The sequence below is a fragment of the Melospiza melodia genome, chromosome 4 (genome assembly GCF_035770615.1).
Source record: "Melospiza melodia melodia isolate bMelMel2 chromosome 4, bMelMel2.pri, whole genome shotgun sequence".
In the NCBI taxonomy this organism is placed as follows: Eukaryota; Metazoa; Chordata; class Aves; order Passeriformes; family Passerellidae; genus Melospiza; species Melospiza melodia.
Window position 1 is genome coordinate 62,208,287 of NC_086197.1, and position 144,179 is coordinate 62,352,465.

At 35.8% G+C, this 144,179-nt stretch overlaps 5 protein-coding genes across 7 annotated transcripts; 3 read left to right on the forward strand and 2 right to left on the reverse strand.

The window, feature by feature from the left end:
- Positions 1 to 15,683: 15,683 nt before the first annotated feature.
- On the reverse strand, positions 15,684 to 45,350 carry TMTC3 (transmembrane O-mannosyltransferase targeting cadherins 3). Of its 2 annotated transcripts, XM_063154929.1 has the most exons (16): positions 45,275 to 45,318; positions 44,653 to 44,695; positions 37,658 to 37,773; positions 36,855 to 37,071; positions 35,536 to 35,754; positions 31,656 to 31,755; positions 30,835 to 30,950; positions 29,060 to 29,232; positions 27,981 to 28,233; positions 25,096 to 25,244; positions 23,131 to 23,251; positions 22,407 to 22,518; positions 21,616 to 21,719; positions 20,350 to 20,519; positions 19,350 to 19,576; positions 15,684 to 17,860 (listed from the first exon to the last, which is right to left on the reverse strand). In XM_063154929.1, the coding sequence occupies exons 4-16, from the start codon at positions 37,041 to 37,043 to the stop codon at positions 17,049 to 17,051; spliced, it is 2,745 nt and encodes a 914-aa protein (XP_063010999.1). In that variant the 5' UTR covers positions 37,044 to 37,071; positions 37,658 to 37,773; positions 44,653 to 44,695; positions 45,275 to 45,318; the 3' UTR covers positions 15,684 to 17,048. The 2 variants fall into 2 exon arrangements, with proteins under 2 accessions (XP_063010999.1, XP_063011001.1); XM_063154931.1 differs by lacking the exon at positions 44,653 to 44,695 and having other exon boundaries at positions 45,275 to 45,350.
- Positions 45,351 to 45,479: 129 nt separating this feature from the next.
- Positions 45,480 to 93,622, forward strand: CEP290 (centrosomal protein 290). Of its 2 annotated transcripts, XM_063154932.1 has the most exons (54): positions 45,480 to 45,687; positions 47,737 to 47,793; positions 48,314 to 48,438; positions 48,577 to 48,654; positions 49,124 to 49,193; positions 49,388 to 49,434; positions 49,720 to 49,863; positions 50,054 to 50,107; positions 50,777 to 50,929; positions 51,268 to 51,450; positions 51,809 to 51,898; positions 51,974 to 52,096; positions 53,976 to 54,099; positions 54,633 to 54,805; positions 55,225 to 55,387; positions 56,041 to 56,141; positions 56,234 to 56,321; positions 56,791 to 56,903; positions 57,621 to 57,705; positions 58,839 to 58,981; positions 59,155 to 59,319; positions 60,245 to 60,394; positions 61,417 to 61,532; positions 62,973 to 63,075; positions 64,346 to 64,576; positions 65,707 to 65,880; positions 67,048 to 67,159; positions 67,949 to 68,154; positions 70,252 to 70,403; positions 71,387 to 71,498; positions 72,261 to 72,716; positions 73,772 to 73,936; positions 74,153 to 74,260; positions 74,339 to 74,473; positions 75,130 to 75,393; positions 76,486 to 76,593; positions 77,178 to 77,368; positions 78,081 to 78,294; positions 78,484 to 78,621; positions 78,732 to 78,953; positions 79,502 to 79,618; positions 81,008 to 81,153; positions 82,005 to 82,160; positions 82,745 to 82,868; positions 85,074 to 85,202; positions 85,478 to 85,564; positions 87,227 to 87,391; positions 87,715 to 87,837; positions 88,134 to 88,294; positions 89,960 to 90,101; positions 91,720 to 91,793; positions 91,941 to 92,044; positions 92,438 to 92,541; positions 92,834 to 93,622. In XM_063154932.1, the coding sequence occupies exons 3-54, from the start codon at positions 48,337 to 48,339 to the stop codon at positions 93,017 to 93,019; spliced, it is 7,374 nt and encodes a 2,457-aa protein (XP_063011002.1). In that variant the 5' UTR covers positions 45,480 to 45,687; positions 47,737 to 47,793; positions 48,314 to 48,336; the 3' UTR covers positions 93,020 to 93,622. The 2 variants fall into 2 exon arrangements, with proteins under 2 accessions (XP_063011002.1, XP_063011003.1); XM_063154933.1 differs by lacking the exons at positions 45,480 to 45,687; positions 47,737 to 47,793; positions 48,314 to 48,438; positions 49,388 to 49,434 and having other exon boundaries at positions 48,639 to 48,654.
- LOC134417576 (uncharacterized) lies at positions 82,905 to 84,855 on the forward strand. Its single transcript, XM_063154936.1, has one exon. The coding sequence runs from the start codon at positions 83,404 to 83,406 to the stop codon at positions 84,088 to 84,090; it is 687 nt and encodes a 228-aa protein (XP_063011006.1). The 5' UTR covers positions 82,905 to 83,403; the 3' UTR covers positions 84,091 to 84,855.
- Positions 93,617 to 100,177, reverse strand: RLIG1 (RNA 5'-phosphate and 3'-OH ligase 1). Its single transcript, XM_063154934.1, has 7 exons — positions 100,067 to 100,177; positions 98,212 to 98,329; positions 97,451 to 97,546; positions 96,946 to 97,062; positions 96,380 to 96,574; positions 95,101 to 95,270; positions 93,617 to 94,554 (listed from the first exon to the last, which is right to left on the reverse strand). The coding sequence occupies exons 1-7, from the start codon at positions 100,154 to 100,156 to the stop codon at positions 94,366 to 94,368; spliced, it is 975 nt and encodes a 324-aa protein (XP_063011004.1). The 5' UTR covers positions 100,157 to 100,177; the 3' UTR covers positions 93,617 to 94,365.
- Positions 100,178 to 100,839: 662 nt separating this feature from the next.
- Positions 100,840 to 113,669, forward strand: C4H12orf50 (chromosome 4 C12orf50 homolog). The gene is made up of 11 exons (XM_063155870.1): positions 100,840 to 100,965; positions 102,524 to 102,647; positions 104,652 to 104,828; positions 106,019 to 106,096; positions 106,190 to 106,303; positions 107,632 to 107,751; positions 110,329 to 110,436; positions 110,663 to 110,860; positions 112,283 to 112,372; positions 112,927 to 113,018; positions 113,610 to 113,669. Exons 1-11 carry the CDS (start codon positions 100,840 to 100,842, stop codon positions 113,667 to 113,669), a joined length of 1,287 nt encoding a protein of 428 aa, XP_063011940.1.
- The last annotated feature ends 30,510 nt before the right edge of the window (positions 113,670 to 144,179 follow it).

Consider the following 144,179-nt stretch of genomic DNA (forward strand, 5'->3'; position numbering starts at 1 on the left):
CTTTTATTTTTTAATTTTTTTCCCAGATTTGGGTCACATGACTGTACTTTTATATATATATTCATAGCATACTTAATACTGATTACTAGGTAAACCTTGCCAATGGCCCAATTCAGTGTAACTCAACTTACTGCTTTTGGGATTTTTCAGACTAACAGGCTTTAGAAGAAGAAGGTAGAATGTAATCCAAACTAATGAACCTTTTAAAAGGACAGCAAGTATTTTCATTTGCAAGCAGAAGGTGGGCTGGACATTACCAAGATACCATGTAAAATACTTCAGTCATGGATATTTTACTGCACAGCAGCGAGAACCTGTGTGCCCTCACCAAGAACCTTTGTGCACTGAGAAGCACCTGTGCCTTCAAACTACACTTCAGTCTAAGTACCTTCAGCATTCAGATTTGTAACTAAGGGCTATCTCCCAGAGAAGGCAAAAAATATTCACACATGGTATTTCTAATAAACATACAATGCCCCTGCTTTGACAGAATTTGTTTACTTTTTGTAAGTACTTTCCAGTAAATTGGAAGATTTTGGCTCTGACTCTCCCCCTATGTTCTTGGCTATCTCACTGCTAAGAGAATTAGCAAATCTCCTAAGAAGACCCAATTCACAAAGTCATTTACAAGATTGCTCACAAGGTCAATTACCAGGTCATTACAAGATTGGTGGCCACTCTGCTTCCAGCAATGCAGCTTTTCTCAACCTGCTGCTGCTCGTCCACCAAACATCCTGGCAGATTTTCCCTATCCCAAAGAGCCTGCTGTGTCAACATTGCCCAGAATTTATTGAATCCTCAAAAGTTCATTTGAGCAATACACAATGAAGCTCTATAAATTTCCTTTTTAAACGATGATTTACTTAAGAATATTTATTACCCATTATACTGTTGAACCACTCAAATATGACTCTTAGGAATAGCATAAATGATTTTCCTACGACCCTTGATATTATTAACTCCTATTTTAATAATAAATTTTCTAAAGCATGGGAGTAATGACTAAACAATTTATATACAAATATATCTTGTAAATGGGAGTATTTATTACAATTTAGATTATTTATTATTATTTACTGATTTTCCTAAATGATTCTTTCCTAAGTTTATCCGCCAGCTCTTTTATGATGGCAGTGGTCCAGTAATGATGTTGGTGTCCTGGGTTTGAAACAGAGTATTGTAAAACCTGAATTTAGAATACATGCATAGCATCTGTCCTGCGAGATAGAAACATGCATCACTATCACCAAGAAAGAAAGACCAGTGCTAACTGACACCACAGAGATTTCTTTTGAATTTTATTATTTGATCCTTAGTTCCATTGTGAGTTGAAAAGTTCTATCTCTGAAAATTCATTGAAGCAAAAGTCAAAACAACTTCATTTTTTGTACAAGTTTTGAAGTGTTCAATGCAAGTTACATGCACAATATGTGCATGGAATTCATTTCTGCTCAGAATATATAAATAATTTGGACTTCATTCAGTTCACTACCCAGCATTTCAAGGAGAAGTGTACTGGAAAATATTCCACCAAAATTTTCATAGAGGGCAGTATTTCATACTAATTTTTAATATATTTTTGACCTTAACAGATAATAATTTTTATTTTAGTCATATAAAATGCAAAAAGAAAGAAAACCAAAGGTCACATCTTCACTGTTTTCTTCTGATCACTCTAAAAAAAAAAAAAAAAAAAAGGCTAGAGTTTATTCCAACAGCATGAGATCTTATAGACCTACTAGAAATGGTCTGGAATGCAAGCAGAAGTGCTGACGTCTACATGTAAAATGTAAATAAATGTAAAATGTAAATGTAAAATAAAAGCTGAATCTCCAGTAATGTCAAATAAACATAGGGATTACAGAGATACTCTGAGGAGTTTAACATTTTGCATACTGTTAAATGCCTACTATTCGCAGCATTAATTATTAACAGGCTAAATGCAACAAATTATTAACCAACAGATTTTCAGCATTCATCTTTCAGGTCACTTTGAAAACTATTTCTCATATTCTCAGTCTGTTAGGTTTGACTTCTGATATGTAACTTCTAATACACAGAAAAATGTATATATTATTATTAAAGGCTTCTCCTTTTAAAATATTGCTGTCATCAAGGATCCCCCATCCTGAAGTACAGGTCTACAGTATTTGTGATTAGCCTTTCAAAATTATATTCCCTCCACCACATTACTTATGTTTTTAAAATCTCATGACAAATTTAATCTTTAATAACAGGATTTTACATCAAAGTTAAATTAATTCATTGCTAACTCTAATACTCAGGTACCTGCATAGTCAGAGTGTACTAAGCCCACACAAATTTCTTTGGAGTTAATGTGTTTTTTCATGTATTTAATTCAATAGAGATTAAAAAATCCAAACAAACACTATGGTTTAAGAGCAGAACAGTTTATAAGCCTGTGAGAGTTATGAAAGAGGAGATTTAACCCCAGGATCTCCTTTTCTTTCAAGTCCTCTTGCTCTAGATCCCACACAGTTTTCTTCCACATCTGATTTCACTTATCTCTCTGTGCAATGTACTTACACAGGTTACCCGAAAATGTATGAAAAAATTTCTATTATGAAAGGAGTCCTTCTATTTGGATAGCATTATTTCCAAACTTAATTAATCAAGAGGAATAAAAGAGCAACCAAATTGTAAGTAGAAGCTTCAATTTTGAATGTTTTCAATGTGTTTACATAGTAAAAACATCTGTGAGAATAGCTGTGATAATGACTTAAGAAATCTTTCAGGAAATACTATTTGAATAGGGAATACAATGACAACTCCACATTCATTGTACAAAATTCCACTTAATCAAAGTAATATCTTGCACAACACATCTACTGAAATATTAGGACAACATTTTTTGTAGTTTATTTGTTTACTAATTTGAGTGATATGGCAGGCTGACAACATTGTTGAAGTCCCGTCCTCCCAGATTGCTCTCCTCAATTTGCTGTTGTTTACACTTCTTGGGCCTGAAGCTGCAATGCTGTCCTTGGTTCTTGGGCTAGAAAAGGATTGTTTTGTCTAACTAAACTGTAAAGAGAACTTGTTAACACTCTATGAAGTTCAGTGTTATATACTATATGCAGCACAGAATCTGGAAAACATGAAAGCAAAAAAACTCAGGACATCACTATAACCAAAACTGTTTTGGCTCTCACTCCCTTATTGTGAGAAAAAGGCAGCCTATGAATCTGTAATGCATCAGTTGATTGGAAACTGCCACCTTAAGCCTAGTGTTACATTCCTTTCATTTACTGTGGAAACAAGACATGGGCACAATCAATGAGGATGGGGTGAGTACACTGCAAAAATTTCTTCAGTCACACTACATTTCCTACTTCAGTCATACAATAGCTTATCCATGTGGCCAATACAAATCTTTCTGAAAATTTCAACCACCTACCCCACAGGATCTGATCAAATGTGCTTTATGCCTTAAAAAAAAGGACACAGAAAAGGATACAAAGCTATGAAAAATAACATACAGGCAGGCATAGCCTCTCCTAAGAAACTCATTAAAATGTATGAATGTGGCAAAACAGCCAGAAAACTTTAAAGTACATTTAAAATTATATAATATATAATCTTTAGTAGACAGAATTATTTACCAATATGTAATAGTACATGTAGGTGCATACAAATATTGCATATACATATATAATATATATGCATAATTTCCCCTCTTCCTTACTCCCATGGGTTTTTTCAACATATTCCTTTTGAATTACACTCCAATTATATTTTGGAAGTAAAACTGACTCAATAGATTAATGAGAGCTGCTTTTGCCTGAGACTTATTTGCCCTATGATCATTATCCTTGTATTACCTTTAACATTTCCTATTGATGCTAAGCTTAATAAAATGTGTTCAGTGATTATGGCTACCCATATCCTATCCATCTCTCTCTCTGATTCATATGTTTTTCTATAATTACAGAAGAATGCAAGATCTTCTTCACAAATTGAATCAGTTTTTTTCCTAGATTAATTGAATATGTCTCCTACATTATGATATAACTTACAAGCATTGATTTAAACAGACATTTTTCTGAAAAGAAAATTAAAGCAAAACAATTTTTCTTCACCAGAGTCATAGTACAGAACAAAAAACCAAAAGAAACTACTCTGGAATAGAAGTGACAGGAGGAGGAGGAGGAAACATTTTTTCCCATAACTAGCCTCATTTATCCCAGATTGGGGAAAAATCTAATCAAGTTTCTTTTCATGTATGAGACAAATCTGGGGTCTGAGTACAAAGCAGAATAATTAAGCACTTTGTTGTAGGTTAGAACTCAGAGATATTTAAAAAGCAAAATCCTTCTAGTTTTCAATTAGATATTTCAAAAATTACTTTCCCTTTCCTTTACAAAATAGATCATTCTGGCTAGAAAAAAAAATATCCACACAAACAAGACCTTCTCTCTGAAAACAGGAGAGAATTAAATAAAAGAAACAACCCCAAATTTGTCATTTCCAATAAAGATGAGATAAAGCAGTATGAAAGATTGTGCAAGAATTCAGATGCAATGTGAATAGGTCCAGTGTTAGGGGAATTCCTGACTCCTAACAGCTTTTGTCCTGATAAAGAACTAAACTAAATCCCTATTTCTCTCAATGGAATATTCACAGGCAGAGAGTATGAGAAGATTGCCTTAGAACATAGCCCTTCTGCATACTGAGGCCAGTCTCCAATCAAGAGTCCACCTTTATACCCCAAACTTCTGCATACAAAGCAAACCTGTAGTAACAGTTGCTAGATGCACAAAAAAACAACCCCAACCCCCCTAAAAACAACAAAAAACCCCAACACCAACCAAAGAAAGAAAGAAACAACCCAACATTTAAAAGAAAATTAGATGTAAAAATATTAAATGCCTTTTCCTTATGTTTTAGGCAAAGCTGAATCTTCCTAATGCATTTTAAGAAGGGCCAAGGGAGTAAGTGTCCATTGGAACATGAGCTCACATGTTTCCACCTCCTGCCGGCTGAGAGCTGAGCACCTGGGTGCCTTTAAGGACTTGGGAACGCACAAGCATGAAGTGACAGAAATGTCAGCCCAGAAGATCTTGACAAGCAGGAGCTGAAGGTGCTCTTGAGGTGTGTGCATGAGGAAACCTCTGCAGGGCAGGGTTACTGAGGGCCGGCACTTCAGCCTTGGATCCCCCATGCCAGACATTTAAGCACCTCACAGGTCTGGCATGTGAATGTACAGAATTGATCAGAAATAGGTGAAACCATACATCTTCTAGGAAATAAAAGTTTTGAAGGCGGCCAAGGGTAGCTGAAAAGATTGCAGTTAAGAGAAGAAGATGATCCTTAAGGGAGGAAAAATTGTGAAAAGTTAAATCAGAGTAAACACAAAAAAAAGCCTCTTTGGATTGTTAAATTAACTGCGTAGTTAACTGGTTTTGTGTAATAAGAATCTGAAATGAAGCTGTATTTACTTTTAGGAATTTGTTCAATGGATGACAAAGTGCTGTATCCTTTTTTTTTGGAGTACAGACACACAAGGATTTGTCTCTAGCACTGCAGGTAGAGACACAGAGGGACCTGCGCCCAGAGGGAAGTAAACTCTGGAAAAGAGGTTTTTATACACCAAGAAGGCACCAAGGGATGAGTATTGGGACACTTTCCTAGGTTTTGGATTAAACCTCTGCTGCTCAGGAAGATTATTTTAAATGAGGCACAATGCATTATATTTAAGGATACATTCTCTATGTCCTTTGGGATTGTCATTCCTGACTTCTAAAATTAGACTTGCTTTCACTGCTCTTTTTCTTCTTCTGCTTTTTTTTGTGTAGCTGTTGTTTTGAAATTTAACAAATTATTTCAGCAACCATTTCTCCCTTATTTCTTGAATAACAGAATACAGTAAGTTCTACTATTAAATTGTAATTTTTTTTACCTTAACTAGTTAAAATGTTTCTGGGAAACAATTATGTGTCCATAATTTACTTTTCATATAAAGTCAGAATTGTATATTATATTAGAAACCAAGAATATAATCCAGTACTAATAATATATTTTAATTTTTTTAATTTACAACCAGATTTTCATCATAATAATCATATTATTATTGTTATTAGATTATTATTATTATTATTATTTAGAATAAATATCTTTCATATATAAAGGCTTTAAGAAAACTAGCCTACCAGATAGAGGGCATAGAAGCAAAAAAAGGAAGGCAGAGAACTGCATATTCTTCTCCACCTTCACAATACTGATTCACTCCAATCTTTTGTAAGGCTTTCACTACCATCTCCAATACATATAAAAAAGCAATTATTTGCATATTCAGATAAAACTGAATTCTACTGCAAATTTTCAGTTAACCTCTTGTACTATACCCCATGAATTGCAGCAGTAATTTGGCACACACAGCTGTAGGACTTGTACATCAAGGGATTTGTCTTAACATCATTGAGTTGGCTCTCTAAAAGGTCATTTATTTAACCTGTAGAGAGAGCATCTCAGTACAAGAGCATCTTAGTACAAAGGAATAAGATGGCAAAATAATTCCAGAAGACAATAAACATGCACATTTAGACAACTCTTCACTACTACATTATAATTTCATTAAAATTAGAACCACTGAAACAAGACCTTTTTAATGTGATCTATTTCTGTATTGTTCTGTGCAGAATGATTTCACATGTCAAATACATCAGTTTGCAATAGGCATTGTTGCTTTCACAAGAGTACCTCCAATTTAAACATATACTTTAAAATAAACAGAGGCTAGGATGCAAATTGCTATAATTTCTTAGCTTAGAGTGCTTTAAGGAAGCACAAAATTAGAATAAACTTCCTGGATCACAAAATTTACTTCTTTAGTATTACAGGTAGCATTTGATGAATTCACTTTCAAAACTGTTCATAGATTTAGCTTAAAATAACTTTTTTTCCTCCCCCCACCATTCTCCTTCAAAGATAGTCCCAAAATATATTGTTCCAGTAGACTGGGCCTTTTGCCTCATTTCCAGCTTGAGTGTATTTATAATTGTTTTCTCCCTTTTTGTTCTTGTACAAACATTGGCTTTTAGCCTAAATGGCAATATTTCTTCCAGTTTTAACCCTCCTGCTGAATATCTTAACAAAGACATGCCCTTTTCACTTGTTTACCTTCAGATAACAAGCTCTGGCTCTTTGCAGAAGACATTCCTCCTTCTTTACTTATCTATCCAGCAGAGATTTTGTGTAATTATTTTAGTTTTAATTTATTGATCTTGGACATTGACAATCAAAACTAAGAAAATATTCCAGATAAGCATCACTAGAGTCTTTATTTCTATTGGAGTTGCTTTTCTGACACAGTCATATCAATTCTGGGCTAAATTAATTCACTAATTTTTAATCTTACTGTTTAGTAGCACAGCCAAGTACATTTCAACCTTATTTCTTTGCTAAATTTTAGCTTTCAACAGAAGTGGGATACCATTAGCAAGGTTGTGATGATCCACCCTTTAGGGGAAGGGTGCATTATTGAATTTAATCTGATTTCTATTAATCCAGTTGAAGTGATTTTTATACAATACCATACCCTATATTGACAATGCTTACATATTTGTGTCATCAACAAATGCAATCAGTATTTTTACTGTATTTCCACCATGGTCATGACTGACATTATTAAATAACTTCAGTGACAAGTTATTTTTGGAATATCTCCAGTAACTACTTTGCTACCAGATATTGCAGAATTGTCTTTCCCTGTTGGAAAGCTTTTATCCATCTTCTAATAATTTCATTAATTCTTGTCATTTGTCGTTCGACTATTATTTTCTCCCAAGCTCAATTTCAGGAAGATTGTATCAGGTGTTTTATTCATCTGTTAAATCAACCAAAATATAGCATCTCAATTTACATAGATTGAGAACTTTACAGTGTTTTACTTTCACATTTTTCTGTGGTCCATTGAATTGTCTCAGTATATCTGTGTGTAAAATCTGCCTTTTGCAGATCCAGACATGGATTACTGCCATTTAATTCCATTTACTTTTAAATAAATCCTTTTATTTTTTTCATGAAAGCCCAGTTTTGATATGCTGGATTTTTTTTTACAGTTGATCTTGTAAATACTTCTTATCAAAAATAATTTCAAATAATGCTACTTTCTGCAGGTTCATAACCTAACTAAAAAATGGCTGGTCAGTATGCATACAAATATCCAGGTCTTATCATATCCTTAGCATTTTTCCCCAGTCTGTACCTGCAAAGTCAAAGATCCCAAACATTTCTCTGGTCAGAAACATTACTGACAAGAGCTTCATTTATATTGATATAGCCAAAGCTGGGTTACAATAGATAACTGTTTGTTCTGTGTTACTGCAAGCAAAACATTTCTACTCTTTTTCTCTAATGATTTTGAAGTTAAGAATAATACTTTTTATGGCATAGGTCAGACCTGAAGTCCATTTAGCTTTGTGGAATCCCTGACTGTTTCTGCTGCCAAATGGTCAGGGGAAGAGTTTAGGAACAAGTTTTGGAATTGTGCATGGTGGATTCTTCTCTTGGTACGTCCTATGAGGTTTTGGGAGTTTGCACAATAGTACCTTCTTAAATCAAAAGCTGCATGGCATTTTACAGATCTTCACTTTAATGAATGTAGCTATTAGCTTCTTGTCATTTTTATACCTCACCAACCCTAACATTTTGCAATGAACAACAAAATTTAATTGTGTTCTGTAAAGATATTATTTTTACGAACAAAATTTTCATCCATTTAAGTCATTCAGCCTTCTGTTAAGGGAAATAGCATCACTTCCTGTTCACCTGTACTGCAAGTTGCATGATTCTTCTCTGGAAAATCCTTGCATAAGTAATGCATGACTTTGCAATGCCTCTGCATTAATTTAGTTGCTGCTATCTTTCTCTATACATTTTTGAATGCTAACACATACACCAGGAGTTAGCCCCAGTGGTATCTGCCATGCAAAATGTCTCACTCTGGCTGTGCTGAAGTGGTTGGCAAGCACAGTGCTGTCCTCACCAGGGCATGACTGCTGAGGAGCCTGAAGAAGGCAATATGCCAAGGGGGTGACAAGCCTCTGAACAGCAGGATCATCTGCAAATGGCAATGCTGAGTACAATTATTTTCTTGCATTTATTTAGAACTACCCTTGCTGCAGCTTGTGTTCATTACCTTTCAAATTATTTGCTTCTGTGCAAATACTGTCCCAGAGTTGAAGATGGCAGTAAGAAGCCCCTGTAATTCCTGTCTCTTGAGGCAAAAATGAATCAGCTGCTTCAGGCTCTCTTCACACACCACATGCCACAGCCCCTGGCCCCTTGGATACGCTGCAGAGCTGCTTCTCAGACAGCCACACCAAATGAAACCAGTCTATGTAACCCACTTTCAGTATCTGAAAGCAAATGCTCAGAAAAAGTGTAAAGCAAGTAGGAAGGGATATTAATCTAGGGTTTACTCAAGCATCCAGTAATTTGTGGAGTATATATGTCTTGACTCACTGGTGGTACATTTGTGTGCAAAAATCTTATTCATTTTTTATTATTCCACTTCAGTCTTTCTAGTCATGTTGTACCTGCAATATTCCAAATACGGTCTTCACAGCAGTTTCACCATTTGGTGCTATTGTATGTACATGAGCTTCAGGATCTATGCATAACCATCTTGAATTAAAACTAAAAAACTTCGATATGGAAATTGACTGTAACATTTAAAAGCAAATTAGTATTTTCTCTTTAATTAAGCAGTTGAAGAAAAGCAATAAATTCTTCAGAAGAAAATCACAGGCTGGGAGGAAAGTTAACAAACAATATCGTGAAGACTGTCATGTTTCAGTATAATTAAGAAGCTTTGTAAGACCCTAGATGCTTTTTTGCATTTTGTCCCAAATATGTAAGAAAAATGCCATTTTTATTTATTTCTCGGTTTAGATCATCACATTCTTCCATGATGATAAGATTCTCAGGTCAGAGGCCACATCTTACAGTGGTGTTATTTAGAGCACTGCAATTTATCCTGTCACAGGGAGAACATGGGTTGGATTGTTGCTTAAGATTTATAGTTACTGGCCTATGGTATACTAAAGTTGCTACCAGGACTATGAAGAAAACATTCTGTAAAAGGTGAATTCAGGATAGAAACACAGAACAATTCTGTCTAATTTTGTCTTCATCCCTAGAGTGATACAATCACGATCTTCTGCAAATCGTGTTGTAGTTTAGCCTGTTGAATGAGCCCTCAGTTCCACATTTTAACGAGATACTTACCAAGAAGTACAAAGATAGCAGCCTTCACCTCTGAAGTGATAATGAACAGCAGATAACAACAGTTTGAACAGCTGCTGCCCTTGGAAGCAGAAACTCCCACCTTTGCAAAACCCTGCCAGATCACGAGCAAAAAAAATCCCATCACAATACACAACAGCAAATATCAAACAGCCACACGGTGTTACGCTCTATATATTATACAACTGTACTGATTATTTATGTAAGTCTCTGCTTTTAGCTGATCATTTGTGTGATTTATGTAGCTGCCTCACAATGGGTAATAACCTGAAGCAGTTACTTGGTCATCAGTCCCTGTAGGTATTTTTCTACATTGCTGTTCCAAGGACAATAATGAAAGTTTTGAATCATAAAGCAAAATGAGCACTTTATTCATAGTGAATGTTGAAATAATCGTGTTCCACTTTTTTAGCAGAGACTTAGATATGCAATTCCTATACATATATAAACACATATGTTCATATGCATTTAACCAAAAGCAAAGAGCAGAACACTGAAGATGCTTATTAGTTACGTATAAAGACTTTAATCCTTCAGTTACCTCCTCTTTTCAGCCCTCTGTCCTGGAACACTCGCAGTGTTAGAAAGTATCACTGCCACAGAAACAAAAAAAAAAGACGAGAGAACAAAGGAAAGAGAACATAAAGACATCAAAAACAATACAATACAGAGACTGCTACTGAAATTCAATCTCACCTCCAATCCCTTTATGCAGGTTCACCTAGAGCTGAAGAAGGAGCAGCGTAAGTACTAAAACCAGCCAAATGACACAGCTTTTAGACTCCAAAGTTGAGATTGTCAGTAATTGATGAGTTAAAAGTTTGCTTTATTTCCTCATAAGCCAGAAGGCTCTTAAGACACTCAGACACAAAACAGCCTAAGATAACAGTGTTTGTTTTTTTGGTATTAACTTTTAAACTAAACTCCCCCATTTGCTTTCTTGCATTTCAGTTGCTTTCTGTTTTATGTGGTTTTCTGTTTTTCTAGTCAGTATGTCGTGTTTGTAAGCTGAAGGATCATCAGTCATGTGTTTACTCAGAATTTTTAAAAAGACTGTTATTTAGGGGAAAAGGTCTTACAGTCAGTTAAATAATCACAGTATAAAGGAAGTCAATGGAAAGAAGGATCCTTTTTAGTACAAGATAAACCACTGCAGATAATTGGAAGATCTTAAATCTTTATGCATCTTTGTAATGTCAGTGGTGCTTTTATCTTCATGCAATACATCTATTTTTTGGTCAAATACAGAATTTTTCATGTATATTGATCAGAAGGAAAAAACTCCTTAAACTCAATTATACTTATTTTTGCAAATTAGCTCCTTTGCAATATCTGTTAAACCATCTGAAGGATTATCCTTGGAATGGAAAATTTAAACCTAAATATTTATACTAAAACTTTGGCTACATTCATCCAAGTAAGGGGCAGAAATACAGTGTGAACTATAGAAATAGTAGTCAGTGTTACAAATCATACTATAACTTCATGAAAACCCTCTCATATAAATATATCTAAAGAAGTAGTACAGAATTCAGCTTCTTTTATGTTTTTGCCCAGTATTTGAATTTCATAAGATTTAAGCTGTCACATTCCTTTCCATTCTTTTTATTTATTTGTTTGTAGCTATTTATACTGGAAAACTGATAAAAGTGTATGCATAGAGTTGAAGACAACCCAGTATTCTAGACCTGCTCAAAATTTGTTCAAGGGGTAGAAAGGGGGTTCAGAAGCTCCCTTTAAGCCACTTTTATCTACAGAACAATTACTGTATCTTGGAAACTGAGGTAATTATCCATAACGCCTGATATTCCTGTAGATGAAACGAGCAGTGCACCCAAACAAACAAGCAAACCTTGATTATTCAGCTGGAGGCTGAGGAGTGGTGACAACTAATCCCCCCATCTGTCAGCTCCCGGTGTCACAATCTCCTGCCAGCTCTCGGCACTGGGGAGTCGGCGCCACAGACCGCGCTCCAGTGACGCTCACGTACAACTAAAGCGTAAGGCTGGGTTAACAACTGCAAATGAAATCAAGGTGAGTGCATGTTCTAGATGGTATTTTAAAAAACAAGATTTATGACTTCTACTTTTGGTAAGACATCCTGTAATTGTTGTATTTTCCTCCTCCACCTACTCTCATTGTGAGCAGATGAATACTCATGTAATTAAAAATACCTTGCTATGCCTATTTAAAAAGACAATACCCTGATAATTACATGTGAGGAACAAACATATATGCTAAATAGGGGTAGGATATCTGAACAACATGCTTTTTTCCAAAGCACAGAGTACTATGTGGAGTCCTTTAAGGCTTCACGTTCACCACAGTTACAGAATTCACAGCCTCAGATAAATCATCTAAGTTGTATCACCATCCAAAACTGTATCAAATACATGGAATTGCCTGCTACAGTGATCTATGAGTAACTAAAATTTCAGAAAATATATATACATTTTTCCTTAATGCCAATGTATAGTCGTGCATGCAACACCCCGAGTCAAGCTTTTAATTTCTTTGTTTCTGTCCATAACCACAAAAGACTGAACTCACCCACGCAAGCAGGTTACCCCTAAATTTGCTGTAATGTTAGTGCCTCTGTATGAATATTTAGCAAAAGACATTTAAAATAAGCACTGGTGAAGACACAAACTGAACAAGGATTTTTTACTCCCTTTTTTTTGGTATTGTCTTTCTTATACTGGTAAAGATGTAGCAGTTAACAGTTGTTTGCATTATGCTGGAGTAATAACATGATATTAATTTTACTCTAAACAGAATTCATTAGTTGACAGTAGATGGTATCCAGAAATTCCAATTATCTTTTCAGCAATCTTTTAAATTATGACCATGCCAGAGAAGGTTAAATGTGGTGATTTCCTAGCCCAGGAAAATTATAAAGTTTATTATGTTGTTCTGAAACCAAGATACTTACACATGAAGTCCTCTGATTTGTTTGTTTAGGTTTTTTTTTCTTTCCCTGGTTTGATTTTGTCATTATTGCTTTTTGTTAGTTGATATCTGTATGTGATTTCCTCTGGCTGTTTGCAAGGGACATATAACCCACATGCCAAACCACTAGTTTGTAGACAGGCACTAGAGTATAGAAAGCAGTTTTAAAGTTTTTCTAAGAATATCAACTGCACTGCTACTCAGAACTATAAAAATGTCATATCTATCTAAGATTATTTAAAACAAAGTGTAGCATTGCATTATTTGTAACATACTAAGCTCTGTTATTTTGATTTCAAGAAGGAATTTATGTTTTTTAAGCTCTGTTGGAGGTCTGGGGGACAGGTTCCTTTTGCTATAGTTGAAACACTACACAGAGTGTTGTATTTTTGTATGGGGAGGAAGTTGGGAAGGAAGTGAGGAAAAGGATGGGTGGAAAGTGTCTAACAGCCTTTCCGTTCTCAAGGTTTCTGTCTAGGCAGAGCAGGATTCCTAGGCTCAAAGTCCAAGCATAGTTTTGGTTAAACAGCAGCAGGTGAAGCAGGTTCTGCTGCAACTCCAGACATTGTGCCAGGCAGAAGTGAATTACAGAACTTGCAAGGAAAAGCCTAGCCATGTACACTCACCCAAATGAGGACCCTTCTTGGAGCTTTTGTGCAATGCAAAGCTTGCAAGAGACTGGGATGGGCTGAAAACTTCCCTGAATTGTTTTGATCTTCATTGAGTCTTTCCATAAGAAACTTCAGGAAGGCACAGATACCTGCATTCTTAGCCCAAAGGTCCACACCCCTGAGAAAGGCATGTGAGCTACAAGGCTGTCATAGTTTGACATGGGAGGAATTCAGGGAAGGGAATGAATAAGTTTAACTGAGGTACTTTTTTGTTGCCCCTCTGCAAATGCACAACCTCTAGGTATTAGTGTCCCAACTATATGCAAGCATATCCAATTAACCCATATGCTTACAAGTCTATCTATGCATATACTCACCTGCAAAAGATCCAAAGAATAATCTGACAAATGCATGCGTCTGTACTCAAATCACATGCACAAATATGTGTAATACTTCAAATGTTTACTCTGCACCTGTATGTGTAAGTGGGAAAAATTTTGCATATGGATGCCAAGATGATATAAGACATCCATTTCATCTTTTCAGCAACCACAGTAATTGCACTGTATGAATAGAGAGCTACAAATTATTTTAGTATGCCTGTCCCACTCTTCGAAATTCCTGACTGCACATCTAGTGAAGTTGGGGAATTCTGAAAAGGGATGATATTTATGGCATTTTGCACATGATGATGGTGGGAAGAGAAAAGACAGGTTGAACTAGAAGGGAGAAAAATACCTGTTGATTATTCTGTTCTATCTGCAAGCAGAAAAAGCTAAAATTACTTTTTGATGGTTTTCCCATGTGTAAATGTTATTTTGATGGTTTTTCACAAGCTATGTCACTTCAATTTAATGAACCCTTTTTTTGTGAAAGTCTAATTTTAAAATGGCTGACCCATCCTAACAGGATAAATACAACTTGTTAGTCAAAATACTTGTTTTTACTAACATTTCTTTGAGAGAGACAAAGGGGGAATAGAACTTGAGAACAGGCTTGAAAGACATCCAGCAACATTCAGTTTCCATCCATCTGATGATTTTAGTTAAAACTGATGGCACTTAGCCCCAATAAATTTAACAGTTCTTGGTAGTACCTTAAGAGCTACTTGGATGGTCAAGATGAGACACGACAGAGACTCCGATGCAGAGACTGAGACTGTGTCTTTACTCCCCTCTTCAATTTACACACCAAATAAAAATGGTGGGGCAATGGCAATAAGAGGAGCTCTTCATATAGAAGAGAGGAGAATCCTGAAATTCTCTATCAGAATACCTTTTCATACTATGCAGTTCCAGCCATTTTCACATGAAGGTTCCGTCATCTTTCCCAGAACAATGGCTAATCCTTTTCTAAAACAAAGATTTGGAGGAAGACTTAATACGCAAGTTAATGTTTCCATAAAAGTCAACACACTCGCTATTTTAGGTGCAAGTATCTGAGTTATTCACAGACAAGTGATTTTCAAGGTGTGGTCAACAGATTCCTGTGAGCACTTCTTTAAAAGCAGCACTTAAACACTCTTTTGTATGACGAACAGCTGCACACCATATACTTGTTCCTGTCAGCTGCTCGTAAATAACATTTTTTAAAACACATTCCCCCCTCCCACCCCCCACAGTTATTACCATGCAAGCAATTGTTGTGCTAACATCAAGAATGATAAGCAATGAATAAAAGGACTGTGCAAGGAAGCCCTTTACCCACTTAAGACCTCTCCCACAGAGATTATTATTACATCTTCCAGCTGGATTACTGCCTGAGGCAGAAAGTTGAGCACGTACAGAAAGGATTAAGTTTAAATTGTAGAATTGTTAACGAATACTTCCACATCATGAAATAACACAAAACATGAAGAGTAAGAGTTGGATTTAATGATCAGTGAAAATTATGAGTGAACTCATCTCTTACACTTCTTTTCTTTCTGAGAATTAAGGAAAACATCAGGTTTAGGTAACCGGTAGCATATTTAAACAAAAATATATGCATTGCATAAAGATAAAAGCAATACTGAAATTTGAAAGATTTTCCTTTTGTGTAAGAAATTAAAATGATGCACTAGTGAAAAAGTGTAAATGGGAATATTTTAGTAGTCAAAATAAATATTTAATAAAAACCACACACCCAAGACAAAGTATCAAAACAACAGAACTTAGTATTTGAAAGGACACTACCTACATTGTCTTGTGTTAAACATGACTAAATTCAGTGGTTTAATTATTATCACACTGCATTGAGCAAACATTGCTTATATTAGTGTTGTAAAAAGTCATGAGAATAGAAATATTGTTGCAATGACAGAAATAGTAAAACCAGATTACCATACAAGGAAGAATTTACTACACCAAGGTGTCAATCCACAGTCATTCATACAAAGTCAACAAAATGGACTACTGCATAGCATACTGGTTACTGTACCAAAGTGCATTTATCAGCATTCAATGAACTGGGGAAGAAACCACCCTTTATAATATAGTTTTTAAAAACAATCAGATGATTGACAGTTGAAGAAACCCCACACATTTCCTTTAAAATAAAAAAGCAGAGTCTAAAGATCTTAAGAGCACCGTAAGACTTCTTACCAGGTAAAAGAGTACAAACCATTAGCATTGTAAATAAAGACCATCTAAAAGTTAATATATCATTCCATATTTAGAATGCAACTGAAAATTTTAATGTGTTGTTGCATCCTCCTATACTACATCCAGTGGCTTTTTGATGAATATGTTAAGTTCTGGAAACAAATAATGCAAAGAAAAGCTGTTTTTCTTGTACAACACAGGTCTAGAAAAATTTCAGCTGATGTTTAAACTGAAATGTAGATAATGAGAATACAAACAGATTTGTTGGGGAAAAGGAGGAGTGTCTGGCTTATCCCACTAATTCACCATTCAATTCTTCCACTGAATCTTTGAAAGTAGCATTACTTAATATCCCTGACTACCAATAACTTTTATGAGTGCTATTTTCTCATTATTAAGGATTCTGCATGAAGATTTTTCTCAACCCTTTATCCTTTAATTCCCACCCATCCCTCCATCATATTCAAAAGTTGTGGTTTTCTCACATAGAGCATTGTAATGCCTTTTGCTGCTTGATAAGTGATATGCAGTCAACATTATTTCTATTTTCAAAGCACTGAGAACACTTTCCAGTTGGCTCACAAATTAAACAATAATTAAAAATAGCTCCCCTTATTCTTTTGTGACATGGTAAAGACTATTCACCATTTAATATACGCTCAATTTCTTCTAGTCTTTTCAATGCAGCAACTCTCTTTTTCTCAATGTCTTTAATTTCTTTTGTAGATTTTTTGGGAGTCTCTTTGTCCACACTGCTTTTCTCTGTTGGTTTCTTGTTTTTTGAGTGCTCTTTATTATCGACTGTTGATTGGGTGGTTGTCTTCTCACTTTTTGCTTCTTTCAAATTCTGAAATGAGTTTTTTTTTGCTTCTGTAGCTGCAGTCCCATCTGATGGAAGTGATGACTGTTCCACAGCACCAAGTGATGCAATTTTACTTCTAACTATGTTTAGATGACGCTGAATATACTCTTCATGAGGTGCCAGTGCTAGTGTTTCAACCAGACATTTTTCTGCCTTTATTAAATCCTTTTCCTCAAAATAAACCACACAAAGATTATGTTTTCCTTGTACATTTTTGGGATCCAGTTCCAAAATTTTTTCAAAACACTTTTTTGCTCCAACAATATCCTTCTTTTGGTTCATAAGGATATCACCTTTCAAAATCAGACCTTTGGTATGATCAGGGTAGTATCTCAGTAGGTCTTCCAAGACAGGCAAAGCCATCAATTCTTTTCCTGTCTGAGAATAAAGCAGGGCCAAATTGAACAAAGCACTTCGGAAGTTGGGTTGTAACCTTATAGCTTTCTTCATCCACGCCTCTGCTTCCATGTCCTTTTTGTCATCCATTGCCAGCATACCCAAATTGAAGTATCCATTTGAATCCTGTGGTTCTTCTTTCACATAATGTAGCAGTCTTTGCTTAGCTTCAGGTCTAAGTCGAGCATCACCTAAGTGACAGGAAATGCATTTAATTCTCAAGATATTTCCTGCAACATTTATTCTGAAGGATTTTTAGACTGTAAAATGCAGTCTTTATACAAATTAAAATGCAACTGTAAAAGTGAAAGGGTTTAAATGCTATTTTTCATCATAGCTATGTAACAGCAAAAACAAATGTTATCTACCTTCGTTATGGCATGAAACTATATACAGTTGACTTCTAGCCAAAGTCAGCATCATTACTCTATTAGCTGTTGAATGATATTTAAGTTTGGTATAGCAGATACAAAAGGTGTCTCTACAAGCTTAAGAGAAATTATTTTCATGCACAGTTGAGCAAATGGAATGCAGAACAGACATCAGTTCTGACAAACCAGCTCTTATAGAGGCAAACTTTGAGTGGAAGATCTCATTTTATTAAAGATAGATTGAAAGAGTTTAGACAGAGAGCACATAGAGTGACTTCTAATGTAGCCAGGCTAAGATATCTTCTAACACCAAAACAATAAAATCTGTAACCCCTATATTTTAATTTGCATCAAAGTTTAAAAAGGATTTAGTAAAACAATTTTATCTGACAGTACCAGGATTGTCAAGCTAGACATGCTTGTGGTCTGTGCTATTTTACTGAATAGTACAGTGAATGTATTTTAGCAACAAATTCCAGACACAGACTTACTGAAGGACAGGGGAGCTGCTTTAATCTGCCCTCTTTCACCTCCCGAAACAATATTGCACCTTCTTGTATGAAAAAGTGAATGCTAAATAGTTAATACTTCTGCTTGTTTGAAGCTGCTTGTACTTCTACAGAAAAGGAACAAGGCATGTCTTGAACTACCTAATTTACAATGTGATAAGGGATGGAAAATTATTAAGTGTCTTCAGCTTCAATCAACTCTGTTTTATCTTTCTTAGGGGCAGTTTACCATCTTAACAAAAGGGAAACAAATCTTAGCAGCTCACCTGCCAAATACTCACTGCAACAGCCTTAATTCACTAAGGACTCACCCTTATCCACAGAGCTATACATATAAAAAAACAAACTCATGAAAATCTAACTGAATTCATCCCAATTAGCAGTATTACAGAAAAACCTATGAAAACATTTCTATTTGTAGAGCAGGATTTAAGCCCAGAGACGTAAGCTAGATTTTTTTAGTCAATAATTAAATCAATCACTATAAATGCAAACCAGGTATTAAATGTATTTTACTAACTACTATCTTTATACAGGTATTATTTTGAAGATGTTTGAGTAACACTATTCTTTATATGTGTAAGATATATTGTAAAATAGTGCTTGTATTAAAGATGCTGATCAGCTAAGGTGTATGTACACTTAGCACAAATTCCATACACTAAAAAATAACAAAGCTTCTTTTTTAAGGATGCTATGTACTTCCCCTTTCCAAAAACAAAAGAGTTAATAAAACGTTAAACAGTGCGGATGCTATAAATGCAAACATGCAATAGGCACACAGAGGACAATTAACATACCAGATTCCTGCATTAGCAGTGCTGAGTTGAATAACGCCAGTTTATGCGTTGGGTTGAGTTCTAGAGCTCGGTTGAAATTCTTCAGGGCTTCTGTTGGATCTTTCAGTTCAATGTAAACAATTGCCAAGTTGTACCACAGGTCTGCATTGGTTCTGTCTAGTTCTAGAGCTCTAAGGTAAGCTTCCTTGGCTTTCAGAGGTTTGTTCATTTTTAAAAGTAATTCTCCCCTGTTGAAGAACCATACTTTTCTTGTTACCCATATAAGAACTGACAGGTTTTTTTTAAAGTTTGTCTTCCTACAGACAGCAGGCGTCAGATAACAGTGGTTTTTTATTTAGTTTTAAGCACAAAACAATACAAGACCCTATTTTGCATTCTATTCATAAAGCTTTCAGATCTCAAAAACCTGTATACAACGAATTGCATAAGCAGGACAAGAACAAAAAAGGAACTGATCAAGGGTGCCTGATTTGGCTCTGTAATTACACTGCAAAACTATAGTTCAGGCATCCCTGAACATCCCAGTGGGAATCACAACAAACAAAACAGTGGAGAGAAACCTCAATATTCACATCCACATTACTCTTAACTAAAATGAAATAATGTCAACTAAATAGTTACAACTTGTGTTTTCTGGACCATCTTTAACAAGAAAGTATAAAGAAAGCTCCATTATTCACACTAACCAAAAGCTTTTTAGTTCAAACTAAACTATGAGGTTAGAAATTAGTTAGAGATTCATAAAGAAATCTAATGGAAGTGTCTTTCTATACAATGTTTGAATACAGAATCTACATGGAAATATGCCATTTGAAGGAGGAATTTAAAAGAACAGGCTTGTAATGAATAATTGATTATTGTCCCAAATCTTCATCTTCTCACTTGGAAATGAAACTATTTCAGAAGATAATTGAACTGTACAAAGTAAATAGTGTTCATAGTACTACAAATACAAACAAGTTTACTCAAGAATATGTATCTCTAAAATTAGAAAATATACCTGCTGATGTAAGCCTGTTTGAAATCCGGCCTCATACTAATTGCTTGTCGATACAACTGATCTGCTTCTTCGAGGCGAGATTCGTTTGCACGAATTAAGTTTGCAAGATTGATATAAACATTTAAATGGTTAGGAGCAACTCTTGCTGCATACTTTTTCCCTGGAATAATCTGTCAAAGACAATATATTACCAAACACAGATGAGGAGAAATATGAAAGATGATCAGTATACAACTCCTTTTCACTCTGCTACATTTATTTTAGGGTACTACTGGACAGTATTGAGTAGGCTTTTGATAATGACAAAGAACAGTAATTCTTTCCCAGAAAAATCATATCAAAAATAAACAGAATATTATTTATGTTTTCATTGAAATAAAGAATAAAAAACTTGTACAACATTTAAGCTCTGCTGCTACTTAATTTGGTTCATGTAGATAGCCATTTGAAACCAAACAGACCTTGCAAAACTTTGTCCAGTCAGATGAAAATATTTCCTAAAGCATAAACTGACATTCTGTCAGACATTTTAATTCCTTTTTATGACCCTTCAGCCTAAGAAAAGTGTAAGTAAGATTTTACAGCCAATGATTTGCCAACTGATAGAGAAAATGAAAAGTAGTGAGGAGAGATGAAAATGCTATGACATTGCAACTGCTGTACTGTTTATACTTTATCCATTTAGAATCTTTCCACTGTTTCACAGAAACAGTGTTTCACAAACTTCTAAGTGCCATGCTTCTACTCAACAGGCTGCTCATTTTTGCTGCCAGTTTCATTTTCACCACTGCTTTTATTATCTTCACACATTCTTCAAAATACTATTATCTTTTACTCTAAAGATCTTGAACAAGTAAAATTTCCTAGGTATAAATATAATTTAACAAATAGAAAAGGTAACAAAACGCATGTTTACAAAAGCATATTCAGGCCAAATTTTTTTGTTGCTGCTGTGGCTACCTTCTCCAACCTTCAATGCTGTACTTAAGCCTTCTCTGAAGGGCTCAAAAAGTCAGTCATCATCAATGCATTAGCTGTGAGTGAAAATAAACCAATTGTTACTAGAAACTAGGTTTTGGCTGCTGCTTTCTTTTACGACCACAATTTCAGAAAAAAAGTATACAGCCTATTTTTTAATAGATAGCTTTTGAAAGAACACTGATAAACTTTAAAGTAGACAGCCACACAAAACAACAGAAAAAAACCCAAAAACTGTATCAGAAATAGAGGTTTTGTGCTGCAGTGGTAGATGAAGTTCCTAATTACCTGTGGCATCAATGATTTAGCAATCATATATGATTCTTCAGCTTCTTTTGTTTTGTTTAGGTTCTTGTAAGTTCTTCCTACATTCATGTGGGCACCAATATCATCTTAGTAAAGAAAAGAATGAAATTTAAAATATTTCCATGCACTTAGTATAATGAAATTAAACACAGATGTTTCTGATGAAACATCTCCATCACTAAAAGAAGAAAGCAATTCTATCAGTTTTCATCTTAATTGTGAAGCTACTAATTTAACCAGGAACTGGTTAATGAAGAATTGTAAAATTAAAACTGTAAGAAGTTTAAGGTCCTATCATACTTCCCTGTATCTAATTTCTTGCTATAATAGAGGCATATAAATTGAAGGTTATTTATTAATCTTCTAAAAGGAAAGATTGTCCAGTAATACCTAGAACTTCTTTTGCAACAATATATAAAATGGATTAAATATGCATTTTAATATTATCTAAGATTTTTTAATTTTCTTACACACTTCCTTAGCTTTGAATAAAAAAAGTAATATTTATACTCCATTAGAAATCACAGTTGAAGTTAATTCATAAAGAATGTGATACAAGAAATAGTTTTGAAAGTATTTGCAGCTTTTTATAGACAAATCTCTTCTGGAGGACTTTTTTAGTTCATTTTCAAAAACCCTGGATCAATTAACTTATTATACGACTTTGTTTGATGTTCAGTTGAAGCATGACAGAGCATTGAGAAGCTGTTAGTGTAAGCTAAAGTATACTGAAATACCAGGAGTGAAGAGATGGCAATTAGTTAAAGCTTTACCTGGTTGCACTTGTGTGGCCTGTATGAAAAACTGCAGAGCTCTTTCAAACTTTTTTTCATTTTCTAATGCATGCCCCACATTGTTCCATAGTTTTGCATTGTTCTTATTCACCTAAACCCAGAAAAAGATACCAAAGCATAAGGTATTAAGTTGAAATTACTTAACAATTGAATTTCTCTTAACAATATCTTAAGACATAAAAATGTATTGCAAATGACAGATTTCATCAAGCTTCTATATGCAAAGAATAACAGAACACTACATACAGAATGATTACATTGTCCTTGTTGTGTAACATCAATTTGTTTTAGTTATTTGCTTAGAAATACCAATCATCTTAAAATTAATTTTAACTGTTATGGGATATTTTACCAATTGCCTCATCATACCATATGAACTTAGAAGAAATAATTCTATGCCTCAAACTTTTTGTAGATTTTTGTACTGAAACATATCCGGCTTTCATCCAGACAAGAGAATGAATTCAACTGCTTTGACACAAGAAAAATTATCATCTATTTTCTGCATGTGAATTTCTATATGTGCATCACACTTCCTTTAAAGCATTCCCAAAAGCAACTAATTAGATGTCAATACTCTCAATATAGAAATTAGTGTGCTGAAACAGGCATAATTTTTGTCAATTTTTATCATGTTCCACTTCAGTTTCTTAAGAACAGCAACAAGAACTTCCCATTATCCTTTCCAAACAGAATACAGTACCTTTAAAGCAGACATAAACAAAGTGTACTCCGACTCCCAATCCCAGTTTCTGTGCAGTGTTTTTAAGGCATGAGTGAACAGCACCGCAGCCAAACAAACCCAAGAAATTTTTCTTAGTACACTATTAAATAAAACAAACAAAGACTTGTTGTAAGCACATCAGCAATTCTAATTTTTATTAGAATAAGTATATCATATGGTAAAAGGCAAACAAAGGACCACATTTGTGATTAGCACACTCCAGTTTGAAAGGAAATATGTTCAATCTAAAATTAATTTTGTTTACCTTCTTTTGTTGTTATGCTCATACAAGTCCCTTAATAAGAACAAGTCCAATTCACACAACACAACAGAATTTTTATAGAATGTTCACAGAAATTTTACTTCTCTTAAAACTTATCTGTAATTTAGGACAATACATATGATGCCAAAAAGTGAGGTTCTCCAAAACACTATTTTTAACAAAATGTTAAAAAATGAAAAAAGCAACTAAAAAATTCTCTCATACTTTTGTTTCACATCAGACAATTCCACATATATTCTTTACTGCACACATTGCAAATCTTTCCCACACTGCAGAACACACCTTAATGGAGAGGTCTGTGGAGACTACCCAATCCTCCATAAGAAAATATAATCCTAGTGCTACTGGAATATCTAAGTAGGAGAACGTTTTAGTGTTTTTCTAGCAATTTTATTTATAAAGCTGCAAACTGGGGCACAGGTCACTCTCTGCGACAAGCTTGTCAGGAATAACCTTCATTTTGTGCAGTTTATTTTTCTGGAGTTTAAACATGACAGATCAAAACATACACATTAACATGCTGATCATTTGGTTTCTGGATTCTAATTTAATTATAAAAAAGATGCCAAACATTCAATAGCATTCCCACAATTATGAATACTATTTGTTTTTAAAAAAATCTCATTCTTGAGTGGACATACAAGTGTTCACCCTTAACCACTATTTCTCACATTTGACTTCCAGAACAGTTGTTCACTCTGCTACCTATTTCACAAGAGTTTACTAAAAACTGCAAGGTTTTTTCCCCATCCATTTCTAAGAAAAACAAAATGCATGTTTTATCTACCATGTTTGGTTTTAAAAATACTAAAAAAGGGAAACTGTAAAATTAAGAGAGTAATTCTAAAATACTGCCAAAGTGATCAGTAAGAACTCTCATATACAGTAATCTGTAAACCCATCAGGCTTATAAGAATTCCTCTTTCCACATATTTCTAAAGCAAGGAACCTTTTCTTTCTCATTTTAGAGAACTGATTTCCAATATTTTTGTAGTAAATGACACTAGCTGCCTAATTTTTCTCCCCAGCCGTCCTCTCCTGGTTCCTTTCTTTCTTTCACATCACTTCTATTTTTACTGCCTTGTAGTGGGATTTGTGAGAAATCCACACTCCCACAATATATCACTAATTTCTCATTATCCAGTGTTGTCAGCTTCAGCAGCACCAGTTAGTGTAAATTTTCCTGCAAGGCCTCATCTCTAACAATAGCAGACAACATAGACTGCAAATTTCTGCCTTTCCATTTGTCTGAACTGGCATTAGGACACCACTGGGCTAAGGGTAAAGCATCAGTGGGAGATACATCCAAGCCAATGCAAAAGATATCAGAAAACACAAAAGTGTGTACAAAACATGCTTTTAAAGCACACTTTTTAAGGAGAAATTGTTAACCAAAGAATTGTTTTGTTTAAAAAATACTGAATGGCTGATATCCATTCCTAGCATGGCATTTCTGAGAATTTAATTTTTTACTGATTAAATTTTCAGCACCTTTAACTGGCTGACTCACATGCACTGTGTAAACTTCAGTCAGTAATCAACTCTGAATAAAGTTAAACCAGTTTTGATTTACACTCATCAATTATTTTCATAGAGGATAACCATATTTACGGCTATGCAAGCTTTCCCATTAGAGCTTTTATCAGTATGAATTTATTTACCTTTTATTTGACAATTTCTTCCATCCATGTGCTACTAAAATGCAGAATCCCATGCTAGGAACATATAACACTCGCTCTGCAACTACAAATCCAACAGGAAAAAACAGGTTTGACGCAGGAATGAATGGTAGCACTATTAAGCAGAGAGCCTAGAAAGGAAATGCAAACAACATTAGTAATCAAGATATTGGCAGTGACAAGCTGTACCCAAGAAACAAGTTAAAAATTACAAAAATATTCCCATAAAAACAGACATAAATAGTAGATATTCGGTCTTTTTTAATATTCAGATCTGTTTCACATTGAATATAGCAAGTAGTAACCTGCAATTTATTCTATTCCTTACTTAAGGGCTTGGAAGTATATTTGCTTTACTATACTACAAAAAGAGGACAAATAAAAACACATTAATTAAATTCAAAACAATTTTAGTAAGAGTTCCAGATACAGAAACAAGACAGTGTAAAACCTTGGACATTATCTGATAATTAAAAATTTGTATCAGCTTATTTGAGGCATAAAGCAGCAATTTTTACAGTACAATAGTCTGTTGTGCATTTCTGTAACAAATGTGAATAACAAAATCAGAGTCAGTCACTGAATAAACAGCAGTTTTTGGACAAAGTGCTAAGAGTACCCCAAAATATCTGAAATTACGATGAACTTAAGAACTGCACAATTGTAGTTCTTAGGTAGGGGACTCACTTCTTATCAAAAATTGTGTTTATTAAGAGACAAATCCATCTGTTGCAAATAAAGTGGACATGACCAGTTGCTTTAAGTCCTGAATGACTGTTAAGTAGCAGATTTCCAAACTCTGGTTCCAGAAAAGAAATGAATAATTATTTCAAAATATCTGGCCTTCAAGTTACAAAAAAAACCCCATAAAAAAAAATCTACAGAAATGGAATTTTTCTTTGAAGAAAGAGGAATTTTCTAGAAACTTTCAGTACAACTGGCTGTTAGAGTTAAGCATGACATTAACTGCCTCTTCCACGCTAAAACAGTTAAATAATCCAGTTTGAAAATCAACCAGGATTACATATATAAAAATGCAACACTGATTGATAAGTAAGATTTTGTGTCGTATTTCAAGGATATTTCAAGAATGTGCACATGGATCATTAACACAGCCCAGCTGCTGATCCACAGCATTTCATTAAGCTCCATGAAAACAAAACCACAACAGAGCCTTGCAACATACAGAATACACTGATTACTTGGGGGATATCAATGGCTTTGGCCTATCATATAGCTTCATTTTGTAGCACATAACAATTAATATTTAATATAAAATACTGCATTCCCATTTCCTATGAAATCTGCTCCCAGGCACTTCACTGCTGAAGAAAATCAGCATAATATTGAAAGTTATATACACAGCATAGGTATAGATTAAAGGAAAACAATTTGCATTACACCAGGACTATACTGTGTCAGGTGACATTGCGGTGCGCATGCCGGAGTGAATGACCTCAGAAAATCCTTCCTATAAAACCCACTTGAAATAAAAACACATATAAAAATACCACCCTCAAACAAAACCTAACTGACTTACACCAACATATGCTAAAAAACCCATTAACCCTTTCCTCTTGTGAACTTCACCAGGTAGGGAATAAACAGAAATACAGGGAAATAAACAGCCTTAATATTCAGGAGCTGTCCTATAAAAAAAGTGAACCACACCCAACACACATTTTTTGTGCTAACAGTGCAGTGGAGAAATACTTATGCCTCAGCTTATATAAGGAGGAAAATGCAACTACTCTGCATACTTGAAGTGCTGGGCACTTCTTTTCCAAGCATGTCACCTTGCACATCTACTATATAAATAATTTCTTCTCTTCATACACAGTTTCCAAATTCAAGACAAGAAATTTCATCAGCAATACTAGATATCATTTTCACTGGTCTTCTAGGGAAATATATTGCCTTGCTCCAGTGACAAGACAAGAAGAAAACATATGAGTCAGAACTATAATGCTAGGTCTTTTAGAAGTGCATCAAAATTTGTCAGCTGCTTAGCAAAGAACTACTTAATCTTAGGTCATGCATAAATATTACCACCCATCTGAAACTTCTGTTTGCTGATTAACATACTAAAAAATGCATTATTTCTGAAGCAGACTAAGATAAATGCATGCAGTTTTTTGTATGCATAACTTCATCGCTGAACTAATAAAGTATGGTATCAGGTTATCATTCACCTTACAAAAATTTGCAATGGAATCAATAATTGATGACTTTTTTTTTCAAAAATACCAGCTCCTTTGATCCTTCCCATTTCTTCCAAAATATTCTTTTCTATTAATCCATCTCAGTTTCAAGATCATATATAATACTGAACAGATACAGGAACTGATTTTACAGCTTGACAAAATTAGTTTTTCATAATATGAAAACAACTTAAGAAGAAAAACAAAATAACAATAACAAAAGTGGAAACTTATTCCTAAATGCAAAAATATGTCCTTTCTTTTACACCTATGAGAAAGAAAATCAAATCTTTTGCTAAATACACATCATGACTACTGACATTTAAACAAAGTAGACAGCTTGCAGGATGAAAATGCATTCTGGTCCTTGAAAAATTTAAATTCTATTGAAAGCCACCATGTGCCAGTTGAGCTCTGAATATCTGAGGAAGGCTGCAATACAGTTTACAAATACCTAACAATATTTATTCTCATCTCTAACAGAGTCACATACTTAATTGCAATTTAGCAGTTTTGTCACCAGACAATTCTCCTCTTATGCGTTCATTCTAGCCTAAAAGGCTGGATACACATAGTATCTCTGGCTCACAGCAGATTACACATCTGACCATACAACCTGAGCCACTTGCTCTTAACAAAAGGACAAAACCAGGGCATCATTCATACCATCAATACTGTCTTGGAGGAATCTCCGGGGTATCGGAGACTGAAGACCATCAAAGATCCCAGAAAGCAAAAGAAGGTAAGGGTGGCAATATTTCTAACATCTAACAAAGACTCCACAAGAGGAATAGTTCCCATTGTCCAGTCGCAGCATAATTCTGAGGGATTGAGAAGAAGCCAAGCATTTACAGGGAGGAGGTAGTTGAAAGTCAGCTGTCTTGCTGGGGATGGACTAACAGCAGCTGGGTTATCAAACCTAAAGCAAAAGAAAGGAGAAAAAGGAGCTTTTAATGAAGAAAGATATGATGTTGATTCACTTTGTTGCAAACTTTAGAGTCATAGCTAGAACTACTAAATACAGACATAAAATATCCTACTCTTCCTGCATTTGTCAGGTGTGAAACCATGCACAGTGATTCACTGAAGAGAGGGACAGACCTCCTCCATGTTTATGAAACTGTTTTGGGATATAATCAACATAAGTTTGAAGAAACAGAATGATTTACATCTCAAGTTGAGTTCAGTGGTCCTTGTTCATGTTTTTAATAGTTCGTCTGAATTTTTCAGGGACAGTTCTAGATTCTTGTGTTTCTACATTGCTCAAGCTCAAGATAAATTTGTCTTTCAGTTCTAACATCATTCATATACATCTTCAAGCAGTCTGTCTGAAGACAACAATGGTTTCTGCATAGTACATAAAATGTAAATATATTCTGTATGTAGAAGAGGAAAAATTTAAGAGGTTTGGAGAATTCAGATAAGGTTCAAATAAAGAGACAATAAAAATATTTAAGCAATAAGACATTTAATTTCTGAATTATTAAGACAAACGATCAACTGTAAACTTTTTTAAATGGCTGCCTGCCAAGATAGCTCAGTATTTTGAACATTTTATTCAACAGTTGCTGAAATATATAATTTAGCAACTTCACAAAAAATGCAATATTGTACAGACACTGAATACTAATATTGAAACAGGTGAATAACACTTAAGTTCATATATTTTTGGCTATTTCATTCCGACTTCATTAAGTCACATCTTATTTATAAACAACTGTAAATAAGAAACACTTTACTATTACCTTGTAAACACTGGAAGCTGAGACTGGATAACCTGGACTCTGACAACTACAAGCAGGAGTGTACTGAACATTAGGACTATGAGCTTCAACAGTGTTTGGAGCATAGAGAAAGGAATACTGCCCTTTCCTCGAAGAATCTGTACAGCCGTGTCCAATAATGCTGGCAAGGTGTACTGCAAATTAAAAAATGGTGTATAATCAGACAGAGTATTCATTAGTTCCTCAGATAAATATGAGCTAATACTTTTTTCCTTGGTTTTCTGTAAACGTCTGCTCCTAACAGTTAATTAATTCAGCTTCTTAGTATCCTTATGACAAGTCCCCAAAATCAGGTCTCCATTTTAATAAACTAGTCAAGTATTCTTGCTAACACTATCACAGCTGAACCTGTACACCCATAGCTATTTTGTGCTGACAGATCAAAAAATTGTACCATCTTCAGAGGCTTGAACAAATGAATCAAAACCACGAAAGGAACTCTCAAGAAGAAAAGTCACTATTTTCAGAATTATCAGCCCCTCTATAAACAAAATTCCTTACGAATGACAGAAATACAATTTGCTTCCTGATTAGCCCTGGCTTTCTATTTTATGCCACTACTGCAGTAAGTCATCCCTCCTTGCCTCATGAACATCATAACCTTGCACAGTTTCTCATTACATAAGCTAATTTCTTCCCAGTGTACCTCTTTCCCTTTGTTTTCATGACTTCTGCTGGTGATGATTTATTGATTCACATATACCGGCTGGCTAAACTAGAGAAACTGAAAAGTTTTTGAGGACAGGTAAAAATCTAAGTTCATGTAACACCTGTGCTTTCAGAAGAAGCCTCAGTTTGCATTTTATCTCTCCTACTGAAATGACACAATCTTATTAAACTTCAGTGAAATTGAAGATCAGATCAAAAGTTACTAGAAGAAAGGAAGAGTGGGCTGAACACCAGTCACGTATTGGTGATTTCCTTAAAAATCCAGCTAGAAAATTATATTTTAATTCACTAGACCTGCAAAGACAATAGTTACTAAGACATCTATGTGAGTCTGGTATTTCGGCCTTGATTATGTGTCCTCAGGATCGACAATCTTTTGGCTTTTATTGGTGCATTTTTGGCAAAATTTTCCAGCAAGCAATTAAGAAATAACTATAAAATCTTCTTAAAATATGGAATGTTAAATTTTAATTTTTAATTTATTTTGGTTATTGAAAAGTCTAGAATTATTGAAATACAGGAGAATCTTGTTTCTTTAAGGAAAAGTCACAATTAAAGGCTTATCAATGCTTAAAATGAAATATATCAGATAACAGTATTCTTAGAACAACAAATTCCTTAAGAATATTAGTTATTCAAGTAGGACTACTCTAAGGTATTTGGTTACTCAATAGAAAATGATGAAATGAATTTGTATATAATATGTTCTCTATTTTCACTACAGGGATTAAAACCAAATAATCCTCCATCTCCTCAAACTTTAATCAAGACTGTTACAAGTTAGGATTTGCAAATCTCAGTCAGCTAAAACCAAAGGCTTCCATTAAGACCTGTCAAGTCGTTACTGAGTATATTTCCTAGCATCTCCGCATGGCACGTAAAGGACAACTTGGAAATTATTTGATTCCCTCACTGTTAACTGTCAAAAATGAATTGACTCCATAAAATCTGAAAAATGTAACAGAACTATTGAGTTAACCTTAACTGAGAAAGATCAGTGTCAAATATGATGCGTCAAAGTACTAATGTCTCATAACAGAAATCCACTTTATTTTTCAACAGCTTACCCCTTGAGCAATAAAGACTTCATACACACAGCATATCCCCACCACTGTTATTCCTTGTTCTTTACACAGTGTTGCAACAGCTACTAGAAATACAGTCACTGCAATTGGTGTCCACACTGCAAATAAAGAAGATATTATTGAAAATGTTCCATCTTACAAAAACCACATTTAATAAACTAAATTACTTTAAAAAGTGAAGGCTTTGACTCCTCACATCTGAATATGCTATGTTCTGTAAATATTTTGAGTATATGTAATGTCTTATGAAAGATGACCACTTTTACTCTACAGAAAATAATACACACGCACCAATATTAAAATTGCCTCCCTTAAACTGAATAAAATAAATGAAGGGTAAAAGACTAATTTATAACAAGCAAAACAAAATATGTCAGTATTTCCTAAATCACCAGAGCACTTTTTCAAACTGAATACTTTATAGGGAGTCATGGCTTCTCACTATGTCAATCTGACTCTGGCAAAGATGGAAGCCTCCTTTATCTGCACTGAAACTTTGGAGTTTACTTGTGACTGATCATCTGAGGCACCTCAGCACAATTCCACTTAAATTGCAGTAATAAAAGTCAGTGCAAGAATATCCTAGGGTAAGTGCTATAAACTAAGAAGGCATTAAAAAACTGCCATGTCTTGGGGAAAAAAATGCAATTTATAATGGAAAGTAGTAGTATATGGGTATCTTAGCTCTGAAGGAGTTTTGGTGCACACTTGCTGAATAACCAGTTCACCTCTATTATGGTTTTAAGAGCATTTTTATCAGTGGTAAAGAAACTGAATTATATCTCTATTTGTCAATCATTTACCTATGGTATTATCCGGACCTTTAGACTTTGTGTATGACAAAAAAGCAGCTAGGAAAAAAATAGATGATAAAAGCTCTGCTCTGCCCACAACTCCAGTTACCTGAAAAATAAAAGAAGAAAAACCTTAATTATTATTAAGTATTTATTGTTATTTGATATTTTAAGATAGCATTTATTGAGTTTTTATTAATAATCTAGGTATGCCATTTATATGTTACTAGATATTTATTATTATATAGGTAGCAGATCTCTAAGGAAGTATTCCATAGAACACAGGAGTTACCAATCCCCAGGAGCAAGAAATTGGGTAAGGAAAGTAAGAGGTCAGTGTTGTTGAGTAGAGAACTGTTGGTCAAACTAAAGTGAAAGAAGCAAATGCCCAGGCAGAGGAGGTGAGAACTGGCAACTTGGGACAAAGCTCAGCTGTGCAGAGATGGAGTGTGGAAGGCCCAGGCAAGGCTGGAACTGAACATGGCAAGGGACATAAAGAATAACAAGAAAGGCTTCTACAGGTAGGTTAACCAGAAAAGGAATGTCAGAGGTGTACCTCCCCACACCAACAGTACTGAAAAAACTGATAACAATGGACAAGGAGAAGGCTGAGGTACTCAACATTTCTGCCTCAGTGTTCAATCACAACCTCTCTTCCCTTGATGAGACAGAGAGGAGTGGATTTTATGAAATTCAGAGAAGAGTTAAAATGCATATGGCAAAGGGTTGTTTCAGAATCCCCAAAGAAATACACTCATTCCCATGTTGAAAACTGTTTTCAAAAAATGCTGAAGTGAAACCAACACTCAGCTATGGAAGACAGGTCATTATGCTCATGGTTATTGCAGTAGCCGCTGTGCTGCCTACAGCACCTTCTGGGACCACCATTCTTCCTCACTTGTCCTCTTCTATAGTGCCTCTGACTGCTTCCGAATTTTTACAAGTAACATGGCTGAAAAATAGCATGTTGTCCCGAGGCAGATGGTCATATTTAGCCAAGGAAACTGCATGGCTCACGATTTAACTATGACGATGCTGAAAACTGACTTTTTTCCATCTGGACCCAGCTAGAAAGTTTTATTGCTAGTACATTCTTGGTCAAGCATGATTGATCCAGCACAGCATAAAATGAGAAAGTAACTCAGTACCCAAGGTCACAGTGTAAAGAAAAGCATTCTAATCTGAATCTGAAATCATACTCTAGTATTTCTCTTGGGACTACAGTATGTTTACCAAAGGATTCACTGAATCACGCACAGAGAGAGCATGTTTCACCATTGGTAAGACACTACAGTTTGTGTTAATATTTTGAAGAGCGCCTAAGTATTTGTTTCCAAAATATCTTAAGATGTTTCAAAGATTCCTGGTCTGGAATCTAAAATTGTCTAGCATTAAGACATTAAAGAGAGCTTTATCTGTAGATCAGTTGAAAGAGAACATTAATAAAGCATGTTGGTGTGCCTCCACAGTTGACTGCCAACAAAAGAGAGGTTCTATTTCTGGATACAAACGTGACTTATGAGAGAAAATTCCAGCACTCACGACGTTAGTTGACATCCTGTAGTTATAAAGGTGGTTTACATACTTCTGGCCAGAACAGTAGCAAAGCAGTTAGCATGACTGAACTTGAATTGTAAAGATAAGGACAGATGAATCTATGGGGCTGTTATTCAACTCATGTCCTAAAAACGTCTTCCTCAGAAAAACAGATATCACTGCAAGAGCCTAGCTTCCTTCTTAACTCAAGCAGAAAATTATCTTCTACTTATCCCGCTCTGACAACTTTTCCAGGAAAAAACTGTTTATCTTAAGATAGGCAAAGGGTTGAAATGTTTATGTATTATATCTGCTGTTTCAAACTCCTGTACAGGTGATAAGTAAGAGTAATAATTTAAGTAAGAGATTAATTTAAAGGAATTAAGACCAAATACCTTTCAATTATACTTTTAAAAGATAAAAACCCAAAAATCCTAGTCCAAACATACATCTAACATACACCTAACATTACTACTTCCTCTTTTCTGTGTAAGGAAACTTCCATTTGTTCTTTTTACACAGTGAAAGAGGTGAGGGTAAGAAGAAAGCAAGCCCTTATCTAACTCTTCAGTGAGTACCGGGGTACAACAGCAGGGGGACTGAACTAGAATTGCGTTCGGCGGTGTTTCCAGCCAGCAGCAGCTTGTAGCGATCCCTGTGTTGCAGCGCCCTCACGTGGCCGACACCAGGCCTTACACACGCCCTGCCTTACACAATGAGCTTCTGTTACACAACGGGTTGTAGGACCTGCACGGTGCTTCTTACTAACTCTGATGGCACAGCACTAAAAGCATCTGTGCTACTTGAGGCAGAATCAGAAGGTTCAATCATAATAAAGAATCACTGAAAATAGGAATTGAAGTGATGAAATTACCCTGGCTGATCTAACCTGTGAGCCACTAACCTAAGTCACTGGAAACTTGCTAGCGCTGCTGCAAAGATCCTGCCACATTTACTACAAAGAGGTAAAGCCAAATTCAGCAATTTAAAGCATGGTTTTTCAAAGAACCAGAAAACCAAATTAAATAACGAATTTAAATTTTTTTAACTCATATTTTATCCAAGTTTTTAAAGGGGTTGGTGCAAACTCCTTTAAAACTCCTCTCCAAAGCAGGGGTTTCCTGCTTTGGAGCAAGCAGGAATTTTTAGGTGCCGAACTTCCTCATTTTAAACATTCCATTAACTTCTAGCAAGGACATATTAGTAGCTTAAACAACAACCAACTTTATCAACTCAATTCCTGTAAAATTTGCTCAAAATGCAAAGATGTAGGTTTCTTAATTATTGCTTAAAGGGATCTGTACTACTAGTGAATAAGAGATAGATGCAAACTCTTTACACAAAAAATCAGGACCAAAAAATTAGAACATAAAGCCCTCTCATTTTATTACAATCAAAAGACTCTGTTCCCCTGTTCCCTACCCAAAAAAACTCCTTCCACTCAATAAAGTGGTATAATCTTCAAAGCAGCAAAAGACTCAAACATTTTCAGTTTTCTGAAAATAAGCTAATACTATTTTAACAAAAGAAAGAGACAGGGCTTTGCAATACCTGTGTACTGAAATCCAGGAAAGCAAATTGAAGGGGAGCAGAAATAACAGCAGAAAATGCCAGACATCTGCTTTATCAGATTTTCTGGCAGAAAAAAATCTAATGAATAGTGATCACAAGAGTTCATTTCCTCCACAACATTGCAAGCCTGGTTGGCCATTAAAAAGTATATAATCAGAAACCTTATACAAACAAAACTTTTTGGGTTTTTTTTAAATAGCAGTGAAGAATTCCTTCAGAATCAAAGAAAAGAAGAGAGGAGCGAAATGTATTTCTTCTTCCTGGCATGCTATATGTTAAAAAATGGAAGGTTTAAACAGAATTGGGCCTAAGCCGGCTATAGCATAGGAACAACAATCCTAGAGAAAATCCCACTGAGACAGACAACTGACATAAAAGAAAGCAGACAAAATAGGCATGGTGATTAGCCACAAGGGGTTCTGGAAATGCATTAACAGGCATTCATAGTATTTGCAAAATAGAATACTGTATGAATCATCACAGAACACAAATGTCTACGTAAACTGAAGTCATAAAAGCCAACATGAATAGCAGAGACCTAAATTATTTAGTAACTAAATTCATGTTTCTTTAATTATTTTCCAGTAGTTGCATGTAATATAAAACAACTCTTGAGCATGGAAATTTGTCACTTCCACCACTCACTGCAAAGGAAAAATTAAGTACAAATAAAATCATACTTTCTGAAGTTATATACATATACAAGCAGATACAAACACCATGAAATTTAAGTTTAATTAACACAGTTCAAACAAATTAAGCACATTACAGCTGTACCTACCGCTTCAGTATGTATTGGGTGCACTGCAAAGAGCAAGGATGCAACTACACTGCTCCTGTTGTCCAGGAAGAGCTTACAGACCTTGAGGAAGACTATGCAAACCACCACATGAAAGACCAGATTTAGAAAGTGGTAAGAAACTGCATTTAACTCGCTGAACAAGTAGTTTAAGCGAAACGTTAGAACTGTAAGGGGACGATAAGATTTATGACTCCTCTCCTGAAAGAAAACAAATAAAACAATCAGTCACCACTAACTTACAAAATGACTTTCACTCCAAAATACCTTCCTAAACACCTATCCATACCTAAATCTCCTTCCACTGTCAGGCATCTACCTTCAAAACAAAGATTTGAAAATCAGTAGCCCAAAAAAAGGCAAAAAAAAAAAAAAAAAAAAAAAAAAAAAAAAAAAAAAAAAAAGCTTTTTCCTCTGGACGTGGTTAAGGATTTTTTTCAGTAAAAACATACTACTTGAAACTTCACTGGGGAAATTTAGGAACCTTTTTAATCCGCAATGAATACAGAACTGAATGGCATCTGGAAACTTTGGTTACAGGGTTATATGAAAATTATGTATCAGAGTCTATTTACAGAGCTAGCAAATAGTATGTCACAAGGAACTAACCCTGTAGGTTATGAACATAAGAAAAAATTATAAAGTGGAATGCCTTGATAAGCAGAGAATGTATGAATGGGAGATAATTTTTATTCATTTGCTCAGCAATAACACCATGTGTGACTTTTAAAATGGTATCAAAATCCTTTAGCTATTGCCATTTAACAATGTTTATCAAGAGCCTCAATGCCAATGCAGCTTTTCAGATAATACACAGCCACTCTATATGATTACAAATCAGAAACTCTGAATTCATATCTATCTATCTATATATATATATACTTAAATAAATTTAAAGGAGTCAATATCCTAATCCCAAGCTTTGTTGTTTAAGTTTTATTTTTCCTTCCAGGTTGCATTCAGAAATAAATGCCCTTTCATGGCAATAACTAATTTAAAAAGAGAAAAGAAATTGGTCAGAGTTGTTCAATTTTGATATTGCAATTACATAGAAAATAACATCATGCAGCTGTGTGCTGTAAGTACAACCTCATCTTCTTACCAGCTCTTTTATTGAACAAAGGGAAAGAATATAAGCTACAAGTGTTCCTGATATTATTGTACAAAACACTAACACCACCAAATTCCATCAAATCCAAGCTGTTCTGTTAAAACCACACTAGGGAAAAGAAGTGTAAAAACACTCTGCAAGGTTTTTTTCAATTTCCTAAATGTTTCAAAGTGTTTCACAAACCACCTACCTCAGACATTGGAGTGCCCCAGAAGTCATTCTGAAACAGATTTCTTAATGGAGTAGAAGGATGCAAATCTTTATTGTCCAATATTGCTGAAACATCATCAAAAACAAACCCACAAAAGAGACTGTTCCAGTAGCAGGCTGCCACCACACCAACTATTAGTGCAGCTTCCTTCAGGCTTACGTCAGCCATCTTCTCAAGGAGGTTTCATGGACAGAAACTGAAATATACGTAGAGAAACTTGAGTAGTTTTACTTACTAAACTTGATTTAAAAAGTCAAATTAAGACATCAAATACTTTACAAGTTAATGACGCTCCATACCTATAAATCAGTAAGATAGAAAAGTTTTTCCTCAAGTCACACATGTAACATGGTTTAGTGTTTAAAGGAAATACTCTCATTAAAATATCTTACCCTTAAAAAGCCTTACAAAAGGTAGATACACTGCTACTTTTCATGTTTACTTGCGGGCAAAGAAATAAAAGCATTGATAATAAATTGTGATGTAGCTTTTCCAGACAGCTATTGCAGCTCAAGAGAGTGGTGTAAACTGATAAACTATGAAAAATAAGTTCTCTGGAATCCTGAGTAATTTAACATACACAAATTCTTAGTTAGCAACGAGGCAAATACTGTGTCAATTATTTATGGGGTTTGGATTTAAAGGTGTTTCTCAAAATATTTCAAAATAAATTAAAACTAAACCAAACTTCAAACATTTTGATGAACAAACTGGAAACTTGTAGAATTTCATAAATACAGGGGTTCAAGGACAGGTAAAGGACATTATAATGTTAAACTTACCATTGAAGGTCACACAAGGCTCATTAGCATTCTTTGTAGAAGTTCATGAAAAGGTCATTTTTTTCCTCAACTCTGCCAGTTGCTCTGATGTCATGGACTGTTCATGAGACTACTGTCTAAAAAAATAGTATGCAAAAAACCAAAATTAACTTTATCTTGTATTATTTTCTCTCATCTTGCTTAACTTCCTAAGCCCCGGAAATAATTGATCAGCAGTTTTATGACTGTTTACATAACATTCTATGGGTGAACTGATCAAAAGGTGAAATTACAGTGTATTGGGTTGTTTGAAAATACTGTTCTGCCTCAGAAGAGTAAGAAGGTAACTACAGGTCAAAGGTATTTCTTTTGAGCACTAGTGAATCTGCATAGACCACTGCCAACTGCTGGGACTGATGGTACTGAAAAGCTACACAGCTGAACACTGACTTCATTTTGAGAAATGGACATGACTGAACAAGAGTATTTTCCCCCCAAACTGTAGAGGGGGAGCATCTGTAAGGATATAGAGCAGCTAGTATTAGCCAGATTATGTGGATGCATGAATACATAATGACTGAAGCTTTATGCTTATCACAGTTCACACATCAAAGCTGATGAGCTATTTGAAAGCTACAGTCTGCTTTATTGTACTAAACCCCGAAATTCTGGTGATTTTTTTTCTCTGGTCTAGTGTGCTTTTTAAAAATTGTGTTCATATTTATCATAAAACATGCTGAACTCCACGGAAAGGACTCATAAGGATCACTGAGTCCAACTCCTGGTCCTGCAGAGGACAACCCCAAGAATCACACAATGTGCCTGAGAGTGTTGTCCAAATGCTTCTTGAACTCTTAATACTCCACACTTGAACTCTTAATACTCCCCTCTTGAACTCTTAATACAGGCTCCAAAGATCTAGATAGATGATCTTGTTTGTAGTTTGGAGGGTGGACCTGAGAGCTCTCAATCACTCACCACCACAACTAGTGGCAAAGGAGCAGTAGGTCCAGGAAGGAATACACGTGCAACTAGATGCAGGTGCAGCTAAACTGAAAACCAGGACACCTATAATTTCAAAGAAATCAAACCAAACCATTTGGTGTTCCTCACATAATCGCAGTTAAGGGTTTTTTAGTACTTGGAGCACGGGCTATTGATGCTACTTCACAAAGAAAGCCTTTTTTCAAAGTTGCCACCACCTTTGTAATTAACAAAAACAAATTAAAAAAACACCACAATGTTGAAGGATGTTGTGACACCTTTTTCATAGAATGACACAATGGTTTGGGTTGGAAGGGACCTTAAAGATCATCTAGTTCCAATCCCCCTACCATGAGCTTGATCCAATTACTTTAAAACACTAAGTTAAGTTTACAACTGAACATGTCTGTGATCCTCTTGGCAGACAGAGAAATCTTATTAAAAAAAGAAAACAAAGCATGCTACAGGAATACACTTTTGAACTTTAACTCATTACTTTTTTAGATCTCCCTTCAAAGGTGGATATGAAACATATGCTTCTACCCTGCCAGAAATTGAAATTCCTTTCTTGCAACAGCCTCTAAAGAGTCCCCTTCCTACTTCTTGAAGTTCACTAATTCTACTGAAAAGGACCTACAATAAACATATCAGGATTTTCCAACATATTAGCCTTATTTTAAATACTGTGACATTGTAATATTACCACACAGAACCAACTGTAAGATTTATTTAAATTCAACCTTTAAGAAAAGGTTTTGTTAGGTGTTTTAACACTTATTCAGAAACAGCTACTGTTACCCAACTAGCAAAAAATCAAAAATTGATTCCTAAGTACTGCATCTTATCAAAATGGAAAGCTTAACCAGCCTTAATTATTAGCTCTTTCAAATTTTAGTAGGTTTTCACTTTTCCACACATGGAAAAGTATGTCAAAACCTCTACTATACCTATCCCTTAATCCCAGGTGATTCTGATGCTTCCACAAGCCTTTCATTTTGCTCTGAACTTCTAGCATTCCTTCCACCCAGAACTCCACACTCTACACTATTGTTGACCATGCTGCTCCCTGACAGAGCTCCACTGACCTACATGACAGCTGTAGGGAAAATACTGCTTTCATTTGAATGAAAGGGAACTCTTAAACATAAATAAATTCAGATATTAGATAAATACAAAGTTCATGTTTTAGTGGTTAGCCCACCATCAGAGAACTCCAGAAAATATCCACATTTAACACCGGAAGCTTTTATTGCAATTCACCTTTGCACATTTCAATCACAGATAAAATTACAACTACATGCAAATACATGGCTATACCTTGGTCTTTCAAGGCAAGTATTTGAGTCACAGACACTCCAGACAATCCTGAACAGATTTACTGAATTTACTGTAGGCAATGAATATATGCAACAAAATGCACTGTTCTGGTTTTAGCAGCAAGTCACCCACCATACTGTTTGAACTGTATCAACTTAGTAACCTTTAAATCATCACACCATACCCCTCTAAAATTTTAGTTGTGTGCTAAAGCACCAGGTCTTGAAAATTGAGAGGCATAATGGAAATCTGGTAAAGCCCTCATATCCAAGCACTCTGCTTCCAGGCTAAGCACAAAGAGAAAAATGGGAAATGTAAGGCCACATAAAACATGTAGATTGCACAAAACTGCAGTACAGGTACTTTACTCCTTCTGACTTGCATTCTGGCATTCTAAGGTCTTATTTTCCTGAAATATACTGTAAAGATACACAGGGTTAGGAAAATTACTTTTTTCTTCCTGGTCTGATTACAGCGTACTTTTAATGTTCTTGCTGACCTAAAGCATAAATATGGAATAAAAAAAATGCAGTCCTTTATGTTAGTGTAACAATGCAGATTTTGAGCAAGTCTTGCAATCAGAACCACTACTTCCTATCTGCTATTGTAGCTGGGTCCATCCACACAGCTCCAAACCTGCAATGACCATCAACATGTTGAGAATGCAAAACTAAACCAGTTTTATCTTTATAAAAGATCACCCGTACTTGGTAAGCCAGGCAAAAGTATGCCTGCCCTTAAAGTCAGTGGAAAACAGCAACTGCTTCTTGGCAACCAAAATAACTTTCACATCAACTAATCTATTATCAGTTTGATGTTGGAAAGAAAGAATCCATGTAAGGAGTATATTAGACTGAGAACCTTGCAAATCACAGACGTGCAAGAGGCTGCTGGAGCCTTGATACGACTGGGCTGCTCATGTGAGTGGATATATTCTCCTTCTAAACAACTGACATGTTGATCAAGCCAAGTATGGTCTTGCAAGTGCCAGTACTTCACTTCCAATGATGGATGTATTTGATAAACACCTGCAAAATGCTGCCTAACAACTTCTTTGCTAAAACAGACTTGCTGCAAGGGAGAACCACATCACTGCCTAGTCCTAAACATGCAAAGAGACTGACCAACCCTCAGGTTATTTTTTCATCTCACCTACCTGCTACTCTCACAGCTACTAAGACTGCCCCTGAGATACCTTAAGCAGCCCTTGGGCTGTATGACTGCCAGCTTGTGGTTTAGTGCACAGCCACAGAGCTACCATTTGACTGGATGAAATCAGGACAGACACGTACTTCCCATACTTCATTACAAAGAATTCTGTTGAATGCTTTAATTTGCAACAATATCTGACCATGTCATGAAGGATATACAGCTGAAAACAACGAACAGCAAGGTAAACCTTAAGAGTCAGAAAATGCACAGTAGTCATAAGAGCCAACTGTAAAAAAGAATACCCAGTCTGTGCCAAACAGCTTATCATTGGACTAAATCTCTTAGGCTGTTCGGCACAGAAATCTGCACTTTGCACGGCACCATTTTCACATTTGTACAGAGACACTAAATGGAAAGGACAGAAGAGAACCAGCACTCTCAAGCCCATTTGGCTCATGAAGTACATAGTTATCCTGTTCCAGCTTCTCGAGATCACTCCAATAGTTCATCCAGTCTTCAACAATAGCAGGCAAGAGTAAAATGTAAGAAAGTTTCACAAAACTGAAAAAATGCACTGACAAAAAAACAAGTAACTACCACCAAAAGAGCCAAAGCACCTTTAGAAGGTAAGAAGACGTATTTCTCAATGATTGCTACTAAATCCATGACACTACGGATGGTTTAGCACACCACATGTTGCAAGATGAAGTAGTCTGCATAAGAGAACTTCTGTTGCAAATAAAAAATGCATAATGATGTTCTAAGAGTATCCTCAGTTGGGAAATTTGGGAGTGCAGAAGCCATTTTCTGTCCATCAATTTAGGAAAAATTGGCAAGTGTCTATCTTGGCAAGAACACAACTGCAATCTTGAAAACATGCAAAAGCTATTTAGCATTCCATCATTAGCTATCTGCCACCTTACGTTAAAAGACCCTTGCAGGAACACATATGTTTTTGTCTGTTAGACACATCTGACTATCAAACTTTAGAAACTTAAACATACATTTAAATTTTTTTCTTCTACTGAATAATGGCACTTGCATGGATTGAAAGGCATTAACAACAACGTGTTATGCCAATTTACTAAAAAATAATCAGGCAATACTAGAGATTTATTTACTAGAGACAAACTTTATTAATCACTGAAGGTTCTGAACTGTTTAGAACATGACTTACAGTTCACACAGAAACCTTCAAATTATCAAAGGTGGAAGAAAGTGAAAAGCTGTTAAAATCACTCCTAGGGTTATTTTTATTTTTAAACAGGTAAGCAACTCATTCATCTAAGAGCTGGTAGCTGAACTGATGAATATTAGCACATATATACAAACAAATAGCACAGTCACTTAAAAACAGCATTTTTAATTAATCTTTTGAGGCTTTGCTAACATCCTAATTTGTGTTGCCTACTTGCTAACCTTTATTTTTATTCTGAGTCAAAGTGAACATTTTGTGCTGATTATTACAAATGTTTACTGACAGAGAGATATCATAATTTTGTTTCTATTTTGCCTTTCCAACAAAGCCTTAAACTTTATCTCCTCATGCTACTACAAGGTACAACTCCAATAGGAAAAAACTCAGATGCACAGCTGAAATTTAAATGATTGGGCTTGAATCTGATCTAGAAAACAAGAAGTATTTGGGAAGATGAGAGGAGAAATGATACAAAACATGCCTGAATTTCCCTTTCATCTTGCTGAAATCCTAAACCAGGATAAATATAACAAGAAAAAATTTATTGTGAAAACCTTCTGCAAGGTTTTTGCTACCAGATCAAGAGGCATGGGACTACTAAGAAATACTCTTCACTGCTCAGGAAGGCCTTCAGCTGTCTCTTCACATGGTTCTGAAGGATTAACTAGAAGAGCACTGGCAGTTCTGATACAAGTCAGAACACGTGCTGCAGGCCAGATGAAAATCTCCCACGGGGAAAGAACTTGCAGGCAACCAGGCAGCGGGACTAACACTGGGACATTTTAGATTACTCTCACACAAACAAGGACCAAAATGTAACACAATTTAAAATGGGTAAGATTAAGCTGCTGGTTTAGCTTCAATATGTTGTGAGTAGATATATTGCAACTGGTACACATCAGTTGAAATACAAACCACACAGGTCTAGCTTGTACTTTATAACTCAGAAACCTAAATCAGTAACAGAATTTCACATTTCAATGTCAAGCCTTTAGGGGGTTTTTGCTACATTCAAACAGCAGCAAAATAATGCCCGTCCTATTTAGAGCAACTACATAAAACATCTTTTGTGGCCTCACTGATGCAAAAATAGTGTCTCTAAAATAACACTTATCACCACTCTCACCGTTCCATAAATGCAACAGCACAAACTGTATGCATGTTTACTCCAAAGAATAAATGAACAAAAGCTACATGTGAGGTATAAGCTGAAAACACTGCCTTCAGACTCTGCTACTCTGTCCTTACTTAGTATGCTGGGTCTGTATAAGATTTCTTATGTACTTTAAATAACATTCCATTAGGCTTTTCATAGTGCAGTTTCTCTATTAGGTCTTTGCAAGGGCACACTGTTATCAAAGCTGTGATTTAACATGTATGCCTGACTCTTCTATCAGAGCAGGTCAAACTGCTCACTATGGAGCTGACTTGATTCCTTGGCTCCAGAACTGTAAGTATCTATTCCCACTAAAAGAAGATTCACTTACACAAAGTTCATCGTGTGAGACGATGCAAAACATACTGATTTACTCGGTCCAAGCCATGCTGTATTTTAAATGTTTTCTCATTTAAAATGTGTGGGGTTAATACTTCAATTCCTTTTACTCTTTTTTCACTTTTGGAGTTTCAATGCCCACCTCAAATCCAAAAACCTTTTATTTCTGCACCAATGGTCTTTAGTAGCTGCACTATACAATTACAACCCAGATATGGTTTCACTAACAGTAAATGTAGAAATGTGTTCTCTGCTGATTCTGCAACAGAATACTCAAAAATGCTGATGCATATTAAATAAAGCACATTAAATCGCTATACTGGCATTAACAGCTGGTTAAGATGCTGAAGATGATTAAAAAAAAACAAAAACTCCTATACAGGAGCATTTCAGCATCAATGGATTATTTTCTCTACCACAGAAGGATTCATTTCCTGAAGGCTTAGTTTGTGGCTAAGGTGCCATTATTTTCTGTGTCACTTTCTACACCTAAGAAAGTCCATGCTACTAAGAAATCATTGCTTTACACCTAACCATAATTAATTTTATTTTTAGTAACATTATCCATTCATTAAATATAACCCAGTCTCCTTCCCTTCCCTAACTACACAGTTTGCCTTTAGCACCCAATATGGAACTATAATTAACCAACCCCTGCCTGAGATATAGAAGTCTTAGGAGTTGTGCTGTAACTGCATAGCTATACAAACTGCATAACTATAAGGAGTGCAAGGCATCTTGCATCTTGTCAGTCTCCTACTAAATATCAAGGATATACTGATCAAGAGATAGCAACAAAAATGGAAAAGAATTATTAATCCAAAAAAGGACAAAAGTACAAATATAACGTTATATTCGCCTTTCTCTTACCATTAAAAACAAAACAAAACAAATCCACTTCAGCTCTCCGCAGCTGTTGAACAAACAAATACAAAGAGATAAACACGCCTGGAATGGTTACTAGCTTTCTTTTTTTATTTGAAAACATGTCTTCATAACCCTTTAACTAAAACACAGGATCCCAAACTTCATCAGCTATCAGACCTCTACCAAAACTCAGACTTGCTGGCTAGTAGTACCCAAAGGATACAAGTAATTTATAGGTGTGCTTCCCCCGCGCCTTCTGCCCGCACCGTTCCCTGCCCACCCGAAGCGCACCCGTACCCGGGCAGCCCCGCAGCCCTCCCGCCGGCCGGGCAGGAGCCAGCACGCTGCCCGCAGCGCTGGGGCGAGGCACGCAAGGCAAGGGCAGCCTGGGCGGCGGAGGCGGCAGAGCCGGGGCGCGGTCCCGTCCGCCGCTCAAGCGCCGCAGTCAGCGGGCGAGGCCGCACCGCAGCCCGGCAGGCGCGGGGGGCTCACCGACGGGGCACGGCGGGCACGGCCGGCCGACCGAAAGTACCGCGGGCAGCAGCCACACCAGGCCCACTCCTTCCTCCCCCCAGCCCGGCGAGGCCCGCCGCGGGGCGCGGCCGCAGCGCCGTGCCCGCCCTACCTGAGGCCGGCACCACCGCCGGAGCCGCGGCCCCGCCGCCGGAGCCGCCACCCACCGCGCGCTCCGCCGCCACCGCCGCACAGGGAGCATGCGCGCCGCCCCGCAGAGGCTATCGGGAAAAAGGTGAGCGGGGCGGTCGGCCCAGAGGCATGCCGGGAGCTGTAGTCCCGGGGAGCCCGCCCGGTGGCGGGGGTGGTGCTCGGGGCCGTTGCCCCGGCGAAGCGGCGCTCTCGGGCGGGATCGCGTCCTGCCCGCCTGGCGGCCCCTCGGGACTGGGAGAGCCCGATTGGCACCGTGGGGCTTGTCTGTGGGTGCCACGGAAGGGCTGACTTTCCTGCGCCCACGAGTATCCGCGACCGCGGGAGAGTCTGATGGCGTCGCCTGGCTGCGGCCACCGTCATCCCCCGGGAGCGGTGAGGCCACGGGGCGGGGGGTGCTCCGGCGAGGAGACCAAAAGCTGCCCCCGGCCGGAGCGGCTCCCCCGGGAGCAGCCGGGCTGGGGGCGGCGGCGGGGCCGCTCCGCTGCGGCGGGCCGGCCGCGGGTCCCGGGCAGGCGCGTCCGGGCGCAGGCTGAGCCCGGCATGGAGCGTCCCGCCCGGTCTGCTCTCGGCTGCTGCCTCTGCTGCGCCTCCTTGGGAAGGCGGCTGCAGAGTAAGGCAGGCTGTTAGTTCAGCAGAGCTGGAATGAAACGGGGACAAAATCGTCTCAGCAGCATCCTGGAGGGATCCTGGGCTGTCACTGTATCCTGTTTCTGGGATGTGCCAAAGAGGAGAGAATGGGAACCTGCCAAGATCCTCTCTTGGTTGGGGCTTTGTAATTAAGATCTTGTGATTCTCAGACCTACTCAGGGTAAATGCAATTTGAAAGTCAAAAGTAGCTTACACTGGGTTACGCCATGTAAACAAATACGGAGATAGCAGAGCACCGCGAGGTGCTTGTTGATGCTCCGTCCCCTCGTGTGCAGGGCACTCTGTGCTTGCTGCCCATTACACACACCCTGGTGGGACAAGATCAGCTCTGCCCAGTGGTGCCTGATCTCCTGTCATGGTAAGGTGTCACCACGTGAGCTTGGCTGCCTCTGCGTGGTTTGCTGCAGTCAGACCAGGGCACTGATGTTCTGGTAGTACTTGAGCATACCCTCCAATCTTCCTTTTCCATCTGAGACTGCTGAACTTTACGACATCTGAACGTTTTATGTATGCTTGATTCCCTGAGTAAGTCCAGAAAATCTTGTGGTAACTAATACCAAATCCCCATCTATTTCACACATTTTGTAGACCCATGAGTTCAGCGTCTTACCACACGGATAATCTGTTTACTAAAACCACGGGTTTTACTTAATGACAGCAGATGAGCGAAGATTGAAAAAAAACCCCAACTTTTCAATTAAATAAATTTGCTCACAGTATGTACATACTATGGACTGTACTCTGTGCATGGGTTGTGCTCCCCTACCTTACTGTAGCTGGTTTCCCAACAAGTTGGATTCAGTTGTTTATGTACAATCCAGTTATGTTTTATCCTTTTGGATAAAATTTTAGGACTGGTATTTTCTTAGGACATTATTTTGTAAGTTAAGGGAAAAAGATACATGAGAGATGGAAGGTGGGAAACAATTGACAGTAGTAAGTTTGTGTATTTGCTTTCAGAATAGTTTTGATTGTTGAGCATTTAAAACTTCTAACTCCTTGCTTAAGAAAAAATAAATATGTTTAAGAACTCTGATCCTTAAACAAGTATGTTGCTGAAATCAAGTAGTATTCAGTTCACTGAACAAGTCAAAGTGCCAGTATTCTCTTTGTATTATCCTTTGCCATTACGACAAAACAGAAAAGCAATAATGCATATAAAGTGTCATCCTTGTGAAGTCATGGATTGAATGTAATTCCTGTTTTATGGTTAGCAAACATTGAAGAACTATAGTAAATATAGGGGACCTTGCAAGTAGTTCACATATTCAGAAAGGATGAAGATAATTTTTATCCTTCCTTAAGCATACAGTTGTATTTCTGAGTCTGAAAGCTCTTCTTTCAGAATGCTTAGGCATATTAGTTTTGGAAAGCAATACCAGTTTCAGCCTTTTATTAACAAAGGAGATTTCAGTTGTTGAGTCTTTAAACTGCTGAAGTGGGAACAGGGTGCATGATGGATCAGATCTCAAAATATTGTGCTCAGCATACAGTATTGCTGAAATTAGTGATTGAGCTTGATTATTTTCTATAAAATACATACCCTGCTGTGACATTATTTTTTGAATATTTACTATTCTAGTTAGTTTTATTTCTTTCTTAATTTTTCTTAACCATTTGTGCTATATTCATGATTTAGGGCAGTAAGTAGATTAAAAATGTTCTGTTCTAAACTTGGTAGAATTTACTTTTTGAAATATTGATCAGAAAGTCTAGAGACAGTTCCAAAGAACAGAATAATCCCAGATTTCCAATCCCTTCTGCCTTTTTCAGATACTGCATTGACTTTCAGGTATGTGAGAAATCACTGTGGCCCACAATATCCAGTAGGTAAGCAGTAGAAAAAACTTTCCATCACTTTCTGATTTTTCTCAGTTTCCAGGTTGATTCATGTCCTTTGTCAATTCAAGTGTTCTAATCAAAAAGAAATGATGTTTAATAGAATGCCAAGAAGTTGGTGTTCACAGTATGAAACTGAAAGTGTTGGTTGTGTTTTAAATATTAGAAATAATGATTTTTGTGTATGTTCATTGGCTTAAAAATACCACATTAAGAGATGGGGAAGAAAATAAGGATATTGAAATCAAAGTACAGATTTCATGAGTGTCCTAATCTTCACTGATAGTTCTAAGAATTCATTGAGTCTGCATGGTGTAATTCTTAAAGAAAAACTGGTTTTATTATAGACTCCTAGGTTGCAATAGATCAAAATGTGAACAGAATGTTAATCAGTGTTACAGTTATTAAAATCATCTGCTGTGTTCAGTGGCCAGCCTCCATTAAATCATTTGACTTAAAATTGGTTTGCACTGATAATAGCTGATAACTGTTATTTTAATCTTTGTTCCAGGAAAAAAAAGTCCCACCTTCAATATGGCAGCTGTTTTAGATTGGAAGAAGCTCATGAAAGTTGATCCAGATACCCTTCCTCGTCAAGAGGAGCTAGCCGACAGGTTGCTGGATATCATCATCAAGGTGCTTGAGAAAAAGGGAACATGAGGGTTCTGTCATACCTTCTTCCCTAAATCATCTCTGCTCCTTCACATACATGAAAACTTTATTTTGTGTATTTCATTGATATGAGTGTAAAACCACTTTTGTCTCTTTGGTTAGGTTGATGGGAAAGACTTAAAAACTGAAAGTCCAGAAAAGACGATACACCTTTTTAAAATTACTCAGTCACTACTGAAGGTTTGTATTAAGGCTTACTTTCTTCAATTCTGCAAATGCATTTGTTTTGTTTTGTGTGTTTTTGTTTGTTTTTTGTTTGGGTTTTTGTGTTTTGGTTTGGTTGGTTTTTTTTGGGTTTTTTTTTTGTTTTTTTTTTTTTTTTTTTGTTTTGTTTTTGTTTTTTTTTGTTTGTTTGTTTGTTTTTTGTTTAAATTGAAGCATCTTTTTTTCTCCTGTTCCTGAAAATACTGCTTACTCCTAAGGTAATTTATATGTCAAGTGGGTGCTTGCACCAGAGTACTTTCTTGTGTAGCTGTTGGAATTTAGTAGTGGGAAGTGAAGTGAATTGGAAAAACATAGTTAGATAAATGGAAAATGCAAATAAATTTCTCAGAATAAATATGTTCTAAACATACGGTCTATGGAACAATCTTTTAATTTATGGTAGTAGTAAATATTTCTTCTTTGCTTGCTATGTTTCTTTTCTCAGATGAAAGCTCAAGAGGTAGAACTTGCACTAGAAGAAGTTGAAAAAGCTGGGGAGGAGCAAGCTAAATGTGGTAAGCCAGCTTTTTTATGCTGTTCCTAAAAGATTTGTTAAATATGTTTTTAGGTTTTTGTTCTTGCTGTTTTGCGGCTTTTTTTAAGGTTTAGAGAACTGGACAAAATACCAACTGCTCTGAAGTCAGTTGCTTTAATGTATTGTGTTTTTTACCTTATTGGGTAATTCACTGTATCTGTTCTATTTTAACAGAAAATAGTTTTAAAACCAAGCTGGTGAAACTTCAAAATGAATTAGAGGTATGTTTTAAAATTTTGTTAGTGTATAGAGTGCTCTGGTGGTGTCTTTTAATTATTTTATTTTAGACTAGTATTTAGTCTTGTAAAGTTATGAAATAGCCCTACATTTTAGCAAATGCTTTTTATTGTTTTTTGAATATGCACCAGTCTTAGGTGAAGAATTACTTGAGTTTTTTGCACTTGAAAAATCCCATTTATTTTAGTCTTAGTATCTGCTTTGGTTTTTTTAGTTCTTTCTACTTTGAATATCTACTGTATTTATAATGTTATTTTAATGCTTATAAGATGGCACAAAAGTCTGCTGGTGGTCGTGATACTCGATTTTTGCGTGATGAGATCCACCAACTGGAGAAGCAATTGGAACAAAAAGAGAGACTGTTAACAGATACAGAAAAAGAGTTGGAAAAGGAGAAGAAAGTGAATGAACAGGTATGAAGGACTTGAGCTTGACATCTCTAGAAGCTGTTCTGTCAAATATTTTGAGAAGTTGATGTTCTGAAAAAAGCATCTGAAAAAAAGAAAGAAAACACTGATGACACAGGATTGCTGTGCGTTTGTTTTTTTGTTTCTGTAGTTCTTTGTGGTGTCAGTGATGCTTATAAAGTTTTCTGTCTCGTAGCTTGCTCTTCGAATTGAAGATGCTGAAAATGAAAACATCAGATTCAGGAGAGAGGTTAGCAAAAATTATTGCTGATTTACTGTATTTTTAAATTTTTTATAAATATACTACTATATTTCTGTATTTATAATTTTTTGTGTGATGTTTAATTTTGGAACATTTCCTGTGTACTACTGCACAGTAAATACGTTGTACATCTGCTCCAATGAAACATAGTTAATTGAGGTCAGGAAGTCTCTACATTTCAATTTGAATACTCCTACTGTGCATTAGCTTGGCCTGGATTTTGGGTTTTGAATTTTTGACGTTTTTGTTAAATATTGTTTCCAATATTGTCCTGGGGGTAAAACCTGATAATCATTTGTCAAAATACCCTTCTATATATGTGTGTCTATATATGTGTGTGTGTATGTATATGCCTGCAGAGGTATAACAAAAGCTATTTTATTTTGTCTCTATATTGGTTAATATTTGGTCTTCCAAAAGCAAAGCTAATTTCTAATATTTTTCATGCTTTGTTCTCTTGGTCTTGTTTTCTCCTTTTTAATATGAAGAAAAAGCGCATAAAGAAAAAGGTGAGGCTTCTAAGACTTCTAAAAGCAGACTGTAGGAATTTGGATGGGTTTTGCGTGTCTTAGCTCTTTGTGTTAGCTTGCTAGAAATGCAGCAACTTTGTCTTCAACTCTTAGACATGGATTTAAGTTTGGATTGCTTTTTGTGCAGAATGAGCAATTGCGTCAGGACGTGGTTGACTATCAGAGGCAAATAGATTCTCAAAAAGAAGCAGTTCCATTACGAAGAGGAGAGGTATCTGATTACACATCACAGCTGTCCAAAAGAAGCTCTGAACTTGTCCAGTATTTGGATGAAATTCAGGTAAGAATCTATGCATTCTATTGAGTAGCTATTGGAGTTTTACTGACCATAGTGTCTGTCATGACACTACATCAATTTACAGATAAAGTCATGTGGAGTAAGGGAATTCATAATAAGGATTCAGTCATACATACAATCTGCATCCCTGAATTTGGTAGAGGTAATGAAGTTACTGATGGGGAGAGAGATTTGTCTTACTTGCTGTTTGGGTTTGTTGAAATTGATAACCTAGAGAGGAAATACTCTATTCTGTGCTAATTTTGAATAAGACTTTCCAGTTCTTATTCAGGTTTTAAAACAGGCACTTTCTAAAAGCAGTTTTTTCTTTATTTTTGCAGAATTTGACTGAAGCTAATGAGAAGTTGGAGATTCAAAACCAAGAAATGAGGAAAAACCTTGAGGAATCAGTGCAAGAAATGGAGAAGATGACTGATGAATATAGCAAAATGAAACTAATTGTGCAACAGTCTGATATTATTATGGATGAGTTAAGAAAAGAGAAAGATCGATACAAATTTCAAGTAAGAAATGACTCATCATTTAGTATAATTCTTTTTTAGGTTTCTACTCTGTTTTCATATTTTAGCTTAAGTTAAAACTTTCTGTCTATGCAGTTAAAACCTTACACTCCTCTAAAGTAATGCTCTTTAAAAATAATGTGATTTTTGAATATGGTACAGATTTTAAGATTTTACTGCAGACCACAAAATTTTTTTTGTATAGTATGTTCGTCATGCACTGTTCTCAAAAGTCATTCCCTTGCTGTTGTAACACAGATCTCTTAAGTTTTGTGTCCTTGATGTAGTGTGTTTGTACATAATATATATATTAGTTCCAAACCTTTTTGTAATATGATGTTCATCCAAATGGCATGTCTAGGTTCAGGATCTTTCAGACCAGTTGAAAGCAAAGTATGAGGAAGATGATCCACTCATGGCAGCTGTAAATGCAAAAGTTGAAGAATGGAAGGTATTTTTTAGTACTTTTAAAATCCTTTCTAGGAATTCCTTCAAGTGTTCTGATGGTATTTTATCTTCTTTTCAGAAAATCTTAGCTTCAAAAGATGATGAACTGCTAGAGTATCAGCAAATGTTACTTAACTTGGAAGAGAAAATGAAAATGCTCCAACTTGATGTAGACAGAAACAGTATACTGTCCCTTCAGCAGGTACATGTGAGACATTGCACACATAGAAATCACCATTAACTACATATGCTATTGACTAAATATGTATTTAATCTTTCATAGTTTGCAAATACAAAATACTTAATTTTGAGAATTAAGAGACAGGTTGATTCATTGCACTGCAAAGTTAGCTTAATAGACATTGTACAAAGGAAACTTCTCTGTACGTATGTGTGTATGACCTGAACTCTTAGTAGCTGACTCTATTAATTTCATATTAATCTATTATGTAGTGTTTCTAAAATATGGCTTTAGCTTCCACTAAATTTGTTAGTTAAGGAACGGTCTTACCTAGTACATTATTTTTTGTGTTCATTTATCTCATCTTGTTAATTCTGTGGTTCATCATATGACAGAACTGTCTGAATTTGTGTATCTCTCATATTCAGGCAAAATTACATAGTTCTTCATGATTCTGAATGTCTCTGCTTTCTTAAAAAACATAACCTCCTCCCCGTCCCCCCAAAATAATGGCCCATTAGGAATCCTGAAATAGTCTCTATGGAAAGCATACTCTCTGATTCCAGGATGATTTCCTGCCTTGCGTCAAGTTTTTTAATCAAATGTGTAATGACATTTATGTTACATTTTGGGTTCTTGTAAGCTGAGCAGTATGGTGAGATATATTTATGTCATCTTCCAAACCTGATGACAGATAGCTTCTCAAGAGAAAAACACTCTACATTACAAACCAGCCTTAAGTATCAGAAGAGGAAAGCAGCTGAAAGTAACTTTGATAGGCAGTTGTTTGGTTTTAGCTGATTATATGGCTGTAGAGGTTGCTTTTTTGGGGGGGGCTGGGGGAAGGAGGGGGCATTATTGGCATGGCATTTTGAAATGTTTGTGTAAATCAGCATGTATTTTAAGCAGATATTTAAAAATTAATCAAGTTACTGCTCAGGTTTTTGCTCAAAATGGACTGAGCTTGCTATCCTTCATCGTGTGTTCATATTCTAATGGGTTGTATCTAGGTTTTTACAACTTTGCTAAGCTCTGTACTTTTAGGTTTCAAATGTGGTTATATTTGTAAGAAATTCTGTAAGTTGTTTTTCAGAGCATTGGTATAAAGTAAGGACCTTGAGATTTTTGTGGTTTTTATTATTTTAATAATAATATTATTTAATATTAATATTATATAATATTATTATTTAATATTTAATATTATTATTTTACATTTTATTATTTTTAATTCCTGTAAATTTTGAAGTATCTTTTTTATCTTTTAGCACTTTTTATTAGTCACAGAAAAAGTAACGTTAAGATTTCTGTGTTGTTTCTGAAGTTCATGTACAAGTACAGAAATAGGGTAGTATACACAGAAGTCACTTCCCCAGTCTGTATGTACCTATGAATGTATATACATCCAAAACAAGGTAGGATATGAATTTTGAAAAGTTAGATGACTTGCTGAAAGGCTGTCTGCAATTTATGTGTCATGTATGATGGATTGTTAGTCCTTGCTATCTTGAACTTGTGTCTCTTAGTTCCCAATAGCAATTGTTTATGAGGAAGCTGCCAAGAAACCTGTATTATCCAAAACTCTTCTTCTAACACTGGCAAACTCTGAGAGTATTGTTTCTATTTAAAGTCATTATGCTAAAATGCTGCTTATTTTTCTGTGTTTGAGTGCTTTATTTTTACTTTCTTTTTTTATTTTTCCTGCTTTGCATTTATATACCAAACTTCTAGATAATATCTGAACTCTCTGTTGTAAGTATAGTATATTTAATGTTCTGTAAATTGTTTTGTATTAGCTACATGTAATTTCTTCATTTCCCATGTGGTGTTCTTCATTGGTAATTTGCCTGTGAGTAAAGAAGGATCCTTTAATGGAGTTTCTTTTTTTTTTTTGTATGCATAGGGTGTGCAAGAGCGAGATGCTCAGATAAGATTGCTCACTGAGCAAGTTGAACAGTATACCAAAGAAATGGAGAAAAATGCATTCCTTATTGAGAAATTAAAAGATGATCTCCAAAAAGATAAAGGTAACATGACTGTTTTGTATTAATATCAAAATCAGGAAAATCAGAAACCACAAATTTACTTTACATGATTTATTTTTTTAGAAATACAGGAAAAAAATTTGCAGTATTTGAGTAATTTTTTTAGGTCTCTGATATTTTTTCTTAGTTTTCTTTTATTAAACATTCATGAAGAGTGTAAATTTTTCCAGATTACCTCAGTGGGCTTTATGGGTAAAAAAATTATACCTGATCTGTAAAAGTTAGAGCATAAAATATCTCAGCTCCATGAAGAATTGAAAGGGAGTAATAGCTTGCAATTCCAAATAAATTCTGATGTCCCTTCTGTGCACTCAGTTATGATAAATATTGTTTGAAGAAAATTTTAGGGGGAAGAGAGCCAAACCTCTTATATGTAGTGTCTTGTAATTTCTAATTAAAAAGAGCAGGAAATGAAAATCTCCTTTATAATGTTTTCTGAAGTGTTTCTGTCTTGATTAACGGCAGATAGCAAGAATTCCTAGTTGAATTATAAACATCAAAGTTTTTCTTTCCAGGTCACTCATCTCTTGCTCAGCAGAACCAAATTGGGGATATGCAAGAAAAGTTTAAAATGCTAGAAGAGAGAACTATGGAGGCTGAGAAATCAGCAGAATTGGCAGAAGCACATGCTAGAGAAAAAGACAAAGAGCTTGTTGACACTTTGAAAAGAATGAGAGACTATGAGCTGGTAAACAGTTTGTCAGAGTGGAGAGGGTATTAATCATATTTTTAGGAGATTGTTTTGTTCTCCCATATTTATTTAATTGATCTAAATAAAACTTAAATAAATAAATTTGGTGCCCTTCCCCTTCGTTCTTCCCTTCCCTATTGAACAGTAATTGAATGCTCAAGATACAATTCTTCAAATGATCATGTAGTTGGAGGACTCACTTTTGAAATATGCAGGCTCCTCTGTAGTCAGGGACAGATGTACAGGATCTGCTTTCTATTCAGTAACTATTTTCACTAAGGATAGTGCAGAAGAGTGATAGAGGTTGAAAAATATTTTTTCTTGTCTGTGTAATGATGAAAGAAAGATTCATTATCTATTTTAGTACGTCTTCTATTGGTTGTTTAGTTCTTACTTCCTGTGTGGGTTTTTTACAGGGAATATATGGCTTGGAAGAAGCTGTTGCTGAAATCAAAGATTTAAGAAAGCAAGTCAAAATACGAGAACATGAGATTGAGTCTTTAATTAAGGAAGTCAATAAACTTGGACTTAAAATAAATGACCTTCTTGATGAGAATGAAGAACTCAGAGAGCGCTTAGGTATGCTATATCCAGTTCATTTCATGTTCAATTATTTGTTGTGTAAAAATTGAAATAGGATTCTGTAATGGTAATTTTTTACTGTGCCAAGTCACTGGAAATAGCTGGTTATGTTCTGCTAATATTTCCAAGTAGTTTTAATTATTTTGGACAAACTGCATGAATGAACTTGGCTTACAGGTTCCTTTGAGTGAACAAAGTAGGAGAGTAGGTTCTCTACTATTTTTTTGTTTTGATTCCTCTTCAGTCATGCATTGCCTAATAAACTTCATAATATGGCATCTGGGAACCATAGTGTCCTGAAGTTGTAATGCTAGATGAAACACGCAGAGAAAACTTCAGATAGGCTTCTTTTTAAATAGAAGAATTTAAATGTAAATAAATTTAATTTTAGGTGCCACTTTATTTTATTTTGGGTTTTGAGTAACTGTGGTAAATTAAGCTTTCTTCTGTTCTTAATATATGGATTGTAAGATGTGTATTTATGTTATATAGATAGTTATATATTTTTATAGATAGTTGAGAATACAATAAACTACCCACAAATTATTTTTTTAACTCTACTTCTCTAGTTAGGTTCTTACATAAATCAACTTCATTAACTAACATTAATGTTCCTCCTTAATAAATGACTGTGATCTATTTTCTTGTAGGTCTTGAGCCAAAGACAATGATTGATTTAAATGAATTCAGAAACAGCAAAGCACTGAAGCAGCAGCAATACAGAGCTGAAAACCAGATTCTTTTGCAAGAGGTAAGTGATAAATTCTATTTTTGTGTAAAAGCTACTTAATAAAAATGCATTTGAACAAAATGGAATACTGATTTGTGAATAATAATATGCAGATTGAAAGACTAGAAGAGGAAAGAATTGAACTGAAAAAACACATTCGTAAGTTGGCTCAGGAGAAAGGAAGAAGAGTTGCAACATTAGGTAGGATGTTTTTGATATACACTGTCATTTCAAAAACATTCTGCTTATACATAAACATAAAAATTCTGTTTATAGTTAATGTAGCTATGTTATACTTGCTCATTTGTTTAAATTAGAGGGCTTAATATGTTGCATTGAATCTGTAGGGAGAGGTGAGTGGTTTTGGATTTCCTGATCTTACAGCCCAGTATCTTCTTGAGTTGTAATGACTTGTAATGCACCTCTGGGCATTATGTCTTTGCTTTGCAATAGTTGTAGGATCATCTTCCCAAAATTTCCAGTAAACCAGCATAATTCATGTGTTCCAAAATTCTTAAAATTTCAATTCCATTCCACTCATGGTACCATAATGCTCAGATGGAAAGGTAGAAAACTAGAACTCAGATACAATAAATGGAGTGTATTCTTTTGGTTGAAGACCAGTTAAAATTTCCTAATAATTCATTACTTTTACATCTGCTTGCATTAGGATTGGATGCTGATAATATGTCAGTGACTGATAGCTTTACTGAAGACAAGGAAAAGAATACGAGGAAGTTGGATTTCTTGAACAGACATGACATTGCTGAAGTAGAAGCAAAAGTAGGTTCATTAAGCAAGTTTATGAACATTTCTTGTATTTCTCTTTCAATGACTAAAACCACCTATTTTGTAAATACTTGTTAAAATACTTATCTAGGGGCTTTTATTAACTGCTTTTAAAAAATCCTAAAATGAATAATTTTTAATATTTTTTAGAAGACAAGTGAATATTCTATATTTTTTGTAAATACTTGCTAGCAGCTCATGTAATGTGCAATGGAGAAACACACTTGCAGATGGAATAGCACCAGCTGAAGTTCTGAAGACAGAAAAATAAAGCTGAAAACAGAAAGGCTGTGGGAAAAACTTGTGGCATACACGAGAATTCAGATCACTTGGAAAAAAACAGTTTTTCAGTTCGTTTAGGTGCTAAGTCTATGACATAGAGTGGCAACTAGTTAATCACAAGTGTAATTTTGAAACTCTTGGTGTTTTCATATGTAGAGCTACAACTTGCAAGGCCCCACAGACTTCTGTTTTGTACCAGACCACTATTCCAGCTGCTGCATGACCCAAGAGTACATATTTTGCTATGGACAGTGTTACATGGTATACACCTCATGTAACTATTCCAGTGAATCCATTTCTGTTCCTATTTAGGCAAGAAATCAGTATGTGCATGGGGAAATTTTCATGAATGCCTATTTTGAATTTGAAAAAGTCTGGTACTAAAATATTAAACTGCTAAAATTAGATTCTGTGGTTTTTTTTTTTTAGAATGAATATCTTGCAACTGAATTACGTGAGAGAGAGAGAGATTTGGAGAAGAACAGGACTGTAATGGCCAAATTTCAATCTAAATGTGAGTTGCAGCCTGTTTTAAAACTAGGGAACATTATCAGGTACCTATAGATAGTTTGCTAATTTAGTTGTTCTGTTTCTGTAATTGTGATCATAAATATCTGACTTGTAGAAAAAATCTTGTGTTTATATTAGTGTATATCCTTGTGTCTATGTGTAAATATACATTTGTGGTGTTACCAAAGCAGTGATAGTACATGAAACATAGTTTATTCACACTAAATACTTTAAAATGTTATCTCGCATGTTTTTCCTTATTGATTCAGACCTAGTAAAGTCTTTAGGTGTGTGAGTAATCCCACTTGTAACAATTATACAACTTGTGTAGCTGTAGGGCTTTTCTGGCTGAAAGGAAGTATTGGGGAATTAGAGCCACTTGCTGCTTAAATATATATCTATGTTAGCTGAAGTGCGCTGTTTAAAAACACAGGAATAAAATAAATTCTAATTTCTTCTGGATAAGAAGCTTTATTTTTTTCCCCAGAAAATGTGAATTCTTAAAATTATTTTTGAATTTCAAAATAGACTTGGTGAAACTACTCAAGTTTTTGCAGCTCACTCCTGGATGTTCAGGATGAGTAGCAATATTGTTTGAATGCAGAGAATGTCCTGACAGGTTTGTTGTGGTTTTTTCAGTTTTCAGACTTCTCATTTTTGCTGGAAATTGGAATTTCATGGAGAAACTACAGGGGGTAGGAGTCTAGAGACTCCTTGACAGCCACATAATTTAAATGCTCCTTTTTTCTTATTCTGGAGAAGGAATTCAGGCAATTCTTAGATACTTCATTGTTACACCCAGACATTTCCAACACAGCTGTGTTTCTGAGCTGGTAAAAGTCAGACAGGCTACTAAAGAAGTTTAAAGTGAAGTAAACATTGAAGACTGGAAAGTTCAGTAAAGTTACTTGTGTCCCATTAAGCTTTTTTTTTTTTTTTTGATATATCATCGCATATTTCATCTCCCAGATATTCCTAGCAGCTCTTGATTTTCATTTCATAATTGCTTATGCCTGTGCATGTATAACATGAACATTCTTTTAATGTTTCAAATCAACAAGAATCATGATGAAATGTCCTAGGAAACCTTAAATCATTTTTTCAGTGCTTTTTGACAGATTTAAACTTTTATTGCAGTAAAAGAGTTATCAGAAGAGAATAAACAACTTGAACAAGGAATGAAAGAAATATTGCAAGCCATCAAGGAAATGCAGAAGGATTCTAGTATGAAGGGAGGAGAAACAGCCTTAATAATCCCTAGTCTGGATCGCTTAGTTCATGTAAGCTTGCCTTTTAAAATATTATTTAGCTTTGTAGGATTTACAGGAATAACATGTTATGCTTTTTGCTGATTTCATGTACTCTAAACTTGAGGGCTCCAGTTTACTCTGAAAAAATTAAAGCTTTTCTACACTTTTTCTTTATTATGTTAATTAACTGTTTACTGCATTAGGCAATGGAGTCAAAGAATTCAGAGGGGATCTTTGATGCTAGTGTACACTTGAAAGCCCAGGTTGACCAGCTTACAGGACGAAATGAGGAATTGAGACAGGAGCTAAAAGAGACTCAGAAGGAAGCAACAAGTTTGTCTAATCAGCTGGCAAGTGCCAATGAAAAGGTACATAATTTATTTTATATAATTTATTTCCAACTTCAAAATTGGCTGTTCTGATAATTTAGAACAATCCACATGATCTATAAGACACTGAATTCAGCTTATTGAATGATGTCATTGTACAAATCAAACTGAAATTTATGTAGTGGACCAACTAATTTGTCCTTTTTAACTTCAGATCTCAACTCTTCTTAATGTTACTTTATCCTTGCAATATTAAATCATGTTAAACACCAAGCATGCCTGCCTTCTGGGGAGAGCTGTGGCCAAAAAAGCTCACAGATCTATTTCTTCAAAAAAGCCAGGAGTCTTACATTTTTTATTTATAAATATGTAACAGAAATTCAGTTATTGAAATGATGAGTCGTTCTTTGAAGTCTTATATCTTGTTTTAAGTTGTACAATTTATTCTGTGGAATGGTTCTTCCAGGGAAGGAATGATGAATGAAATAATTTCTTACAAGAAGCTACATTTAAATTTGCCTTTTATCACAGCTTTGGTGATAAACTAATCCTCTAAAATAGTGTTAGAAAACCAGAGAGCTTTTAAATTAAATGAAATGGCAAAGATTTGATTAGAAAAAACTGTCAAATAACCACTGCAATAATTCTTTCCATAACTTAATCTTACTAAAGGAGTAGGAATGCACCGTGTTTCAAACAATTGGAATAAAACTGTGATTATATGTGTAGTTGCCCTGATTGCTGGGGTAATTTGATAAATTTGGATTAATTTATTTTGCATTTATTGATTTATGAAATCATAGCATTTTTAAAGGATATTTTAGGGAGTATTAGAGTGTTTTAGAATATAAGTGAAATTATTAGGTTCTTAATAACAACTGATGTAGCAGTATATTTTTCATCATTTTTTTAAATCTAATAGCAAGAGCTACTTCTTTATGAGAGTTTTGTATCCTGTCTTTAGATTGAACAAATGAAAAATGAAATTTGCTTACTACATCAGTCAGAAGGTGCCAATATTGTCTTCCAAACAGTGAATCTTCCAGAAGGAATGGCTCCTTCCAGTGTTAATACAATTAATTCTCTGAATGAATATATAATACATCTTACACAGGTAACTCATATATTCCTTGAAATAAAGAGTATTTGTAACATGTATCTAATTCCTTTCAAGTCCAGTAGAATGCCATGTATGGACATGAGAGATGTCTCCAACATTATTTTGGTGTTCTAACATCTACTAAACCCTTTGGGATATTCTGTAATTTAAAGTTGTAAGTATTGTGCTGCGCTGTAAGCCTGAAAGGTAATAGCTAACTAAATGGACAGCAATTCAGATTTTTTTATGTTTTAAATCTGAATTTTGATCTAAATATTTGCCCACTCTTCCTTCTACTTCCACAGTTACACTTTTTCTATGAGAACCTCTCTCTTACTGCTGTCTGGATTCCACACCTGAGTCTGCATGTGCAAATCCTACCTGAGCAGTTTTTCCCTATAGAGCCAAGGTCTCTAGTCATTTACTATATGATTTTTCATTCCGTTATTTGTCAGAAATACATCGACAATTGTAAATAAAGGCATGAATACATTGAAACCAATTCCAGTGATTCCCATGGGAAGCCTAGGAAACAGTCATATTGTAATGAAGAATGATTTCAGAATTGGAGTAAGAAAAGAAAAGAAAGTTATCTTTTTATTATTGTTAATTTATCTTTTTATGTCTTTGATAATTTTTTCATTTTTTCATTAGAAAATATTTCTTCAACTCTGTGTGCTTATAAAGTAGAAGAGTATTTGAGAAAGTGAGAGGAAAATGCCCCTTGCCAGTTAGACATTTAGTTTTCTTTGTGAGCTAGCTACAGGTCATAGTGTTTTGAACTTTGAGGACTGAAACTGCAGTGCAGGCTTTGTGTTCTCTTTCACACCAATAAATGTGAATGCTGAAGCTCATTGGATTTTTTCATCTGTTGCTTCTAAAGAAAATGCATATTTCATATTCATAGTTCACGCAGTTCATGGCAGAAGCATCTATCATGAAAACACAAAGGACTGCCATTTTAATTAAATTGCTAGTTTCATGTTTAAAACTTACATTAATAATATATGTATTTTTATTTGGAAAATAATAACTAGGAACTGGAAAACAAAGAAAAGTTGCTTAAACAATTAGAAGATGCAGTGGAGGACTACAAGCGAAAATTTGCAGTAATTCGTCATCAACAAGGCTTGCTGTATAAAGAATATCAAAGGTATTGCTCTCTTTTCTAAATTATGAAAGTTCAATTATCTTAATATTTAACAGTCTTGAAACAAGATTTGCTACTGTGGTGAATTTCTTTGGTTAATGTAATAAATGCTGCCATGTTTGGATATGGACTCCATGCATTTTCTTTAGTCCTTAAAGATTCAGAAAACCGTCTTCTGTTGGACTCTTCTCATTTTGCATGTTTTATCATGAAGATTTCATTGTGCTTTCTACATCTGATATCTTACGTTTACTAGAACCTGGTATGATGCTTATTAGCCTCATTTTCTTTTGCTTTCAAGTATGCGTTCTAATAGGTTTTTGGGAGTGGAGAGGAGGGAAAAAAAGAAGCTGCTGTCCAAATACAGTCAGAGATCTCTGAAAATTTCAGGTTGTCAGGATTTTGTGGTTGCTTTCCTTTTGGACTCCTTTTATATGCTTCAGTGAACCTAAATTCCATATAATTATTCTTACGGTCAAAAAAATTGAAAAGATATTTTCATCTGTTGGGAGGATAGGGATGATTAAGATAATTTGGATTTTTCAATTAACAAACTATTGGTTGGATACTCTCTGGATTGGGATGAACAGTCACCCAGATGGCTTCTGGAATAAGGGTTTAACTTTTCAGAAACTTCTGTTTGTTCTTTGAATCAGTTAAGATTCCCAGACAATGTTATCTTTTTTTTAGGCATGAAAGAGACAGTTTTTATTGAAGGCTGTAATATACTGCCTCATTTACTACTAGGTGAGATATCTCCAATATCCAATGGGGATAAAATGATGATTCAAGGTTTTTTCTCTAAAGCTGGTACAGATTGAAGTTACAAAAGGAGATTCTTTGACTTGACATCCCATTAAATTGACTTTCAAAGAATTTTCTTTAATTCTCCTCCATTTTACTCCATTATTTAAGAAACTTAGATACCTCTTTGGAGAGAAAATACCACTTCTAAAATACCCTTGATGAACCATTTTTTAAACTATCCTAAACTGTGCTGTGTAGTCTATAGGAACTTCCTTATTAGACATGTATGAAAGATCATAGTTGGTTTTTTTTCTCCCAAAAATATAAATAAAAATGGACAGAGGAGAGTAGTTTGCGCCTAAGTGAAGCTTAATTAGCTGAATCTTTTTATGTTTTGGGTGTGGTTTTCACTGAAAAAACAATGCTGGGAAATTACATCCTTTAAGCATCAATAATATATATTTGAAGAACAAATAAGACACTGAAGAATTATTTTCATCATTTAACCAGCTCTAGGCTAAACAGAGGATATTGTTTTTCAGTAATCCAGCTACAATTTATCATGTGATTTTTAAATTATCTTACTGTTGAAAGTAAGTACCTTAGTTTGCAATATTTCGGAATTGCTTTTGAAGTACAGTTTTAAAAATCATCAGCTCTTTCATTATAATAAATTAAAATTCGGTACTGTTTTAGTCAAAAAGAAAGCTGGCAAAAAGAATCAGAAAATATTAAAAAGGAAATGAAAAAACTAGAAGAGCAAAAAGAAGAGGATGCTATGAAGATAAAGGCATATTCTGTAAGTAATTTTGTTACTTTCAGTTTTCAAAAACATTTTAGGACATAGAGGTTTTAATACACTACTCTTGTTTATTAGATGGGGAAAATGTGTACACACACCTCTTGTGCCTGTCCCAGGGTGCTGTGTATGCATGGGGGTGCTCCAGTGTTGCGTGTGCCTGTTGGCCTTCCTGCAGTCTGCTAATCCATGCACTGGGGAGAAACCACCCCAAGAGGTCACATCACTCACCTGATGAGGTGTGGGTCCTTAATTGTTCCACTTAGTACCCCCAGACCATTATCTGGAGTGCTGAGGTGTGGTGTCCACCAGGGAAGATACAGGGACATTGGAGAGGCTTCTGAAGCTGAGCTAGGTTATGAGTGCTGCATTATAACCCTTTCTGCCTTTGCTGTTAGAAGTTTTTATGCTTTTTTAATGGCAGTTTTCAAGCTGACAACTTCAAATAAAGAAGTCTCTAACTTTATGGTTACCCTTCAGTCTGGTTAATGGTGATCTTTCTCTTCAACATTATCAGTGTTGAGAAAATGCCTTCTAAGGCAGGTATTCTGTTCACACCCACTCTTTACAGCCACACTGCTCCCTGAACAGCAGTTGTTACCCAGGCTGTTTGACTGGGAGGAGGTGCATGCAAACAAGCCCTTGGAAAACGCATTGGTTTACACTAAGAATTAAGGTTATTACTTTCAGTCGTGTCATTATATATAGCTGTTAATGTATATGAATCAGTGTTTCAGAAAAACAGGAAACAATTCATCTTTTTACACATGCATGCTAACACGTGTGTCACACATACACATAGATGTTACTATGGAAGGAATCCTGTGGTTTTTTACTTTACAAGTACAGGTTTGATCTTCGAAGTAGAAGAGTATTAGGGTTTGTTTGGAGCCACAGGACTTCTATTTTGTTTAGAAAATTGTTCCAATGCAATTTTTTATTCTAGTATAAATGGGAGGACTGATGAGAGTGAATGCAGAGAACCATTCTTGTTCTAAATTGTGAAAGTGTCAGCATTAACTAAAATTCCAGTTAGTCAGTCAAATGTACTTAGCTACTGGTTTTGAGAATTCATCTTTTTCTTAGAATACTGTATGTTTGGGCATATATTGTGTGTGTGTACATATTTTATTAGCAAAAAGAAATTATTTCAGACAAATTAATGGAATTTTTCCACCTAGATTAAAAAATACACTAAAGATCTTGTGTATGTAGTTGTGCTTTACCATACTTATGTACAAAGGTCTTGTTTTAAAAAATTGTTTTACAGAATTTACTTGATGCACTTCAGATGGATCCTGATGAAGCAAAGAAAGTACTTGCAGAAAATAATAGAAAAATAACTGTTTTACGAGTTAATGAAAAATCACTAACAAGGCAGTGTACCACTTTACTTGAAATGGAGCGGCACCTCAGAAAAGAAAATGATAAACTAAAGGGTGAAATAACAGATATGGAGACTGCAGTTACAGGGAAGATTGGAAACTTGCAGCGATTCAAGGTATAGTTTATGGCAGTAATAGCACATATTTTTTATTTTTACAGTTGGCAAAGAAATACCCTTTGTTTTTAAATGGAGTTATTACTAGTTTCTTGAATGCATTTTCCAAAAGGTTTTTAATTGGTGTTACAAATCTTGCAGAAATACTCTTTGTATTTATATAAGTACTGTGTCCTGGACAAGCTCAGTAAGTGGGTCCATGTGAATCTCATATTCACAGTGCAAGGTGCTGTACTTGGGTCAGGGCAACCCCTGGTACCAGTCCAGGCTGGGGAATGAACACACGGAGAGCAGCCCTGCTGAGAAGGACTTGGGGGTGCTGGTGGATGGGAGGCTGGACATCACTCACCCACGTGCACTTGCAGCTTGGAAAGCCAGAACACATCCTGGGCCGCATCAGAAGCAGTGTGACTGCTGTGAGGAAAGGCTGAGAGAATTGGGATTGTTCAGACTGGAAACAAGGACGCCTCTGTGGTGACCTAAATCTGGCCTTCCAGTATCTGGAGGGAGCCTACAAGAAATATGGAGAGAGACTTTTGGCAATGGTGTATGGTGACAGGACAAGGGGGACAGGCTTCAAACTGAAGGAGAGTAGATTTAGATTAGATATTAGGAAGAAATTCTTAGCTATGAGGGTGGTGAGCCCTGGCACAGGTTGCCCAGAGAAGTTGTGAATGCTCTGTCCCTGGAAGCATTCAAGGCCAGGTCAGATGGGGCTCTGAACAAGCTGGTCTAGTGGAAGGTGTCCCTGCCCATGGCAGAGTGGTGTGGAACTAGATGATCTTCAAGATGCCCTTCCAACCCAAACCATTCTATGATTCTTTGATCATCATATGAAACTGAATCTTACCTTTTGGTCTTGCAGGTTTCAAGGGCCTGTATTCATTTTACAAGATACCTTTTGACAGTGCCTTGAGAGGCAACTGTTGATAAAATTACCCAGAGAGTTGGAATATCAGAGAAGTTTTGTCAATGTTTATTGCAGGTGATTTTTGAAGATGAACAGTAATTTAGAAAAATAAACTAATATACAAAGCATTGTATTAAGAATTATTCTATTTACATGGAGTAGTTTTATGTTTAAATTTCTAGATGACCTTAGTAACCTATTGTGTTGATTATTTTCATAGGAAATGGCTAGCTTTAAGATTGCAGCTCTGCAAAAAGTGCTGGTCAGTAGTGTGCCATTGTCTGAGCTAGAAGTGGCCAATAAGCAGTACAATGCATTAACTGCTAAATACAGAGAGATGTTACAGAAAGATAATTTGCTTGTGCAACGGACAACAAACATGGAACACACAGAGGTAATGTTTGTGTTACATTTTAACCCTAAGCGAAAAAATGGGCAGGCAGAAAAGCATTTCCTTTTGGTTCTTTGTTTATTTGTTTGTTTGCTCTTTAAACTAAGCTTTGGATATGTTCTCTCAGAAATTACTTTTAGTTCTTTGATTACTAAAATGAGACAGGCAGGAGGAGTGTTTGCTATCATCTTCAGGTTTGGAGGTCATAAGGAAAGTAGAATGAATGTAAACACTTTGAAAGCTTACTCTCAAAGTATGTGCTCTTACTACTTCCCAGCTTTCCCAGGAATGAAATGTTTAGTTCCAAAAAGAGTAAAGCTTTTAATTTTACTTCCATAAAAGAAGCCAAAGATTGTTGATAATGTACTTGCAGAATATTGTAGATACTGCAAATATTTAACTCTTCTCGTAAAACTTTTATTCTGAAGTAGAAGGGAGTTTCTTCTCAAGAACTGTGAAGTTGGCTTCAAAGATATGTTACTACCTCCCACTTTTCATGGATGGTAAAGAATGAAGGACTCCTATGTCTATTTTATGGAATTTTGTGTGTATGAAAACTTGCATTACCTATTTCAGCAACTTCATAGAGCTAGAGAATAATATATCAACTAAAATGTGTCCAGAAAACTAAAATTGAAAATTAATATAAAGTATTTAATTTGTTTTATTGGTTAATGTGGAAATTTGTATTTCTATTTGGAGGAGTGAAAGAACATTTACAAAAGTAACATTTGCCATCATATTAGATGCCTAAAAGAACTAAAAGAAATGTGATCTGTCTCAAAGAGGTATTAATGTGCAAGAGGAAGTATTCTTTGTGGGATGAAGTACTCCAGAAGTATTTCTTTCCCACTGTTAATGAGGTGCTCAGTATGACAAACAAAGATTTTCTCATCTAATTCTAGCTGTTGTAGGAATCTCAGTTGCTGGTAATAAATATTCACAGTATTCACTAGCTGTGACAGGAAGATGCAGAGGACAAAGACTAATACTTTTACACTTTACAAATATATACACTTTACAAACATATAGTCTTCTGTTGCCATATGTGTAGGTTAGGGGTCGCACACAAGTAAAGTCTGTTTATCTAAAAGATTTCATAGATACTAAAGATGAAATCTGCTATAATGAAATAGTTTGCTGTTATGTTGCAACTTTTCTGTCATATAGCGTGAGAATGAATCCCTGAAAGCACAGATATCTTCATTGAATAAGGAACTGGAGATCACAAAAGAAAAACTTCACACTGTAGAACAAGCTTGGGAGCAGATGACTAAACTGGGCAAGTATGAAAGTTATATTGCAACATTAAACACCAAATGGTACATCCTGTATAAAAGTAGTATTCTAAAATATTTTAAAAATTATGTTTCTTAAAATAATGAAAATAAAAAAAAATCATAACTATTTTATGTCTTTCAGTAGTGATGTCCATTTTTGTGCTGAATTTTTTTGTTTGTAAATTTCATTTGACTAAAAGCAAGTTCAGTATTTTTCTAATGAAACTCTTCCACTTTGACTTTCTTGGGTTATTGGGTCAAGGGGTATTGGGTCTAGGGTTTAAAATCTTTTAACACAACATCACCTGAATTTTTTTTTCTTAATATTGTCTAACTTGATTGTCTGTCATGGTGTTTTGGAGTTTGTTAAGAAACTGAGTTCATTTTGCTGGTTTCATGCCTTGCAACAAAGTATTCTTTCCTAATGGGTGGGGTTTCTTTCTATAGATTTCATTCCCATTATTCAGCCCTGTTTCTTTTACAGATTTTAAAATAAATTTCCTGAAGGTTTGCCAATTGTATTAAGCATAAGGTGAAAAGCTACATTAAAAATAGCTATCAGTCTCAGTAACCATGGTTGCAGATACATGCATTGATAATTGATAGTAGTATTTTATTCAAATTGCATACTTTTCAAACATGTAGTAAGGCCAGATAACCATGCATCCAGATGTTGTGTTAAAGTTTACTTGACACAGATAAAGCAAGACTCCTTTTCGGTTTCCTGGAGGAAATAATTTTCATAGTTGAATCAGTTTGTGTATGTCTAATTTAAATATTTTTTCTTGTAGGGGATGACAATGCCATGGACAAAGCCACAAAAGCAATAACCAACAGTGAGATTTTGTCCATTTCTAAAAAAATCACAATGTTGGAAATGAAGGAGCTAAATGAAAGACAGCGAGCAGAGCATTCTCAACGAATGTATGAACACTTAAGGAGTACTGTAAAGCAAATAGAAGAGCGTAATTTTGAATTGGAAACAAAATTTGCTGAGGTAAATCTGCTGAGATTTAACAACCTAATTTGATACATCTTAAAAACATAATTTTGAGCTTTTCAAAAATGATTTATATCAATAATATCAATTTGTATCAATAAATGTGTATAAATAAAGTTACGATGCAAAACATAGTTTTGGAGCCTTTAAGAGCTGCAATTTTGCATATGAGAGTCATGGGTAAAAATAGAACTAATTAATTTGTCAGTAGTTTATTTTAAAATTTTGTTGATAATACAACACATGATGAGCATCTTGACAGATAGTTTCCTAGTTTTGTCAGTGGTCTGCAAGAAAAAAGTTGTTCCAAAATTGTTATTTCTTTTGTCTAATCCATATGATCTCTTTTTCTTATAATTTTTTCATTATAATTACCAATTATTCAAAAAAAAGGTTAGAACTTTACATCACTTGTGCAAATGATAGGGTTGTGATTCTGTTACAGACTGGCTACATCCTATGCCACAAGTTTTCTATATTACAGATATAGAAGTCATATGCTATTGAAGCTGATGAAGCTCAGTATTCCTGGCCTATCAGTCTTAAGCTTGTTAGATTTTTTTTGTCCGCACTATTTGTTTTTGAATTTTTTGTAGACATTTATTTTTTACTAGCAGGAGACTTTCTTATAGTTTCTACAATAAATTTATCTATGGGAATTGTACAGATTTGTTCTTGTGATGGTAATGGTCTATAATTTCAGCACAAGGGCTGAAAGAATAATTGATAGGAATGAAAACAGATTGCATTAATTTCCACTCCTTGTCCTTTGCTAGAGTGTAGTCTATTTTAGATTGCTGTTGGGTGACTCCCTGTTTCTCTGTTGTTTTAGTTATGTTTGTTACATGGTTTTGATTTGATTTAATCTGGGAGATGGAGTAACTGAAAGTGTATAAAGCTTTTCAGCAGCGGCATTGCTGAAGCCTTTTCTGATGGGATGGGTTCTTTTATTTCTATAAGGAATGCTTTAGGTGATGCACCCTAGTGTCACATTTTTCATATTCTCTTTTGTATATATTATTTGTCTTGTGATACTTTTATACTTTAGGTCTGATGGTCTTCCTTCATTCTGAGTTGAATGCCTAATGCGATTCTTTATTACTAGTACCTCTGTATCCCTTTTTGCCCCATTTCTGTAGTTCCAGGACATACATTTTCTGTTTCATATACTCCTGTAGTCAGTATTTCCTAACCTGGTGTAATTGCTTTTTTTGTTTGAGAAAGAGATAACAAGATTGTGCAGACGTAATTAATGAAAGCTGTAAGTACTACCAGTTTAAGAACTGATAACTAGAAGTCCGCTATACATTTTTTAAGTCATAAATCAACTTCAGCATTCTACTTTTAGTTTTCCAGATACATGAGGATACCCTACACTTCTTTTTGTTTATTTAGGAAATCAGTTATTTTTTTAAGAAGAAATGGTATCAGAATAATGGGCCACAACTGTATGTACTGATGTCCTGGGGACTTCTCTGTGTTAGGATTAAGATAGATTAAGATTATTTCTTTTAATGCTTTTTGGTTTGAATTGAAATATTGGTTACTCAGTATTTGATAATCAACTTGAAAAATCAGACTGCTCGAAAGCATGTCGTTTAATTAAGAAAGGATTTTTTAGAAGGAATAAAAGAACACAATATTATTGTCAGTCTTGGCATTTATAACCTCTGTTATAACCAATGCCAGTATAAAAGACAGTATATAAATATATAACTGTTCATTTCCCAAAGTGTTTAAAGTCTTTTTTTAAATTTGTTTTTATTTTTCATTTTAGTTTAGGAGCAAGTTATTGCAGTAATGGTTTTAAGAAAAAAACTTCACTAATGAAAATTGTATTTAGTTTAGAATCCTTTTTTGTGCCAAACTGTGCATACATTGCTATGTGCATGGAATCCTGCAAACAAAAAAATGTTTAACCAGAGAGTAAGGGAAACTGGGTTTTGAACACAACCTCATCACATCTTAACTGTGTTTTGTAATGACTGAAAAAGAAAAAATACTTTTGGTGCTGCTATTTCATTGCTGAGTTTGAGCAGTTATGTGCTTAGGATGCAATTTTTTTCATTTGTTTCTGGTTTTGATTTTTTTAAGCTCACCAGAATCAATCTTGAGGCACAGAAAGTGGAACAGGAATTAAGGGATGAACTGTCAAAGAGTGTAAGTAAGGCAGTAAGTGATGCAGATAGACGACAGATTATGGACCTAGAGAAGCGTGAGATGGAGCTCAAGATTGAAGTATCAAAGTAAGTCTTGCATTTATAAATTTTGAATTAAGTATATGTTCAGAAATGTGTGAAAATTCAGGCATATTAGTCTCATATGATACATTACTTGTGAATCACTAACATGCAATTTTCAATGCCTGTATTTTTGAGCATGTATACATGCCGAATTTAGGATTGAAAATGAAACATTTAATTCCTGACTATAAAGAATGCAATTTGTTTCACTTTAATTTGAACAAGGAATTAAGTGCTGGCTGGGATAGATAGGGTAAGTGTGCAATTAGATACTTATAGTAGTATTTTTACACTAATTAAAGTTGATTTTGTTTCTGTGCCACAACCCCCGTTCTGTACATGAAAATCTCGTAGAACTAATTGGAAAGCAGTTCTTTCTTTGAAAGACTCATATCTCAAACATTAAGGTACAGTAGGTGCAAAGATTTACATTTACTTAGAAGAGATTAACTGTGCAGAAATTGGAGCTTTTTAGCTATGTTGGTATGAACATTTGTCTTTGAGTAATTAATGTAATCCTGTTATATGCCTAAACCAGAAAAATCTGTAGGGATACTCGCAGTGATTTTTGGCACTGCAAGTAAGTTTTATTAGATTTGGGGAAGCAGAGAAGGGAATTGAGAATGAAATGTTTTGAGCATTTATAAAATGTTGAGTATTTATATCCTGAAGTAGGAGAGAAATAGAGGACAGAGATGATTAGGTCAGGTAAAAAACCCATGTCATTGTTTGCCTGGAGTAAGTTACTGCTAGCAAACTTCTGTATAGTGTGTAAGAAAATGTCCTGTGAAAAAGTTGAGAGGCAACACAGAAGAATTTGCTTAAACAGAACTCTAAGTAGTAGAGAAGAGTTTGCTGAAAAGAATGAAATCCAAATATGTTTTGATATGAGGAAACATAACTTTTCTTAGTATCTTCTATGTAGAAAAACATAATAGGTTATTCACTGGTTTCAAGTGACACAATTCTCTTGGTTTCCCTGAAAGGTTAAGAGAACTATCTGATGTAGCACGAACACAAGTTGAAGCTCTGGAGGCACGCCAGCAATACAGAGATAAAGAAGTGGAATATCTTAGAATGCAAATTTTAGATTATCAGGTAAAATTTAACCTTTATTAAAACTGCCGTTTGTATTCTTTTTTCCCTGGAGTGAGAAGAAATGAAGTAATTTTGCAATGAATTACAAAGCAGCAAAAGTATTTCAGAAGAATCTTAGCAAGCTAGTCCTTGTAGTGCCCATACCCTTTCAAAAGTTCCATATTACATTAATTATTCCCTTCACTATTTACTCCATTCTAGCTGTGCAGCTATTACAGATCCTGATCTTTTTCATATTGTTTACCTACTATTCATTCTTGTATCATCAATAGCTCATGGTCAAGGAAAAACTCATGGTGAGGAAAGTCTAATCATTTTTCACAAGCAAGAAATTACTTGTAAATATTGAAGATTTGCAACAGGTTTACTATTTTGTTTTGTTATTAGCTAAAACAATTTATTGGAATTTGGTTTCACACTATGAAACGGTTTGAGACCTTAAATCCAACACTTGTGTCAGCTTTAACATTTTTATATTTTCTAAGTTTAGGTACATATTTCTTCCTCAGTTTCTGGTATTTTGGAAAGAGACCATTCTTAAGATCAGTATCTGAAAAGGTGTACTTCTAAAATGTGCCTGTAGAAACAATAATGGAAAAATTAAAAGCCTGTTAGAGGCTGATTCTTACTCTTCTCTGTGGAATAATACACGCAATATATAACACATATATATAAAAAATATCTTGTTTATAACATATGCATGTGTTAACATGTTCTGTGTTAAAATGAAAAATAAATTTGTTCTATCAATTTTGTTCTTAGGCACAATCAGATGAAAAAGCAATTATTGCAAAACTGCATCAAGATATTGTAGCTCTTCAAGGTAGTGAATCTGTTGCTGTAGACCAGTTGGAGAAGTTTAAGTTGAAACTACAGAAGATGGAGATCCATAATCGACGTTTGGAGCAGAAGCTTGATGAGAGAGATCAAGCCTTATATTTTGCCCGACTTGAAGGAAGAAATAGAGCCAAACATCTACAACAGACGGTTCAGTCCTTGCGGCAACAGTTTAGTGGTGCTCTGCCTTTAGCACAGCAAGAAAAATTCTCTAAAACAATGATTCAGCTACAGAATGACAAACTGAAGATCTTGGAAGAAGTTCAGTATGCCCAGCAGGAGCGTAGAAATGCAGAAAACAGAGCTTTAGAGCTGGAGTTGAAACTGAAAAGTTTAGAAGAATTAGTAAGTGCATTGAAGGATAGCAGAGGAGCTCAAAAGGTTTGTGATTTTGTAGCTTTGAATACTTTTCTTTATCTCATCTGCATTTAAATTCAGTTTCAGTTCAGTTTGTATTCTAAATATATGTTTTAATGTAAAACTTACTAATTTCAAAATACACTGTTAGAATATGACAGCTGTCATATTTTGTTTTTTGTAGAAGTCAGTGCAGATATATGTAATTATCTTCTTTTGTGCCAAATTAAGGCACATAGGAACTAGACACTAACTTTAAGTGCAGTTACATTAAATTGAATTATGAATCTAATTAAATAATAAATTAAATACAGACTAGCATTTGGAAGTTTTGTCCCATGAACTTGCAGTGAAATCTTCACTCCAGATCTGTGTCTTTTTAAAAAAAATCCAGAGGCAGTAATTTAGACAGCATGGTTAGAAATGTTACTATGTCATGTAAATTCTGCTTAAGCATATTTTGCAACTGTAAGCAATGTCGCCCTGAAATCTTAAGAATGCTTTCTCACTTCTCTTCAAGAGAACTGTATGTTAGATATTATGATTGTATCTGTTGTTACTAAAGTTGTCTGCATGTAAGCAATGCTTGTAATGCTCTGGGCATGTTATAGTTTTAAGTCAGTTTTCAAATATTTTTCTAGAGCATTTTGACAAAAGTATATCTGTTATTTTTAGTACATGTACATTTTTTTGAATACATACAGTTTTTAATGATTTTGAATTCTCTTGCTCTTTTAGAAAATACAAACCAAACTTCTTGCATACTTTTTTTTGTTCAGTCTGGACAGATACATAAGGTATAACTTGAATCACTTGAAAATTGTTTGCAATGCACTTTTGTCAGTGTAAGGGAAACCTGTTGCCTCTCCAGTTGGCTGCTGCACTTATCAGTCATTCCCCTTGCAGTTTCATACTCTTGTCATGCCTCCTCTCTCAAGACAAGTGAAGAAGCTTAAAAAGCAGAGCACGTGTCTTCCAGTTAGTTTGAAAAGTTCCATCCTGCCTCAAAGCCAAAGAGTGAAGCCAAATCTAGTTGGCCTGGGGTAAATTATAATATACTCTGTGTTATTCATTGCAAGGTAATTGTATGGCACATGAAAATGGAGGAACTGCATCTGCAGGAACTTAAACTCAGTCGAGAATTAGTCAAGCAAAAAGAAGAGGTGAAGTATTTGCGTAATATAATTTCTGAATATGAATGTACAATCAGTAACCTGGAAGAAGAAATTGTACAACAGAACAAGGTATGTATTCCTGCATGCTATTGAAAAAATATACTATTCCTTATTTTACTAATTGATTTTCTAATAGCTCTTTAACACAAGTGTTTATATCTTGGTTTTATAATCCTTTTTTATAGCTCGTTTGAGTGTTTTACTTTTTGGTAACTCTTTTTTCAGTTGAAGTTTTCTATAAAATTCCCATTGCCTTCAATAAATAAACTAACTATTTTGTTACAGTTTCATGAAGAAAGGCAAATGGCTTGGGACCAGAGAGAAGTAGAACTGCAGCGCCAGTTAGACCAGTATGATCATCAACAAACTGAAATACTTAGCGCAGCTTTGAAGGTACATGCACTAAAAGTAGCCACATAGGCATGTTTTTCAGAGCTGTCAGATTACATGAATATCAATTTTTCTGTGCAGTTTGAAGATGCTACAGGCTCAGTTCCGGACCCTAGTTTGCCAATCCCACAACAACTTGAGTTGGCTTTAAGAAAGATTCAGGAATATATTCAAACAATCCTGGAAACTAGGGCAACCTGCAGATCACTGGAGGAGGTAATTTAATGTATAAATTATAATTTAATGTGACAAAATTTGTGTTTCCATATGCCTTTACTTTTTTTTCCCATGAAAAATATTCTTTTTAAAATGTCATTTAGACATGCATAACACTTGGAAAATGTAATTAATATAATCACACTGTGAGCAAAATGAAATATTTTTTCCATTGGAAAAAATCATGCAGGAGAATTTTATAATGTTTTTATTAATCCATTTAGTAGGTTGCATTAATCCATTTAGTCTTTAGAATTTTATAATGTTTTATTAATACATTTAGTCTTGCTGTACAAAATTCAGTTGACTATGCACAGTTAAATTTAGCAAGTGCTACAAAATACTTTTATCTTGGGTTGTCAAATTGCTACTCTGCTTATGGTTCTTAAATAATTTGTAAAACACCAGCTTCTTAATTTGGTAGGACAAAAGGAGTTGTTTAAGTGTCATGTGCCAAGCAAATAACACATAAAGACACAGTAATGATATTCTAGGACATTTTCATCTAATAGTAATCCCATACAGACAGATCCCAGTACAAAGTGTTTTGTGTTTATAAGTATATTTAGACAAATTTTTCTGGTACATTTCTTGAAAAGTGAGATTTTTTTCCAGTGTTTGAATTCTGGAAATGCAGAAATTGCCTTTTGTTGTAGAAATTGGAAGAAAAGGAGACCGCTCTGTGGAAAGCTGAACAAAATGTTATATCAAGAGACAAAGTTATAAACGAATTGAGACTTCGATTACCTGCAACATCAGGAGAGAAAATAATGTCTGAATTAAGCAAAGAAGAAGATGACCCAGAGTACCGTCATGCCATTAAAATTGCTCAGCAAACCATTGCAAATATGCAAGCAAGATTAAATCAAAAGGAGGAAGTGTTAAAAAGATACCAATATATGCTTGCCAAAGCAAGAGAGGTAGTTAAAACCTTTTTTCTGAAATTTCTTCTATTTTCAAGTTGTTTTAGTTGATTCTTTGTTTTCTCATTGCTAGTGAAATCTAAAAATAAAAGTTTCTGATCTCACACAGAACAGAGACAACTACTTACTTTACATGTAGAAAGTTCATATAGAATTTTTTTGCTTTTTAGAATAGTAAGTTTACTTAGTCAAGAGGCTATGTATATAATGTCTGTCTAGGAATTAAAGTAGTATGACATGAAGAAAATTAAATTTCTGCTGATGTGGTCTCAGTCTATTTTGTATATTTCTTTGGGATTTTTCAGTATTTGCATCTGGTAGTGAATTTGGGAAGTACAAGAAAGATATACATTTATGTATAACATGCTTCTTAAAGCATATTTAAAACTAAAGCATTTTTTAAAGCATAAACAGTGTATTTAAGCATACTTTATATTATTGAAGCATAATTCATATTGTTTTTTCTTTATATCCATAAAGTGTATTTTAGAACATAAATGTTTTGTCAAAGAGGTACTTCAAGACCAGACATGCATTGCTTTTAGATCAGAAGCACATTTCCAAAGCAGACTTTTATCATCTTCACTTAGTGTACTTTGGTTAACACATGGAGCTGTTTCTTTTGGGAGAAATCAAGGGGTTTTGTATGGAAAACACCCAGAAGATGGAGTCTTAAAATGAGCCTGTTGTGCTCTGTGTGCTAGCATTCCATCCATGGGATCACATTATATTCCAAGGTAGATAAACTCAAAATGTACCAGGTATGGATGTTACTGTCCATACTGATAGTCACAGCTGGTGAAGACCAGCACCAACTGTTTTGTTCTCCAGCTTCTGTGCTGTTACACCATACTACTTGCTGCTTAGTTTAAAACTGCAAGAGTTAATTTTTTTTCTCCCAATCGTGTAAAAAGGAAAAAAGAAAATCATTGATTATAGCTAGAAGAAAAGAATTTAAAAATTTGCAGAATTAGAGGAAAATCTGCAGAGCATTATTGAGCAATGAGTGAACAAACAACTTGAAGGCACTGCAGTTTAATAACTTTATGTGATAATGTACATCACTAGAGTTTTATTTTGAACTACCAGGAACAAGAGGAAATAGCAAAGAAGCATGAGGAAGACATAAGAATTCTACACCAGAAGTTAGATTTGTACACTGAAAACTCCCTTAATAACTTCAAAGCGGCTGCTTTGGTGAGTCATGTATTTGTAGAATTTGTGAAGTTGTTCCTATATTTTTTGTTTTGTTGCTGGAAAGAACAGTTTGGCAGTCAAAAGTGAGTAATAACTGGTGACAGGAAAAATAAAATGGTGATTGATTTATAATTGTTGCATTGTTTTTGAGAGATTTCACATGAGAGGCATTAGGAGCCAACTGTAAAAAAAACAGAGTTACTACCTCAGAATATATGGGCATTACCCATATCATCCTAATTTATGGAGAATTCTGGGGAAGAAAGTTAATATATTGCTTCCTATTCTTCTCTTTCAGTGTATGGTTATATTAAGCTAATCCATTTCCATTCAAAATTCCTCTCTAGACCTTATGATAAGGTGAAGCTTGTATTCTGCTGTATTCTGTTGATCATTAGATGTACAAAGCTCTTTTCAAACCAGCCTGACCCATTTCTCTGTGAACTAAAAATCACATCTCAGTAAACAAATGATAGCTATTAATGCTTGATTATATTTAGGAATGAGTTAAAAATGCATCAGTAATGCTTATCTTTTGCTTAAAGCTTAAAATGTTTATCATTTGCATTTGTTGTGTTTTGCAGGAATTAGGGAAAAAGACTTCTATGTCCCTATCCAACAGCAAATATTTTCATCACTTAGAGCAAACTGTAGCAGAACAGGACAATTCTCTTGCTTCACTTATTGGAAAATTAAAGAAAACATCATCTGATTTGGAGAAACAAAAACAAATCACTATGTTGAAAATCAATGAGTTTGAGACAATCAGAGCCCAGTAAGTTTTTTAACTATTAATATAATGCACATTGGAGTGGTTCAAATCAATTATGTGTTGCTGCTACAGGACTGATCTATCAAAAGGAACATGTCTTTGCTGACTTTAGGATTTAGCTGAAAAAGAAAATCCCAAAAGTGTTAGTAAAGTTGGCAATTGTGAGTTATTTTTAATCTCTAGCCCTTCACTGGGGCTAATACTGTGGCTTGGAAAAATGCTGTTTAGTTGTTAGCTTTATGCCATTTAATGAAAAAGAAAGTTGTTTCTAAGTTACTGCATTACTTGCTGGCTTGTGTTCTGTCATTTTTCTCCCCATGACACATCCATTTGGGTTTGCTGCTGAGCAAGTTTAAACTCATGAAAGTATAGCCCATATTTAAAAGGAAAAAAATATGATGCTTCTTTACCTGTAAGGGCCAGGAATGAAAATTAACAACGCTCTAATGTAATTTTGCTGACCTTCATGAGTAATTCTCTTATTAAATGGAGGCTGCCTTTGTTGAGTCAGTCTTTTTTTGCTGTTTTCAAATCTAAGTGTCTTTTAAATGTATTATTATTATTATTATTATTATTATTATTATTATTATTATTATTATTATTATTACAACAATAATAACAATAATAATAATAATGTTGTGTCCTTTGTTATTTATTTGGAGTTTGCTAACTTAATTATTACACTGTACCCTATTCATGCTTATTTTTTCATTAGGCTTCAAGAAAAGCACATAGTTGATGTGCAGCAAATCAAAGAAGAAGCAAATGAACTGAGGAACATATTATCTCAGAAGGAGAAGGAATTAGCAAATGTTAAAGCTGAACTAGAGGTCCAAAAAGAAGCAAATAATAGAGCGCCCACAGCAACAATGAAAAACCTGGTGGAACAGTTGAAGAGCCAGTTAGCCATAAAAGAGAACCAGCACAAAGTTAGTCAACAAAAATTAATCTCTATGTCACTTAAAGACTAAATTTTTCATAATGCTTAAGAATTCTTTGTATAGCTGAGCAGGAGATACAATATAACTGCATAACATGCCAAAGTAAAATGTAACTGCCTTTTCTTGTTTTGTAGCAGCATCTTCACTTACAAAAAAAATTGAATTAATTATTTTCAGGCTTTGAGTAGAGCACTTCTAGAGCTCCGAGCAGAAATGACTGCCAGTGCTGAACAGCAAATTATTTCTGCTGCATCACAAAAAGAGGCATATATGAATGTGCAGGAGATTGTTGACAGAGAAACCAAGGGGCTTACGGTGAGTACTAGGTAATATCACTGTACTGCTCTGTTGTGTTTTACAGCAGTTAGGGAAAAAGACTTCAACCTGATTTGGCACCTTCGCTGACTTTTTTTGTTTCCTTCTAGACACAGATAGAGGAACTGAATAATCAGATTACAAAACTTACAGAGAACCTTAAAATAAGTAAAAACAAGGAATCTTTATTGTCCGATGAAAGGGATGAGTTAAACCAAGAGTTTCAGAAGAAAGAAAAAGCACTTGCTAAAATATTGAGGGAAAAAAATGAAATAGACAAAGAAAATGAAGAACTGAAGAACCGAATTAGGAGGCTAAGCAGTAACATTCAGGTAGAAGTGACTTTTCAGACTATGTTTGATCTTGGTCAAGTTTCTGTATAGATGAGCTGGGGGGATGAAAGATTTAAGTATCTTACACTTGATTAAAAAATTTATTTTTTTTCCTAATCAACTGGGTTACATGTAAGCTATTAGCTTGTTTCTTTGCCTCAGCTGAAAAAAAAAAAAAAAGAAATTACGTACTTCTTGAGATATGTTTGAAAGAGTCTGAGGAGTTGAATAACCACTTCCATAGCTTCTTGGAAAAATGGTATTTTGTCTTCTTCCTGGCTGTCCTTATTTGTCCTTTTAGAAGAAAAGTAAGGGATTTACAGAAGAGTCATCTATGTATTGTTTAAAATTCAGGTACTTGCTGCTGATTATTCAGTTCAGAGGGAGAAGCTACATTCCGATATTTTAATAATTTAAAGGTAACTTTTAAAAGATCATTTAGGTTTTAAACAAATTTTACTAATTTGGAATTAAAATCCTTATTGTTTGACTGGAGAAAAATCTCAGTAGTCACTAAACTTGAAGCTGGAAAATTTGTAATTTTTCAGAGCAAACCTGATGAACAAAATCTGATAGATGTGCTTCAGAAAAAAATTAAAAAGTTGGAAAGTGAACTTGAGAAAAGGTGTGAAGAAACAGAAAAAAAGGGTCTAAGAGAAGACAAGGTATGTGATATTTGGCTTTGAAAGAGCTCATCAGCTGAGGTCAAGGTTGTTCACCTCTCCCTATTTCTTCTAAAAGCTACCAGCCAAACTTGATCAGAAAAAAAGCAGTTTCATGGCTGCAACTTCTCATGTTTCCCATGCTCTTTGTTACTGCTCTTGTTATTTAGTATCTTAATGTTTTCCTGGCTTTTTCTAATGGATGTTTAATTCTACAAAAATCTTAGAAAACTAAGATTTTTTAGGTAGCGGTGAAATTGATTACAGGAGTTCTGCCCAATGTGCTTTTGTGAAATCAATGCAACAGTAAAAGCATAAAATACTTAGGAGCAAAAAAGTGAATCTTAAAAGGGATGGTCTCTCTGTAAGTGATTATTCTTGACAATTGTGATCTCCATATACAAGAACTTCTGAGTGATTAATCACTCAGATTAATTTATGTTAATTTATAAGTTTTTTGATGGTTTTTTGCTTGTTACTACATCAGTAATTAATTAGTGGCTGCTCATATTAATTATAAAGTATGCTGGAATATTATAGCATACTTGTGTAATGAGAGACTGTTGATGTATGATGTGAAATGTTATTCTACAACTGCATGTATGCTTTCAATTAATTTGAAATGTTTTAAATACCTGTTGCTTTGTGTCTAGAGGTATTTTTCTCACACTTGGCATGCATTTTTCCTGTTTTCCAAGATTTTCCTTTCATTCCATTGCTTCATAGCAGTAACTGTTTAGAACAAAACCAGAAAATGAAGTACAGGGAATAACCAGAGAAAGAAAAATTCCAGCTAAAAATAAACAAAGAAAACCCCAGACCAAACCAAAAATTTCATACAGGAATATTGACTGTGATTTTTCAGTAGCCATTTGTGATTCTATAGGCACAGGTTTTAACCAATGTATAATTTATAGTTACTGAGTTATTAACTTTAGGTAGAGATTCTATTTCTTGTAGGAAGAAAAAGCTCTGCAGCAGGGGCAAGCAAGCCCCTGGTGAGTTGTAGAAGACAGATGTGTTGTAAATTGCCATACAAAAAACCTACTTTGTCTTAAATCTAATGTGTAATTTTAAGTAAAAGGACACATTGCACTAGCACCTCTAATTTCATGAAATGCTTCACTTCTTTTTTTTTGTAAAATGACCATTAAAATCCAAGTAAGAATTCGGTAGGAGCAATCAACTGCAATAGCTTTATCCACCAATCACAGCAGTGTATCCAGCTGAACGTGCTACTTAACTATGGCAAATAAAATATGCTGCTATGGCTGCCTGGTTTGAACTGATAAATGAGGAATATATAATTCTTAGTTTTCTAATGTGTTTGCTTGTTTTGCTGTAAGAGAAGAAATCAAAGGGAAATACAGAATTTATTTATGTTCTTCACAGGCCTCCAAGGAGGAAATAATTAGATGGGATGAAGGTAAAAAATGGCAAATCAAAATGGAAGGATTGCGGAACAAACTAAGGGAAAAGGAAAAAGAAGCAGATGCTTTATCCAAACAGTTTAATACATTGAAGGAAATTTATACAAAGTGAGTTGGCTTTAATTGATTCAGCTACAAAATTATGGCATAAGAGAATTCCAGATATGTTTGACATACAGTAATTATTGCAGTTTGTTGCCTTTCTAAGATTGATGGTGAGAATTTGACATTGCTGTTGAGACTAAAAGGATTAGTTAATTTTCAAGCAGCAGGCTGCTGACTCTTCTAGTATCCTTTCCCTTGTGGAAGCCAACTACCTTTATTAGAATAAAGTGTCTTGAGATAAAATTCATTTAAGTCCTTTATTAAGCTTCCTGGTTTAGCATTCTATGATTCTCATAAAGGAAATAACAGCTTTATCAAGACAGGCTGTTTCTCACAGTGGTGTTATTTAATCAGGTTGCTAGGACTGGATACTTGTAGTGTTACTGCAGTAATGACAGTTCCAGGATTGTGAATTGGAAGCCTTTTCAGGAAACAACCATATGTCCATACTCTCTGCAGATGTTTACTTCAGTGAAATAATGGCAAGATCTTACTGATAAAAGATGTGGTGGTGGTGATTGTAGCTGTTTGTAAATTGTGATTTGAAACTGCTTCAAAATGGCCCTTATTCTTAGCAAGCCTTGCCTGAATTTCACATAGAACAAGGCAAGAACAACAAGTGGTTTATGACGTGCATGATACTGACTTAATGTCCATTGGGTTTTTTTGGGCTTTGGGTTGAGATTTTGGTAAGGCTTTAGTGTCTATACAGTAACCTTATTAAATAGAAAAGGGGGTGTGGTTCAGTTGGCAGATAAAATGCAAATGTGACTCTTTAAGACAGAAAATATTTTCTATTCAAGAGAGAAGTTTAGCAAATAAACTTTAAAATGTAAATTCACTGGATGTTGCAGGAGTGAAAAAGAGAAAGTTGCTCTGCAGAAGAAACTGAAAATTACTGGTGTTACTGTTGACCGTGTTGTTGGAGTAAGAGCCACAGAAACTGAAAGAGAAGTGGAAGAACTAAGAAAACAGAATCTAGAGTTAGAAAATGAAGTTGCACACTTGAGGTGGGAGACTTTTTAAAAGAATATAAAAAGTGAGAAATCTAAATTAGTAAAAAATTATGTGGAATGAGATAGTCTCTAATAGGCAAACTGTAAATCAAGAAGGAAAAAAAGAAACAAGAATTTTAAAATTTCTTCTTGGAGTCCATGATGAGCAAACTTAAAAGTATTTGGCAGCAGTTGTGCATGTTCAGAGAATATGCAGCATTGGCTCATTATTCTAAAAAGCTAAACAATATGAAAAACATATGGCTTCTATTGTGAAAAATTTTAACTACAGTTTAGAGTTGGTGAAAGTTATGGAACTGCTGAGTGCAGTTAGGAAGTGCTTAACCAATTGTCCACTACCACAGTGGATAATGTACCTGAGTTATAGAAGCTGTGTACATCTGAAAAGAGTGGATTCCTTTTGCCAAAGCAAGTATCTTCCATTCATTGGGATTAGTTGAAATACGGCCAACATTGATTCAGAGTAACTAGCTTAGAAATGTCAGAAAAATCCAGTGTAGAAATCCAGAATTTCACAATGCTTTTACATTGAGGGGTGTTTTTCTGTTTGTTTTGGCTTGATTCATTTTTTGATGTAGAACACTGCAAGCAATCCCACGAGACTCTGTTGTAGAAGATTTACACTTCAAAAATCAATACCTCCAGGAAAAACTTCATGCATTGCAGAAACAATGTTCAAGAGAGACGTTTTTGAAACCATCGGTAAGTTAATTATATAACCATAGTACATAGAATACTACTTAGGAAAAGATTTTGTTTTCTATTTGGTATTCTATGTCATTTAGCTGGTTTTATTTAAATGACAGTATCCTACAGCAGGATATGATATACTCAACTTCTAGTGGTTTTTAAAAAAACCAACAACAAATCAAACACAAAAAACACCCAAATCCCCAAAATTTAAAGTTTCTGTGTCCTACAGGTTGAAGATGAAATATTCAGTATCCTAGCATATGTGGAGAAATTAAAAAATAGTTTTTTAAACATGAGTCTGCTACTGAGAGACTACTGTTATATTACATAGTGATTTAAAATTAATGATGCACAGAGTTTGAGGAAATACTGATCTTCATTTCAGTTGCATTAGGTGGTTTTGTCCCCCTTTGATTTTTACAAGGCTAGTTACATTGCAAATTTTGCATTATTAAGTTTTCTGAATCTTTCAAGAGTAGACTTAACAGTAAATTCTAGTTTCCTTTATTTCCTGTTTTCTTTTACCGTGTTCTGCTTTTCTTTCATGCTTCACTCTGTCTTCATCTTGACTCAGAGTACATGTGACCAAACTGAACTGACCGAGTCTGTTCCTATCACTGTCAGTAAACAAAAGTATCTGAATATCCTTCACAAGAAATCTATTTCAAATAGGGCTGAAATCAAACATCAGACTATTAATAGAGTTACTGATGGCAGTGAAGTAGATGAGGATACAGGCATGCAAGCATGCATCATGCCTAATGAAGTCCAGGAGGCTGCTGCAGATGTAAGCAGAGAAGGGTGTCCTGAAGAGCACCCTGAAGATGGTGAGAAATGCGAAGACACAGAGATTTCTAGGGAGGGACTGAAAACCAAAATTATAGCTGAAGCTGGTAAAGAGAGCTGTGGTGAAAAAGAAGAAAATATAACCCAGCCTGAAAGTGGAAAAGTTAATGAGAAACATGAAGAAGAAGAGAGGAAGCAAGAAATCTTCAAGCAGTCAAATGTTGATGAAGAAGAATGTGTAGAGGAGCCTGATCCTGACAAAATGAGCTGCAATCAGTCTGATTCAGGGCAACCTCCTAATCAAGCTAATGACTGTGAAGCAGAGAAAATAAATATGAGTAATGAAATGAATCAACACACTGCAGAGAATAAACAGGAAAATGACCCAAGCTGTACAGAAGGGATTGAAACTACCCCAGAATTTTGTGAAATGCTCGAGGTTTGATGCTGTAGTGGCCCTCTAGCATTTCTTCAGTACAAATGATGTAGAAGTAGAATAGTTTGATCTTGATAAAGCAGTGCTTTCCTATGCATGGTCTGCAGGGATATTGAAGTACTCACCAAATGGTCCATAAAGCAAACTATATTACTTTCATGATAGTATGCATGTCAGCTTGCAAGTAAGCTACTGTCAATTCTAAAATTTTGATCCAGAGAGTTTACAAATAACCCTAAAGATACATGGAGCTAATTGATGTCTTTCATTCTTTAAGAAACTTATGATATGTTATTATTTACACTAAAAAAATGCTTTAATGAAGCAAATACTTGATTGCTATAGTTAGTGATAAAGTAATGAATCAAAACCACTGATTATTAAGTTATTAAAAGGTTTTACTCTTTACTAGTCAGGCATAATAATTTACTGCATCACAATGATTTCAGTTGGCACTATTAAGTATGAAAAGCTGTCCTTGTGTAGTTGAAATCACTATCCTCCATGGATAAAGACTTAAGATTTTGGGAACTAACAGATTCAATGAGAGTTACATACTATTATTCCTGGTTTGCTCTCTGATCCGTTTGAGATAATTAAAATTTCTTATGACAGATGTGCTATTTAAAAAACTATCAGAATATGCCCTTAAAATTAGGTGCTATTCCCAGGTACAGTGTCACAGCCTACTTCATTCAGTAGCTTATTTATCTTTTAGTCTTTGAGGTTTACTTCTACAGAATAGTTTGAGAAGTAATTTTGGTTTGATTTATATTGATCTCTAAACTTCCCTTAAAGGTTAAGCAAGTTTAAGAAATGTAGGAGAAGTTGGCAAAATCAAAGCAGATTAGTTTAAAACTGGTAATAATGCTTTCTTTTTTGATTTCTGTGAAAAATACTAGATTTCTGTTGCTCTTAATCAGCTACAACTGATAGTTGTATTGAATTAGTACATTACCACTTAATAATATTTTTCCCCCTCTTTTCTCAAGACATCAGGAACAGGATCAAGTGATCAGCATCGAAGAGAACAAGAAAAGGAAAATATAAGATTGTCATCTGAAAACATTGAGCTAAGATTCCAACTAGAGCAGGCCAATAAAGATTTGCCAAGACTAAAGGTAACATCTTCTTTAGTCCCCTTTACCCTCACACTGGTCAGGGAATTGCTTAAAAAGAAATGGATATTTTTTCTGTACATACTGTAATTTTTTCATTTGTTTACAGAAGATGAGATGGTTGAATAGCTAGTAGAAATAATGGAAAATGTCATTGAGATGGGAAATTGCTTTCTCTTAAATTTTTCCAAGTAAAACCACTGCAATTTTGTTCACTAGTTTTTCGCCTCAATTTGAGATCTAAGTTGCTTATTACTTTTTTTTTTGTTTGTTTGTAGGACCAAGTAGAGGACTTAAAAGAAATGTGTGAACTTCTCAAAAAAGAGAAAGCAGAAGTTGAACGAAAGCTGAACAGCATTAGAGGGGTGAGTGTTCTAACAGCACTTTCATCATAAGTAAATGAAAAAAACGTGCAAAAAAAGGCAGCTAAGTATTATTGAAGCAAAATCATTTGGAATCAACCAAAATGAAACATGAATTTTTCTTGTTTATTTTATTGACACAATGCTATAATGAATTAATGGCATTAAGTTAACAGGACCATTAGAATGACTATTAAATATTTGCACTATCATAGCCTTATTTTGTCATTTGCATTAGTTACCTTCAGTAGCATATTGTACAATAAATAGCAGTTACAACCATAATAATGAAAATTATATTCATGTATTTATGTAAATGATTTGATGCAGGTGTAGAAAGGGTAAGTTAGTGAAGTTTTTTGTTTGTTGTGCTACAGAAGGTGACACAGCTAAATTTTACCCGAGCTACTGCCAACTACCTTAATAGAATTGTATTTCCAAAGTTCAAGGGAAAAAAGTACTCAGCAGTGTGCGTCCTGCAGTTCACTTATCAAACTATTTGAGTGACCTTCTAGAGAAAGCCAAACTAATAAAAGCTCCTAAGTGACTCTGTAGCTCAGTATACAAGGAGAATTGAGTTCTGCTCCTGCAGAAAGATCAAATATTTTTCATTATTTTACTTATGGTTTGCATGGACTGCTTGTGTACCTGTCTCTCTTATGCAGTGGTAATCTTGGACAAGAAAATTCAGTTTATACAACTGTTTCACACAAAGGTTCTGAGGAGAAAGCAAATTCTGAATCTTTCTCCATTCACAGGCAGCAAGATGTGACAGGTTTTTCTTTAACTCTGCTGTGTACCAACACAAACCTCCTAATTCCTCCAATTATTTTCAAGAAAAATAAGTACTTTTTAATAATGGAGTTTGGTGGCTATATATATTTATGTAGAAGTCTAGGGTGTAAAATCCTTCCCATTTTCCTTATGAGATGCCTTATGGCCCCAGAACTAGAATCAGCAGCATCTTTAAATTATGATTGCTGAGGAAATTGCTACAAAGAGGATAAGAAAATAAATGGATTTGAAGACTCCCTAACAGATTTTTTAACTCATTAATTATTGTAGTGAAATAAGAAAAATAGAGAAATTGCCTATTTTCACCCACATTTATTTATTTATCATTTTGCAAGAAGAATCTATTCCTTTGGAAAGGGAGATCTACTTATGCTTTAATATGTAGTTTTTCTGTCAGTTCAATTCAGCAGAAGGAGGGTTGCTATAAAGGGCCTTCTTTTCTTCCCTCAAGCTTCCAGCCCAGCATTTTTCCCCAATGCCCCCAACAGTAATTGCATGGTCTGTTGGATTGGGGGATTTTTCCACAAGAAAGGCTAAATAAATTAAGTAGTTCTTTGATTTATTTTCCTAATGTTTCAGTTTAGTTCAAAAGTACAGCAGATTTTGAGATTTAACTGCAACCCTTTAGGGTAAGGTAGAAAATGAAGGAGTTGATTTGTTGGCTTGGGGAATTAATAAATCATTAGATGTTTTGGAGAGGTAAGTATGCTGGAAATTCTAGGGTTCAAGTCATATCAAAATAAAGCATCTTTTTTCCTATAAATGTGAATTGCAATGGGGAAAAAAGCGATAAAGTAAGATTTGGAGTATCTCAGAATGTTAAGACTAACTATTTGCTCACTTTTACTTTTTTCCTTCCCCCCTCTGTAGGGTGGTAAAAGTGGAAAGACAGTCCCAGAACTGGAAAAAACAATTGGCTTGATGAAAAAGGTTGTAGAGAGAGTCCAAAGAGAAAATGAAGAACTGAAAAAAACTCCAGCTGTGGTTTCTAATGAGAAATTACTTGTTCTTAAGCAGGAGAATGAGAGGCTAAAGGTACAGATTTAGTAACTATATTTAGGTAATACTTTATATTCAAGTTAGTAACAAAATGGAGTAGTAAGCCTGTTGATACTGATTGGCACAAAACTGTTTTGAAAATACCAGTCATGAAATATATAGAACAGAAAGGCAAAACTTCATTTTAGCATAATATACTGCAGAGTTTAAGGTACTTTATACCTTAAGGATATATTTAACTATGTGATAAAATGTTCACTGTGCTAAGTAGCTGTAACTATGCTATGCTTTAAAAATGGAAATCTGAAGTCTTCTACTAAGAGATGTAAATGTGTTTTAACAAATTGTTTGATCTTTAGTCTGAAATGGAAAAAACGAAACTTGATCTGGAGGGCCAGCTGAATGTGCGTTATGAATCTAAAACCAAAGGAATGGAAAAACTCATTACTGAAAATGAGAGACTGCGTAAAGAACTGAAAAAGGTATGATCATTTTAATGCAACCCTTTATTTCCATTAGGCACTGGTTATGGTAAGTATATGGTTTTTATTTTTCTTAATGGTTGATATAACACTGATACTGCTATGACAGTTTTATTTCACTATATGTGGAGAGGAGATGTCCAAGGACCAGCCCAAGACCAAATCTGGAAGTTGTAGTGCTAGTAGTCTTGGGTGCAATTTTCCCCTACATCAGCACTGACCCTCTCTCACCATCGTTTGAGATGCTTCCTGTGAGGTTAAGTATTCCATCAAGCTTTTCTTTTATTGAACAATAGGAAGCTGACACTGTAGAGAAGCTACGAATAGAGAAGAATAACTTGGAGATATTAAATGGGAAATTAAATGTTCAGCTGGAGGAAACCATTAAGAAGCTAAATTTGGCTGAGAGCCAATTTGATGGAGCTGACAGCAGAAACTGGAAGTCCATTGTAACAAGGTAGGAATTGAGAATGTAATAAGAGGACAGAAAAAATGATACCATGCTTATGCTATTGAGAGAAATAAACAACCTGTCTTCTGTGTAAGGATGGCAGAGAGCAAATTTTTGGTAAGAAATATTAGTCCTGGACTCCTGGATGACTTCAGGATGAAGTAAGTTGATGAGTTGCAAAGTATTATTTAATAAACAGAAATGGAATGTATCTACAAAATCAGAACCTCTGACAGTAAACTTGTGAGGACATAAAATCAGCTGGACAGGAGAGAGACTTGTCTAATTTCATCTTAGGTCAGATCACTGCTGATGTCCAAGATTTTACTCCCTTCCCAATCTTGCACTCCCACAGGATCCCTTGGAGGGTCTAGTGCTACTATGACATACATATTGCTGAGCCATTTTTTCACTGAGACTTCAAAAAGCCATTTGGTTGTTTTTAAGCTTCCCCTGAACTATCCAGTGAGGTAAAATGTCTCTATGCAAGGCCAGATGACAACCATATTTTGTCTAAGGAGGGCAAAACCGACCGCAGGACAGGACAGAAGTAGCTAATGGCTACAGCAGAGAGAGGATATGAGCATGCAGTGAAGATCACAGGCCCTTAACAGCTGGCATATCAGCACAGCAGCATTCATCCATTTATTCTTTTTGTTCTTCACCTCTTTTGAAAAACATTTCTACTTGGTTCTATTTAGTTGAGAGATACATAGTTATGTATAGCTACAAAATACATGGTCATGTTTAATTGTACTTGCCTATTTCAACTCTTGTGAATAAAACCATCTATTTGCATTTACTTTAACATGAATTTAAAGTAAGTTAATAACATAATGACCCTGCTAACCTAGAGAAGCTGCTTAGAGAACTTTAACATGCAATCTACCTCACCAGCACATCTACCAATGCATATACATGGTAACAGTAAGTGTTTCTTAGGGCAGACAAAGGGGTGGGTGTCATCCCAGTGACCCTTCAGAAGACTCTGGCAGGTAGCAAGGTGTTGGACACTGTATTGCTATCTGAAAATCCAGATGGATTCAGATGGGAGATTGGGCTGCATAACCTCTAGAGGTACCTTACAACATTTCAAATTCTACACAAACCTTTTGGAGCCTTGTAAAGCTCAAAGCAAAATGGAATCTTCCTCAGACTGCTCTTCCTCCAGGATAAACAATTTACTGCAGAATAGTTTTGGCATTGGAGTCTTCATCTTCTCCGTCTGTATTAACCCTTTTCTCAGTACATTTTCCATAAATTACTAAATCATTAAAAAAACACTTTCAAAGGTATAACACTGAAGTAAGATCCAACTAGTGTATATACTGCACCAGTATGTACACTTTTAGCAGCAGGTGTTTGGGGTTTATGTGCAATAGCATAAAGAGATTCCTGTCCCCTTTTAATAAAGTGTAGGCGCAAAAAGAGAACTACAGAAGTGTAACATCTAGAAAAGCCTTTATTTATTCAAGGATTAAAGATATGTTTCTCATAATGCTTATTTCAGAAAACTGTATTTATAAGGCCAGTGGTTATTTCAAGGCCAATGCCCCAAATATATTTTAGGGTGTATTTTACAGCATTTATTCTCCTAAAGATGTTTTAATCTCTGTTTCTGCATAAGTATTAACTTTTGCTCTTATTCTTTCTAAATAAAAATATTGCCAGAATGCAGGAAACCAAGTTGAAGGAAATGGAAATAGATATTGCTAAAAAAACCCAAAGCATTGGTAACCTTAAACGGCTGCTTCAGGAAGCAACAGAACGTGAACACAATGCTGATAAAAATTTACAAGATCTAAAAGAACAAGTGAGTAAAATTAACCTAGATAACTCTAAAAGTAGAATGCTTGTCTTTGTAATGTCTGTAGTGGCAGAATACTTGTTTTTTCTCCAATCCTTTACTTTTTAGGTTTTTTGAGTCATAGTTGCTATATTTACATATTTTAGCCAATTAATGAGGTTTACCATATATTATCAATACATATTCTTGACTTGCAGGCAACTGTTATTTTTCTACTGTGTTCTTCTATTGGGTTTTTACTATAGTTTCAGTGATCACATGAAAGCCTGTGGATGGATGCTTCAAAAGGTCTTACAATCTTTCCAGCTTGTTCTGCAGTGAGGTTGCTGCAGAGATTCCCCTATTCCCTCCAGTTTGGATTTTTGGTCGGGGGCAGGAGCGTATTGAGTTCACTGTCCCAAACAGGATCCTCATTTCTGTTTCCAGTCTGCCCTCTTATGTGCAGTCTCTAGTATTCTTACAAGTGCTATTGTACATGTGGAGGAGTTAATGAATTTTGAACTCGGGTACCTTTGAACAAATGCATCATGTTTTGGCTTTTAAGTACAGAGGTGCAGTGCTAGAATTGCCCCTACATCAGCTTTCATCTCATTTATTTATATGCAGATGATTTACTCCCCAGGCACCTGGTACTGGCCCTTCTCAGTGTAAGATATCAAATACAAAACTTCTAGTATGTGAAGTCATATATATATATTATGTGAGGAAGTAGATGTGTTCAATAAATAGAACTTGGAATTGATTCCTGTAAAACAATTACTTCATTAATTTTTCCCTGGTTTTCCTTTTTTAACATCAGTGTTATTAACATGAAGTGTATACTAGGAGCAGATTTAACAGAGATAGAATATTACTCTGGGAGCAACACAGTTTCAAGTTTCTTTCATGTCTCAAGTACTGATGAAGGGATGAAATCAAAGTTAACTACATTTCAGAAAACAGGGCCTGACTGTGTAAAAAAAAAATAACCCAAATCCTTACCACATTAGGTAGTAACAGAACAAAAACCTCTAATTGCCAGTAGCCTCATGCATTTATTACCTGTACATAATCATGTATTTAAACCACTACTGTGCTCCTGCATCTTTACCAGGCATCTCTTTCAGAGGCTCCCTCCCTCTCTGGTCCCTCCCTCTCTTATAACTTAACTGCAGGCCACCCCTAGTCAGTGTACCCTCGTTGGGGTTGGCATTGCAAATCACAGAGTTTTCGTACAGTTTTTCAAAATGAACTGGGACAAACATGCAAATAAGCACATCAGTAATATTTTTAAAGCATTTAAATTATTTAGGCATATAAATTTCTTATGCATATGAATATAGTATATTGGTGTAGCTATGTATCCAACTTTTTTGTAAATCTAATTTCTAAATACTTATTTCTTCACCCTTCATGAAATATGTAGCAGTGATCTTTACTAATTTTGGAAAGGCTGGCAAGAATGAGCTTTGGGTGCAGAAACTGTACAGGAACAATTATTTTTTTTCTGATAGCTTAATGTTTGGTTACATCCTTAGTATTATTTTCATTCTTTTTTCATCTTGGGTTCAAGAGAACTCTATCTGAACTGCACTGCCATGGATATTGTTTTCAACATTAAAACTTCCTTAATTTTTCTTTTAAGATTGAGCATCTTAAACATCTTCCTGAAGCTACAGGGACAGAGCAAAACATCATGAAGGAGCTTCAGCTTTTAAGGTAATGTACTTCTAAACTAACTAAACACCTCAGCCAATATACATGAAATAAGATCAGGAAAATGGTCATTGCAATTTTTAGTTAAATATTTTATGGTTTAAAATGCTTTAATAATTAAAAAAAATCTATTTTTTTTTTATATTCCAGATTAACTAATAATCAATTAGAGAAAGAAAAAGCAGAACTAGTGCATCAGATGAACGCTTGTAAGAATGAAAGACACACTTCTACAAGTGAAGGTCCTGCAGCTGGTAATAATTTTCAATACCTTAAAATAATTATCTTCTTGTATTTAGGGTCTGAAACCACTTAATGTGTGTGCAAACTGATAAGAAATCTACAGAATTATTTGAAGTAGATTAATACTGAAGTAGTGTAAACTCAAGCAGATTAAGGTCTTGGATTTTTGAGTACATGTACAAGCTTTTTAAAGAGAATTTTCAGTAAAAATCTCCATAATCATTTTGAGCAACAGGCTGTAAACTTTATATGATTTTCCCCAGGTGACTTGTTTGGTGATCTCAATTGGTTTTATTTACCTGTTTCATCTTTCAGGAGATGCAGAACTATTGAAACAAGATTATTTGTGCCATGGGTTTTCACTACTTACTATTTCATTAAAAAAAATATCTTTATTTTTGCAGGACACAATAAAACTTTGGAGGATAAAATTGACAAACTACTGAAAGAAATGGATGATCTCCAGTCACAGCTGGAGGCTTCAGAGCTCGAAAAACAGAAATTAAAGGTGAGCTGCAAGGATCATCCTAGGCAAGATAACAAACAAAACTGTGGTTAGCTAGAAAGCTGTTTAATAGCTGAATTAATATTTAATGACAAAGTCAATTTTTAAACATTGTTTACAAAGCCTATTTTGTTTTTATGAAGGTACTGTTTATGGGTAGAGTTTTTTGCTTCTAGACAAGATTGTTATTCTCTTATCATATATGTTTTTGCCCTCAAGAAAAAGGCAAAAAAGGTGTTGTGTAGTATTAACAAAGTTCGGGATAAAGGTGGTACTCCTTCATTCTTTTCAATAGGAAGAGACAAAAGAGCTGAGAAGAGAACTAGAAACCTATAATCCTTCCTTTTTTGAAGAACTTGAGGATCTAAAATACAACTACAAAGAAGAAGTTAAAAAAAATGTTATCTTGGAAGAGAGACTGAAGCAGCTTTGTGAAGAGTTTGGCATTCAGGATAGTCCAGGCAATACTTCTGTTGATTAGGGTAGTGTTCAGTATCCTCATCATTGATACAAAAAATAAAGTTGTCTGTGTTTATCTTGGAATTATACAAGTCTCTTAAAGTTATGTTAGCTTGCACACACCTAAGAGGGCAGAATTGGATTATTCAACAATTCATTGTCAGTATTTATATACAGCAGTCAAAATAAAAGGGAGTTTTACCTCTCCCAGCTCTTGTGCAATAGTATATTTTAATTCAGAACAGTTAATTTGAGTAATAACGTGTCAGGTAAAATTGAAAGTTTGGGCTTCTCTTAAAAGTTAATAAGCATTTAAACTGTCAGCATACTAAGTATGCTAAGTCCCAGATCAGTAACAATATGTAATTTGTTCTTGTTGTCTTGTGCAACCATAATGTTTAACTCTGAACTCAGGGTGAATGTGCTGCATGTCTTTTCTTACGTTCCTGGTTATTTTTACCTCAATGTTAAAAATTCCAAGAACAAAGAACTGAAAATGAAGCTGTAGTATCTCAGCCAAACCACTGGTATTTTTGTACATAACTGATTTTTCATTTTGTTTATTTTGTATTGCTGGATGTATACTTTTATAGCAGAGATGAAATAAAGCCAACTCAAATGATCATTCAGTCTCACCTTTATTATTTATATACCTTATCTTAATATACCTGTGATGAAGTTTTGTAATTGAGACACAGTTGTAAATGGGAATTACTAAGCCAAGTCATGTCTCCCTCTACTTACTAGGCTCTCCAAAATAAAACTATTTCTATTATTTACTCTTTTTGTCCCAATATAGTGCAAGTGCCTTTAAGATATAGGTTAGCTGGGTTTTTAAATAATAGCATAATGCTGCAGATGTACAGTTAAGTGATACCAGGAAGTTTTCCCCCGTAAGAAACAGTTACAACTTCAAAAAAATTGTCAGATTTTAAGACTAATTCTGGTCCCAACTGAAATATGTCTTTTCACTGTTAAGAAGCGTTATGCTAAGTCTCAAATCTACATACAACAGTGTCAAAATAATTACATTTGTAGAAGCACAACTTTTCCAGTTGATTGCATTCATTAGTAAAGCTTTTAGGACCAGCCAGTGGTAGAAAACATACTTCCTACACTTAATGCTAACAGTTTCCAGGAATGTGTTCAAAAGTCAAGGACTTTTCATAAAAGAAACATGCTGGAAGCTAGATCTCTGCTCTGACTGTCATAACTCTGTTATTTAGTCATTTAGGATAAACTTAAAATGATACAGCAGTACCTGGGCTGTTGCCCAAGCTAGAAGAGTATTCATGAAGAATTCTGTGGTAGACACAAGTAAGAGCAATGCAGAACATACAACAATTAACTTAAAAGAAAAAATTAATTTCAAGCATCAAACTTGATATCTTTGAGTCTGTCAAATTTTTGTCCATCCAACATTGAAAAATGGTGAAACAAACTCTTTGGTTCAAAGTCATAGTCACATTTAGTTCCATTAAAAGAAATTACAACAGGCTGAGAATTCAGGTATGTCTCTGCAAGTGGCCAAGGTAAACCAAGATGATGGCGATGGAGCTAAAAGAAAAGGAAAGAAGATCAGTTCAGCCATTTTGATATAATGCAAAAATTCCCAGCTTGGGAAGTGTGTGGGTGGCTGTGGTTTCAAGGATCCTCTGCATCAGGACACTTAAAATCATTAATAAGTCATCTCTGTAACATGAACAACGAAGTGCAAAAGGCAAACCAGTACCAAGGTGTCCTCCACAGTTTCAGAAATAGTACAAACCTGCTAATTAATCACAAATCATATTCTTATTAAATAATACTTGTTCTATTAGTCAACATTATGAGAATTTAATTTTTAAACAGAGGAATTAAGCTTTAATGATTTCTATACAGAGAGACAAGAACATATGTTCTCAATTACTTTATAAGCATGTTGGGAATGAAAAAGTTCAACATGTTATGTTGTCATTCAGTGGCTTTTCTAATTGTACTGTCATCTTGTTTGTTGAAGAACATTCACTATTAAAGAATTTGGAAAAGAAGACAAAAAATGAATACAGTACATCACATTTTATATTCTTACAGTGCTTTCCACATGTCCATCCACATACTTGCCTTGATTAAACACCCATCATGGCAGTGCCACACAATTCCTTCAACTTTACCCTCCGTACAGCTTTCAAACCAGGACAGTATGTCATTTTGCTTCAAGGCAGGCGGATTCTTTATTTCAAAAGCTCCATGTGGGACCAGAAGATGTACAGGGTACTTCTTGCTTCCCAATCCTACATTCAAAGAAACAAATACCTTCCTCCTAGTTAAGAGTGTTTCCTCACTTTTGTTATTGCAGATATCTTAAAAGCACTCTGTAAAGGTAAACTTCTATTAGATGCTACAATGTTGTCCTGCCTTTAACAGAACAGTTAATTAATTTTTTAAGTACCAAATGCAGCTGTCCCTTCTCACATTTTAATTTATATTTATTAAAACATCCTCCTCCTCTGTATAAAACAAACATGACACAGATTTATAGTTGTCTGTTTTCCATTGTGGTCACCTCCTCAGTCACCATACAGCTAGCAGCTACATCCTCCACCCTTCAGATCATGATCAATGGCACAAACATCTTAGTTCCTGAAAATCTGGCATATCTTCTCATGAACACTTAAAACTGGGCTGTTAACAACTGCATTGCCTTTTCCTGTTAACATAAATCTTCATTTAAGAACACAGCTATTAGAACTTTTTGTTGCAATTCTTGTACATACTGAGGAAGTGCTTAGGACACCAGGGTAGGACTGTTTTTTCCTATCCATCCTTGCAAGTTATCCTAACAGCAAAGCACAGAAGTTAGAACTCACTTGTGCTCATATGTAATTGGTTTCTCCTTATAAGGCCTTTAAATGAAGAAGCCACGACTGAAATTTAGGCTAAATTACATTTCCTTAAAAAATTCCTATTTTATCATCTAAGAATTGCAACTTGTGGGGGCTCCAAAAGCTAACTTTAGGGGCTCCAAATAATGGCTGAATGAAGTTTTCTACTTCAATTCATCAAAAGAGTATGCAAAAACCTGAAGGCTCCAAGAAACAAACTTTAAAAATTCTACTAGTATTTTAACAGTAATATTTACAACAGTTTTTCCAGTTTTTTGGAAGACAAAAGCAATGCATTTTTATAGTAACTGAGGTTTAACAGACATAACTAGTCCCATGACAACTCAGCTTTCTAAGGTATTTCTGGGTGAGAGTTCCTTCAGCCAGCCCTTTCTCTCCTTTCTAAGAAGGTTGCTACTGGAAAACTCTTAAAAAACTAACACAAAGAAAATGCATTGACTTCACTCAAAAATACCACTTAAGAAAAAAGTATTTAAGAACAGACCATATAAACTTACCATATGGATTTGCATTGATATTAGTTCCAATCAGCTCCAATGTTTGTTCTAAAATTTCTGACAATGGCACGGGACTGATTTCCAGAAGCCCTGGGTCAGCATGGTGTTTCAGTACCAGTGCTACTCCAGCCTCATAATTTACAACAGATGAGTGCCAGCAATACTGCTTACTGTTCTTCTCCACAGGCACCCAACCTAGGAGAAAACACATTTTACCAAAGTAAATATCTGAAGTTATTAAATGCATACTAGAAGCCTTTACAGGCATTATAAAAAATCCTACAGCTAACTACAAAGAGAAAGAGTAAAAACTGTTGTATCTTAGAAGAATGCAAATGTGACAATTATGCCTTCAGCTGAAGGTCTGTAAGTTTGTACAGCAAACTGCAATTATTTCCACGTGTCAGAAAAACAAAGCCGTTCTGGATAGTGAATGAATGACATTCCAATTTTATTTTTTCTGAATACGTTAACTACTATTTTTAACTCTGGAATTAATTCCAATTCACTTCACAGAAATTCACACACACTTTTGCCCAGTTTTACCTGTGTTGCATCATAGGTACCTGGCATATGTCCATTTTCATCAGGCAAAGGATTGCCATTAGAGAACTCTATGTCCTTTGCTGGAATCCAGGTATCCGGAACAGGCTTGAAATCCTCTTCAATATTCCAAACAAATTCTAGACATATAAATGCAACACTTTGTTTCTGATAAGCTGTTAACCAACTTTGCTTTAGTCATCTTTCAATGCAATTATCAAAATATGATTGATTTAAACCTTGTTTGTCACAGACAGTAGTCCCAGTTACTTTGTACAAACACCAACATCTGTCACACTCAAGTCCTTTACCATTAGGGTAGTTTAAAGATGCATTTAGCCTTTAAGAAGTTTAAAAGTTCAAAAATTAGGATTAAAAATTTAGCTACTTAGTCCAGTTTAAATCTCTTCAATGTAAAGGGTGATGTTAAAAAAACCGGAGCAAGACAACTGATTATTTGTTAGCCTAGTTGTTTTTCTAACTGGATACCTCACATTGTCAAAAAGAAGGAAAGAAATCTTCACTAACCTTTGCAATCTTCCAATGAATACAAGAATCGCTTAAACCTTTTTTCACCTTGTTTGGAGGGTTTTCGATCCAACCTGGCCCATAGGTAGGGCTGTCCTAGGAGTTCCCAAAGACAAAACCAGCACTTTACTGAGGTGACCATATCCTGCAGAGTACTGAAACCAGCTACATCACAGGCAAGATAGGAATTCCTATTTGCCACTAGAGAAATTTTATAAGCAAAGCCATGCACTCTAAATTCAAAGTACACTGTGAATTTCCAAATCTATTTTAGCTTCTATGTAGAGTCCTGCCTGGTGTAATACAGAGTTCACTTACAACTGCAGGTGAAGGCATGAGCCCCAGTGAGTCAATGAACCACAGTCTTCTCATTTCCTCCCAACCTCTCTATTTCTATAAATATTCCCCAAGGAAATCAGACACTCTATTATGTGTCTGTCTATTATACTCCCTGATTTCCTTGGGGAATATAACATGACCCAGTTTGCAAGGAAGACTTACTAACAGGAAGTTTAAAAACTAGAATAGTTCCTGGATGTTAGTATTCACTTAAATCATACTTCACATATTTTAGAGAGTAAATGCTAAAACAACTTTAGAAACACGTTCCAAGTCTATGGTAACTATTACTTTGTGGTGAACATGCTTAATGACACTTGAGTTCACAAACAGCTGTAAATAAATCATACAAAAAAAGGGAAAACTAAGTAAAAGAAGTTCTAGTCAGCATGAGAAATCTGCAAATGGATCTTCCTTATTACCTTTATATGTTGTTACATAACAGCAGGTTCCATCCACCTTTTCAGTAGGAACTGCATTGTGTACATCTGCCTCTAATGCCTTTCCAGTTATAGTGTCAGTTGCCAAAACTTTAAATGGCTGAAAAGAAGACAAATGTCTATGTTACTGCCTTGCTCTCATAGGGATCCCTGCTCCTTTTTCAGTTGCCCTCTATAAATCCAGCTCTTTAGGTATTACACATTATAGGGCAGATTTCTAATAATTTCTTCAAAACTTGATAGTTTGCAAAGTACTCTAAGACAGAATAACTAGGGCAATCTGTTTGTAAAGTCTCTCCCTCTTTCCCATTTTTGATTATTATTTAAAGATGATTTTGCTTTCCCCTTTAAACAGGGCATAAAAACTGCAAGGGTCACACTCCAACACAGCAATATTTTGAGATCCACCTTCCTGCACTAAGGTTGCAATAGAAATTCCTCCTGACTAGCTCTTCCCAGGCTTTCAGTTTGGAGATGAAAGTCAATTGCACCATGATAGTGCAATACACAGAGCAGGTGTTTTTGCAAGGTAGCAAAAGCATCCTGGTATTAAACACTCAGCATCAGCAATGTCAGTTAAACACTTGCTTTGAAAGAGCAAAGAAATACATGACCTGTGGATCTTAAACAAACAGCCAACTAGTATGAATTTCTAGGACTTCTGTACAGCTTCTCTAAGAGTTTCACTGCAAACATGATGTTTGGATTCAAATATTTTTCTCTATAATTATCATACCTCCCCCTCTTCTCTCCACAGTCAACTTTGTCTTTTAATCTGGACTCTCTCTGCTAGCAAAACACAAAGAAAGTCCTTGTCTGGCAGAAGTCTTGAAACAGAATGTGGAATTCATAAAATGAGAACCTATGTTACATGACAAGACTGTTTCATATAAGATGTGTAACCATCTTATAACAAATAGCATATATCAAGACTACATTAAAAATTTCAGGGTAGTGACAAAACATTCCCATTGGTTTCACCACCAGTACCACCCCCTTTCTTCCCTACCAGTCATAACCACGTTTTATTCTTGCCTGAACTTTAAAAACACAACAAAAACAAATCAAAGCAACAATAAAAAAAATACAAAAAAAAAAAAAAAAAAAAAAACTAAGCCAAACCAGCCAAACAAAAATAGCACATGCCAGTTCCAGATCTATTACCCAGTTAGGTTTTTCTGTGAAGATAATCACCAGTGTAGGAAGGTACCCTTATATTACCATTATTGAGATGGTTTAACTCTAAGTCGAACAATTATGTTACTGTTGTTTTGGCAACCATTTCAGCTCTTTCATCCAGAAGCGAATCACCAAGGGGAGAACACCCGCAGTTGCATTCCATCTCACTACACAGCTGCCACTAAAACCAGGGAACACAAGCTGGAGGTCTGCAGCTAGACAGGTGAGTGTGCCGCCCCAGTCTGCCCACGTCTCACAGCCTCACTTTTCCTCCTACGAGGCTCACAGGCGGCAGTGGCAGGCCGGTTTCCCACAGGCTCCCCGTGCGGCCATGCTGGGGTGGCCTTCACTTAGAAAAAGCAAACACAGCATCAGGGTGAACACCTGTACGCACTTGCCAGGAAAAGCGTGGGGCTGAGCCGGCACGGCTCTCAGATGGGCGTTCCTCCCTGCATTTCAGCGGGAAGCCCCTACACAAGCCTGTCCCGTGAGGTTCCCTTAACTCTGCAGCCGACCTTCTGGCCACTCGGCCGTGGCTGGGGGCGCCGGCACGGTCCGTGCTGTTGCGAGCCGCGGCCCAGCGGTTTCCCCTGCTCGGACACGGCCCAGCCCCACCTGCCTGCCCCCCGTCCTCCCGTCCCGGTGCTGCCCCAGCCACCTGTCGCTCCCGCTTGGCCGAGGGCTCGTCCTTCACCTCGGTGACGAACAGACACGGCACCTTGCGCTGCACCGCGCCCCGCCGCCTCATGGCCCCGGCCGGCCGCCCGCGCCCGCCGCCGCCGCCGCCGCCGAGCCTGCGCCCGCCCGCCCGCGCTGCCCTACGGGAAATGGAGTCCGGCGCGGCCGCCGCCGGGGGCGCTGCCGCTGCTGCGCGGGGCGGGGCCGCCTCCCGTCCAACATCGGGCCCAGCAGCGCCCGGCTCCGCTCGCCCGGCCCGGCCCGGGCGGGGGCAACTGCGCTTTCTCCGGCGCCGGCTCCTGCGAGAGTAGACTCCTATGGACTCCTGGGTCTATAGGTTCTGCCAGGAAGTTACTCCAGCGCGGACTTCTCATGGGCTCACAGCCCCCCACCCACCTGCCCTGGCGTGGGGCCCTGCGCAGGCTGCGGGTCCATGTCTGCCGCACCGTGGATCTCCATGGGCTGCAGGGGCACAGCTGCCTCGCCATGGCCTTCACCACGGGCTGCAGGGGACACTCTCTGCCCAGCATCTGGAGCACCTTCTCCCCCTTCTTCTTCCCTGACCTTGGTGGCCGAGGGTTCTTTCTCCCACACATATTCTCGCTCCTCCCTCTGACTGTTGTTGCCCAGCTGTGGTATCTTTGTGGTATCAGAGATTTGTTTTTAAGACCACAGTTGCATCAACAAGAAGTTGGGTATTATTTAAGCTTCGCTAAATTGGTTTGTTACACTTCACATTAAAAAAGTACCAGAATGGGCGACTCTTTGAAACGACATGATATTCTATATTTTACTTGGATGCAGCAGAGAGAAAGGAAGGTGTTCAGCCTGGACAGGTCATGTAGCAGCATCATGCTGGTGTCCCAAGCTGGAAGAGCAGTTGGCAACTGTTAAAATGTAACATTCCATCCTGGCTAACAACTGCTCTCAGTTCAGTTCAACAGTTCAGCCACATGGAGAAGGTACCACATGCTTCCTTCAACTATTTTTTGTTTTAGCTACTCTATCCACTGAGTTTATTGTCGTCTGAAGGTTGGCATTTGGAAGAAAACTGTTTTCAGGATAAGATGATTTGCCTGACTGCTGATAGCTTTGATTCAAAGAAGTACTTACATTCCACCTGGTAAAAATCTAGGGATGGTTTTAGGGCTCTTGGTTATTCCATCCATTTTTAAGGGTCTGGGAGTTAGGTGTTAATGCCTGGGAGATGGGCTTTGTGTCTCAGGGGGTGGCCCAATTGTACTGACTACAATCCAAAAGTTTTTGGAGATGCTGCTCTTAGCTGTTAATGTCTGGAACTGGGAGAAACCTGCTTCCAAACATTCCAATATTTTCAAGTAGGGCCTTGTTTTCATTTAAAAAATTACTCAGAAACTCATTCTAAAATAACACCCAACGTGACATTTACAATTTTCAGGTGGGATGCCATTTACATCCAGGATATAAGCCTGCGTTTACGTATTCAGGGTGAATCTCGTGGGCCCTTGCCTCTTTGGAATTACAAGTTTATCATATATTTGAGATAGATACCTCAGGTTATAAGGAGAAGTGAATTGCATCATCAGAGATGGTGCTAAAAACTGCAGACTCTGATAAGATGGAGATGTGGAACAACAATTTTATGTATGACTAAAATTGGAATGACTTGTGTTGTGAAAGTACTATCTCTGCAATATTGTGCACACTTTTTAACTTCTTAACTGCCACACTGATCAATAGAGGGACAGCTGCAGTATGAGCATATGTATGAGTAGAGAAACAATTAAATAATTTAAAAAATCCATGTAGACAATCTATTATTCCCATTAGGTTTTTGTTTGTCATCTTTAAAAACAGCTGAAGTTGAAAGATGGTGTGAGCAGTGCAATAGCAGTAATGCCAGCATCAAATCCCAAATTTTTTAAGTTTTTGTCAGGAATCTTTCTGGGTTTTGTTTCTTACCATGTGTTTTCCCATAGATTCATGTCCTTTAATAGTAAGACAGTTCAAGTGCAAGATTTGCACTTGTACAGCACATTTAATTGGAGATTTATCTGATTTTTCCATTGTACAGAAAAGTAAACTCAGCCACGTCAGTTAAATGACTTAAGAGATTTTTTTTCCTTCCCACCAGCTCATGAAAAGTCTGCAGTAAACTAAGTAGAGACTGTCTTACCCCTATTGTAATCTAGAAACAATTTTACATCACCAAACAATTTTACATCACCATTGACTTAACTCAGTAACTTTAGAGCTATCTAGAGCTTATGACAAGTCATAAAAGATAATTTGAAATGTTGTAAACTGTAAGAATGTGGTCCCACAAAATCTTGATCATACATTTACAGCAGTGTGAACTCTCATATATTCAATCCTAAGTTCACACAGCATGTACTAATCCATTTATTCAGTTTTGGTTGTTCTATTTACAACACCTGAAAACTCCTTTCTCCTGCAGCAAAACTACAGCAAGTTTTCCTGTTTCTGGGAGACAGAGCCTGTAGGCTGTAGGAGGATAAGCTGTGACTTCTTTCACAGAAAACCTCGTAATATAAATGGACTTTATTTGCCACCTAGTAACAGTGAGTACAAATATTTTCTAAACAGTTTTTTCACTAGAGTAATGAAATAGACAAAAATATCCTTCCAGTGCTTATGTAATATATAGTAAGGTCAAGAAATGAATCAATCAGGTATGATCTACTAGCCTAGCAAGTTTAAGGGAAAGAAAGGAATTTGAATAAGATTACCACATGAATTATTTTAGTTGTCGTATTATGAATCTTCATACCTATTAGTGATATAAAAGATGAAGTCACATTTAGATTGCTGAGATCCATGGAATAAAAATGTTGCTTAACTTGAATTTCTGATAGATTAAATCTCTCTAGTAATTCAAATGGTTAGTATGGAGGTAATAATTTAAGAGAAATCAAAAGCAATGTGTGTGGTGGGATGAGGAGGGACACCAATATCTGTTGATAGAGCACATGTATGGATGAGACACCCCTTGTAGAGATAACACCAGATAACAGAGCTGTTTGTGCAGATGTATTTCCAGTTTATTGTTTTGAATAAAAATTTGGGGCTTGAACATTGGTTAAATATTACTGAAGTACAGTAATAGAGTATAAAGCAGCACTCTTATTTGTGGAAACCTCCACCATTACAAGACCCTTTTTTTCCTCATCCATTTCTAAGGGGAGCTCTTAAATACCAGAAATCCTGGTAGACAGCTGGAGCCTGGAACAGGATAATAGTCCAGGGCAAACAACAAAGCTGTCGGAAGCAGGAGTGAGGAGAGCAAGTCACCATGAAACCTCATGTTCCTGAAATTGCCCCAGGAACATGTAGCCTGTGGTATCTGGGCATGTGGAGCCTAACTAAGCACACAGGATCAAGGCAAGACCTGGAGTGCTGTTTTCCAGGTGCCCATTCTGCCTTCAGCACAGCTCCCCCTTACACAGCACACTTTTGGCTGTGGTGCAAGTCAGAGGCTGTGCCCAAAAGTACTGTGGGCAAGGGTATCCTGTACCAGAGCAATGTCTGACAATCACAGCTGGAAACAGACCAAACCCTTTTACTTTTTACTGAAATATGTACAAGTTCAAAGCCTGTGTGTGCCACATTGCTGATACTAAGTGTGCTTTTTTTGTTGTTCTTATATTCAAAAATCTTGTCAAACAAATTTAATTTAACTTATTCTACATGGGGCTAAAAATAGCCTGTTCTGAACACTGAAAAAGGCTCCATCAAGTTAGTGTTGTATCTTACACATCTCTTATATGAGGTGCAACAAATCTTATTTGCAATCATGTTATGAGAATAGGTTTAACATTATATACATGGTGCTCATAGGCAAGCAAGAGATGCACAAAAATAAAAACAACTGGAATAAGAGAAAAATGCCCACTCTTTCTTTTAGACTGGAAAATATATCAAATTTCACTATTTTTAATATAATGCACAGGATATTGTTGTTGAAAATCAGTCAGCTAAAACAATAACTGTAGACTCACCATCATTCATAATTTTTCTTTTTAGTCCCTTGTATTTCCTTGCTCTTGGAATGTGTTATCCCAGTACTAAAGCCATTTTGCTGAAAATATTATGTGTGGAGATAAATTCCTTAGCAAATTAATATATAAATTCCTTAGGAAAATTATATATATTCTGATTTTCTTTCTGATTAAGTGTGAATTATTTTAGTGTACTTTACATTCCTTCACAAAATCTACACTTCAAATTTAAAATTAGCAATCCTGTGCTTAGCATTGCTGAATTCTTCAAAATGGATGCTGTAGGGATTGATACAGCATGTTTGCAACTTTTTAAAATAGTGCAGTGATGAAAATGTTCCACATTTCCAAAGTCTGTACTCAGCAGTGCCTGTGTCCGTTCAGAGGAGCTGGCACCTGTGTTTTCCATACTTTCTGGAGTTGGAAGGCACTCTCTTGCCAGCCTCTGCACAACATATATAATGCCTAATCTGGATAATGTTCTCAGAAGTATGCCTGCTGCTGTCAGTCTGGATGTGATATTTTCGTTTCCTTCTACCAAAAGAAGTTTAATGTTCTTGTCTGCAGATGTCCCATTGAAACAGGATGTCCAAGGAGGCATTCTGCATCCAGCCCATCGTCAGGACTCACTCAGAAATCAAGACAATGTTTTAGTACCAATTCATCCTCCACTGATTATAAACCTCAGTGATGAAGAGGATGATGAAGAGGATGATGAAGATGATGATGACGAGGATGACAACTGTAAACAGTTTTTTTCTTTTATAAGCAAGTTGTATGGGTTTTGTCAGCTCTTGCAATGTATCTCACAACTGGCTTGTTATAACCATGAAACTTTTAGAAAAGACTTGTTGAAAAGTTTTTTGAGATAGTTTTCAGCTGATCTTTAAAATGTTGGAACTGGTAGTCACTAGATGTGAGCAGGCAGTATTTTCTAAAGCCTGCAATCCAATTCAAATGGCCATCAAAAACTCTTCAAAATTCTGGGATGAAATTACAAGTTTGGGAGGTATTTGTTTCTGAGAAATAAACTTTTGAACAAGGGCTGTATGCACTCGTCAGTGAAAGTGAAGTCACAATTTTTTTACAAAAGATAATTGTGACTTAAGTAATTTTTCAGCTGATTTACCAAACTGTAGGCAGTAATTTTTTAGAGAAAGTTATTCTTAAATCTAGCAAAGAGAGTTGATGCGAAACTCTTCAGTAGTTGAACTGAATGTTTTTACATTTATATATACATATATGTTAATACAGTTAAACCATTGACCATATCTCACTTAGAGATAAGAGACTCGTGGGGATGGAACAAATGGCACGTTCCTGGAGAGTGAAAAGTGAAAGAATGCCCTGCTTTCAGGCATGCATGCAGCAAATTACTGTGCTGCCCCAACCCATTTTTCACTTTCCCACTGCCTGTCAGGTTGGCTGGTAGACCAGCCTGTTAATGCCTCCTAACTTGGCCTCAGCCTGAGTGTGCCACTTAAACAGTATAGAAAACAGGGCTTTGCTAATCCTCATGGCCTTAACTGAGAGAGATCCAGAGCTCTCACTTCACCAGCTCTGCCAGCAGGCATTACAGGGCTTTGTAACTTTGGGCAGAGGTTTTGTGACAAGCACTCTCTGGTGACACATTGAATCCAATTTCCTTGTGGGTATAAATGAAAGATTATTTTGAAAATGAATATTGAATGTATTTTTGAATCCTTTTGAGTTAACAAATGTTTGCTTTTAGAAATATGTTTTAACTGCAATCCCATTGCACATGAAAATACCTAATATTAAGTAATCATTTTTCAGTTCAGAAGCACAGGTTGCAGTCAAAACCTAAAACAGCCAAATGACAAAAATTAAAGTCATTATCATATTTTATTATTCAGAATTATCAAAGGTCTTTGTATAGTTATCTTGTAATCTTTTACAAATATTTCCTGCAGATGTTTCTACCTGGATGCCTAAGACTGTTATAGATATTGAAGAGGAAAGAGCAATACGGGATATATGCTATAAATCTGGTAAATATGAAATTAATCATTCTTTCCTTAAAAGCAATGCTTCCAATACAGTAAACTTTAGTGCTTTTTTTTCCCATCTTGGGGTATGTGTAGGAGAGTATTATGGGATTCAGAACCCTTACAAACACCAATCAACAAAAACTGTGTCTTCACCATGGCAAGATGAGTTATTACCCTTGGAAACTACTGAGCAAAACTTGCAGAAAGGCAAGTATTTTGATTTCTTTGCATTGTATTTACCACTTCTAAAACTGCTGTAACAGAGAGGAGCTATTACATAGTTTGCACTTCCTCTCTGCTTTTTAAATTAGGTTAAAATAAAATATTGCAGAAACATATTTGTATTTGTCAGCAAATTGCACAAACACTTCATTCTTTTTGCCATATATATATAGTGATCATATATATTGCCATATATATATATAATCACACTCGTGCTGATTACCTGCATCAATTGTGGACGGAAAATGTAGAAATGGGTTATTAACACAATCTTTTCTGACATACACAACATAGATTTTTCATGCAATTTCATGATAAAGATTTATGTAGTCTAATTTTAACCATCCTAAGGTTAGGAATGTAGTTTGAATTTCTCATCTAGGCTCTCTGGTGAAAATGAAGAGAGACAGGAACTCCAATGAATCTCCTTTTTATTGAATCTCCAGGCAGTGCCAAAGGGTGAGATGAGCCACTTTTCCAGAGGTGCTCCTGGACCTCTGCTGGCTCTCTTGGGTGTCTTGATGTCAAAATGTAGTGTTGAGTCAAATTTTTCTATAACTAAATTTAGATTAAATGCCTCCTTCAACTGTCTTGTAAAAGAAGAACAAAAGAGTTACATTTTGTTTTGAATTCTGGACTATCCAACATAATTAGGGTCAAAGGAATATGAATTTATAATCATTTACCTCAGTTCTTATTGTTTATCATTTACTGTTCTCTTCTAATTTCTAAATTTGAAATGTTTGTTATTAAAATAGTTTTGATAAGTTCTTTCTAACAAATACACAGATATATTTAGTGTATAGATGAGAGAATCAGTGACAGATGTGTGAACATACCTTTTAAGAAGTGTCTTTATTTAGTGTCATCTATCATTAGATGCATTAATAGAAAAAGATTGATTTGCTTCTCTAAAACAGTTTTTCAATTGAATTCTCTGAGGCTTCAGGTCCTGTGATGCCATGCATTCTGGAAATGCCATAAATTCCATTAGATAGCATTAATAAATATAATTCATGGGTAGAGAAAAGCTCATCAATAAGCAGGTAATTTATAGCTAGGTCTTTACTTTGGAGCCATAGTCTTCTTTAGTCTATGAGTTATGATATTTTCTAATAGAGCATGAAAGATAGACATCAGTTACACCAGACAGGATTCAAATAATTAATAAAAGAGAAAGAAGGTTATGAAATGAGAGGTTAAGAGAAATTGCACCAAACTAATCAATGGCTCATAGGGGTGGGAGGAAGAGAATGTCAGTGCCATTACCTGTGCTTACACACAGCTAAATATTCTTTCTGTTACCTTTCCAGGTGATGGCAACACTATTCCTATAAGATTTAATAATACAAGAAAAGAAAAGGAGAGTTCAGAAAGGAGAGTATCAATAGAGACTATTCCCAGAACAGACCTTAAATCCTTTGACAGTGGAGGTAATATACTGTAGTATCAGCCTCTCATTGCTGAATGTCATGTGATAAATAAAATAACTAAATATGCATGCATTAAACTTCCACATTTTGCATTTGAGTTATTATATGTTCTTTATGTTCTAGACACTCTTTCTCATGCTGAATCATTAAATATAACAATAAATCATAAACATTGTTTACGATTATATATTATGCTTATTTTAGGATTGCAGTGGAGAAAATCCTTTATGCACATTACAGTAGATTTTGGGAAAGAAAGGGTTCTGTGGAGTTATGAAAAAACAGGCACAGAGATGCAGACAAATTGGTTAGAGCCAAGGACGTGTGTTTGATCCCTGCATGGACCATTCATTTAAGAGATGGCCTTGGTGATCTTTGAGTCCCTTCCCACTCAGAATATTCTGTGACTGTGATTCTGTGACTGTCTGAAGTCTAAATGCTTTCAAAAACTGTTACTTTTGTGAGACTATCCATAGTTAAGATGAAAAAGCTTTGTATTTTTCAGTTATCCTACAGAAAAATAGCAAAGCTGTAATCCTGCAACTTGTGTAACCGGATCCAATCCCTCTGCACAAACTTGGTTTACCTTAATGAAGACACACTGTTTTGACCAATTGAATTGGTATTGAATCATGTTAATAAAGTTGAAGAATGCCACATTCTCTTTGAATTTGCTTAATACTTAGTGATATTCAATCCTTTTTTCATAAATATTCATTAATGATAAAAATAGTAATATTTGTAGTATTCTTTTTTCCCCCTTAGTTTATCAATACAAAACAGTGCAATACCATGCTAGGGCTGCTTCCTCTAGCTTGAAGCAAACTGCTGTGTGTCTTCTAGCGCCAGAACTATTGCACAGTAGAAATGAATCTTACATTCTACATCTCTTCCTGTCACCTTTACGTACAAGAGTATCTTTCTTTTTGGATATTCTTTATGTCTGTATAAACAGTTAACACTGAGCCACAATTCAATAACTGAATCTCTGTTCACAATTATATGTATTTAAAGCTTTTAACAGACTGTTTAACAACTCTGCTTACCAGACTATTTTCTCTGATTTTTGTGAGCCTTATTAAATCAGCTATTTGGTTTCTGTTCACTTCAGAAAACATGCCACTTAAAAAGCAGTCTCTTTGCATTGTTCACCTTTCTCAGGGTGCTCTCAAGTATAGATAACTATGAGACTTCTTTCCTGCAGGAGGTGGTGGTTCTGTGATACAGAGGAGCACATTTATTGATGGAAACAGATTTGAGGCACTACCTAGGGAAAAAGAACCAATTATATCAAAGTATTCCAATGTAAAAGGTACTTCATTACTATGTATTTGCAAATTTTTAGATTAGATTACTTTTGTTCCTCTGCAAGTGTGTTGAACATTATATATTTTGTGCAAAACCAATCTGAAGTGAAATTTCCATTAACAGTGTGAATTCTTTCACTGCAAGATGACAGCAGTTGTATGTTATGGTTTAATTCTGCTTCTTTCAGCCAGTTTGCATCCTCTGATAGATTCAGTTATGAGTCCCTGAGTTACAAAAGTCTGATGCACACGTTAGATCATGGGAAATGCTGTGCACTTTCCACTTTGGACAATTAAAACAGATTTGACTGTAGGTAGTATCTCACAGAACACAGGACTTAATAAAACCAGTAAAAATATAGTTAAGGAGAGAACATAACACTTGTGATAGAGTATGTTTATCAAAAACTAGTCCTGTAAGCAAATTAAAATACCTGCACTAAAGTACCTTAATGATAAGTTTCATCCTTTTCACGGGAGAATTCCAGAGTATATTTGTCCATTTACAAAATATTATTGTGAGTAGATTGTTATCCAGTCATTTCTTGGCAGTTTTAGAATAAAAGGGAAAAAAAGGACAGATTTTGGTCTTTAAACTACCCCATAAACTGAAGCAGAAGTGGAGCATTTCTGCCTCATTTTGGCCTCAAATGGCAGGAACCAAATGTGCTTATTTACATTAGCAGGAAAAAAGGGAGAACAAAGCCCCATCTTCCCAAAGAGTAGCAGGGCCAGAAGAGTACTGTGGGTACTTTACAATGCAACTTTCCCTGTGAAGTTCAGTTTGTAGTTTGAAGTGGGCTTACCTATGCAACCAGTGCTGTCGCAAATTTACCTCCATCATTTGTAGTACCTTGTTATGTTCCTGCACTGCACATGTCCAGGGTGTATCCAGATGCTACAGGCAGAAGTCATTCATGGTTCAGCCTGGCATCCTTTGAAGTGCATGTGTTGGTCTCCATGGGCTCAGCCATGGGTGTTCTAGAGGTCCACACCTATGCAGTGTAGAGAAAGGATGATCTGATTTTTGCATTTAGAGTTAATTTTTAAGTTGTTCTTTAAGATTTCTTCTGCTAGAGGAAATATAGACACTGTTGCTTTCCTTCTGGGTAATGACACTTTTAATATAATTAACATGTGAAACCATGTGCCATCCAAAGGGACCTATTATGAATTAGGGGATTATAAAATAAAAATACCACAGTATTTTTGGCTATGAACATTTTTTGTGCTTTCTAAAAAGTGAATACATGTTATTTTAATCCCTCAGAAACAAACTACACTGAACTGGTAAAGAACCACCACTTTAAGGAAGTAAAGGAAAATAAAAGGATTTCTGACGAGCGAAGAAATTCAGCTAGTGCAGTAACTGGCAAAGGTATTTTGAAAAAGTCATCAGCTTATTTATTTGTATTTACTAAACTGTGAGAAGTTTTAGCACTATCTAGTAAATTTCTGTTCTTAGTGTCAAATAGGGGCAGCCCATACTTGGATTGGTCTGTCTACAAAGAACATTTTTTAAATCTTGTTTGGTCTCCAGTTGCATGCACTCTGTGAAATTTTGAATAATAAGACAACCATTTTGGTTGTATTTTCCCTTTTAGGAATTCACACTCCAGACCCCAAAGGAAAACCAGGTTATCAACAAAGGTGTCAAAGTAAGGATGATGAAACTGCTTCTTCCAGTCCATATGGGAGAGACACTGGAAGATACAATCATTTAAATTCTCCAGAACCTCGACGATCAGCTTATGTCGTCTACCGGACTGTCACTCAAAAACCAAAATTCAATGGACCTACAGGTGGGTTCCTTCATACACAGAATTCTTAAAATGCCTGTCTATATTGTGCTGCTCTCAGTTGGGTCCCTGCAGCTGAATAATAAATTATTTATGCTTAAATGCAGGCATGAGTAAATTTGATCAAGCATAATTTTCACAAGTTGATTTTAGCCATATCCATAGACAGAAACATAAAGATTTATAAAGCTTTACAGTTTGTCAGACAGAATATTCACAAAAAATCATTGAGCCATCTTTACAGTAGGAATTCGTGGATGCAATGAAGTGGTGATGTGCACAAATATAGTGATCCCCACTTTATACAGCATGTCTTATGTGATTTATTCTCTTCAAATATTTAATAAACCTTGAAAAATCCACTTTTAAGTTCTTATTTTATTCTAACTACTTATAGTAGAAGTATGTTTTGCAGTAGAATTTCAGTCATGTCTCAAGAATTGTTTCTTGTTCAACCTTATTTTTCCCAGTAGGAAATATGCTGCTTGCTTTGTAGCATATATATCCATAACTGTGATTTCATTGGAGATTTCATGATTATGAATTTGTATTTATTTTCATTATTTAGGTTTATTTTTTGTCTTGAATAAACAAGGGTTTTGGTCATATTCACAATTCTGTTATCAATTTAAATGCAGTGTAAATCTTTGTGTTTAACATTAGTATTATTTTTTTCACATTAATTATGTCGGACAGAGGACTGAATCTATTCTTTCTGCTGCTCATAAAGGATGGTACTTTCCTTCATCTTACTCTACTGTCTTCTTGATGGTACATGCTATATCATTAATTTGACAAGAAGCCTACAGGTGGGATTCTGAGTCTTGCATCTTTCTTTCTGGCAGTCTGCTTCAGATTTATTACACCTTTCACTTTGTTTTAATCTTGCTAATATATATATATAGCCTCACCCTAACTAGTACATCATTTGGGCTTCATTTGAATTTTCAGTTTCTCTGTTCATGGTTTCTCTGGCTTATTTGTTTTTTCATTTGTCACTTTGTCAACAGATTTTGTGGTAAATAATTTAAATAATCAGAAATCAAAAAAGTGATTTTGTCTTGGCAGTTTCAGTCATCTCTCTTAAGCTGGGTTCATTCTCCATTTTGAGGTGTCTCCCTGTCTTAATTTCTCATAACAAGGACCTCCTTCAGACAGAGTAATGCCTATTTTAAGGTGAATAAACCGAAAAAAATTCCAACATTGGTGCTTTGTCTTGAGTACAAATAGTTTTTTCTGTGAATGTTTGCTTTCATTAAATGTGAACAAGGTGGTGTAGAGATTATATAGAGAGAACATTCTTTATGTGAAGAATGCATGTTATTAAATTTCCAGGTTAAAAAAGGATAGAACATTTTTGAAAAAATGGGAATCAGCATATTTCTTTAAGAGCAATCATTTATATTTTTGTTGCCTTTATTTCAGCAGTACCTGAGTCCTATGGTCAGAAAGGCTCCAAACAAAAGAATCAGCCTGATGCCAATAGGAGATTTTGGACACAAACAGAAAACTATGGTAACATTTACACATTGTGCATAAACTGAAAATTGTAGGATTATTACAAAATTATAATTTTAATTAATTGCATTAAGATGGAATTAAAAGAAGGATATTAATAATATTAATTTTTAATCGATTTTTTTAGAAAATTGTTTGTAATTAGGCAGCATATTCTGAGGCACAATCGAATGTCTAGCAAAAAGCCATAATATAGCCTTATGTATAGGGCTTTCACAAGCCGGGATAAAACAGAAGCTGTTGATGTCTTTGGGAAGGTCTTCAGCCCAGGAACATTCCCTTGGTTAAAACCAAGGATGTTCATAGCAGAATCTCCTAGTTTGGAAGATCACATGAGCCTCATGGAAATGCTACAATGTTGCAAATTATCTTTAAAGTTCTAGAGAGTCTGCCTTTAGTACTAGCTTGTGTTTCAGAGGCAATATCTGACTCATCTGATACGTTCATTGAAACTTCAGTCGCTGCAATATTTAATTCACATATCAGACTAAGGGACTCTTTCCTGAAACTGTGGCTGAAATTAGGAAACAATTTATATGTTTTTCCTACAGGCAAATATACTTCAGGATCTTCTAATTCACCAGCTTGGAGGAAAAGAAATCCACAAGCAAAACCATTCTCTAAATTTAAAATAACCACTCAGGTAACTGATAGAAATGGTTACAATTCAGCCTTTTTAGGAGAAATGGCATGTTTCTGCCCACCTAGAAAATGTAAAAGTGCTTGTAAAACTTCCTCATTCAAAACCTGCAAGATTCTGATCAATATTGAGTAGCTGAAAGAGCAGTTAATAGTTTTGTTTACAGTAATGTACCTTTGCCTGAATAACTAACCTGTGGTTTCTGTTTCTTTTACCAATAACACTTATATGAAAGCAGAGTGCATACTCTAAAACAAAGTGCTACAAAATGCAAGTTTTGGATTCTGGCACCAGACAAAGACAGTAGAGACCATATAAGTTTGATCTGTTTCTCTGCTGGATTGTTCGTGAAGCTTCAGCAATGACTGAACTGCAGTAATTAGCTGAAGTCTGAAGCCATGAAAGGACTCAGGCTACAAAATGTTTGCAAGATACCCTAAAGATCATTCATACATTTTACAGCTGCCCTGAAAGCTGAGATTAGAACGTCTACCTCATGTTAAATTTTACTTCTTAAAATGTTTCTGAAGGAGCATGTAGTTTTACTCTAAGAAATTATGCACAGAATTTTGTGTATATCTGTTTTGACAGCAGAATAAAGAAGACATGGAAGTGAATAAAAAAGGAGAAAAAGAAACCTGTAAAGGGAAATAAGGAAATGATCGACTCGGATGTGGTAGACGATGAAGAAAGATGAAGAAACTGCAAATTCCAAAAAGAAGGTGCAGGAAGGAAGCACACTATAGTGTTTCAAAACTGGTTAAAAATTCTTAAAAGTATGCTCTGCATGGTGACATATAAAGATCTATATCCACTATGTTTAATCTACTATAAAATTCTGGCACTTGAAGTTATTTTTACAGACTACGGCTCTACACCATAGACTGATAGTTCATAGAGAAAAAAATTCTTAAACAGATCCTTCCCCTACTTTATTTGATAGATTTTTAAGGCATAATTCCTAATATGAATAAATACTATTAGTTGTACTTAGCAGTTTCAGAGGACTTTTAATGTAAAAAGCAATAGTGTAATGCATTCTAGAATGTGGTTTCCTGGTACAAAAGCCAGATTCCTACATGGTTTATCTGCTTTGCCACGTGTTTGGGGACTCACTCTGAATTTGATATTGAGATTTTGCAATTTTAATGGAGGAGCAGTTCATAACTGTGTTATGAACTAAAGAAATTCACAAGAAAACTCAGAATTAACTGAGATACGTATTTAAATGCATTTCAAACTGAAATTTGAAGAGTTGTATAAAGACTGATAAGTAGGATACTTTAATATTCCTTTCTGGGGAAGCAAACCTCTCAGTGAAGTGTTACATATACATGACTTCGTACCTTTTTCTCAGATGTTTTTTCAGTTTTTTGCATTTACCTGACCTTTGGCCATTCTTAGAAAACAATCAGTTTTTGTAGAGAGCCCTTCAAACTTCTTTCTGTAACACTAGGATCCAGTTATTGTCTTGGTGGCACATGTAACTGTGAGAATGAAAACATTTTACCACCTTGGAGCCTTTTCTTCTGTGACTGCTTAGAACATGAGGCTGGATCAGATACCTTCTAGGGTACTTCTAGCTGAAATAATTCTATTATTCAATGAGAAATATGGTTGTATGTTTCTCTGCCCTACTTGATTATCTCAATAGTGGTGTAATTTTTATTTTCTTTTGAAATTTAGTTTTTAATCATTTAAGTTAGAACATGCTGTACTGATTATAGACATGTATGCAGTTATGCATCACTGTTCTTAACTAAGAGAGGAATAGAAAAATCTAGAGGATTTGGTTTAGCTAAGTAATAATGTACAAAACAAGAAGCATCTTTTTAAAATCAAATACTGGGTGTGTTGGAAATGTTCCTTCCACCTCTGATTAGACATTGGTGTTTCAAGTTGTAGCACCTGATGCCTTGAAGCAACATTTCACATGTTTTCTGCCTGAGGCAATTTATAATCTCGGTTCAGAGGGCTGTTGTGTCAAGTTATTTTTTAATATCTCGATAAAGCCTTTTAATTCCCTTTTTTTCACATAAAAGTAATAGAAATGTTACATTTCCTATTTGTCTGGTGTCTCCACAATTAGAGTATTAAATTTGATAAGACCAAAAATAGGCATGGGCAAATGTTATTTTGCTGGTCTGATTTTAGCATTCCGTTAAAAAGGATTTCAATATTCAATTTGTGCAAGTATTTAATATTGTTACTATGTGGATCTATAAGTGCAGCACAGGCTGCATGTGCTGCCTGCTGACTTGTGCCACGCAGATCCCTTACCACAGGAGAAAATCAGCAGCTCCTGCTTGGTAGAGGTGATTACACTCCCTGCTGGGCCTCACCTTTATTTAGCAGGGCAGCAAGTTCTCAGGTGGACATCCTTTCTGTTTGACAGTGGAAAGGAGGAATAGAGTTGGCCTCTTTGGGAAAATCCTGTAAGTGACCAAAGTAGGGTAATTTCCCATGGGTGAAATCTGCAGGGTGTGCTGGGCTGTGGTTAGAGGCCCTATTTGACTTGGGGCTCCCAGCATATGGTTAACTCCACTATCTTCCTTTCTTTTTAGTGTGGTCTTAAAAAATCATGATATTAATAGGTCTTTTATAGAATCTGAGCACCTTTCTGACTGGAATCATAAAGAAAAAGGCACCACCTTATATAATTTAACCCACCTTCTGACCCTAAAAAAGCAACCCAACAAACCAAAGCCAAAAGAAAATAATTTTCTAGCATCTTAAGATGCGAATATCCCAGCAGATGGTTGGGCTAAGTGTCAGACTCTTCTGAAGGGAAACACAAGGAAATGCAGGAAGAAAAGGATGTGGCCATGAGGGTAATACTGGGTTGATCCTCAGTTTTTGTGGAATCACAGCTTCAGTACTCTTTTCACTGGAGCTTCCTGTGGAGAAATTACAAATACCCTTCTTTTTAGTTATGGCTTTCTCAACCCAGGAATTCACAGATACCAAAAAATATCTCAGCATTGCACATTAAATATATGGCTCAACAAGATATTTAAAGTTCCTGTGAGGTGTTAGCTGCTCTTGACAGAAATGAGAGGAACATTTAGGGATCAAGTGGTTTGTGTGATCAAACACTTAATTAAGATTTTCCTTTTACAGCTTCAAAGACACTAAGATTCTCTAAAATAATAAAAATACTTGTTTGTTTTCCAGATTACAGACACTTTCCCTGTTATATTTTTTAATCTTGCCTGGGTTTCTCTGTCATTAAAACCTCAGAGAGGAGCCAAACTAAACTGAGAATATTCAGGATTTCATGCAGTGAGGACCTAAAGATTGATTGCATTTCTGTACTTCCACATAATCACTGCATGACAGACCCCCCACCTGATTTACACTCATAGTGGTTGAAAATAAGCTCTGAGATAATGAGCTAAAAATCAGAGGCAGAGGGCCACTGAAGCAGAGTTGAACTTGCCCTGGTATTAAGTATGCATAGCCATAATCTGCTGCTGAATTGGAAGGCCCAGGGGAAATAAGTGATTTGTTGATTTCACCCTAGATGTGTTAAAATATGCTAATGTTTTTCCAGATGGTACTTATAAAAGCACATCAGACATCTCATCTAGGTGAATCATATTCCTTAGTAAATAGAATAACAGTGCTACCACCTGTATTTTGACAAAAGTATGAAAAGCTTCCAGTCTGAGATCCTGCATTCCTTAACAAATCTATATGCCTAAATTAACACCATTGACTCCCAGCATCTCAGCAGCACTGATTTTAAATATTCTGTTTATTAATTAAGGTAGGAAAGTCCATCTCAAGTTAGCACCTGAACAAGAAAAACATTTTTTGTTGTAAAATAAAAATGAAGTAAAATGTCCCTGGGAATTGTTGACGTTGTTTACAAAGAAGTATTTTGACATTTTTACCCAATAAAGATATTTTCTGATGAAAGCTCCCTTGTACAGCAATGCATTATGTAAATATATAAATTTGTTTAAAGAACCAACCGAGTCTGTCGATTATTTACCTGCGCCTGCGGCCGCCAGGGTGCGGTGCATTCCCACGAATGGGTCTGAACAGCGCCCGGCAGAGCCCTCCCTTCCTTGGCGTGCGCGGGGTTCGCTCCCTCCGGAGCTGAAGCCTCCCCGCCGTGTTGGGCAAGGCTGTGCGTTCAGAGAAAAGGCCACAACAGTGGTATTGGCCACTTACTGGCCAGCTCGGGGGAGAGCTACAACAACCTACTTTCAGAATTGCTAAATAGCATTTTTTTTTTTCCTCGTGAAACGGAGTGGTGATATAACCCTACTTATCTCTCTTTCTACACACTTTTCAAAAGGTGTTTTCTGTTATCTCCTGTTTTGGACAGTTCTCACCACAAATTTGTCAGGGAAACTGAGAAGTCTTTGAAAAGAGATGTTCCAGACTGAGAGTCTCCTTTAATCTTTCCTGTCGGGAAACACTTTAGATGTTTTTAAATGCCTTTCATTTTGTATTTGGAGTATTTTACAAGTAGAAGTAATGATAGAAACATGCTACTGTGACAGGTAAGATTTGAGGCAGATGAGAGCACAACCATTATGCTTAAAATTCTACTCCCTCTATCTTTTTTTCACTTCCTAAGAAAAAGGATGTTAAGCAAGATTACATATTAAATTAACAGGGCCATTTGAAAAGGTAATATGGACTGAAGCTTGCCCAACTGATTATTGTTGTAATTGCAAGATTTCAGTCCTTCTCCTGAAAGAAAATTCTTGAATCAAAACTGAAATTGAAAAATCCCAAAAATTTGAAATGGAGTGACTACAACCAATTGTACTGAGATGAAATTGGGTGCAGTGAAACGGACCAAAACTTGCCAAATTTATTCCCATTGAAATCCCTAAAATCTGTGAAGAAAGGGAAACAAAGAGACAGAAGAGGGACTGAAAAAATAAATTTTTTTAAAAACTCCCACCGTGATACAACATGAAAACAAGGAAAACCAATAGGATGACATGAAGTGCAGGAATATGGAGCAAAGCTTGCCCAATTTATCCTCATTGAAATCTCAAGATTTCATTACCTTTCCTGAAAGGAAATTCTTCCTTTTGGGCATCCTTCCTTTCAACAGCCACAAAGTTTTTGAAATTAAAATCTCTTTAGACAGGAGGAAGCATGCCAGGGAAACTTCAGGCCTGCACTTGTATGTGAAGAGAACTGCCTTGAGTCTGCTCAGAGGATTAGTGGGTGAAATCCTCTGGGAAAATATTTTTGCTGGTGCTGGCATTCATCAGTGCTGCTCACTTTTTAGACATCACCTCCTAAGATCCCAGGAGAAAGAAATTCCCAAGTGTCATAAGTCAGGGTGAGGCAGAAGGCTATCTTGGCTGAACAGAGATTTCATTTGGAAATTAAAGAAGGTGTATACCCAGGTCAGGTGACATGGGAAGAATACAGAGATGCTGTTTGCCACTGTAGGGGAAAATACTGCGTGGCCAAAGTTCAGTTGGAGATGAAGCTGGCCAGAACTGTGGGGGATAATAAAAAGAGGTTTATTTGCAAATATATTATTGGCAAAAAGCAGTGCAAAAATAACATCATGATGTTACAGGATGAGGATGGTTGTCTTACAAACAGGGACAGAGACAAGGCAGAGGTGTTTAATGCATTCTTTGCCTCTGTCTTCAACATGGATGGTGTACCAAGGGAGTCGCAGTGCCCTGAGCTGAGATTTTTGAGCAGTCTTGGGAATCTGGAAAAGTCCCAGGTGACAGGAAGTTGGAAAATGTTGTCCTGCTTTTCAAGAAGGGCAAGAAGGGGGATGTCAAAAATGACAGGCCTGTTAGTTAGTGTCATTTCAGTGCCAGGTAAAACAATGGAAAAATTATTCTGGGAAGTTTTGAAAATACACCTGGAGGACAACACAGTCTTTGGTCACAGACAGCATATCTTCATGAGATGGAAGTCCTGCCTGTTGAACCTGGCTTTTTCCTGAGACAGGGTATTCCACCTAGTTGATCATGTCTGGTACGTGATGCAAAGTCCAACTTGTGGGGCAACATTTTCCTAAGGATGGGGGAAGAACTGCAATGAATACAGGCAGAGTTTTGGATGTGGAAGGGCACAGTGGAGGCCTTCAGCCAAAAATTAGCCCCATGACTTTGTCATTGTTCAACCAAAATGCTTTTCAGGAGTAACTGTTCAGGATAGTGGCCCAGTGCCTGTACACTTTGGTTCTCCTTGATTTATGCTCTGTGTGTACTTCCTGGTTTCCTTTATGAAAAGGAGCATGCTAAATAAAAAATGAAGGATATTGTGAGGTCAACTCATACTTGTAAACTTCAGAGTGATTCAGCTTGGAGAGATTTAGGTTTTTCTGCCTTTCTGTGAGCCCAGTGTTATTGCATCTAGAGTTTCCAGAGCACTGGTAATGTTGAGTTTGAAATTCTTGGTTGTCTCTACAGTGGCTTTGCCTTGGAGTCTTGAAGATAAATTATCATTTCCTCTGTGTCTGAGGAGGTCTGTGACATACATCTGCCACAGTAAGTTGGGATCCCAAATAGCACACTTGGAAGAAACAAATCAGTTTTCTAAAGGGAGAAAAGCCCTTGACAAGAAGTAATCTTGGCTGTTATTCCTTTGAAATGTTTTTTTGAAATGGTACATTCTGACAGAACACTTCTATTTTGACAAATTCATATTTTCTACTGGAAACAGGTTGTTAGAATATTTCCAGCTCTCTGGAAGTTAAATTTAGTGAATGTATTATTCATGGCACCCTAACAGTACCTCTCAAAGCGGAGCTGTCCCAGTCGTTTAATTCACTGCATAATCAATGTTTACCCAAGCATCTCTTCATTTTTGTTGTCTGTTTGTAAACTCTTTGCCACATGCCTTTTTGATGAAGTGGTCAGCACTGAACAGTGGTTAAGAGGAAGCTCTCTCATTGATTTTTATGATGGTGTTCATTTTCAATATAGTTTTTAACATTACTCTGTTTGCATCCTAACATTTGTTCCTTTGATCAATGCCATGTATTGAGCAGAGACTGTTATTGACTGGTTCTCAGAAGTATCCAGTCCTTTATTCCCCTCTGCATTTGCAGATAATTTGGAGTCCTGTAAGGTGCATTAGTAGGTCAGATTATTCTTCCCAATGTCTATCACCAGCTTCTCTCTTTGAGCCCTGCAAGGCAGGCAGGCAGTGGTGCTGCAATCAGGCTTCTCCCCGAGGTGCACAGCTTGAAATTTGGTCTGGGACTCTGCAAGCACACTGCACCAGCAGCTGTCCAGCACAGGCATGGAAAATCTTCCCCACAGAGACCTGTCCTCTTTATCATCAGTGTGACCCCCCCCTCTTGCTCTCACAATTACCCATTCTAGCTGCAGGTTATCAGAGGAGAAAATACTGAGGAGGAGGTGACATGTCCTTAGTTCTCTCAAAGAACTGTGACTCGGAAGCCTAGCTTTTTGCACATTATGGTGTATGAAGAAACTATTACATGAAGTAATATTAGTATTACCCTAAAAATCATCAGATACATAGCTGGTGAGCACTATGATTTAGGATGAGAATTGGCAAGATAACTGCCTTAATTTATGTTGCTAATCTCAATCCGATAAAATTGTGGCCTTTGCTTAAATATTCTATTTTTAAGGGAACTGAAGACTTCCTGAAAACTAACCTCAAATGCTCAATAGTTTGTGATTTTGTTATTCTTTGATATGTGCTTTTAATTGGTGTTCTTCTCTGAAAACTATGCTGTGAGTTGAGCACACCATGCTGGGGAGCTGAGCACACTGAACAACCACCACAGACTATCTGGTACAGGCAAATACAAAGAGCAAATAACACAGGGGGGGAAAAAGCAAAATGTAGGGTAGCACGGAGATTTTATTTTTTTTTCCCATCAAAATGAAGAGGAAGTTTAATATTACAGTGATCAGCTTAGAAAGCTATTTAAATGAATAAATTATCTAGATTTCATGGATGAACGTTTTCTACCTTTAGTAGGCACCTGTTAAGAGATCAGTTTACCCTCTTGGGCTTTTGCAGTGTAACATTTTCCTGCTTGTAAAACAAATAACAAGGATTAAACTAGATTTAAACTAGATTCTTTTTTTTTTTTTTTTTTTTTTTTTCTGGCAGATTAAGCACCTGCCTTCTGTCAGGTTCCCTGCTCAATACTTCTTGCCAATACTTGCTTATAAAAGAAATTTGTCAGCTACTAAAACATTGAACTAGAAATGATTCTTTGCATACATTTATAACTCAATAGTAACACAAGTTATATCTGCAATTTAACTTTCAATTACTTTCTGGAGGAGTACTGTCCAGGAGAGAGCCTGCTCATTGTAACTTGCTCAGTCATGCCCTATAAGGATGATTAAAAGCAAGTGTCACAAGAGACTCTTCCTCCTGATTACACATCCTTCTGGTTATTCTTGCAAAATGATGTAAAAACAGTAAAACTGTTACCACTGAATAATCTAATAATAATGGTCAGCCCATTTAAAAAAAAACTCCCCCTTGCCCAGTCTTACAACTTGTTGGCACTAAATTGTCAGCCAGGCCTCCAGAAATATGAAATTTTTTTGGCTTTATTTTACTTTCCCAAGGAATGATCAATATTAAAAATTAAGAAAGAATCAAATTAACTTCTCTATGACCCCTGTGCAAACTTCACTCTTCAGATTATTTATTGACAGCACCATGGCTAATCCAGGACACAGATTGTTGAGGTGTACCTTAGCAGAGTTTAAAAAAACAAGCTTGTTAATGAAGCATGAGAAGTGGCTGCATCCTGCTCAGCCTCTCTGCTGTGTTGGGGGTAAATGCACAAGACTTCTTTATTTTGCATAGAGTTTTCTCTATCTAATGGAATTTAACTGTAGAGATGTGAAGCTGATAGGGTAGATGGTACCTTCCCTGTAAGGTGACACTTTACTCTCTGGTTTCTCCTCTCTCACCTGGCCCCAGGAATTTCCCTTAGAATTGTAGAACAGCTAGATCACTCTCAGGGGCATCAGTGAGGACAGTTGTTTTTGTCCAGGTCTTAAGAGTTTTCTTCACAGTGTGAGGTGTAAATTAGACAAGAAGAAAACTCAAGGTAGGGCAAAAGGCTTCAGCATCCGACAGTCACTCTCCGAGGTACGATCCAAGGATGGTGATGTGGAGCCACCCTGCGGGGCTGTTCAGGCTGATAGGAAAGGAGTGGTGTCTCAGTGTAACCTCCCACAAACTATGAGGACTGAGGACTCATGAAAATTCACCCTCATTTCTGAAAAAAGCCCACAGCATTGTCCTGCTAATTGAAGTGTAACCAAGAAAACTGTAATGCCAGGTGTGGGCCAGGTAGTGACAAAGCATGAAGCACAGAAATTATTTGGGAAATGCTGGAGTCAAAGTAGCTGAAGAAGACTCACCTTGGAGGAAAAATCCACAAGATAACTCAAATCATATTTGAGTTATGCACTGCCTGACCCTTTGACAATATCTGCTTTATACATACCCCAAGCAGGAACAGTCATATGAGATGTCATGTAGTTGCAGTGAAAATGTGTTGGGAAAAGTCCTCAGGTACAGCTGGATGGGGACCTGGTTCGGACTGGAATGCCTGGAAAGCAGCAGAACTTCTGTACCTATTACAGAAGCTGGAAGTGCCTTCTCTTTCTTGGTACTGTGGATTGCCTTTTGTATTCAGCTTTTGGATCAACTTGAGCTTTTAAAGAGTTTTTCCTGGAAATGCATTCTGAGATTGAGGAGCTTGGTGAGTTTTTTGAAAATAAGAAGTACTTATTGTGGCTTAGGAACAGGAGAGAGAGTTAGGCAAAGGAATTTGGGTCTTTTTTTCCCTTGTAGTTTCTTGTCTATTTTTTCACAGTGTTTATGAGAACTTTGCTATTTTGTCAGACTTTAGTTCTTCTCTTGTTCTACGTGTTTTTTGGTAGTCAAAACAGTATTTTATGCAAGATGGTAGCAAAAATCAAAAAATACATGTCCATTTCTTCTGGGAGCTGATTTTGTTCTGAAAAAAGATTAAAAGCTAGAACAAATCATAGAGAGTCACTATAAAAGGAAACAGAATAAACAGAATATAACTTTATTTATAATTTGTGGTCATTGCAAACAAATCCTGCTATTATAATCACTTTGAGATGCTAAGTAGTGGTCAAAGTTTTGCTCTTTCTCACTATGCTCTGCCCTTTATACTCTGTACTGAAGTAAATAAAACATCATTGTACCCAAATTTCTGCTGTCACTATCACTTCAGAACTTAATAAATGAGAAATAGTCTTCGTTTTGCCAAGAGATAACTTTTCAACAACAATCAAGACTTTTTTTTGCGGCCAATCCTCTCTGGCCTTGCCTGATCTTCTCCTGCGAGATTCAACTATATCTTTTGTGAGTTTTAAAACTCAGGTCTTGTGAGGTTCTGCCTTTTGAGGTCTTGCAGGCAATCATTGCAATTATATTACTTTCTGTCCAGCCAGACTTTTCTCTATGAATGAATCACTCATGAGGAGAATGCAATTATATCATGTCAGCTTGAGAGTTTAGGAAGATTAAGACTCTAATTTTCATAGCATGGTATCCACAGTGGGCAAAAGAATGTGCTGGAAATAAAAGTTAGCATTAATGAATTATGGGGAAATAAAAAGTAGGATGCTTGTGTTTGACCTGTTGCAAAATACAGATGGAGAGAAAATAGAAGCGAAAATCAGTCAGAGTGAAGAAAACCAAAAGCATCTAGTGAATAGGTGATGGACACAGTACATCCCCCTTGGTGAAATAGAGGCAACTCAGGCAAAGAATTCAGTTCATGCTGTATCAGGTAGGGACAACCCACATATTCCTGTGAACCAGGATGTAGATCTACAACAGAGTGACCTTTTCTCATCAAGAAATAATACCTGTGGAGAGATGCCAGCAGAACTCCACTGTCAAATCCTGCCTCTTAAATGCATTGATGAATTGAACTTCTAAGTGTGCTCTTTTCTCCATTAGTGTTGATGGTGAATTAGGGTAGGCCACAGACTGTGGCTTTCCTGAATAATCAGAGTTAGAGCCATCCTGTACTACTGGATGTAATCCTCTAATATGAACAGAACTGATTTTTCTTTCTATCCAGCTGCTTTGGTTTAGCTCTATTTTCTCTTCTTTTTCCTCCTATTAAATACACAGGATGAATCTATGCCAGATACTATAGTTAATTGCATTCACTTCTTAACTAAACATGGCAGACTACAGTATGCAGTCTAAATTGTATGCCCATTTATTACCATCTTACAAATTTTGCATGAAGAAATGTAGATAAACTCAAAATATTAGATGTAAATTGAAACTACTGAGGTGTAACAGTATGTGGTAGAGAAAAATGCTTTTGCCTTTTCCTCTTGCAAGCAGAGTGATATATATAATTGCATGCTTTTGTAGCAAGATATGTTTTGATAGTAAAGAGGTTTTTTGGCTACTGAATAAAGTGACAAATAGACTGAACTGTCCAGGTTAGAATAAATGCCCAGATTTCTGTATCTCTGCACTTGACTGCATGTGTTTCCAACCCCCTTCAGTTCCCCCAGCTGTTTTAATCCTGTTGGCTACTGATTGGAGGTGTTTATATGCTGGGATAGATGTACTACTCAGATTCTGAGGGTTTGTTTATTGCATGCTGAGTATGTCTGATGCTTCAGGTTTGCTAAGTATGCACAGATCAAAGGTGAACTTAGAGCTGAACTTAGTACCATGTATGATTTATCTGCGGAATACCTCATAGCTTATGCTGTTGGATGTCTGAAAAAATGCAAGTGTCACAAAACACCAGGAAAATTATATCTTTGGGTTTTGTTTGACTTGGGATGGAGCATAGGATTTTAGTATCTTCTGAGGGATAGTTGATGATAATGCCTTTGGTTCTTCAAGATCTGTTTGTCATCTGGTTCTGGTGCAAATAAATCTGTTATCCATTCCTGCCATTACAGCTTCACAGGATTTTTTTCATATTTATATTATAAAAGAAATCACATACTCAACAATGAACTGATTATTTGCAATTTTTTCTCTGTCTTCTGCCAGCGAGAGAGTAATGGGGCTATACATGCTTATCATGGAAATATGGAATGGTTTGTGTTGGGGACCCTGAAGATCGTTTAGTTTAAATTTTTAATAAAACAATGAAATTTTGGACAAGATTTTCTGCTCCAATGTTTGGGGATTTTTGTTTTTCATTATGTAAACATAACAATATCAATATAAAGAACAATATCAATATCAAAAAAAATCAAGAATGGCAACAGAAAATTTCACAGCATTTATCCAGTAGTTGAATTAAAAGTAAAACTTCTATTTTTGCATAGAGTTTAAAAAAATCTTTATATATATACTGTGCTTACAAGACAGATGTCAGAAAAAGGGAATCGGGAATATGGTCTAATTTAAATGCTTTTTTTATACCTTTTTTTCATAGTCAGAAGTGGCCAACACTGACTTTAAAGTTGAAACAGTGGGCTTTTCTTTAAGAATACATGGTGAGGCTTATTATTGTTTTTTTTTAGTCTCCTGGGATGGAGTGGAGAGGCTTTTTGTTTTTTAAAATTGAACTTAGTTATCCAGAGTTTTATTAATTTGCTCACATAAAATGGTACTTTGGAAATCATTAATATGTTTTCTTGTAAGACTCAAAAGCAAGTTTGCTTTCCTATGGCAACTGCTGGCTTCCTTGCTTTGAAGAGCTATTATTGATACTTGAAGTGTATATGATCAATACTGTGACATTTGTATGGGTCTGGTTCTGGATCATTAAAGCTGGGAAAGCTTTGTTGTTAGTTGCAGTGAGCATCAAAAGATCCATGCTGGATCATGCTTTTAGTATTAATCTTCACCATAACAAGGCTACAGCATAAGATCAAAAAGTATTTGATTCATTTTTGATAATTTTATAGTTCTCAACTTCTTAGCTTGTTTCCACCTCCCACAATGTTTAAAGCCTTCATGATTTCTGCTGATCTGGATTTGTAAAGTAATTATTAAAAGCCTTTGATATTTATAAGATATCTAAAACATTTCCACTAATTAATTATTGATTCCCCAAGTGATTAAATCTTACCAACTTGTAATAAATATTTAAGATTTCTGTGAAATAAAGAGGGTTGACTTAGTTGGTTTTTTGGGGTTTTTTTTGTTTGTTTGTTTCGTTGTTGTTTTTTTTTTTTTTTGGATTTTTTTGTTTGTTTGTTTCTTAATTTTACCTTCATAGCTTTGTAATTTGAAGTAAGAAGACTTTTAAGACTAAACTATTATCTAGAAAATCTAGACTATCTAGACTGTTATCTAGAAAATAATCCATGAACATTTTTCAGCACTCTCTGAAAGGATCAATAAGAGCTAATCAATCAATTTTCAAAGCTTGACTGCTGTGGGAGTCACATATGTAGTGACAGGGTGTGTGTAGTGACTTCTTCTCAGTTTGTTTCCCAACACCTGAAAAAAAAATGGATGTGGACAATATGACTTTTTTATCTTATATTTTTTAAATAATGCAGTTAACTTAGCTTGTGAGAAAAGAAGTTACAGCAGGTGACTGCTGAGAGTTCTCTTTCCACCCACTTTGAGTCGATTTGGGACCTTTTACAAGTCACAAAGAAGATCTGCAGCAATTGCTTATTGGTGGTTCAGCAAGATAGAGAGCTAGAGAGCTAAGATTAATTGGCTGGGAGACTGAGCATTAATATACTCACCACGTCCAATGAAGAGAGTTTGTTAATCCAGCACTTGCCTCTCCAGTGGGGGAGGTATAGGACCTTTTGTATAGCCTAATGTAGAATTGCTGTCTTTTTCTCTGCTTTTATTTCTCCCCTGTGGAAGGATAGAATTTAAGAGCATAGTGCAGAAGGCAATCTCACCCCTGAGGAGTTGCAGGTGTACTAATTACCAAAGATGAGGAACAGGCCTGCCCTTAATAGGCCACAGCTGCATCCAATAAGAAGACGAGTGCTACAAAAGAGTGGATTAGCTTCTTGAGAAGAGTTAGGCTTTTTTGGTTGTGCTGTGAAAGACAAGGAGTTAGTGCTGCAAGGAGCTGTCCATAAGAAATCATTGAGAAGGTATGGAGCTTTGCAATAAGATGATAACATCCCCTTGAAGATTTTACTCTTTATCTTAGTATTTTTGTCAAAAATTACTGAGTTCCTTGCTCTCCTGTCTCTGCACTTCTGAGAAGTCCTTCATAAGAAGTTCTTTCTAGCTCACTTCTAAGTCACTTTTTGAATTCAAAGATTTGAGAGTTTGAATTTGTGTGTGGCTCATTTGCACCTTCAAAGGTTCTTGACAAAATCAAATATGTCAACCAGGAAGGTTTCTTGGCCGAAATATAAAATATTTTGTCCCCTTCATTCCTGACACATGGGGCCACCTAAACATTGCCAAGGCTGTTATTGTGAGCTGAATCTTCTGGCATGTTATTTTGACTTTTGAGAAATAATATACAGACACATTGTAAACTTGGATTTAAAAAATCCTCTTTATTTCACACAGTTAAGGCATTTTTTCAGTGTAATTTTCTTTCTTACCACCATCAAACACAATCCTGTATTTTCATGGCATCTAATCACAAAGCTTTTCCTTGTCCCCTGCTGCATGGTCCTTGACAGGCTAGGCAAGATGCTGCTTTTAGCATTGTGGCATTCTAATGTTATTAGTGATTCTCTTTAAAAATCAAAGCTATCCTTTCCTTGAGAGAGTACTTAAATTTATGAAATTAAGCTCAAAAAGGATTTCTAAATCATGTTGTCTTACCTCCTCAGAATGACAGGATATCAGATTTTACATTTAACTTACATCAAACCCAAATGCTTTATAAGTCTTGAAGTCCTACATGGCTTGTGGTAGGATCTTATCTGTAATCCAACTCACTAGGTCACTTTTGTTTGAAGAATTTTACTCTGCACAATAACAATGGAAACAGAGCTGAAGAGCTTTATATGCTTTCATGTGAGCATTTTTCCTCCTGAATCCTTGAGCCACTCACTATCTCAATAACTACACTCCTTTTTTAATTTTGTTATCTGAAGTGAAGTGACTTTAGCTCACTAGCTTTATTTCATCTTAACAACAGTATTCTTGTCAGATCTAAGCCTTGGCCACATAGCTGAGCATTATCAGCTGAAGCTCTGTGCAGTCACAATATCAGAGTTCACCTTGGAGGAACTGACAAGGCAGGGAATCTGAGTAGTGTTGGATTTTGCAGAGACATGATGATATCCCATAGAAACTCAATATTCTTTTTGTTAGCTTTTATAATGTTGTTGCTACCTCTTTTAGAAGATGTTTTGGTGAGTCATGAGAAAGTTGCTTATAAGATTGTTGAGACCCTTCTGAGTAAATAGGCTTGTATACTAAGCGCGTAACCTGTATCTTTTGGACACAGGTATCCAGTATTTCTCTGTATTGTAACAAACATTGTAGCCCTGTGATCATTTATTCAATGATTTGTGGTCTTTTTATAACAATAACTTTCTAACTATTTACTTGTGCCTTGTGAAGTTACAGAATGATTAACATTTGTTTCTGAGATGGTGTTGAATACATTTGCTGTATAATTATTTGTTTATACTCTTTTGATCCATACTTTCCATAAAGACACATCCATAATTAATGTCACAGGTCTCTATTCATTTCCAGAGATAAAAAACATTAATTCCCATAGCTCATTTGGGCCTCCAGGGGAACAGTAATTTTTTGGTCTAAATAAGCTATTCAGCATTCCCCTTTGGTATTATTAATTTTGCTTTTTCAGAGCAACTGCTTGAATGTGTACCAAATGAACATATTTAGCACTTAAATTAACTACATTCAGATAACTCATCTGTTTAAAAAAGCCCCTGAGAAACACAGGCACATAGATCTTTGCAAGTCTGAATGTAAGCAAAACCAAGGGAAATACAATCAAAAAGTATAATATTGTAATAAAATATCAGAACACGTAAAAATCCTCAGTCACCAAGTTATTGGCTTCATATGGACTCGTAATTAATTCATAGTCTGCTTCTAATATGGCTGGGAGAAAGGACATAAACCAAGAATGTGGTGTTTTGTTGTTTTCCCCTCTGTGACTTCTTTTCTGCCAGATTCCAAATGAAAAGAAACCAAGGCTGGCATTACACAAAATTTAATTCAGATGAAACTTCAGATGCTAAAGTCATTGAGTATACATTGCCTAAATAAAAAATGAGCTGTTTGCAAGCTGTCTTGATGTGGTCTGCAAGGTCTAGTACATAAAAAAGCAGCCAAGTGAATTGTCAAATGCTGCTGAAGTTAATAAAAAGAAAACCCCTCTGGCCCTTTATTCCTACTTTGCTCTCTTACAATTACTTTGCAGATACAATACTCTGATACAGATAAAATAGACAGTTATAAACCAGCATGCTGAAGCAGAATGATTTCTTATATGACTAAGTCACTGCAATGCAATTAAAAAAAAAAAAAGAGAAGCAATAAATTTCTATTTGTGAGGTGTTTACACCATTTCAATTTTTCATACAGCAAATGAAGAACTATGACTCTTGTCTCTTCCCTGCAGATGCTAATGGGAATCATAACTTCCTAGAGGTTAAGCCTCTTCATTATGTCCAAGGTGCCCAAGCTATGATACTGACAAAGTGATACTGACAAAGTATCACTGACTTTGGATGTCTTCCTGTTTAGTCATTAGTAGTGCTTTCTAACTGGCATCAGAGACCATGTTCAAAGCATATAAAAGGCAACTTACAGAGCAAGACAACTGTCAGTTCATTTCAATTTGCTAAATTTCAGCCTGAATATCTGCTGAAAATAATTAGACCTATATAAATCAAAGCTCTGGAGAACTACAGATATGACTGTGACTACTGCTGCTATGACTCTGCTCATCTTGTTGGAGTGAATTTTGCTGTTCTTGCTCAGCTGTAGTTTATTCTCGGATCCCACAGTGTGTGTGGGGGGCTGGTGATGGAAATTAACATCTAGTTATCCTTATGTTGTAGCCTGAACTTGACTAAAACTCACTGCAGCTGTGTCAATTATTAGAAATTAGTTTAACTGATACTGCCATGAGATCCATTGCAGTGGCTGAGGGTACTTAGAGTAACATCCATGGTTCTGCCTGACTTTCCTCATCTATAAGTAACCCACAAAGAATGTTACTAAGATAAATGGCGAGTGAACCGACCCTTTCTAGGAAAGCTTTCACTGCAGAAATGCCTCAGTTATTGTATCCCTTCTTTCTCAAAGAAAATAATGTGTGCCAGAAATCTTGCATCATGAATGAAGTAAAATCTAATATGAAAATAAAAAAGAAGAAAATGTTTTTATCTAGATAGAAGACAAATCCAACTATTTGAGTGGATCTTTAGGGTGGTATTATTGTTATGTAGAAGATGTTTTCATTATGAGAAGATAAGATACAGGATGATACCTTGAATAGCAAAGAATACAAGAGGTACTGTATTATGAAATCTGAGTTTATTTTCAACAGCTTGTATTTTTGTACTTGCCACTTAAAAACTTGACAAAAGCAGGCTTCTCAATATAGAAGTGGTAAAAAGTCTTTAAGTGGAACTTCATTAAGGAAATCTTTAAAAAGAATCCATGTTCTTGCTGGTAAAACTTTTAAATTTTGATCTTGTACACTTAAAGAGCGACTATTTTTTCCATCTTATCTGCTCCGTATGAGATATTCTGTGTACTATGCATAAAAAATAGGGAATTTGCATGTCAGACCAGGAATTAGAAAAAAAATTAGAAATGTAGAGACCTAGAAGGGACCCATCAGGATCATCGTGTCCAGCTCCTGGCCCTGCACAGGACACCCCAAGAATCACACCATGTGCCTGAGAGCATTGTTCAAACACTTCTTGAAATCCAGGCTTCTTGGAATCTGGTCTTAATTGATTTGAAGTAATTTGAACTAAAATCTTCTGATTTTATAAGGTGTATATATAATAAATACATTTAACTACCATGGATCCATATCTTACTGCAGAAGTCAGGACAAAAATCTTTATGTTTGATTTTATAAATAACTAAGGAGGCTGCAGCTTTAGGTCTGAGACAGAATGATTAGGCTGCTGAATTTACTCACAAAGGCACGGTTTAATACTATAGGTTTTGGTAGCAGTATTCTTGGACCATTGTCAGTGTTAGAGAAATGATCTTTTGTTTGTCTGCTACTTGTCTGATTTACATTAGTTCTTCTGGAAATGTTTTAGAGGGCAGGAAAAAATTGATGCACTGACTTATCCAGCTTCAGAATTGGAAAGATTAACATTGGAGAGAGGCAGAAAACTTAAAAATGCAAGAAGAGGAAGTTTACATTCACACACGGAAGTACATATTGTGAGTAGATACAGAAAATCCTGGATATTGGAAAGATTTATCAAAATCAATAAGAATAGCCAAATGCTGTAACTGTAAGCATGTACATAAATCTTTGCAGGATCCGAGGCTTTGTTAATAAGTTTTACTGTATGATGGAATTATATATTTGAACAAAATAAACCATATGACATCAATCAATTTCAACATCAGTTGAAAACAAAATGAACTAATCTGATTTTTACTGTTAAAAAAAGAATAACTTAAACCTGGTGGGTTAATTTTTTTTCCTCAAAAATGTAATGCTTACTGCAAAAAATAACCACTTATTTTTCCTCATTTCATGCTTCACTCTTCACCTACATTAGTGAGAAATATATTCTTAAGATTACACATTTTTTCTCTAAGGAACTTTCAAATTAAGGCTATGTGTTTCTTCTTTAACATCAATGAATTATATAATTTCAATTAGACTTTTATATATTATATATTTTATATTTTCAATTAGACTTTTGTAATTTCATTAGACTTTAAATGTTTCAAACAATGGCATAAATCTGATACTACATACATGTGCAAGCTTCACTGTATAATTTTAGTAGTTCTCAGTACTGCAGTTAGGAAAGCATGTGGGGATGGAGTTCAATGTCAGCAACGAAGGACCTCAGTATCTTGCCTTTACTTTCTTGTAGCAGATTGCTTCCCTTTACTATCCATCTGGGTGTTTAAGTTTTTAACAGATTATAAGCAAGAAATTGGAAGCATGATCTTCCTCTGTCTAACACAGGCACAAATTTTTAAGGGCTGCCTGCAGAATTTTCACCTCTGGATGTGGATATGTGCTTTGGCCAACCTGATATTGCTAATCCTCTTTTAGTAGAACATGTCTGTGTCAGTTTTGTAATCTTCCGCTGGTCTGCATTTACAAAAATTTCCTTGAGATAGCATCTTTTGTTAGGAGTTTTCATTTTCTACGCCCTGGTTGCACTGTTGAGCGCAGTTTTCTGTGACCCCACCTATTCTCTCACAATGTGCTCAAATCAAAGGGATCTTAGTGCACATTCACTACTTCTTCCCTGAAATAATACTCCTCTCTCTTTGCAAATTCACTTTCTGCATCTTTCATCCTGGCCTTTTCCATACACATACAGTGCCAGAAGGAAAAGATGCTATCAGAAGACAGTCTCACAAGCATACAGACTTGTAGGTTGGATTGAACCCATACCTGATGGATTTCAGGTATTTACTGATTAGAAAAGGTCTATGTTGGTGGGAGAAGAGAAGCCAGAAATGATGGCTGGCTCCTGGTTGGCATTACTCCTGAGGAAACTTTCAACATTTAAGATCACATAGACACATGAGAGAATTGTGTTAGTCTGAAAGGCATTTCAAAGTGAGCTGGCCTGATTGTCGGCCCTGCTTAACTCAGCCCGGAAAGGAAGGTATAGAAACTGAAATGTCAGCTCAGCTTCAGGTTGTAGATTGCTTATATCTCTGTTAATTATCTTAACTGTTTAATGATGATTAGTTTAAATGGCAAAGCTGAGATCAATTTTTGGCAGATGTTCAGGTAAGGAGTGATAGCTGGAACTAGGCTCCCCTGTCTCTGAGTTAATGAACCTCTGAGGGAAAATGTTCAGCTTGTTCAGACAATGACAAAAAGCAGTAGCTGAGTGATGATGAAACCATAGCTAGCCAAGCAGTCTGCACAGCAGCTTTGCTCAGCAGGGACAGAAGGAAGAACTCCTTGAAGTGCAGGGGAACTCAGGGAGTATATTCCTCCTGGCAGCACAGGATGATTCTTTGGTAGCAGTCTTATGCTTTGGAAGAACAGCTGGCAAATTTGCTAGAGGCAAATATCTGAAGGCTTGCTGTGTGCCTGCCTCTCAAGGCTATGCAAAAAAGGTGTGAACAGGCTTAGAAAGACCTTTTTAAAGGAATGAAGCCTTCCTGTGTCCAGGGGAGAACCAAGATCCACAAAATGGGTGGTTTGCACTTGGGAGCATGTCAGTGGAGGTCCAGAACTACTCAGGTCAGTCTATTCCTGTTGTCTTGTTAGTAGCCAACCTAATCAGTGTAGAGCCGGGTAGGAGCATGGCAATCCTAAGTATAGTTTCAAAGGAGAAATTAAATTATAAGAAATTCCAAAACCTAATAAATTTTTAGCTCATAAGCAGTTAAAAGTCCCCCAGCAGAATGAAGGCTCCTAGATCTATTGTACAAAGTGCAGTAGATACTTTGCAGGACAGCCAAATGCTGTGTCAGTGACAAAGGCTTCAAGTAAGATGTTACAAAACTGCAAGATTTGACAAAATGTGGTAGCTGAGTTTCACTCTGACCTGCTTTAAGGTAAGCAATATAAGGAACACGTCCAGGTTGACACAGTATCAAATTTTGAATTGATGCTTGCAATGAAGGAGAAATATCTTATGGTCATTTTGGACAGTTATCAGAAATCATTGTCTTAAAATGCAGTAGCAGTCAAAATGGGCAGCAAGATATTGAATATCATCAAGATCAAGACAAAACTGAAGTTCTGTAAGATATGGACAAAAACAGGGCAATGAGGAAAGACAGGGACCTCAGTTTAGAAAGGAAGTTCAGAGAAGGCTGAGAAACAAGTTGAATTTGGAGATGTTATTCTCTAAGACCACAAAAGAATTAAAGAGCATTTAAACTAGAAAAGGTTGATTTGAACAGGTAGAAAAAAGCAATTCTTCATAGATGAGGCAGTGATCTTCTGAAAGTTGCTACTACTGAAGGCCATAGAAGCAGAGGGTATCATCAGTTAAAAAAACAAAACAGACTTATAGAAAAGAGTTATTCTAATGGAAAATAAGATTTTAGGTAAGGGTGCATCCACTAGCATCATAAATATAGTAGTTGCAGGTCCTGGGAAAGTAGATGGAAAGCAGACATAAGAAAGTCTTCAGGCTTGTATCCTTCCCTGAAATCTCCTGTTGCCATTGTCTGAGACAGAATACTACAGTGCTAGGTGGTCAAATTCACTAACCTGGAGAGAACTTACTCTGTTCTGATATGGGTGAACTTAGCTGGACTTTCTGGAATGACGATAAATACAGATGACTATTCCTGAGAGAAAAATGATGTTCCATCATCTGTTTGAAGGCATTTTAGGACATGACCTGGTTCATGTGTGAATGAATGCTCCAGAATAACTCCTCAGTGCTGAAAATAAGTCTTACCAGAATGCCTTCTTTATCTGTGGTCTACAAAAATCATGGTTTCCTAGTTTTGGGTGATGAAAGTCAACTTTATCTTGTGTGCTTTCAGTATTGAAATGATAAGATTGTATGAAGACAATAAAGAGAGTATAGAGGAGATACATCACTTAAACAGAGAAAAGCTATCTATATCTGGACAAATAAAGATGAAAAGATGACAATGACAAAGCATATTTTAGTGGTACTGGATAGAGGCCCTGTAGATACATTTGCAATTTCTGTGGTATGTCAGTAAATTTTCTAAGTTTGTTCATCTGTTTTATAGTTTTCCTTTCCTGTAATTTTTCACACTTGCACATCATAATAGGTAAAAATAATACTTCCCTTTCTGTTGCCATTGTGAAAGGATATGTCTCTGATTCAAGTAATCTGAAAAAGAGTTAAATCTAATGTTTTAACTGTACAACAAGTATTTTTCAGGTCACTTTGAGAGTAATGCTATCTTTTCAGCAATATAATAATGATAAAATAAAAACAGTTTAATTATCACAGATGAGGCAATGCAGTGTCTTTATATATCTAAATTATAGCAAAATCTTCACACAAATATTTGTATTTTGTACATTTATGGCCATCCCTCTCTGGCTGAGCATATTTATTTCATCCATGCATGGAAATTAATGCCTTACAGCTGTATAGACACTGAAAATCAGGTTGGCCAATTGACTAACCTCTTCCTGTGTTTGTTTATGTTAATAGGTTTACTCACTGATGGTCTCCTAATGTGGGCTGGAAAGACTGACTTTGTGATTTTAAGCAGTCTTAAATGCAGTTAGTTTTTTCTGGAGAAGTCCTAGATAAAGTTGCAAGACCATATGCCAGAGATTCAGAGGGCAGTTCACTCTGCTATTTTATTCCTACTTTATAATGCTTCAGTGTAATGGTGAGAGATAGTTTTGATAGAATAATTTGAACAAAAGAATCCATTTCTGTACATAAAAATTTTTGTTAGCTTAAGTGAGACATGTCAAAATGTGCAATTTTACAGAGAGAGAAACTTATAATACAGCAATAGAGTTGCACAGCATTTCTGTATCCTGACAAAAAGATGAACAAGTGATTCCTATCTGCTATCTGTAATGAGTTCAGTGAACTTTCTCTGTAGCTGATAATGAGATCCAGCTGATAAGAGCTGTTAGTCAAAATGATGGTGGTGACTGAGCTACGTGAGGTCGTTGAGGAGAGCAGGATCAGTGCTCTGTCTCTCTGTGAGGAGCAGGTTGCACAGCCAGAGCTCTGTGCCTGCTGGGAGATGGTTGCTGACTCCTGGGGAAGGATCTGCCTTCTGGAGCTGGGCCCCATGAGGCACCAGTACAGGATCAAAACACAGTTATGTGTTTAGACTGTAAATTCACTTGCTTTTTCTGTTCCTAAGTGTGATAAAACTGTGTTGTAGCCCCCTAGAAAAATCTACTTTCTTTTTTTGCTTCTCCAAGTCTCTAGAGAGGACCTGCACTGCCTGTTACCAGCCTTGAAGAAACCCAACCAAACGAAACCCAAACCAAACAAACAAACCAAGTGAAAGCTGGCATTTGTGAATTAGTGCTGTAATTACAAGGCTAGATCATGAAGCTAGATCATAATCAAATGTCAGTGTCTTTGGCATCCAGAATGTGCCATCAAATACAGTGTAGGACAAAACTTAGTGCCAAGGATTCTGTGAGGAGCAAGTAAAGCATCCTTGTATGGTGCCCCTGGGAACACTGGGACTTCGCTCTGTAGAATGAAGGCTTAGCCAGAATGCTTGCCTGTTTTTCTTCATATGAGCCTTGGACAAAAATGAGTAAAAGGAAAAACAATTTCACAGATGAATCTGCTCAATTGATCAGGGAGAAAGCCTTAAGGAAGACAACTGAGGAAGCTTTTTGGAAAGCTGCATATAAAATTTGAATAGATTAAACAAACCATAAAACCTCCAGAGAGACATTCACTGTTCATACAAAATTCTTGATATGTGAAATGAGGAAATATTTTGAAATATCTTTTTTAGGAAACTAATGTAAATGAAAAATTTCTCCTTACCTTTGTACGTATTGCGTATATTATGTTGCATGTCTTGGGGTGAAAGAGAGAAAACTGTTTTTTTCAGGTGATCTCCTGATCTCCTCATGGTATCTGAGCGCAGCTTTGATATAATTGGAAATCTGCCCCTGCATAGTCCCCTCCAGATGGAGGCAAGGAAAAAGAGATAAAGAGATGGGGGTGTGACTGACCAATATCATGCTGCTGTGGAAAACTGCTCGGACAAGGTGGCTGCAGGCAATTGGTTCATGTAGCTCAGGGAAGAAAGGAGTGACAACAGCTATTTCAAAGAAAGCTGATTTTAGGTCAGCACAAGGAGGACTGGAGCATGGGCTTTGGTTTAGATCAGCTGGCTGCCCCTGTTGAGACGATAACTGGTTGTGTAATTGATTATTTTATTTATTTCTCAAGCTAATGAGGAATGTGAATATTTTCCTGAGCTAGCCTGACTAGCATGGAGGAAGCTAGCATGGAGGAAGAGTGCAATTGCTCAGTAGAGTATAAAAATTCAGGCAACAAAATGAACTTAGAAACAGGCTTGGGCTGGATTCAATATAAATATTCCCTCCTGGCGACTGGGGATACCCAGTGCCATCATAACAAACACATAAGGACCAGTAATAGGAATCATATTTGCATTGTGATCCTACTATATGTTGAATTGCTATGTTCTGCTTGTATTGTGATTTCACTGGTCTGTCATATCCCTCTGCTAAATCAAAATCCAGTGTAGCATGAAATATCTTCAAATAAGTAAGTTTAGCATTAAACATTAAACCCTTCTCATGTGAAATGTCTAAGAGAAGCTGCTCAGAGAGTAATGAATTCTGACAGGGAATACAGGATATAAAGGGATTTTATTTTCCAAGTCAATTTCTCAGCTCCTATAGACACATATCAGACAGGATAAGGGAAGGGAGGGGGAGTCAGGGAAATTGCCAGTGTGTTATGTCCAGCTGTTATTTCTTAATGTGACTTCATGTTGAATTTAATCTTACACAAAAAGCATTTTTTATTCAAGCAAAAGAATAGTTCTCTGAAAATAAATTGGGTTTCTGATAATTGAGGATCAGCTTATTTCTATATAAACATGCTTAATTTGCCACTAGGTGCCCCCACAACCATAGAAATGTTAATTGTACAAAACTGATACAATAAAAAATGTTTTGAAGAAAGTGTAGGCTGTTAGAAGTCTCTGACAAGTATTATTTTGCTGTACCCTCTATCATGGATCTGATAATATAATAAAATTGTTGGGTTTTACATGTCATATAGCTTTAAAATGTTTTTTAAATGCTGTTATGCTAAGTGTTCCTTCCCTATGCCCCATTCTGCACTTGAAATAATCCATTATCACCATATTTCTATTTTTTTCCAAATAAAAATGGAGTAGTGTGTGTAAATGGTTTCCAAATCATTTTGTATGTCAGCCAAAGATTTCCATGAGATCAATTACCAAAAATAATTCTTCTTCTAAAATGGAAATTTCTATCTGTTTATTTTTTCTGGGTCATATGTGTAATTTTTTTTTTCCTGGGACAGGATAGCTGAAGACCAGGACTATGAAAGTTTTGACTTCCATGCAGTTATCTGTACTTGTGGCAGGTTAGAAGGGTTCAAGTCACTGCTGACTGGGTGTTTAGATCTCTCAATAAAATTTCACATTGACTCAATAGAAATACTCATTACACTTTATATTTTGATGAGTAGTGGACTATGTTATAGTGTATCAGAAAAAGAATTTAGATGAGGAAAAATTATTTGAATTTGTCTCTGTGTTTAGCTGAGTATATATATACATATAGAAAAATCAATATTTTGTCATTATATTTTCCTAATACAGGAGGGAATAATAAAACTTCACAAGACCATGAGATGAGAGATTTCAGGAAAAGAATAGAAACAATTTATTTTGGGCAAGCATCACTTGTAGACTTCAGCTGTGAAGGCTAGAAGTCATATTAACTGCAAAATAAACATTTCTATTTCCAGAGATAGAGAATAGACTGGTATTCCAGGTAGCCCATCAATCAAGAGCACTGCTTAATAAAACAGCTACTTAAGAATTCTTTCTGTTTGAAAATGTGAATGCTTGCTGCACTTTGACTTGTATACCTTAGATTTTCGCTTCATGGTAGTTAAAAAAAAAACCCTCTCACTTGGTGCTCTATACAAGCACTGTATGCCTGCTAGGGAGTTAATTTGACAAGAGGGCACCTGGAATAGTACATCTGTAATACTTTCTTGTGTTATTAGTGTATTTCTTTCCAGAATGCCATGGCTCTTGACAGTCTCAAAATTGTACTTTGATCTTTGCTTCTCCTTGCCTGCAATCTCACTAAGCACACTAAGCATCTCCCTCCTTCCATCATCTTGAGATCGCACTGTAGCCAAGTCTGTTTGGCCCCCCTGAGGTGAGGCCATTGTATCAGGTGATAAAATTTTGTTGAAACCTCTCAGTTCAGTTTGCTGCTCAACTCCTCCATTACTTCTACTTTGGATTTTTTTTTTAAGTAAAAAATTAAAATTATTAACCTAATCCTAAGGACAGAAATTGTGAATGCCCTGCCCCGGGAAGTGTGTAAGGGTGGGTTCATGGAGCTATGAACAACATGGTCTAGTGGAAGGTGTCCCTGCTCATGGCAGGGGGCTTGGAACTATAAATGATCTTTAAGGTTTCTTCCAGCTCAGTCCATTCTATAATTCTATGATATTGGGTGCTCTTTTCCTCCTTCAAGAAACATTTCTGTAGAGTTTTTCCTGATCATCCAATGTTGCTTCTCCTTTTGCAAGCTCTGGGAAATTGGAAGGAACTTTCAAAACTATAATATCTGAAATTATAGTTATTTGGTTGAAAATTTGTTGTCTAGAATAGGAATTTAAAGTTCATAAAAGTTAAAACTAATATAATTTTCCCAAGTATGTTTGTGCATTTTTTTAGAGATGTTATATTCATTTAATGAGGGGGAGACGGGGGGGAAAGTAGTTTCTTTTGTGTAAGTCCTGTGACAGTCAGGTTATTAGAGATTACCATACAGAAAATGATTCCTCTTTCAGGTGTTTCAGAGATACAGATTTATGACAATAGCGGCGAATAATGATGGGCATAACACTTCAAAGTTTCAGTGGTAAAAGCCCCCCTTTAATGTTACAGCCTATTTTTCATCCAGTTTTCCAAGTTATCATGTTTAATTCTAATTGGTTAGTAATTCTCTTGGCACTCAATGCATTGGTTAGAAGGTGCTTGTGTCTGTGTACATGCTGAGACTCTCTCTTTACACTCTTCCAGGGATGGGGCATCCACAACTTTGTCAGGAAACCTATTCCACAAACCTCACAGCAGGGAACTTCTTCCCAATAGCTAATCTAAACCTGTGCTCTTTCAGTTTGAAGCCATTCTCCCTTGTCCTCACTACATGGTTTTATAGATAGTCTCCATCTTCCTCGTAGGGTCCCCTCAGGTATACTGGAAGGCCACCATTAGGTCACCCTGAAGCCTTTGCTTTGCCAGGCTGAGCAAGCCAAATTTTCTTAGCCTTTCCTCGTAGGAGAGTTGCTCTGCTCCTTGATGTATCTCTCTGGCAGTGTGAAGCAGTCAGTACTGTGCTGTCAAACCTTTGGTGCATATGATAACTAGTATAAAGGCATCTCAGGGGAACATGTTTAATTTTTTATGAAGGCAGTCTAGCCAATCTGAGCTGAAGTTAGCAAATAACAGACCACTAACTGAAGAGATGAACTAAGTTCTGATACTTGTAAAGGAAGAAAGAAAGCAGAAAGGGACTGAGACATCTGCACAAATTCCCTTAAGTAGGACCTCAAACTTTTACTTTTCTTAGACAGTTTATGTACAGGAAACACTTAATGATTGTTGAAATGAGAAAGGCAGACAGAAAGGTCAACCACATATTCCCTAACAAACACATTAACAAGAAGGAACTGAAAAGTTTTGAAAAGGCCAACATACTGACACTGCCTGCTGGCTTCTCTTATGAGGGGACAAGATTTTGAGAGTCATTATGCTTTATTCTATGTCCTACTGCCTGCCAAAGCTGGAAGGAGAGAGGAAAATACAGGCCAAAGAGAAAGATGAGGAGAGAGAAAGAACCTCTCTGTCCAATGAAGGATAAAGAGAACTGCTTGCAGGGAAGAGCAAGAATGGACAAAAGGCCAAGGTGAGAATTTGATATAGGTTGAGACATAGCTAGTAACAAAAAGAAGTACCAGTGTTAGGTATGTTTCTAGAAGATGCTAGGTGGTAAAATTCTGGAGGCTATAAGCACAGGCAGACAGGAGCAGTGTGCTGGAAAGTTCAGAATGATTTCTCCATGTAAATACTTGGGCATTTGAATTACAAATATTTGTGGTCATGTACAGAAAGAAGGGTCAATGAAAACCTTGCAGGTGTGTCATTGCTGCACAGCACTAATCATTGTGGTTTTTACAGAAATTACATTTTTTTGATGCTGCATTTTCCTTCACAGTCCTTGAATGATACATCTGGCATTTCGCTATCCTATGGAATATTCCATGGGAATATATTTTTGAAATATATGGAAATGGCTGCTTTTTATTTCCACTAGTGCTGAACTGCTACACTGTATTAGTTATTTCTGAATAGTAAACAGCTATCACACTTTATATACCTCTGTGGGTAAGCTTTCACTCACACACACACACATATACATATGTATTTCTATAAAAATAAATGCATGGGGACTTTTGGTTTTTGTTCAGCTTATTCCTCATTTCTTGACAGTATTTGTGTGTTTTCATGCTACCTTGGTTTGAGTTCAACAATACATTATCAGTGTCCATTACAAAAGGAATATTTGTTAGATTTGTTAAAAAAAATCCCATGAGTAACAGTAAGCTAAAGTATAATCTATTTCTTATAACACTGAAACGAGTGCTGAGCAAGTTACTTAAAACTCTACATGAATAAAGTATTGGAAACAGGCCCTAAGGGAAAGCTAAGGTTTAATGGTTATATGTATAATAGTGATACATTTCCTGACACACAGCATTCAAAAGAATAGATTCCATGATGAGTGTTTCTAAAGTGCTGGATTAGTTGGAGCTAAGCAAAAATTGGTATATTTTTATGACCCTTCCTATTTTTTATGGGAACAAATCCTACCCTGGAGTTAATTATTAATCTATGCTCAGGGGAAGCATCAAACCTGTAAGTGAAAAGCAAAGTGAATGAAGATTTAAAAACCCCATGTCCTTAGTTTCTTTCCACTCTGACTATAATCAAATGGTAACCTGAAATTTTAATTTAAAAATATTATTAAATTAATTGCTTTTCAAATTGTTCTTTGGTGGCAAGGGTCACTACTGCACTAGACATAGTGGAAACTAAGGAAATATAATTTAAGATTTTGCTATTGGGTTTTACAGAAAGAATTCTTTCCTTCAAAAGGATTGACTATTAAGTAACTGACCAAAAGCTGCTATTTGACATAAAGCTTCCATTACTCTGGACTTTGAATTTATGCATGTCACGCATGTAAATATGTCTCTACCTTTATAATTTATTCTTTAAATCTTGTTATATAAAGATATCTCTCTCATACTTTTTTTCCCCTACTGTAAGAGAAATAATAAAAAGACAAGATATTTTCATATGAATTGTGATTTCATATAAAGTGTGATTTCATTAACAAAAACTTTTTATACATAAGCTTATTCTGTTTCAGTATCTGGCTAGTCAAAGTCAATGGAAAAATTTTACTGAGCACAGAAGTGGAAAGGAAATCTTCAGAATATGTTCAAAGTCCATAAATTCTTTCTAAAAATCTAATCTTTAAGGTTTGTTCTAAAAATACAAGTTTTTAATGAATGAATTAAAGAGGTAAGAAATGAGTGCTGCTTTAAGCACTGTCAGAACTTATTTGGTAGTCATATTACACTGCCAATAAAATAAAACTCATCATTTCACTTTTTATCTGAAAAACTGTGTTAACTTGAAGTTTCAAGTCATAATCATAGACTATCCTGAGTTGGAAGGGATCCATCAAGTTCAGAGTGCAACTCCTTCCTGGCCTGCGCAGGACGTTCCAAAAAACACACCATGTGCCTGAGAGTGTTTCCAAATGTTTCTTGAAATCTCTCAGGCTTGGTGCTACGAGGACTTCCCAGGGGAGCCTGTTCCAGTGCCCAACCACACTCTGGATAAAAAAGAAATTAATGGAATTTATTGATATAAAATTATTATTATATAAATTTTTTTTCTAAGTATCCATGCCATGTCCCTCATGTCGTCCCCTCCAAGTTCTGTCATCCTCCTTGATTTTTCCCCTGCTTTGGAAACATCTCTGAAGTCAGTTTTGGCCTGTTTTGGTCCTTTGCACTGCAGCTCATTTCCTCACAGGCCTTTTTTTGAAGGCACTAAATCTACTGATTTCCTGGGTTTTTTTTCAATTGCATTTCATTTGATCATATCTCCTTTCCACAGTGTCTGCAAACCTTTCTTTTCTTTCTTGCACCATCCCGTTTCCCTTCCCAAGAGGACAACGAAATCTTGGGATTTCAATGGGGATCAATTGGACAGGCTTTGGTGCATGTCCCTGCCCTTGATGGCATGCTGTGCCTTTTGATGGCTTTGACTTTGGGGAAGATTTTTTTCTTTTTTCTTTTTTATTTTAGGTATCCATGCCATGTCCCTCATATCTTCCCCTCCAAGTTGTGTCTTCCTCCTTGACTTTTTCCCCTGCTTTTGCAACATCTTGAGTTTAGTTTTGGCCTGTTTTAGTCCTTTGCACTGCACCTGATCTAATCCCGGTCCATTTCCTTCTAGTCACTAAATTTTCCAATTTTCATTTTTTTTTTCCCTTAAATTGCTCTTCATTTGAGTCAATCTCCTTTCCAGAGTGTTTGTAAGCCTTTCTTTTCTGTTAGGCACCATCCCATTTCCCTTCCCTAAAGGAAATGAGATTTCCTTAAGGGAAGGGAAACGGAATCTTGTAATTTCAATGGGGGGATCAATTTGGAAAGCTTTGGTGTATGTCCCTGCACTTGATGGGCATGCCGTGCCTTTTGATTGCTTTGACTTTGGGGAAGATTTTTTTCTTTTTTTGGCCATGCCCCTCATGTCTTCTTCTGCAAGTTGTGTCTTCCTCCTTGATTTTTTCCCCTGCTTTTGCAACATCTATGAGTTTAGTTTTGGTATGTTTTGTTCCTTTGCACTGCACCTAAAGTAATCACGGTCCATTTTCTTTTAGTCACTAAATTTAACAAGTTTGTTTTTTTTTTTTTTCCCTGCAATTGCATATCCTTTGATGTTATCTCCATTCCAGAGTGTTGGTAAGTCCTTCTTTTCTGCTTTGGCCTTCAGCAGGGATTAATTTTGACAAGCTTTCGTGCATGTCTCTGCACTTGATGGCATATGGCCTGCCATTCGATGGCTTTGATTTTGGGGAAGATTTTTACTTTTTTTTTTCTTTTTATTTTTAAAGTATCCATGCCATGTCCCTCATATATTCCCCTCCAAGTTGTTTCTTCCTCCTTGATTTTTTCTCTGGCTTTTCCAACATCTCTGAGGTTTTTTTTGGTCTGTTTTGGTTCTTTGCACCTCACATAATCCCAGTCCATTTTC

Excerpts from the sequence above, each read along its gene's own strand:
- TMTC3 (XM_063154931.1), bottom strand. The coding sequence starts at position 37,043 with ATGGCTGACGTAAGCCTGAAGGAAGCTGCACTAATAGTTGGTGTGGTG. Across the intron at positions 31,756-35,535 it reads ACCCAATACATACTGAAGCG|GTAACTGGAGTTGTGGGCAG; the intron begins GTAGGTACAGCT and ends TTTATTTTTCAG. Across the intron at positions 22,519-23,130 it reads TGTTTATGTCTGCTTTAAAG|GTGAATAAGAACAATGCAAA; the intron begins GTACTGTATTCT and ends TTCTGGGTTTAG.
- CEP290 (XM_063154932.1), top strand. The coding sequence starts at position 48,337 with ATGGCAGCTGTTTTAGATTGGAAGAAGCTCATGAAAGTTGATCCAGAT. Across the intron at positions 48,655-49,123 it reads TTACTCAGTCACTACTGAAG|ATGAAAGCTCAAGAGGTAGA; the intron begins GTTTGTATTAAG and ends TTCTTTTCTCAG. Across the intron at positions 67,160-67,948 it reads GGAGCAGATGACTAAACTGG|GGGATGACAATGCCATGGAC; the intron begins GCAAGTATGAAA and ends TTTTTCTTGTAG.
- LOC134417576 (XM_063154936.1), top strand. The coding sequence starts at position 83,404 with ATGCTTCACTCTGTCTTCATCTTGACTCAGAGTACATGTGACCAAACT.
- RLIG1 (XM_063154934.1), bottom strand. The coding sequence starts at position 100,156 with ATGAGGCGGCGGGGCGCGGTGCAGCGCAAGGTGCCGTGTCTGTTCGTC. Across the intron at positions 98,330-100,066 it reads CGGCCAAGCGGGAGCGACAG|CCATTTAAAGTTTTGGCAAC; the intron begins GTGGCTGGGGCA and ends TCTTCTTTTCAG. Across the intron at positions 95,271-96,379 it reads TATCAATGCAAATCCATATG|GATTGGGAAGCAAGAAGTAC; the intron begins GTAAGTTTATAT and ends CTTTGAATGTAG.
- C4H12orf50 (XM_063155870.1), top strand. The coding sequence starts at position 100,840 with ATGGGCGACTCTTTGAAACGACATGATATTCTATATTTTACTTGGATG. Across the intron at positions 102,648-104,651 it reads TTATTTGCCACCTAGTAACA|ATGTCCCATTGAAACAGGAT; the intron begins GTGAGTACAAAT and ends TCTTGTCTGCAG. Across the intron at positions 112,373-112,926 it reads GACACAAACAGAAAACTATG|GCAAATATACTTCAGGATCT; the intron begins GTAACATTTACA and ends TTTTTCCTACAG.